At 38.0% G+C, this 144,179-nt stretch overlaps 7 protein-coding genes and 1 long non-coding RNA gene across 9 annotated transcripts in view; 2 read left to right on the forward strand and 6 right to left on the reverse strand.

The window, feature by feature from the left end:
- LOC141633298 (DNA repair RAD52-like protein 2, chloroplastic) overlaps nt 1-5,105 on the reverse strand; it is a 14,480-nt gene extending 9,375 nt beyond the window's left edge. The window contains exons 1-2 of the mRNA XM_074445789.1: nt 4,644-5,105; nt 4,498-4,535 (exon numbers count right to left, since the gene is read on the reverse strand). Of these exons, the coding sequence (XP_074301890.1) occupies nt 4,498-4,535; nt 4,644-4,975 (370 nt within the window). The 5' untranslated portion in view covers nt 4,976-5,105. The remainder of the gene's footprint in view (nt 1-4,497; nt 4,536-4,643) is intronic.
- A 16,675-nt stretch (nt 5,106-21,780) lies between these two features.
- On the forward strand, nt 21,781-23,151 carry LOC141632644 (uncharacterized). The gene has a single exon (XM_074445171.1). It carries the CDS (start codon nt 21,781-21,783, stop codon nt 23,149-23,151), a length of 1,371 nt encoding a protein of 456 aa, XP_074301272.1.
- Nucleotides 23,152-33,420: 10,269 nt separating this feature from the next.
- LOC141632645 (protein FAR1-RELATED SEQUENCE 5-like) lies at nt 33,421-36,888 on the reverse strand. Its single transcript, XM_074445172.1, has 3 exons — nt 36,756-36,888; nt 34,511-34,774; nt 33,421-34,415 (listed from the first exon to the last, which is right to left on the reverse strand). The coding sequence occupies exons 1-3, from the start codon at nt 36,886-36,888 to the stop codon at nt 33,421-33,423; spliced, it is 1,392 nt and encodes a 463-aa protein (XP_074301273.1).
- A 2,071-nt stretch (nt 36,889-38,959) lies between these two features.
- Nucleotides 38,960-41,513, forward strand: LOC141632646 (protein FAR-RED IMPAIRED RESPONSE 1-like). The gene is made up of 3 exons (XM_074445173.1): nt 38,960-39,496; nt 39,581-39,896; nt 40,795-41,513. The coding sequence occupies exons 1-3, from the start codon at nt 38,960-38,962 to the stop codon at nt 41,511-41,513; spliced, it is 1,572 nt and encodes a 523-aa protein (XP_074301274.1).
- A 16,134-nt stretch (nt 41,514-57,647) lies between these two features.
- On the reverse strand, nt 57,648-58,280 carry LOC141632647 (uncharacterized). Its single transcript, XM_074445174.1, has one exon. The coding sequence runs from the start codon at nt 58,278-58,280 to the stop codon at nt 57,648-57,650; it is 633 nt and encodes a 210-aa protein (XP_074301275.1).
- Nucleotides 58,281-58,913: 633 nt separating this feature from the next.
- Nucleotides 58,914-68,623, reverse strand: LOC141633303 (uncharacterized). Of its 2 annotated transcripts, XR_012538079.1 has the most exons (7): nt 68,358-68,623; nt 67,973-68,271; nt 67,703-67,885; nt 67,495-67,603; nt 67,339-67,414; nt 59,315-59,413; nt 58,914-59,182 (listed from the first exon to the last, which is right to left on the reverse strand). XR_012538079.1 is itself a non-coding variant. In XM_074445794.1 (5 exons), exons 1-5 carry the CDS (start codon nt 68,580-68,582, stop codon nt 59,090-59,092), a joined length of 792 nt encoding a protein of 263 aa, XP_074301895.1. In that variant the 5' UTR covers nt 68,583-68,623; the 3' UTR covers nt 58,914-59,089. The 2 variants fall into 2 exon arrangements, 1 of the variants encoding a protein (XP_074301895.1); XM_074445794.1 differs by lacking the exons at nt 67,495-67,603; nt 67,703-67,885.
- Nucleotides 68,624-68,657: 34 nt separating this feature from the next.
- On the reverse strand, nt 68,658-78,294 carry LOC141632648 (uncharacterized). The gene is made up of 6 exons (XM_074445175.1): nt 78,217-78,294; nt 71,359-71,565; nt 70,355-70,447; nt 70,096-70,221; nt 69,102-69,293; nt 68,658-68,987 (listed from the first exon to the last, which is right to left on the reverse strand). Exons 3-6 carry the CDS (start codon nt 70,424-70,426, stop codon nt 68,658-68,660), a joined length of 720 nt encoding a protein of 239 aa, XP_074301276.1. The 5' UTR covers nt 70,427-70,447; nt 71,359-71,565; nt 78,217-78,294.
- Nucleotides 78,295-89,127: 10,833 nt separating this feature from the next.
- On the reverse strand, nt 89,128-93,012 carry LOC141633304 (uncharacterized). Its single transcript, XR_012538080.1, has 3 exons — nt 92,588-93,012; nt 91,972-92,102; nt 89,128-89,394 (listed from the first exon to the last, which is right to left on the reverse strand). It is a non-coding gene; the product is annotated as an uncharacterized LOC141633304 (long non-coding RNA).
- Nucleotides 93,013-144,179: the final 51,167 nt, after the last annotated feature.

Below are 144,179 nucleotides of genomic sequence, written 5' to 3' on the forward strand. Positions count from 1 at the left end.
AAAGGCAAAAGCCATATACCATTTGGTTTACGGAAACGATGATGATATTCCCTCTCTATATGTAACTTCCGGAGCATTTTGTGATCAATGCAGACACTATCGCCACCCTACCTAAAATTTGGCAGATTCTAACAATTTACCAACACGACAATACATTTTAGTATTTCCTAACATCCTTGTAACATTCACTGCCTGTGAGTGTTTTCGGGATTCACTGCCGGTCCCGGATAAAGGAGAAGGGTTGCGGAGGTATGTGGTAGCCACCATAAAAACTTAGTCACATTTTATGGACATGAATCGGAATTTGAACATCGTTGGGGCGTCTCCTCAGAAGCGACGCGCTGCACTTCTTAAACTCGGGTGTAGTTAAAAGTATGTGAGGGTTACTAGGTCGTCGCCCGGAAGCGACGCGCCATCTTTACACTTGGGGGTGGTGTCAACTAGGCAAGGGTGCGCTACATCTTCTAGACCCGGGTGTAGTGAAAAATATGCAAGGGTTGTTAGGTCGTCGCCCGAAAGCGGCGCGCCACCTCGAAGTATGGGTGTGGTGTCAAATAGGTTTGGATTCAGGAAGCATGGTCAAGAGCGGATAAAGAAATCAGGGCATGACTTTAGGAAGGATAGTAGGTTACGTTTTGGTACTTGAAATGTTGGCTCTTTACAGAGAGATTAGCTGAGGTAGGGGAGGTTATGAAAAGGAGGAGGGTGCATATAATGTATCTACAAGAAAGAAAGTGGATCGGAGATAAAGCAAGTGTGATAGCGCCTTGTGGTTATAAACTTTGGTACACGGGTAAAGACAAAAGTCGTAATGGAGTGGGTATTGTCATTGATAAAGATTACATCGATGATGGGTAGTAGGTTACGTTTTGGTACTTGAAATGTTGGCTCTTTACAGGGAGCTAGGTAGGGGAGGTTATGAAAAGGAGGAGGGTGCATATAATGTATCTACAAGAAAGAAAGTGGATCGGAGATAAAGCAAGCGTGATAGCGCCTTGTGGTTATAAACTTTGGTACACGGGTAAAGACAAAAGTCGTAATGGAGTGGGTATTGTCATTGATAAAGATTACATTGATGATGTGGTAGAAGTATCGAGAAAGAGTGATAGGATTATGAGCATTAAGCTTGTAGTCGGGGATGAGGTGCTGACTATTATAAGTGCTTACGCACCTTTTCGACGTGCCTTCTGGGAAGATCTTGAAGAGATTGTAGAACGAGCCCCTATTGGAGAGAAATTGATCGTTGGTGGTGACCTCAATGGGCATGTGGGTACTAGTCGAGTTGGCTCCTAGAGCATTCATGGGGGTTTTGGGTTCCGGGAGAGAGGGAGAGAAATGAAGCAGGAAGTGACATTAGATTTTGTTTTGGCATGACTTTGGTATAATGAACACTTGGTTCGAGAAAAGGCATTCTCATTTGGTGACTTATAGGAGTGGAGGAAATGCTAGTCAAATTGACTTCCTTTTGGTAAGGAATGTGTGGAGGAAAGAGTACATCGATTGCAAGCAAGGACATACCCGGGAACAAAACATAGACTAGTGGTGCTTGATTTTCGGGGTAAGAGAGACTTGAGGAAGAGAAAGATAATTGGTGAGGCACGAATCAAGGGGTGGAAGCTACAAGGGGAAAACCAACAAGCGTTTTTGGATAAGGTCGGAAGTAGCGATATTTGGTCGGATTGCAAGGAGAAAGATATAGATGCAACGTGGGATAAAGTGGAGCATGTTGTAAAGTATTTGGCGAGGGAGGTGTTAGGGGAATCTAAAGGAAATAGACCATCAAGTAAGGACACATCTTGGTGGAACGATGAGGTGAGACAAGCGATAAAGACAAAACGTGAATATTATAAGGTTTTTGGGAAATGCAGGAGTGATGAGAACTTTAAAAAGTACAAGGAGGCTAGACGAGCCGCTAAAAAGGCAGTGCGTGATGCGAGGGCAAAAGTTAACCAAGAAGTGTATGTCAAGTTGGACACGAGAGAAGGAGAGAAGGATATCTATAAACTGGCTCGCATAAGAGACCGAAAGACGAGGGATATTGGAGAGTTTGTGAAAGATATGGACGACAAGGTTCTGGATCAGAATAACGAAATAAAGGCTAGATAGAGTTCTTACTTTGATACTTTATTCAATGGATTTGCCAGGAGCAAGGTTTTGGGGATGTAGAAGAAACACCCAACATGGTTAATCGGGAATTTGTGCGTAAAATACAAGAGAGTGAAGATAGAAAGGCGTTAAGGAAGATGGGGTCGAAGAAAGCAGAGGGACCGGATGGTATACCTATAGAAGATTGGAGGTGCTTCGGGGAGAAAGGAATTGAATGGGTAACCATGCTCTTCAACAAGATTTGGAGGAGCAACAAGATGCCATGAGCTTGGAGGTAGGGCTAGGCACCGGTCCAAAACCGGACCGGACCGGAACCGGAATCGGCAAAATTCATGGACCGGGACCGGACCGGATTACAAAAATTCCGGTCCGAGACCGGACCGGAAAAATTCCGGTCCAAGACCGGACCGGACCGGTTGGACCGGAATTATCCACTTTTTTCAAATTCCGGTCCGGAATAAAAATACAATTTTAAGAAGAAAAATGAAAATAACAATAATTCCGGGCATTCCGGGCATTCCGGTCCGGACCGGAAAATTCCCGTTCCGTCCCGGCCCGGAAACCGGAATCTTGGAAAATGGTGGACCGGAGACCGGACCGGAATTTTTAATTCCGGTCCACTCGATTCCGGTCCGGACCGGTCCATTTTTCCGGTCCGGACCGGATTATGTCCACCCTTACTTGGAGGAGAAGCACTCGTCCCTTTGTACAAGAACAAAGGTGATGTTCAAGAGTGTTCCAATTATCGGGAAATTAAACTTATGAGTCATACGATGAAATTATAGGAGCGGATAATCGAGCAAAGGCTTAGCAAATGTGTAGACATCTCGGATAGCCAATTTGGATTTATGCCTGGAAAATTGACTACGGATGCGATTTTTATCATGAGACAGTTGATAGAACACCATTGGGACAGGAAGAAAGACTTGCATATGGTTTTTATTGACTTGGAAAAGGCATATGATAGGGTACCGAGAGAAGTACTTTGGTGGGCTTTGGCGAGAAAGGGTGTGCCTCGAAAATATATTGACCTCATAAAGGACATGTATGAGGGGGCTAGTGCAAGTGTTCGCACTAATGTTGGGAGAACGGAAGAATTTCCCATTACCATTGGGGTGCATCAAGGTTCCGCACTTAGTCCTTTTCTCTTTGCTATAGTTATGGATGAGTTGACAAGGGATATTCAGGACGACATCCCTTGGTGTATGATGTTTGCTGATGATATTGTGTTGATTGATGAGACGAAAGAAGGGGGGAGAGAAAGTTGGAATTGTGGAGGCATACTTTAGAACTCGTGGGTTTAGGTTGAGCAGGAGTAAGACCGAGTATTTGAGGTGCCAATTCACTAACGTGGCGGGGTCGAGATCGACAGAGGTGGGGAGTATTATATTCGATGGGAATGTTGTTAGGGGTCAGATTTCTTCAAATATCTAGGATCTATTATTCAAAAAGATGAGGAGCTCACAAAATTAAAGCGGGATGGTTGAAATGGAAGAGTCTTTCAGGGTTTTTATGCGATAAAGATATGCCCCAAAGATTAAAGGGAAAATTTTATTACACGGCAATTAGGTCTGCCTTACTTTATGGTTCCCAGTGTGCGGTGAAACATTGTCACATTCAAAAGATCAAAAGATGAGTGTGGCGGAGATGCGTATGTTGAGGTGGATGTGCGGCCATACAAGAAAAAATCGATTAAGGAATGAGGTGATTAGGGAAAAAGTAAAAGTAGCGCCAATAGAGGACAAGATGATGGAAAATCGACTAAGAAAGTTTGGCCATGTGAGAAGGAGGCCTATGGATGCACCAAACACAAAAGGTTCCCAGGGGTAGAGTGGAGGGAAAAGATACGTGTGGATTTTTAGTATTTTATGTAATTTGACATATTTAGTGTTTTTATTTAATTTTAGAAAAAAAATTATTTATTCTTCTCTCCTTTATTACACTTTTTTTACCAACCACTCTCTTATATATTTTACTTGGATTACTTTTAAGGTATTCCGGACCCTTAAATTGTACTTCGGTCTTCAAAATCGTTTTAATCTTTATTCTCTATTTAAATTTTAAGTTTTCATAAAAGAAATCCGGACTTCGATTTTAAAACCTATAAGTTTACCTTAACTTTTGTATTATGTTTCGCTCTCCCTTTTGTTTTTCATTTTTCCTTTTCTATTTTTTTTTCGCATTTTGAGGTGTGCTTCACCCATGGATGGTTCTAACGGATGATTCATGTCAGCCGACCCCAAATCATTTTGGGATTAAGGCTCTAATGTTGTTGTTGTAACATCCTTTTAGCTTGCCAATGCATGGATCAATGAATAAACACAAATTTCGACAGCAAATGAAAAATAAAACGAAAAATCCAACATATAGATCAAGCTTAAAATCCCAAACCTGGAGCATAGAAACTGAGCATCCGATTGGCATGAAACCTGGACAAACAACAAAAGATGAACATCAACAACCACCACAAAATCCCCTAAAAAACACACATTACTTCAGATCTACAATAATATAAGATGAAAAAGAAGAAGAATTACCAAGGAATAATATTAGATTGAGGTTTGAGAATATTATCAGGAATCCTTTTGTTAAGATCTCGAAGTATCTCAGCAAGCGGGCGAGTAACGCATGAGGAAGTAACCTTATCGAGAGGAACCACGTAGTTAGTGTTAGGAACAGCTTTCTTGGAATCTCCGCCGGCGCCGCCGCTTTGGGAATCGACGACGGCCTTAAGCGCCGCCGTCCTCCGGCGTGGGAGAAACCCTAATTTGGCCGGAAAAGTGGAGGATTCGATTGATTTGGGGTAAATGAAAGAGCGGTAGTGAGGTGTTGCCGATTGAGAGAGGAGGCTTGTGTTTTGAAGTGCCATTTTGGAAACACGGTTGTTTCTGGGTTTGTTGGGGATATTTTTTTTTGTAATGTTTGGGAATTTGAGTTGAGATCACGACGATTGTAACTCGATTTCAAATACAAATGGACAATATTCAAGTCGTATTTGTCTATTTTTGGAAGACCTGTCAACTTTAAATGACAATAACATAATTATTAGGTAGTATCCTGATACGATCTAAATTAAGACGGAAATTATAAAAGATAGAAATGCAACTGTTCGACTGTAAGGATCGATAGGCTGCCCCAATAATAGAAATAATCACCTAGATTCCATTATAACAAATGCAGCAACTCTCCTATAGGACCGTCCTATAGCATAGGACTGGCCCAATAAGAGAAAGCCCAAGCACATGTCATTACTATATCAAGTTTTTTTATTTTATTTTGATAACTTTATGACTTATTTTGAAAACTAACAAATTTAAATATGTATATTATCAACTTATAATATTAAGTTATTAATATAAAAATATTATTTTATATTTTACTAAGTAATTTTAATGGGCCTCATATTATTGGACCAGTCTATCTAAATTTATGTCTTATACAACAATTTGTGTAACAAATGAGATAAATCTCACAAGTTCATTCATAAATTCATTGATTAATTATTACGAAGTACAAGGTAACTAATGCCTTTATATAGGCTACTAATGACTTGGGAAATAAGAAACAAAAAGGATAAATGACTAAGCTACCCTTAGTTTCATTTTGATGTGTATCAATACCCGCCCCTTGAAACGATCCTTGTCCTCAAGGATCTAAGACAAATGACAGTTGAAACAAGGCATAACATGAAGCATTCAAGGCGGTAATTTTGTCATCATGGCATCATTACAAACCTCAGCAATGCAATGGCCCTCCTGGATCAAAGATATAGGCCTGATGGTTCTCAAATCTCCTGACCTTCGGTTGCTTGACGTCACACTGATATGTTTGAGATCTGTCCATCATCCACGGTCCAATATCGTAACCTCCAGGGTCAAAAATAGAGGAGCTAGTGACACCCAACCTTGTACAAACTTCCCCTTTCCTCAAAAGCCTAATAAATAGTGGTCATTCTTTTGACATCCACTGATCTCCTACCAGGCAAGATGCCTTCATATACTGCATCAAGATCATTAAAATGTACCTTCTTCCTTGAATAGATAGTAGAGCATGAACTAGGACGATCCTTATTCATCACTAATAAATACTGCATTGACAACCTTAAGTCACCATTTGAAGGCATAAAAAATACGGGCTTGGCAGAGAAATTCAATCCCAAACCCATACCACCAACTAAAGCAATTGTGGTACATCCTGACACATCGCCATTTCCACCAGGATCAAATATGAAGATGGTCTCGCTGGGACTTTTTAAACAATATCCTAACAGCAGAACAAAGTAATTCCCATAGTTGCTTGGAGAGTCAATTATTAAAGAAAGGGGGAGATAAAGCTCTGTCACATATTTAAGAGAGACATGTTTAAGATCTTTGGATATCTTCTCCACGTGAACAATGAAAGAACCATTATGCAACTATAGGCTTATACTCCCTTCACTACTTTGAATAATTGCATTTTCAAAGGCGGAAAACATAATATTCATCCAGCCGTTATATATACCAAATAAGTCTCTCATGGATGAAACACTCATACAACTCATTGCTCCTAACAAGTCGGTATTTCTGCCAGGGTCAAAATTCCAAACAGTAGTGCACTCCTTACTTGTAGTAACTCTAGGAAAGCTGATGAAGGTTACAACCCAAAATTTATCATAAGGTCCACCCGGGTCAAATATGAAAGAGGTAAATGTCATAGTCATAAGAATGGTGTGATTAATTATGAGATGGTTCCTAGCATATATCAAACTAGACGTTCTCCGCCATAGAGCTAAGCTCTGGTCATTTCCTACATCCTTAAAATCATTGTTGTCCTCAAGGGTGAGGGTAAGAACTAGTTGGGACTTACAACTAAGTAAAAACAACTTCTTAATGAACAAACTATTTAAGACCTCCATCAACAATTGACCTACATGTAACGCAGAACTACCTGGGTAAAAAACAATGATAAGGAGCACGACACTCTTCTTTGCCAATTCCCAAGTACACTCCTCATTATGATTCTCCTCACCCCTAAAATTACCCTTGTCCTCAAGGGTGAGGATGGAAAAATGCATTTGTTCGGTTTCCCCAGCACAAAAATACATACCCTTAACCTTAGACTGCCAGAGAGGAAAAATGGTATGCGTCTTGAGCATATGCTTGTGCCATTGTATGGTAAGCTTCACATAGCAGTCAACTTTCATAGGAGAAACAGTGAGCACATTAAAATTAAGAGCTAAATAAAAAATCAGTGTTACTGTTGGAGGATAAAAAGGTGTCACAAATGACATCTTAGCTTTGATAGTAACAACTCCAACATAAGGGATATAACTTATAGTAGATGACCAAATTGAATTTTCAAGACCTTCCCTCCAAGTTAAGGTGACATATAACTTACCCCAGCTATGCACTTCATTATAGCTAACATTTGCATTCCATTCATTTATCATCTCAAAAAGCTTAGTATGAGCACTTATATCATATTTGTTTATGTGCATAAGCAAAACACCAGGATCGAAAACAAACCGATAGCAACAATCTGGTTCAGATATCATATTCCATACCAAATCATTGAAAAGAGGCATCCAATGCATCCAGTGGTGCAAATAGTTGTTGCTTGTGAGTAAAATGGTCATCCTGGATTGGAGTATTTTCATTGTTGATCACCGCAGGTTGACATATGATTCGGCACGCATTAGCTTGTTCGGTTGGTTCGGGCATTGCATCGAACAGTTGGTGCGCGTCTGCCATTTCTTCATTTTCTTGTGTAGTTTTTGTCGCTTGAGCTATCTCTAAAATGAAGGTTGGAACTGGCAATTTGTCGAACATGTCGTGTGCACTCGACAACTCATTAGGTGCATTGAAGTTCAAAGTCGGTAGAGCTTTATTTTCTGCAAGTTTGACACAAGGCGTGGCTGAGCTTCCAGCAATTAGGTGATTCCGAGTATTGTCGCCATTGTTTCTCAGCATTGGGACAATCAAGTGAGAAATTGGTTCAGGAAATTTGCCGAACACCTGATGGGCACAAGATATTGTCGCTTCTTTTGACAAAATAGACGGGTTCGTTTCATGCACCAGATCGACTCGCACCATTTGAGATTGATTTAGGCTTGTATTTGGTTCCGGAATCTCATCAAACTTTTGATGCGCACCGAGTGATTTATCGTTGTCAAGAAACCATCTCAACCAAAAGCTTAAGCTGATGGTTGAAGTTCCTTGATTCGTTTTATATTCTAACAATCGTTGGCATTCGGAAAACTTGCAATTGGAGACGGTATTACCTCACTGTTGGCAGTAGCGGTAGGGAAGCGACTACTTGATACTTTGATTGAGTCACCAGGAACATACTTAGGAGTGAACCATGGCAACTTACTAATATCAATATCGCCTTGGACATACCTTCTAATTGCGAGCTCGTCGATAGCTATGGCCAATTTGTGGATTTCCACCTTGAGAGAAGCAACGTCGTCGGAAAGGGCCATAAATGTCGATCAGAATTTTTTTTTTTAAATGAATATGACACAGGCGGGAGGAAAGGTGGCTCTGATAACCAAATGATACGATCTAAATTAAGACGGAAATTATAAAAGATAGAAATGCAACTGTTCGACCGTAAGGATCGATAGGCTGCCCCAATAATAGAATTGTGGTGAAATAATCACCTAGATTCCATTATAACAAATGAGATAAATCTCACAAGTTCATTCATAAATTTATTGATTAATTATTACAAGGTAACTAATGCCTTTATATAGGCTACTAATGACTTGGGAAATAAGAAACAAAAAGAATAAATGACTAAGCTACCCTTAGTCTCATTTTGATGTGTATCATATCCCGCGCTTCGTGCGGCCTGTTTTAAAATTTAATTATTATAATTGAAGAAAAATAACATAATTTATATATGACCTTTAATATTTTTACTTATAAATAAAAATAAATTTAATTTTCTCAAATTTAATTTTTATATATTTATTTTCAATATTTTAAAATAAAATACATACAATTTAAATTAAAATTAAAATTAATAAGTGATAATTAATTATGCTGATCAAAGTTTTATAAATTATTTTGTGACTGATCAAATATCATATTAATTAAAATAAAATTTATTCGAATAATTCAACAATCAACATTAAATTTTCAAATTATATAATTTCACAATACGTTAGGTTCCAAATTAATTAATATTTGTTCAAAATGATTTGAATATAAATTTATGTAATTTTTAATTCTTTTATTCTATAACGTGTGATATTTATGTATTAACATATAGAGTTCAAACTCAACTATTCAAATGTTTTGATTGTGTTTTGCATCTGTTATGTGTCAAACATATCTATAAAAATTGCACCTTTTTGTATTTTTAAACAACTATATATAAATGATATTTAAGAGTTAACTGTAAATAAAATAGGTTAAACTTTCTCAAATAATATTTTTTGAGAATTAACTTCTAAGTATTTAAAATATAACATATAAATATTTAACTAAAAGTAATATTTAGCTAGAAATAATCAATATTTATACTTGACATATACGTATTTTAATTAAACATATTAAAGGAAAATGTAACGTTTTTTTTCTACTTTTTCATGTCTTTTATAATACTATATTATTTAATAATCATTACTTTTGTTTTGATTATTCAAATGCATTCGCGATCACTGTGTACATACATACTCGTACACATACTCGCTATCACACTATTTAAACCTATCAAAATCACATATCTATTCAATTTCTCGCAATATAATTTTTTTCATTCCCACATAAAAATTTATCTCTAAGTAGTTTTCTTTAAGTTATGTTTTTAAGAAATACAAAGACTCTTCCAAATATATTTTTCTTATGATTTAATGGTCTAAGTTTTATACCTTTCTAAAAATGTCTTTTTACGTAAACATAAAATATTATGAGACACTCACTTTAATCATCTCTACAAATCAAAAGTTTTCAATAAATATAATGAAAATTATACTCAATTTGAAGCATTTTTCGCAATAAACGTAATTATTTACATTTTAGAATTTTTATCAAAATATTTTTTTAATAAATTTAGAATCAAATCACCGTAATTATTTAATTTAATTTTATAATAAATTTATTAAGTTATAATTAATATTTTGCTGAGATTTATACAACATTTATTGTGTTTATATTTAATGTTCAATTGTAATTAATACTTGTATTTAAAACTGGGTTGACACGTGGCGCATCCACAACGCTTCAACCCCATTATATATATATATATATATATATATATATATATATATATATATATATATATATATATATATATATGATCAAATGAGTTAGGTACTTTTGGTGAGTTACCCCTCTAAATCTGACCATTCATCTAACATAAGATATGTCGTTTGAGATTTAATCTTACATCTCATATATAAAGCAAATTTTGACACTTGAACTTCTTTTTTTCCCACTTTTTTCAGTTAGTTTCTCTATCTCTCTCTCTCTCTCTCATATTTTTCGTTCGTCAGTTTCTCCATTTCTCGTCAGTTTCTGGTGTTCTCTATTTTCGTTCGTGCTTCTCGTCAATTGAACTTCAGTTATTGTGCTCAATTTGTTCGTCCTTCTACTCCATTTTCGGTTTCTCTCAACAGGTAATCAATGAACTCAATTTTGTTCGTCCTTCTAAATTTTTCCATTGATTTTGTATTTTGTGCTCTTCTTGTTTTCTACTTGATTTTCTTCTGTTTGCTGTGTTTATTCTTCATTTTGTTTAGTATATAGTTTAATTTGTTTTGTTTTTGTTGTTAAATTAAATTTTTTCAATTTTTCCGCATAATTTAGGGTTTCGTAATTCATTTTTTTCATTTTTGTATCTTTTCTTGAGGTTTTTCTTTTTTGTGTTGAATTCCTGTACATTCTAATGAACATAATGTGTGTTTGTTTGAAATTATTTTTGTTATTGTAATATATTGATGTTGTTATTGTAATGTATTTGTGCTAGTTATTGTAATTTAGAAAATCTGTTATTGTAATGAGTATTATTTTAGATATTGATCTTTGGTTAGTGTTTAAAAGTCAGCTTTTAGTCAAGTCCAGTTATTTTACTATGAAAAGTTTGTTATTGTAATATATTGATGTTGTTATTGTAATGTATTGTGATAGTTATTGTAATTTAGTAATTTAGTTATTCTATACGTAGTATTATTTAGTTATCATTTTAGTCAAGTCCAGTTATTGTATTACTGTATGATGATTATTGTATTATTAAAACTCAGTTATTGTATTAGTTGTTGTCATATTTTTTGTGTTTATTCTGATAATTTTGTATTCTGTTGCTCAGTGATACAAACAAATGGGTCCTAAACGTAGCAGGGAGCCTGAAAATGGTAATAAAGATGATTTGAAACGCTCAAAAGTAATTTTTCCAAAAAAGAAGCTCAGTAAGGTTCCTGGAACTTCAAGATTGAACATGTGAGTATATGTGTGTTGCCCCTTGTTATGAGTTTCTCTTTATTTGATGTGTTACTCTTTTTATTTTTTGCTTGATTTTCCATTTTCAGTGCTGCAAACATTAAAGTGAGCTGTCGTCCTAATGGTTTGGTTAATCTGGTAAAACAACTTGGTCCAAATCGAAAGGTCATCATTGAGATCGGATTTGGTGGTTTGCTTGATTTTAAAGTGAACAGTATACCATTGGGTGTTATACCATTGTTTGTAAAACACTTTAATGCTACTGCTCATATTTTTAAAGCAAGAGATGTCAAATTTTTTCCGTCAAAAGATGATGTGTATGATGTTTTTGGATTGCCAAATGGTGGTGATAAGGTTGAGGTTGTTTACACTGGACATAGTGTATTGTCTTCACAAGAAACGTTGAAAGGCGAGTTCCTAAGAAGTTTAAAGTAGAAGGGACAAATTATGTTACTATCCTGCTTTTTATAATGCAATTACGATTTGGGGGATGATGGGGGAGATGAATTTCGGAGGCTGTTTGTGCTTTATGCTATGTCCATTGTCCTTGCTCCCCCTTCAAATTATGGAATTGACTTTTCAATTCTTAAAGCGGTGCAAGATATTTTACGTATCCACCATTTGGATTGGTGTGGGTATGTGTTTGATAAATTAGTTGAAGGTGTTGACCGGTGTAGAACTGGGTCCTCTACTTTGCGTGGTTGCATACTTGTTGTTATGGTGGCATACTTCCATCGTATGCGTTTTAAGGAAGATACAATGTCTTCTGAGACTCCTCTTATCAAGCACTGGGATGAGAAGTCTTTTGTTAGTAGGGGTATTTGAGCTCAATTCCGTTCACTAGGGAATGGGGAATATGTCAATGGTGTGTATCCCGTCTCGCAAACGCTTAAGAGAAGCAAAAGTCTGGCGAGGTGTGTGCGATCGTTGATAAACTGAACACGGGAAAAGTATCTGGAACCGCCCGATTGTTTTGATATCGATGATGTTATTCGAGCAAAGGCCGCTGATGTAAGTTCCAATCATTCTTTCAATCATTTTTGTGTAGTTACTGTAAAGGTGTAGTGTAGTTATTTTAAAGCTTTGTAGCAGTTATTTTTTCAATTATTGTAAATTATTGTAAATACTTAGGATAATTATTGTAAAGACTTAGTATAATTATTGTAAAGACTTAGTATAATTATTCTTTTTTTCTTTTTTTTTCTTTTTCTTAGGTTTCCCAAGCACATCTTTTGATGATGAAGAGGGATGTTGAGATATTTCTCCATTTGTACACGCAACGGAAGGAAGCGATGGTAAAGGAGTGTGGTTCTTCAACAGTTGAAGATTCTTCGACAACCACTTCAGTTTCTTCGATTCCTGCTTTTATTAGTGACGATGATTCTTTGTTCACTAAATATTTCAATTTTATTTGTGAAAAAGTTGAGGAAATGAAACAGGCGGGAAGTAAACTGCCGTTGTATAAAAGTTTTTGCAAGGAGCGTGAAAAGGGGAAGCATGAAAAGGGGGAGCATGAAAAGGGAAAAGATGAAAGGAATGGGGGTTTAACGTTTGATCCAGAAAAATATAAGGTGGTTTATTCTCGGGAGAAAGGTAAAAATAAGGTCCCTGATGTAGCGGTTGAGAAACCGAATGAGGAGGTGCCAACTAATGACGGCATTGATAATATTGATGTTGAGAATGAAGCTGTGGACTTGAGTAGTGTTGATGACGTTGTTAACAAAGTTGTCAACGAGGCTGTTGTTGGGGATAGAATTCAAGATAATTCTGTTATAAGTGCTTACCTGCTGCATTCAGACGTTATGCCTGAGCATACGTTTTTTGGGAATTGTGGTATAGGGTGTGCTTTAAATTGTGAATCACCCAATCCACGATGCGATTGTAGTTTCTGTTTTTTTGTGCAAGTACAAGGAGCTTTTTGCTCCTATTTTAATGCGGAGGAAGACTGTGTACTTGATTCTTTGTTTTCTTTTGATCATCATGACCTACGAATTGGGTAAGCATTATATGTTTTTGTTCCCTCTCTTTTTTTTTTTTTTTGCTAATATATCTACTTTTTAAAAGCTTTTATTGTTGTTTTGGGTTTTTGTCTTTACTATATAATTTGTTTCCATGTATGGGGAGGATTTGGTTGTGTTTTCATTTCATCACATGTTAACTCGAGATGACATTATTTCACTGTCTGCTAAGACTATGATCACATCGAACGTGATTGATTCTTTGGTCATTCTTACTTAATGACATCTTTGGTCAAGGTTGGGAAAGGGTTATCCCCCACAAGAAGTTTTTTTTGTACAAGTCATTCGGTATGTGAAATTTTTTTATATATTTCAGATCGAAATTTACAATGGTTATGACAGTTATTTTATTGTAGTTACTTGATTGTTGTAAAGTATATTAGTTATTTTATTCAAATAAAAAAATTTTTCCTATTCTTCAATTTTCCTTTTCTTCAATTTTATTTATTGTTTCTGTGATTATTCTAATACTGTATTTCAGTTATTGTATTATACAAGTTCAATTATTCTATCTTTTTTACAAGTTACAATAACTGAGTTTTCATAATACAATAACTATGTTATCGTAATACAATAATCGATTATTGTATTACAATAACAATGTTATTGTATTACAATAACATAGTTATTGTATTATGAAAACTCAGTTATTGTATTATGAAAGCCATTATTGTTGTGATAGTTATTGTAAAGCGAATAGTAGTTATTGTATTGATTAACCAAGTTTTTCAATTGTGATACTTCATTTTCTCTTATAGTGTGGTAATATTTTTCATAGGCTTCTTTGTTTAAGCTTATCAAAGCTGCTGATGATGAGAAAGATTTATACAGAAAGGAAATTTGTAATGTTTGGGACACTGTCATTGAGAACAGCGAAGGTTCTCTTGACATTGGTGCCGATTTGGTAATTTTTCCAATCCTTTCTCTTCTTTCTTTCTTCTGTTGATTATTTTATCGTTGAGAACAGCAAAGGTTTATGTACGCCTGTTTTATCATGCCAGGTTTTTATCCCTGTTCATTTTGGAGATCATTTTTTCTGTGTTGTTGTTAATTTTGTGGGGAAGACTGTGGACTATCTTGACAATCGTGTATATGATGATTTTGAAGATAGTATCTGGGTGTTGGCTACCAACTCTATTGTATGTACCTTATTATAAGTTTTTGTTTTCATCTACTTCTTTTAGTTATTTTTTTGTTCTTGAGTGATGAATTTTGATTTAAAAATGTAACCAGGTTGAAATATTTGGTAGTTATCTTGTCGAGAAAGGTTTTGAAAGAGGTAGTGAGGTCCGCAATTTCAAATTTGTAAATGTGGCTTTTGGGTGGAAATCGGAAGAGTCCCAGAATTTGGATTGTGGTGTTTTTGTCATGATTCATATGATGTTTTATGCTGGGAAGTTGTTCAAATCTGAGTTGCATGACGCATTGAAAAGGATCATATATAGAGTTGAGATAGCTGCCATCTTGGTTTTAGCCAATATCAACCTCTTGGTTGATGATTTTACAAAGACAAAGGCACCTTTGCTGCCTGTTTTGCTTGAGAAGCGTAAGCTAGCTGAGTTGGAAGCGGCAAGGGCTGAAGCAGATGCTTTGGAAGCTGTTAGGGTTATGGCAGAGGAACCGGATGATGGTGTAGGTACTCCGGGGCCTGGGAAAAAGAGTATGCCTCGATACACCTATGAGCGCTGGGATGATTAGATCGGCCGAGGTAGTAGACCGAACTCGATGGTCTTGGCTGCTCAATAAACGTGGCAAGGCGATACAAATCTTGTTGTTGTTTCAAAAGTTATGAGGGCTAACAAAGAGATATACACGCGCTATGCAAAGCAAGAAGAAACAAGTTGTTGATTATTGTTTCTTGGATGATTACAATCTTGCAAATGAGTATGTTCATTTTTCTCCAAACTCAATGAGAAACAAGTTTGTGTGATTATTCTAATAATGTATTGCAGTTATTGTATTCTACAAGTTCAATTATTCTATCTTTTTTACAAATTACAATAACTGAGTTTTCATAATACAATAACTATGTTAATGTAGCTGGTAGTTATTTTTTAAATATTGTTTTTAAAATATTACTAAGCTTTTTTTTTTACTCCTTTGCAGTGAACTTTTGTTTTCTGCGGGCAATGCTATCTTGGATAGGTCTGATATTCTTTCTACGAAGCCCGAAAATTACACTGAGTTGCGCATAATAGCTGCCTGGTCAGTTGTCTTGAATTTCATGGAGGTTAAGGAGAAAGAAGCGCCAGTGATGATGTTCCTTGGGACACAACATATGGTATGATCTGTTTTTCATTGTGCAGTTACTGTAGAATGTTTAATCATTTATCTTCAATTTTCTTCACAGTTTTATGGTATTTATAGGGAATCTTTGAAGACATGCTAGAGCAAGGAGGGGATAGTGATGATGTAATCGACACCCCGGAAAGACAAGGTTGTGCGCTTTTGGTCCTATTATTTGGGTGAAAATGTTGTAAACTCTGAGATCGATGTGGACCTTGTCTTCATCCCGTTGTCTTTAGAGAAGTACTACTTTTGTGTTTGTGTGAACTTTATGAACAAGACGGTTGATGTCTTTGGACCATACGTCGCATAAAGATTGGGAAAAATCCGATTTTTGCGGACTTGCAAAGATTGCGAAAGACGTTTTCTAACTCCCGATCATATACAAATGCTATTTTCAGTCAGAATTATTGTATTGCTGTAACAAAGTTATTGTATTGTTTTAAACTTGTTATTGTATAGTCGTGCTTTCTAATTCTTTTTTTTGTTTGTACATGCTGCAGGTTGATTGTGTTTCTGAATTTTTGGATACAAGGAAAATAGCAAAAGAAGGAGTTCTCATTAACACATTTACATTCGTGGATGTTGATTTTGAATGGAAATCGAATGTCAAGGCTGATAAGGAATCGGGATTTTTCACCATGTTTCACATGCTCACATATGAAGGGAGGCACGAGCAAGGATTGTATGCGGTTAAGAAGAAAGTTGAGAGGATTCCTATATGGCTTGAGATGGTGGCTATTTTGTTGATGTCAGATGTCAACGAGTCAAGAGCGTCTCTTTTGGAAGAAGTGGAAATTTTGAGGCGGAGAATATTAGAAGTAGAGAAAGAACTTTTAAAAGACAGAAGATCAGGGAGGAAAACGGTTAAAAAAGAAATTACATCGGTCCTTCTCGTACAAACACATAAAAGAACAATTGATTGATTATAGATGGATTTAGCAAACAATTCTAGATGGATTTGTTGGATAATCTAATGTTTTAGATAGTCATTATTGATTGATCAACAAATTTGATGTAGTCATTATTGATTGATGAACAAGTTAGTGTTTTTGTAATGCCTTGAAGCTGTTATTGTAATATCTCTAGACAGTTATTCAAATGATCAAATGCAATTATTTTAAAGCTTTCATGTAGCTGATTATTGTAAAGCGTTTGCCCAATTATTTTAAAGCATACCTCTGATTATTTTAAAGCTCTTATGTATCTGATTATTGTAAAGCTCCTCCCTAATTATTTTATAGCATATCTTTGATTATTGTAACAAATTGGCAAGTGCAAAGCATTATCAATTACAGTAAAGCATTATCAAATTAATATATTTATGGAAAAAAAAATTAGAACGATTGCAAATAAACTCAAGATCAATTATTATAAAGCATAATTGTGATTATTGTATAGTTTTCACATGATTATTCAGTTATTCAACTGATCAAATGCAATTATTTTAAAGCTTTCATGTAGCTGATTATTGTAAAGCATTTGCCCAATTATTGTAAAGCATACCTCTGGTTATTTTAAAGCTCTCATGTATCTGATTATTGTAAAGGTCTTCCCAAATTATTTTAAAGCATATCCTTGATTATTGTAACAAATTGGCAAGTGTAAAGCATTATCAATTACTGTAAAGCATTATCAAATTAATATATTTATGGAAAAAAATCAGAACAATTGCAAATAAACTCAACATCAATTATTGTAAAGCATAATTGTGATTATGCTATAGTTTTCACATGATTATTGTAATAGCGCAAGGTATTATTAAATGAACAAAATCAGAACAATTGCAAAAAAATTCAACATCAATTAATGTAAAGCATAACTTTGATTATTGTAAAAGTCTAACACGCTTATTGTAAAGTATACCCCTGATTATTTGTAAAAAAGTCTAACACAATTATTTTGCAATCTTGCGATTATTGTAAAGCATAATATGGATTATTTTAAAACGTAATCTTGATTATTTTAAAGCGTAATGCATTTTTCATTATTCTTCTTCATCTTCATCCTCCATTTCATTTTCCTCTTCATCTTCTTCCTCCAAAGCATGCTCAACAAATGGATTTGGACAGTTTCACTTGTCATGGTGTCCTATTTGTTTGCAGTTATTACATAGCCTCTTCGGTTTGCTCGCCTTCTCAATTGCCTTATCCTTGTTTGATTTCATTCTCATGCCGCTTCCTTTGTTTTTTGCAATCTTTGGTGGAAGAACAGTAATATTTGATTTTGCTGAACAACCTAAGAGCATTTCCAGTTCTTGATCCTTTGTCAAGCTCTCTTTGGTTGGATTTATTTTCTCTCGGAATTGTAAAAGAATCAAACTTAGCTCCTTGATTTGATTTTCAGGCATCGAGTTAAGAACACTTATTGTTGCATAAAACTCTGACCATACCCTTGATAATTCCAACTTTCTCAAATCAGTGGGATCGTAGTCTTGCAATAACTTTCCATCCAGTCCATACAAAGGCTTTCTATATGATTTCTTCGTCCATCTAGTTTCGATGTACTGCTCCGGTATGCTTTGCAGTCCTTTTCCTGATATAATCCATATAATGTGTTTACAAAGGATTCCTTTCCTCTCAAACATCTTGCACGTACATGTTGTTTCCTTTGATTCGTTATTGTGAGCAACCTGCATTACAGTGTAGTTATTTTAAAAGGCAAACATAGTTATTATATAGTTCAACATGAATTATTTTATGCAGACTAGCAATTAACACCAAGGTAGAAGTCCTTCACTTAATACAGGAAGAAAATCACAAAAAAATGATGGTATCAATCTTTCGAAAGGTAAAGAGAAATCAGAAGCACGTCACATTCGATTTTCGTCTACTGAGTTTGAAGAGGATTTAGAATCAATTGTTGAACTTGATGAATTGGAGTCAGAAGTTCCAGAGCAGGATGAACCAAGAACGTCTTCACCGCCGTTGCTTCGTATTATAAAGGAGGATGTCACGGCTGAGGTAAAGTTCTGGTCTACCTCTGTCTACTGTTATATACTTGGAGCGAATCGACCGAGTAATGTCATAAGTGGTTTTATTAAGAGGGTGTGGCAGTCAAATGGGGTAGATAGGGTTTCATTCCTTCCCAATGGGATTTTCTTAGTTCGATTTAAGACAAAGGAACAACAACAAGCTGTATTGAAGAATGGTCACCTCATTTTTGACAACAAGCTTGTCATAATTAAGGAATGGTCCCCTGATGCAGAATTGCTTAAACATGATGTATCTAGGGTTCCAATTTGGATGAAAATTTATGGCTTAGATCTAAAGTTTTGGGGTGTTGACTGTTTGAAGAAGTTGAGTGGAATTGTGGGACAATTTGTTAAGTGTGATGATGCTACAACTACCAGAGCTTTTCTGGGGTATGCTAGGGTTATGCTTGAAGTATAAGTTGGGCAACAGTTCCCCTCTGAATTGTCCTTTATTGATGAAGTGGGTAGGGTTCAGACAGCTAGACTGGTCTATGATTGGCTTCCCACCACTTGCACTGCTTGTCGTGGAATGGGGCATACAGCTGATATTTGCAGGAAGGGGGACGGGGCTGTTGGAACTCGTAGGGTATGGAAACCAAAGGTAACTACTCAGCAGAAACAGACTCAGGTGGGGGCCAAGAGTAAGGCTCCTATGCCTCAGAAGAAGCAGGCTGGTCCACAGAAAGTTACTACACCTAAGACTGTGGCACCTAGTGTCACCACTCCAGTGGTTACTCATGTGGTTCAGAGAGCTCCTCCTGTGGTGATGACTAAGGGTCCTGTTACTGAGCCTTCTATGCCTAGGATGATGCTGACTAGATTGATGAGGGGAGACCATGCTGAAAGGAGGCTGTTTACTCCTGGAGGGTTGTCCTTTATGGAGTCCCTGACTCTTTCTCTCCAAAAGTCTAAAGCAGGTTTGATGGAAAGGGTTTTGTTTGAAAAAGGTGAACCTAGTCATCATCATACTGATAATGGGTAGCTTGGGGTTCTGGAATGTTCGAGGTATGAATAAGACTAGTAAGCAGAATGAAATAAAATGGTTTCTCACCCACAATAAAGTCGGGTTATTTGGTTTACTGGAAACTAAGGTTAAGTCTTTAAATTGGAATAAAGTTAGGAGTAGCCTATGTGAGGACTGGTCTGTTTGCACTAATTCCAGTTGTCACAAAGGTGGTAGGATTTGGCTGATATGGGATCCTGGTATGTTTATGGTGTCTATTCAGGAGGTTGCTGATCAATGTATTCATGCCCAGATAATGGATAGGGGAAGGAACATCTCATTTTGGCTAACCATGATCTATGGCTTGAATAAACCAGCTGAGAGAGAAAGTTTATGGCAAAGACTTAGGAAGTATCATCAGAGCATTAGGGGGCCTTGGATTACTTATGGGGATTTTAATGTTGTGATGGCAATTGATGAAAGATTTGGAGGGGCACCTATTACCCTGGCTGACATCAAACCACTTAAACAGTTGGTGCAGGTTTGTGATTTGTATGAACTTAAGGGGTGTGGTTCCTTTTATAATTGGACAAATAAGCATGAAGCTGGGGATAAGGTGTATAGTAGGATTGATAGAGTTCTCACTAATGAAGATTGGTTGAATGTCTTTCCTGGAAGCTATGCAAACTTCCTTCCTGAAGGTTTGTTTGATCATTGCCCATGCCTGATTAATCTTGAGGAAACCATTCATAATAGGAAGATGCCTTTTAAATATTTCAATATGTGGGCTAGTGCACCTGATTTTCTGGAAACTATTCAAAATAGTTGGGGACCTGAAGTTAGGGGCAATGCCATGTTTACAGTGGTGACAAAACTCAAGAGATTGAAAAAAGATTTGAAGGCACTGAACAAGGAATAGTTTAGTGACATTGAGAACCTTACTCGTGTTGCTGAGATGTCCTTGGAGCACTGCCAAACCTTGCTCAGAGAGGATCCTTTTAATGAGAGGGTATGCCAGGCTGAGAGTGAGTGTGCCAAAGAGGTCAGGTTATTGCAACAGGCTAGAACTGAATACCTACAACAGAAAGCAAAGATTTCGTGGGCTTAAGATGGTGATGAAAACTCAGCTGTCTTTCATGCCAGTATTAAAAAGAGAAGGAGGAAAAATAAAGTTTTCCAGGTGAAGGACATGTGGGGCAAGTTATGCTCTAAAAATGAGGAGATTAAGCAGGCTTTTGAGGAGTACTATGTCTCTCTGTTGGGCACCTCTCTGCCAGTTTCTCATGTGAACAAGAAGATTGTCCAGTCAGGGGCATGCCTTACAATGCATCACTGTGAGGTTTTGATGGAGCCTGTTACTGGGGAGGAGATTAGGAGAGCTATTTTTTCCATTCCAGGGACTAAGGCCCCTGGTCCAGATGGTTACAGCAGTCAGTTTTTCAAAGACTGTTGGCCCATTGTGGGGCAGGAGGTTATAGCAGCAGTTTAGAATGTGTTTAGGTCAGGGCAGCTACTTAGGCAATGCAATAATACTATTCTTACTCTTGTGCCCAAAGTGGAGATCCCTGAGTCAGTACTACAGTTTCGGCCTATAGCATGCTGTAATACTATTTATAAGTGTGTTTCCAAGGTGATTTGCAACAGGCTGAGTAGAGTGCTCCCAGATATTGTCAATCCTTCCCAGAGTGCCTTTGTTCAGGGGAGAGATATTGTGGGGAATATACTCATATGCCAGGACCTCATCAGGTTATACAAAAGGAAAAATTGTTCACCCAGAATGTTGATGAAGCTAGATCTTCAAAAGGCGTATGATAGTATTGAGTGGGGTTTTGTGGAGGAAATGTTGAGAGCACTTAAGTTCCCTCAGCATATGATAACTCTGCTTATGAATTGCATTACCACCCCTTCATTCTCTATTGCTTTAAATGGGGAGGTTTTGGGTTTTTCCCAGGCAAGCGTGGACTGAGGCAAGGAGACCCTTTATCCCCCTTGATTTTTACCTTGTGTCTAGAGTATTTGAGCAGAACTTTGATGGTAACCCAGAGGCATCCAAAGTTCAGGTTTCACCCCCTTTGCAAAAGAATTGAGCTTTCACACTTATGTTTTGCAGATGATTTGATTCTGTTTTGTAAAGGAGAAAGGGCTTCTATTGAGTTGTTGTTGCAAGCCTTCAATTTTTTTTCCAAGGCTTCTGGATTGAAAATGAATAAGGGGAAATCCAACTACTATTGCAATGGTATGGATGATTGGCTGGTTAATGAGATAGGAAGGGCTATTGGCATGAAATTGGGTGCTGTTCCCTTTAAGTATTTGGGGGTGACTGTATCACCTAAGAGGTTATCTATACTGGATTGTACTAGGTTGGTTGATAATGTTGTGGATAGGATACGAGGTATGGGGGCAAAGCATCTTTCATATGCTGGCAGGTTGGTTCTGATTAGGGTTGTTCTTAGTACCCTTCACAACTACTGGGCTCGTATTTTTATTCTCCCCAAAACTGTGCTGAAAAAGATTGACTCCATTTGTAGAGAGTACCTCTGGCATGGGCATCAAGACAGTTCTAGCCCAGCTTTAGTTGCTTGGGACCGTGTGTGCAGGCCTAAGAGACAACGTGGGAGTGGGTTGCATAATTTGATGATTTGGAATATGGCAGCAGTGGCAAAGTATGTATGGTGGATTGCGACTAAAGCTGATCACTTATGGGTAAAGTGGGTGCACGCAATTTATATCAAAGACAGGAATTGGAAGGATTATGAACCAACCTCTAATTCGAGCTGGGCATGGAGAAAGATTTGTCAAATAAAATCTATATTCAAGGAGTTGTTACTGCCTGGTTCTGGAGTGACTGCATATTACTCTACTGCTTTGGGATACAAATGGTTACAAGGTCAGGATAATGTCTGTGAGTGGTACCCATGGATTCTTAATACGTGGGTGGTTCCTAAACATGGTTTTATCAGTTGGTTGATGGGTCATAACAGACTTCTTACTCAGGATAGATTGATGAACATGAAGATTATTCAGTCGAATTTGTGCTACCTATGTGGTTTGCAGCAGGAAAACCATAGTCATTTATTCTTTAAGTGTGAGTACAGCAGGAGGTGTTGTAGTATGGTTGCTGCATGGTGTGATGAGATGCTACCTGATGAAGAGTGCATTCAATGGTGGTGTCATAAACGCTACATGAGTCTCAGTAAGAAGAGAATAGTTGGGGTTATATTGGCAGGTTTGATATATCATTTGTGGATGGCTAGAAACAAGTGCAGGGTGGAACAGGCTGTGATACATCCAGAACAGCTTGTCAAATTTGTTCAGGCAGATGTTTGTAATAGAGTTAAGAAGTTTCAGACTAAGTGTCAAACGGCTAATGTTAAAAATTGGTTAGATGCTTTTGTTAAGTAATGAAGGAAGTTAGTATCACTATGCCTTCTAATTGTTTGTATTTGGAGATTTATGATCTTTTAATGAGAAGCTTACATTTTCCCAAAAAAAAAGAGAAGTCCTTCAGTTTTTTTATGTTTAATATAATGTTACAAAGTATTTTTCACATGATTATTAAGTTATTCAAATGATCAAATGCAATTATTTTAAAGCTTTCATGTAGCTGATTATTGTAAAGCGTTTGCCCAATTATTGTAAAGCATACCTCTTATTATTTTAAAGCTCTCATGTATCTGATTATTGTAAAGCTCTTCCCAAATTATTTTAAAGCATATCCTTGATTATTGTAACAAATTGGCAAGTATAAAGCATTATCAATTACTGTAAAGCATTATCAAATTAATATATTTATGGAAAAAAAAAATCAGAACAATTGCAAATAAACTCAACATCAATTATTGTAAAGCATAATTGTGATTATTGTATAGTTTTCACCTGATTTTTTTAATGGTAAAACACGGTTATTGTATTCTTTTATCACAGTTATTGTATGTGATCCGGACGATGTCGTCACTCATCCAATCAAACACATTTATAATACTCAACAAACAACTAGTTAGCGGTAAGTCGAGGTCGATCCATGGGACGGTGTGCTTTGGGTTCTAAGTCTATCTATCTCAATTTATGCTAGTGTCACAATTTGTTTGGGTTTGTAGTTGTGTCTAGACTAATGCAAGCAATAAAGTAGAACGAGCAATAAAAGGAAAGATGTAAACAATTGATTAAAAGTGCTAGGATATCATGGGGTCATGGGGAATTCATGGTGTTGATCATACAAACATGTTTACAAGGTTGCAAGCAATTAATGTTGTGGAGGAACCGAGTTGGGTTATATCTTACGGTTCTTAGGAAGAGTTGGGTCCCGGAGCCGAATCGATTAGATTGTACAACACCTACAAGTCGACTTACTTTCCTCCTAATCAACTTCTATGCATGGTCTAACAAGACTCGAGTTGGGTTATATCTTACGAGTCAAGTTGAGTAGATAAGAGATGGTAAAAATGCAAGGATTCATAGGCTTAGCATTTCATCAAACATAACATGTGCATAAAGTTGACATCACAACAAGCAAGCAATTTAATCATGTGAACATATTAGATTAAGCATGAATCAATCCCATGTTGGTTTCCCTTAACTACCCACTAATCCTAGCTAAGTAACTACTCACTCATCATCATGGGAAACATGTCATTAATGGTGTCAATCATCACAACAAGTATAAACATGATAATAGAATGAAGAAATAAACAATAAAGATTAAAGAGTAAAGGAATTATACCAAACTTGAGGTGATCCAAATAATAATGCAAAGAATAATAGAAGAAACTTGATGATTGATGGAAGGTTGTCAATCTCCCAATAATAACCCAATAATCTTCAATTACCCAATAATAAACTTGAATAATAAACTTGAACAATAATTAAAGAGAGATTAATGTGTAATTTGTGGAAAGATTAAAGAGTAATCTATTCTAATCTACTCCTAATCTAATCTAAAGAAGGATTTTCTACTCTAAAAACTTCTCTAAAATCAAACTCCCTCATTTGATTATTACAAATGGGGTATTTATAGTGGAAATTAGGTGGGTGCATTAGGGTTAACTAAGGGCTAAACTAGTAATTACACTTTTGAGTTTAGAGCGAGGAGGAGCCAGGTATTTCTTGAAGGAAGGGCTTCTTTCTTTGTAGCTTGGAGAAGACGGAATTGTGTTGTGGGGGAATCCGTGCGTATTGTGGTCGGGACGGGCGGATTCTGGGAGAGGAAGACGAGCGGATTTGCTAGAATCCGGGCGGATTCTTGTGGGGCAATCCGAGCGGATTCAAAGCAAGACGCTCGGATTGTGTAATGTGGAGACGGGCGGATTGGAGACAATCCGCTCGGATTGTTCTTCAGCAATGATTCTCCTTCTTTTCTTCCCTTTTTGCTCATTCCTATTTTATTCTTGCGGGATTGGTCTTTAGTCTTTGCTTCCTCTTCATACTAGTCCATCTAGTATCGTCAAGTAGCTTCCAAATATGCACGAAAGACGGGAATTTCCGCCTTATTATCTCCTTTTCTACAAAACATATGAAATGTGATAGAAAAGCAAATAGGAAGGTTTTGACGGATAAAATGGTCATAGAATGTTATAATAGTATGCAAAATAGGCTCAATTGGGGGACTAAATGTGCGCAAATAATGGTCACATCAAATATCCCCAAACCGAACCTTTACTCGTCCCGAGTAAAGAGGTGACTAAAACTAGACCTTTATTTAAACTAACCTAATAACATAGCCGATATGAGACAATTAGCGGGTCTCACTCCGCCCCTTCAACTCACAACAAGACAACCATGAGGTAGGATGCCTTCTTGCAAGGCAAGGTGGGTCTTGCCAAAATGGCGACACATCCAATCATTAAACACACAAAATCAAGTAATGGATGCATCTACAAAAGAATAGCCACTTTCCTCATCTAAGTGGCGGAAATTATCTACAAGGGAAGCAATTCAAGGGTACACACTCCTTCATAGATGCAATTTATTCAAACTACTAAGCCTAGAAGGATACCAATAAATCACCTCCAAGTTGTGTCAAGCTAGGGTACCTTTGTCCTCAATCGTTAAACGCTTTTGTCAAGAGTAGACTCCCTATGGTGTTAGAAACACTGGAGGATCGCGGAATTCCCCCTCTTGCCTAGACAAGAAGAAGGGTCGTCTCCTCTCTACCATGCACAAAAATGGATACGGTGGATAAAGGGATCGATAGAATTTGAGTTTCACTTTTGGGAGTTTGCTTTTGTTTTTGTTTTTTCCCCCCAATTTCTTGTGGCATATAACATTTGAGAACACTTTCTTTGCCATTTCTTTTTGATTTTTGGCATTTTCAACACTTGACATTTTTTTTGCATTTCTTTTTGAACATTTTCAAAGTCACCCCATATGTAGGGAGGGTGCCTTATTTTTGAAGCTTTAGGAGTCTATTTTTGCTCCTCTTTTCTTTTGATGCATTTTGCAAACTTTCTTTCACTTTTCATTTCATTGAACTCAAATTGATTTCTTTTTGCGCCCATTCCCTTTTTGATGACAAAATGTATGGTAGAACATGGATGAATGGATGGATGGATGCATGGTTTCAAGGGTCACCTTAGAATAAACGGTAGCCAAGGAGTTATCACACCACAAGGTACTCTCGACTAGGCCTTAAACCATGGGTCAAAGGATACTAGCATGACACATCCTAGGGTGTTTTACAAGTATTCTACAAGCAAAGTCTTAAGAATAAAAAGCATCTACTAGGGCCTATATACACTTGTCAAGCTTCCCAAGTAGACGGTTTCGCAAAATTTTTCTAAAATGCAAACTACATGCCATGATGCAACTAACATTTAAACATCCTAATGCAAATGTTTCTACCAACTAATATGTCATATAAACTAAATGCAAGTCCTAAGTTCACATTGTTTTTACCGCATCAATCAAAATAAAGCCACATAGTCATTAACATAAAGAGGAAAAAGGAGATTGGAAAGATCATACCATGCGGTCTTTAATATCCTCATGTCTCGGATGTGGCGTAGTCAATCAATGTGAAAAAGGATGGACGAACACAATATATACAAAACAATATATACAAGTCTACACTACAAAGGAAATGAACATGTTTTTGGATTTTTCAATTTTTCAAATTTTTATGGTTTTTGTTTATATGAAATTAAAAGACATGTTTTTGTGATTTTTCGAAATTTTTCAATTTTTATGCATTTTTGGAATATAAATTCCCATCCCCCACTTTATTTTGGACATTGTCCTCAATGTACATGTAGGAGTAGGAAAAAAGGAAATACATGTTTTTGGGATTTTTTGATTTTTTTGAAATAAAGTACAAATGCAATGATATGGTATGAATGAATGCATGCTCTAACTAAATGCAATTCTATATGACATATATAACAAATGAATGCAATCTAAACTATACTATATGATGCATGATTTCTAGTAAACTATGGTTACTTATGATCAAACCTCCCCAAACCGATTTAAACACTATTTCTAGTGTAGAAAAGAATAAGATTGGTCATTAGTGACTATGCATGAATTCTAGTCTATATGCAACTATTTACATGAATTAAATTACAATGCAACTATACTAATGATCTAACTAATATAAATGCAATATGAAATATAATACAAATGCATGCAGAAGCTACACAAATGCAATGTATATACAAAAGAGAGAGGGAGAGATGGGTATCATACAAATGAAAGTGGTGAATTAGGCCTCTTTCACTCGTCATCCTCATTTTGATCATAGCCATAACCATGAGAACTTCCGGCTTGATCATATCCGGGTGCTTGGCCCCAATATCCTCCTTGGTCAAATCCTCCTCCTTGACCTGAGTACCCTCCACCTTGGCTAGATTGCCCTCCGTCTCCTCGACCCCAAGCTTGGTCCCCATAATTTGGGAACAAGAGCTCCGGTTGTGCCCAAGAGGGCAAAGGGCCATTAGGGTCAACATACCCTTGTTGAGCCATGTTATAGTATTGGAGGTAGAGGGCCAAGTAGTTGTCTTCCCTTCCTTTATGCACCTCAAGGTCCACTCTATTCATGAGTGACATCAAATCATTAATACCCGGGGTGTTGGGGATTTCTGGTTGGAATTGGGTATATGGAGTGGGGTAAGGCGGGATAGGGACGTAGGAAGGTGGGCGAATAGGTGCACCCGGCCCTCCACGAGGTGGTTGACGGTGTGGCTCTTCCCTTTGAGGGGGATTATCAAGAATTTGGATTTCAAGGAGGTAGCTTGGTGGAGGAGAGTATGGACTCAATCTTGGGTCAATGCCCGGTATCTTCCATCCCTCAAGGACCATTGAAGTACATCCCTTGGTGTGCCACTCCACACTCCCATCTCGAGTGTAGTTGCACCATCGGTGATCATGGAAGATGGTGTGCTCATCAATCAAAGTCCTCCCTTCAAGAGGAATATAGGTTCCTCGGGCATTGAACCCAGGACAAAGGTGATTGGCCAAAATTGTAATTAGACCTCCCATCACAAAGGTTTTGAGTTGGGTGGTCCCTTGAGCAAAATCATTGAACCTAGTAAGTATCTCAAGTGGCGTGTTGAAGTTATAACGCCTCACCGCTCGAACATTCAAATAAGACTCAAGAAAAGTTAAGTCGATGAGAGTACACCGATCTTGCTCGTACCTCCCATTGATGCAACCGACTACAAAGCGTTCGGTGAATCGAATCACCGGATGTTGGATAGCAAATGTATAGCAACGCTTTATATGGGTAAAGTCCCTCCCGCAGATAGCTTTCCAAAGAAAGTCCACATTAAAATTATCGGACTTTTCGGTATAGTCGGTGGGTACTTCAAGACCGAAAACATAGGCAAATTCATCAAGAGAAAGAACATGGTCTAGGTTGCATAACCTAAACTCCATGCCTACATTGTTGTGGGTGTCCGCCACAATGCGAAGGCTACTCAAGAATTCAAGTGTGAGACTAAGGTAAGTCTCTTCATGGGCATGGAAAAAGCTCCCAATGCCAAGGCCATTAAAGAACATCTCGGTAGGGTACCTTATCTTAAGGATTTCCAACACCCTAGTATCAACAAATTGAGTAGGTTCGTACTTCTTACCTAGGAGCTCGACGAATTTTTCGCGGTGTTCGTCGGATAGGAAGATCACTTCTTGGAAGTTGTTGAGTTGTTCAATCCCTCCCCTCATTAAGGGTCGGGTGTTCCTTGGTAGCATTACCTCTCGTGGTGTTGAAGAGCTTGATCCCTTGCGCTTCTTCCCGAATGATTCAATCAATTTCTTGGCCTTTCCTTTGGTGCTCATGTTGGTAATGGGGGTGTTTTTGAGGATTGGAGGGTGATTTTGAGGGTTGAGATGAGTGTTTTAGGGTTTGGTAAGGTGAGGAAATGAGGGAGAAGGGGGGTGGGATTATATAGAAGAAGTAGGGAATCCGAACGGATAAGATTGGATCGAACCCGCTTTATCTGAGGGAACAGTACAATCCGAGCGGATTTCAGTCGAGACGGTCGGATTTCTGGGAAAGAAGACGGGCGTCTTTGGTAGAATCCGCACGGATTCTAGGACAGAGAATTTCTTTGGCTGGGAAGCAGGGAAAAGACGGGCGGATTTTCTTCAGGACGCACGGCTTGATCTGGACGGGCGGATTTTCGATAATCCGCACGGATTTTGACACGATTCAAAATCTTGCTTCGGATGACACACGGGACGGGCGTCCCGTGGAGAAGACGACGGATTGTCCAGGGACGGGCGGATTTGTTTGAATCCGCACGGATTCTTCTTCGATTTCAATTTTTGCTTTCCGTGGCCCTGGACGGGCGGATTTGCTAGAATCCGGGCGTCTTTGCTTCTTTCTCTCTTCTTCTTTCTTCTTTCATGAAACAACAAACCCCTTTTCACTAATTTCTCTTTTTCCTTATCTTTTCCTGAAATTTGCGCATGAAACATGTAAAATGACTCTCTCTCTCTCTTCTCTTTTATGCAAGAAATTAAATGCAAAATGGAAATGTACAATATTATGCAAAGTAAAGGGTTCCAGAAATATCTTACAAATGGTGGTTTTGAGGTAGGACTCCACCAAACTAGTTCAATTTGTAGGAACTCTTATCCATAGAGCTCAAAGCTCTTAATAAAAGATCAAAAGCTTGTGAACAAGCTCCAAATAAGCATAAGTATGGGTTGCTCAATTTGAATATGAAATTTGGCCAAGGAAGCTTGTAGAATGTTCTTTTTCTTGGCTTCTCCTTAGCGTTAGAACTTTCCCGATGCTTCAAATAGGTAAACCCATGACTCTTGCCAACTCTAAGCATGAAGTGTGGTTCATTTCCATCCATGGACTTCCACTTACCAACTTCTTCTTCAATTTTGGTGATTATGATAGCACTTTGATTGTTCAATCCTTCCGAGGTAGAAGGAGAATTTTCATGTCTTTGATGACCGGATACCATAGGGGTTGGGATTATGGGGGTCATATCTTCACAAGTAGCCTCACGAGCAATTTTCTCTTTAAGCTTTTTCACCAAATGGCTCTTGTAAGAAACTTTGGCCTTTTGAAGAAGGTCTATCATATCCTCTTCAATGATCATTGGCTCCATGATAGGTGCCAAGTGGTCTTCACGAAGGATAAAGAAAGGACGGTCTTCTTCATGATAGGGTATCTCAAATGCCTCAAGGATAGGCTCCTCAAGCAGGGTGATTTTATGAATCCCTCCTCTAGACTCATCGTCATTGTTGCTATCCTCACGTGAATCATAAATGGGGGCTTTATTTAGCTCTTTTTCCAACACCTCAACGTTCACATCAAAAGACACACCCTCATACTCACAAAGGTTAAGAGTATTTGGTTTGCTCAACCTCATGTCTTCTTCATCGAACACAACACTCTCATAGTCACAAGAGCTCAAGGAACTTGGCTCTTCCCACTTCTCGTCTTCCATGTCAAATGTCACTACTTCAAATTCGCATTTATGCTCAATATCCAAAGAACGGTGGTGAGTGTTTGCTTGGAATTCTTTTAATTGGGCAATTTGAATCCTCAACTCCTCTCTTTGGATAACAATGTCTTTAAGAACATTATCTTCTTTTCGGCTCTCTTCTAGCATTTGTTTGAAGAAGTTTTGTTGATCTCCCATCATTTGGAGAATCATGTTTTGAATGGGTTCATCTTTTTGTTGTGGGTATGTGTGAAAGTGGTTGTTTTGTGGCAATTGAAGTTCATTGTGAAATGGGTATCGGGTGAGTGGTTGTTGTTGATATTGGGTGTGGTAATTTTGGTGGGAAAAATTGGGGTAGTGGTTAGGATTTTCGTTGTACAAATAATAAGGTAGGGTTGTATTGACTTGCTCCTCAAACTCCCCATACCCATAGTCATACTCAAAAGGTCCACCACATACTCCATGTACCAAGTCTTGGATCATCATCATAGTCAAGATAAAGATACAACTACAAACATGGAAACTACAATAAAATGGTAAGAACAATCCTTGAGGAACAAGTTCCTCAAGGTGAAAGCACAACTAAAATAGACAAACAAGTAATAACTTAATCACATAGCACCATCCCCGGCAACGGCGCCATTTTGATCCGGACGATGTCGTCACTCATCCAATCAAACACATTTATAATACTCAACAAACAACTAGTTAACGGTAAGTCGAGGTCGATCCATGGGACGGTGTGCTTTGGGTTCTAAGTCTATCTATCTCAATTTATGCTAGTGTCACAATTTGTTTGGGTTTGTAGTTGTGTCTAGACTAATGCAAGAAATAAAGTAGAACGAGCAATAAAAGGAAAGATGTAAACAATTGATTAAAAGTGCTAGGATATCATGGGGTCATGGGGGATTCATGGTGTTGATCATACAAACATGTTTACAAGGTTGCAAGCAATTAATGTTGTGGAGGAACCGAGTTGGGTTATATCTTACGGTTCTTAGGAAGAGTTGGGTCCCGGAGCCGAATCGATTAGATTGTACAATACCTACAAGTCGACTTACTTTCCTCCTAATCAACTTCTATGCATGGTCTAACAAGACTCGAGTTGGGTTATATCTTACGAGTCAAGTTGAGTAGATAAGAGATGGTAAAAATGCAAGGATTCATAGGCTTAGCATTTCATCAAACATAACATGTGCATAAAGTTGACATCACAACAAGCAAGCAATTTAATCATGTGAACATATTAGATTAAGCATGAATCAATCCCATGTTGGTTTCCCTTAATTACCCACTAATCCTAGCTAAGTAACTACTCACTCATCATCATGGGAAACATGTCATTAATGGTGTCAATCATCACAACAAGTATAAACATGATAATAGAATGAAGAAATAAACAATAAAGATTAAAGAGTAAAGGAATTATACCAAACTTGAGGTGATCCAAATAATAATGCAAAGAATAATAGAAGAAACTTGATGATTGATGGAAGGTTGTCAATCTCCCAATAATAACCCAATAATCTTCAGTTACCCAATAATAAACTTGAATAATAAACTTGAACAATAATTAAAGAGAGATTAATGTGTAATTTGTGGAAAGATTAAAGAGTAATCTATTCTAATCTACTCCTAATCTAATCTAAAGAAGGATTTTCTACTCTAAAAACTTCTCTAAAATCAAACTCCCTCATTTGATTATTACAAATGGGGTATTTATAGTGGAAATTAGGTGGGTGCATTAGGGTTAACTAAGGGCTAAACTAGTAATTACACTTTTGAGTTTAGAGCTGGGAGGAGCCGGTATTTCTTGAAGGAAGGGCTTCTTTCTTTGTAGCTTGGAGAAGACGGAATTGTGTTGTGGGGGAATCCGTGCGTATTGTGGTCGGGACGGGCGGATTCTGGGAGAGGAAAACGAGCGGATTTGCCAGAATCCGGGCGGATTCTGGTGGGGCAATCCGAGCGGATTCAAAGCAAGACGCTCGGATTGTGTAATGTGGAGACGGGCGGATTGGAGACAATCCGCTCGGATTGTTCTTCAGCAATGATTCTCCTTCTTTTCTTCCCTTTTTGCTCATTCCTATTTTATTCTTGCGGGATTGGTCTTTAGTCTTTGCTTCCTCTTCATACTAGTCCATCTAGTATCGTCAAGTAGCTTCCAAATATGCACGAAAGACGGGAATTTCCGCCTTATTATCTCCTTTTCTACAAAACATATGAAATTCGATAGAAAAGCAAATAGGAAGGTTTTGACGGATAAAATGGTCATAGAATGTTATAATAGTATGCAAAATAGGCTCAATTAGGGGACTAAATGTGCGCAAATAATGGTCACATCAGTATGTTAAAGTAAAAAGACAATTATGTTTATAAAATTGAATAACCTGAAATATTCTATGCTTCCTGTAGGCATCTTCAACATTTATAATGTGCACGTTTCCTTGCTCAGAAAACCCCCTAACGGCACACGAACAGGGAGCCATTTGCACTTGCTCTTGGAACTCATAGAAAACAGTATGTGTGTAGATTTTAGAGGCATGTTTTTCAATCATTGTCTTAGAAGAAACCTGTGGCAATGTCTTTGTCACTTGCAAAGATCAAGAAATCTGTGATTATAGCGTTGTTGTTCCATTGCACTCTGAAAACGCAACCAAAATTCTACAAGTGTGCCATCTATGCTCTCAAATCTTTTGAAATAACTGTTTTGACTCTTTGATCTTTGTGTAGTCTTCAAAAGGCAGCCTAAAGGCAAATCCCTAAAGTAAGCAGGTATCTATTTGTGCCTTTTGTTATACATGTATGTCAACCAAGTATTATCATTCAACTCAAAGTCATTAATCACTTGAGTCCATTTTTCTTCAAACTCAATGGGTTCCAAGTCAGTATCCCAAACAACTCCGCATATCCGCTCAACAAAGTCAGTCTCCTTACAAATCTGTGACTCAACTTTATCGGTAAGTTTTTTCATTATATGCCACATGCAGTAACGATGTTTTGCTTGCTTGAATACAGAACGCACCCCGAGTTTAATTGCCGGATCTTGATCAGTAAGAATGCATTGAGGTTCCTTGTTGCCCATACAATCAAGGAACTTCTTAAACACCCAAATGAATGACCCATCGTTCTCATGATCGACAAGTGCAAAGAAGAAAAAGTCACGATTTTTGTAGTTGTCAACACCAGTGAATGGGGTGAAGGCCATGTGGTACTTGTTAGTACCGTAAGTAGGATCAAAGGTGATGGTGTCCCCAAACAAGGAATAATTCATTCTTGCTTGTGCATCTGCCCAAAAGATTTTAGCCAAACAATTATCCTCATCAACTTGGTAAGCATAGTAAAAGCCATCTTGCGATTCAGAAAGTGCCTTTAAATAATCGAGAATCATGTCAGTATCCTTCTCACCTATATAACATTTAATATTTCTTTTGAAGTTCTTGAATTCTGTGAGAGATGAACCAATGTTTGCATACCCATTTGATTGTTCTGCCAGAATTCTAAAAGTCTTGGTAGCCCCGATGTTGAGTTTACAATTGTTAACAATTGTCTGCTTCATGTAAAGGTTAAGTATTCTTACGTTTTTCTGGAATTCCCGTTCTTTGAGTGAGTAGAGTCTGTGATTATGACCTTCATAAAACGTATTAATAGCATACCCTATTAGCTCCTTAAGGTCATTGAATACAGCACAAAACCGTATTTTTGCCTTGCAACCAAATCTTGTTATTTTTGTTTTCTTTGGCTCTACAGACCTTTTCCTCTTCTTTTTCTCTTCTGTGTTTTCAAATTCAACAACAGGTTTGAGTTTTTTGCGATCCTCTTTGAATCCATGTCTCATTGCGAGACAATTGATTTTTTGTCTATCAAACCATCACGGAATCTTGTTTGTGTGTACTTTCTTGGTATGAAACCACAAGCCACAGCATATAAATTGTAAAACTCTATTGCCTCCTCCACCTTTACAAACATTAACCCCAGAGCAGGTTTGAAACCATTTTCTACCATCCTATTCCACTCCTCACTGCCACCTGGAGTATATCTCAATCCCAGATTATGGATAGTATTTTCTCCTGTTTCAGACGCAACAGTAGGTGTAGAAAAAGTTGTTGCATTGGTAGTATTAATTTCAATGCCTGGAAACATTAAAACAGAAGAACTGTTATGGTATTATTAATTTCAATATCTTAGATTCTATACAAAACAAAACAATAGAACCTCTGCAGCAGCAGTTATTTTAACGTTATAATGCAGTTATTGTATTATACAAATGCAATTATTCTATCAGAGGGGGGAGTGTTTTAGTGAAATTGGTAGCCTAGTCCACCACAATACACACACAGTTATTTTAATGTAGTATTAAAGTTATTTCATTATTAAAGAGTAGTTATTGTAATGATTTTTTTGTCAGATCCTATAAACTAGTATTTATTATGAAAAAAACAATCTCTGCTACAACAGTTATTTTAATGTTATAATACAGTTATTATATTATACAAATGCAATTATTCTATCAGAGAGGGGAGAGTTTTAGTGAAATTGGTACCCTAGTCCACCACAATGCACACATAGTTATTTTAATGTAATATTAAAGTTATTTCATTATTAAAGAGTAGTTATTGTAAGGATTTTTTTGTCAGATCCTATAAAGTAGTATTTATTATGAAAAAAAACAATCTCTGTTACAACAATTATTTTAACGTTATAATGCAGTTATTGTATTATACAAATGCAATTATTCTATCAGAGAGGGGAAGGTTTTAGTGGAATTGGTAGCCTAGTCCACCACAACGCACACACAGTTATTTTAATGTAGTATTAAAGTTATTTCATTATTAAAGAGTAGTTATTGTAAGGATTTTTTTGCCAGATCCTATAAAATAGTATTTATTATGAAAAAAACAATCTCTGCTACAACAGTTATTTTAACGTTGTAATGCAGTTATTGTATTATACAAATGCAATTATTCTATCAGAGGGGGGAGGGTTTTAGTGAAATTGGTAGCCTAGTCCACCACAATGCACACACAGTTATTTTAATGTAATATCAAAGCTATTTTAATACTTTGTAAAGCGCTTATTGTATTATTGTAATCCAATTATTCAAATACTAGATATTGAATGATATCATGAATGAAAACCTACATGCAATTACTGTTATGAAAACAATATGAAAACAATCTTCATGCAATCGAATTTTTACAAAAAACTTATCAACCTAATAACAACGATTATTATATCAAGATTATGTCACAAATTTACACCTAAATTCATCGTTGTTTGATTATCAAAGAATATCATCATGCGAGTAAGCGTTTGATCGTTCAATTCAGCATCGTTGAAGCTGAAATTTATGGAAAAAACACGTAAATCAAATCGAATTTGTTATTTGATTCAATTATCGGGTTATTCGATTATTAAATCAAAAATCGGAAGAAATATCAATACCTTCAGTCGAATTTGAAGAATTAGGGTTTTCGGAGAATTGTTGATCAAATTTCGAAAAATTGATGAACAAATTGATAGTTTTAATTGAAAAAATCAAAATAATGAATGAATTGTTGATCAAATTTTGAAGAACTGATGAATTTGTTGATCAAAATTTGAAGAACTGATGAAAAAATTTCGCGTGGTTTTGAGATGAAACAGAGTGTTTGATCAGTAAAGAGAGAAAGGGGGAGAAAGAGAGAGAAAGAGATGGGAAGATTATGATGGCTCAATTTTTGATAATTGGGTTTTGTCAACTCATTTACTTATATATGCGGGGGAAACTCACAAAAAGTGTCAAACTCACCGGATCTTGCCTATATATATATATATATATATATATATATATATATATATATATATATATATATATATATATATATATATATATATATATATATATATATATATAGAGAGAGAGAGAGAGAGAGAGAGAGAGAGAGAGATAGAGAAAGAGAAAGAGAGAGGGGAGATCTAATGTGTCCCTTACCTCATTTGAGTCCTTAAGTCCTTATAAGGACCCTTAGATGGACAACATCTATGGTGGAGATTTTTTACAAAATATAGGGCAAAAAAAAGGGAAAAGCTTGGCTATGAAAGAGGACAACAATTCCTGCCAATTGTCCTTACCAATGATCATTTCTTGCGGACAAAAGCATATATCCTTTGTACTATGTTTCCACTTCCCACATTCTTCCTTCCTGAACACACTTAATTCCAACCTTTTTATTTCTTTCTTCTCTCTAAAACTGGGTGCTTTCATCTCAAAACGAAGCTAAAGTTCTCTCTAAATCCTCCAAACCAGCGTAAACATGCAAATAATAGATGGCATCAATGGTATTTCTTCATTTTATTCATTGTTTTCAGTCACGTTTTCATATTTTTCAGTTGAATAGGAAGGATGAAGGTAATCATTACAGTTTTGCATGTCATCAAATTTGTTCATTCTTGTTTTGATTATTTGTTACTGGGTTTGAAATGAAGATTGTTAGAAGTAAATCTTCATGCTGGGTTTTCATTAATTTGAGTTTGGATTAGCATGAACGCATTCTGACAACATTTACATGAACATTTTTGCTATAGTTTTACATTTACATTTTTTATTTGTTATATTTTTTATGTGAGCTAGCATTCTGACAACATTTACACTTTTGTTGACATTTACACTTTTAAAGCCTCACATTTACACTGCATTACTGCTCACGGTTACACTTTTCCTGTACTTTTAAATTTACACTTTTTTATTGTTATTGTCACCTTTGCATTTTTATTGTTATATTTTTTTATGTGAGTTGGCATTCTGACAACATTTACACTTTTAAAGCATCACATTTACACTGCATTCCTGCTCACATTTACACTTTTGGTGTACTTTTACACTTTTGTTGACATTTACACTTTCAGACAATCACATTTACACTTCCTTTCTCCTACACATTTGGATGTTTACTCTTTTTGCTATAGTTTTAAATTTACACTTTTTAATTGTTATATTTTTTATGTGAGTTAGCATTCTGACAACATTTACACTTTTGTTGACATTTACACTTTTAAAGCCTCACATTTACACTGCATTACTGCTCACGTTTACACTTTTCCTGTACTTTTAAATTTACACTTTTTTTATTGTTATAGTCACATTTGCATTTTTATTGTTATATTTTTTATGTGAGTTAGCATTCTGACAACATTTAAACTTTTATTGACATTTACACTTTTAAAGCATCACATTTACACTTCGTTTACACTTTTAAAGCATCACATTTACACTTTTACTGACATTTACACTTTCAGAACAACACATTTACACTTCGTTTCTACTGACATTTACACTTACACTTTTGGATGTTTACTTTTACTATAGTTTTGACATCTACACTTTTGCTGACATTTACACTTTCAGAACAACACATTTACACTTCGTTTCTACTGACATTTACACTTACACTTTTGGATGTTTACTTTTACTATAGTTTTGACATTTACACTTTTGATGACATTTACACTTTCAGAACAGCACATTTACACTTCATATCTGAGGACATTTACATTTACACTTACACTCTAACAGAATGGGGTTCAACCTGACAGGCAGGAGCTGTGTAGGGAGGTGGAGAAGAGGTTTACACCGTACATCGGCCAGGAGTTTGGGGGGGTTGAGGATGCGGTGACTTTTTATAAGATATACGCCATTGCTTGTGGGTTTGATGTCCGTAGGTACACAACAAAAAATGGCGTGGCGGTGAGATCAAGTCAAAGCTCGTCGTCTACAATCGAGAAGGTTTCGCTCACAAGACGCCCAGAAAAGATCAGGATGACGGACTGGATGGGGAGAAGTCACAGAGGATATTCAGGGTCACTAGAGTGGGGTGTAAAGCGAGGATACGACTATATATGAAGAATGGTCTTTTATTAATTGACCGGTTCCACGAGGTTCACAATCACGAGCTTATCTCACTTAAGGACAGAGAGTTCCAGAAATTGTCGCGTAACATAACAGATTATCACAAGATGATAATCGTTTCAAACTCAAGGGTTTGTAATACATAATCACTCTCTATACTAAATAAATAATTCCATTCATGTTATATTTATATGACGTATCATTAATGATTGATTGGCAAACAAGATAGGAGCAACAAAAACATACAGAATCTGCAAAGAACAAGTGAATGGATACGAAAACATTGGAGCAAGCTTAAATGATTTTAAGAACTTCCATAGGGATGTTAAATGTTTCATTCACGAACGGGATGGTCAGTTGTTTGTTGACCATTTCAAGGAAATGACTGAAACAAGAATAGGTTTCTACTTTGACTATGACCTTGACGATGATGGCGACCTACGTAGGGCCATATGGCGGACGGTACCGCCGAGATAATTACAAAATTTTTGGTGATGCGGTGTCATTCGACCCAACTTACTCCACCAATAAGTATTCTATGGTATTCACACCATTCACAGGTGTTGACCACCATAAACGATCTGTGACGTTCTGTGGGGCTCTAGTTGCAAGGGAAGATTATGAGTCGTTTAATTGGGTTTTCAGCCGGTTTTTACAAGCAATGGGAGGTAAGGAACCCGAGTACATAATTACAGATAAGGACCCAGGTATTATCAAATCTGTCCCTCTTGTTTTCAAGACAGCGCGCCATCGGTTCTGTATGTGGCATATAATGAACAAAATGCCAAGTAAGTTTGGTGTCTCGAGAAGCGATTATAATGAGTTCATTTGTAAACTGAATGACATTATATGGGACGATGAGCTTGAGGCAGCAGAATTTGATGGTATCTGGGAGAAAATAATTCAAGATCATGGTGTTGGCGTAAATGATTGGTTTGCAGATACATATGCTATAAGGGGACAGTGGGTGATGGCGCATTGCAGAGACTTGAGGATGGCGTCGATTATGAGGACAACTCAAAGATCAGAGAGCGAAAATAGCTTTTTCAAGAGGTTTGAGCACAAGTCAAGAACATTGGTTGAGTTTTGGATGCGTTTCGAGAGCGCTATGGACCAACAAAGACATACACAGAAGCAGCTTGACAACATGGATAAGCACTCGTCCGCAACGGCGTCAACACATCCGGCATTAGAGATTCATGCTGCAAAGGTGTACACCTATTCAGCTTTCCACAAATTCAAACAAGAAGCCATCTTCTCAATTGATACATGTAGAACAGGAGGTTTCACTGAGAGAGGCGAGTTAGAGGTAACTACTGTCAAAGATTCAACCAGAAAGAAGAATTTTGAAGTTGCGTACAGTCCAGGTAATTTACACTTCCTATGACATTTACACTTTCTGTTTTTATCTCATTTAAATTCCTATAACTTAACATTTACACCTCTAATAACTTAACATTTACACTTCCTATTAGTTTACATTTACACTTCCTATTAGTTTGCATTTACACTTCTAATAACTTAACATTTACACTTTACAATTGATGACATTTACACTTTACATCATATGACATTTACACTTCCTATACCTTAACATTTACACTTCTAATTACCTAGCATTTACACACTACATTTCCTGACATTTACATTTTACATCATATGACATTTACACATTCAAATCTCTTAAACTTAACATTTACACTTCTAATACCTTAACATTTACACTTCCTATTAGTTTACATTTACACTTCTAATTACTTCGCATTTACACTTTACAATTGATGACATTTACACTTTACATCATATGATATTTACACTTCCTATACCTTAACATTTACACTTCTAATACCTTAACATTTACACTTCCTATACCTTAACATTTACACTTTTCCACTTATTGACATTTACACTACATTTCATGACATTTACACTTTACATCATATGACATTTACACATTTAAATCCCCTATAACTTAACATTTACACTTCTAGTACCTTAACATTTACACTTCCTATTAGTTTACATTTACACTTCTAATTACTTAGCATTTACACACTACATGTCATGACATTTACACTTTACATCATGACATTTACACATTCAAATCCCTATAACTTAACATTTACACTTCTAATACCTTAACATTTACACTTCCTATTAGATTACATTTACACTTCTAATTACTTAGCATTTACACTTTACAATTCAATACATTTACACTTTACATCAGTGACACTATTTTTAACGTTCACACTTACATGCTAGCTTTATCTGATGACACAGGTACACGTAAAGCAAGCTGCAGTTATACGATGTTTGAAAGAACCGAAATCCTATGCCGCCATATAATATGGATTTTTTTCAAAGCAAGTGGGATAAAGACTATACCAGAAGATTATGTTACGAATAGATGGATGAAAGAGTATCTCCGATTAAGGATTTTCAATACTAATGGTGAAGGAACAGAAAACATGCAAGTCATCGATGAAAAACAAATTGCAATGTCAATAATGTGGTCGAAGTTCATGAAGTCAGTAGGGCTCCTTCGAGACAAAGGAATAGGCGATGTTGACGACTTTTCCGCTGTAATTAGATCATTTAAACAGTCCCTGTCACCATTAGGGGAAGTGTTGAATAAAAATCAACAAATGGAGAAATTTCTGAATTGTACGGCATGTGAGGTAGTGATGATATTGCCACCAAAGAATTCGAAAAACAAGGGGGCCGGAAAAAGATTGTTGTCAGCCAAAACAAAAGCAATGGTGTTGGCTAGGAAACCCAAACGTAAGTGTAAGAATTGCAAGAGAATGACAAATCACGACAAGAGAAATCGCCTAACCCCTTCTCAAAGACACACGCCATTGTGCGAAGGGTCGTCGAACCAGAAGAGGATGAAGGAGAGGAGGAGGAAGAAGAGCTGGAGTCGAACAAGAATAGACGTCGGATCACTGACAAGTGTTGCTCTATATATTTTGAGTGTGTAACTTATAACTTTGATGTGGTATAACTGGAGAGGGCGATAAGGAATTGGTCTCATGGCAGCGTAACTTTGAACAACAGTTGGTGTAACTTTTAGTAACACCAACGTTAGAGTTACACTGTCATAAGACCAAAATCTCTCTGTTTTATTAGATAGCCAAACATTGTGTTACTTGAACTTATTTTGGATTACTTATGTTATTTCAAGTAACAGATTACACTTATTTTCAAATAATGCTGTGTTAACACTTACACTTCCTATGTCAAAGACATTTACACTTCCAAGAACTTCACATTTACACATACTATATCCTCACATTTACACTTTGAATATCTTCACATTTACACTTCCAATTTAGTCAGTTTTACACTTTATTTGTTCACATTTACACTTCTCCTATATTCAAATTTACACTTCCTATTTGTTCTTATTTACACTTTTTTTTGTTCACATTTACACTTGGGCTGTCACCAAATTTACACTTCCCATGTCACCACATTTACACTGCATTCAATTTAATTTCAGTGTGTTTACATTCACACTTTCAGTATGATAAAGTTGACACTGACAGTGTTAACATTTACACTTTAAGTGTGTTAATATTTACACTTAAAGTGTAAATGTGACTAAATTACAAGTGTGATAACAGCTACACTTGCAATTTAGTCACATTTACACTTTGAATAAACTATGATTATAAATGCCAAAAAATAGTCAACCATTACACTTCATCAGTGTAATTTACCATTACACTTCATTACTGTAAAGCTTACACTTGCAAACATTGCCAACCACAGTACAAAACATTCTTTTCTAAGTTCAAGATTGCCAAACAAAATACATTTAAAAAAAATGTCCACAAATTGTTCACTTTTTCGACAACACAGCCTTAATTTTGCGCTTCTTTTGTAACTTGGCCCATAAATCTTCTTTTCCAGCGATAAACCCATTCAACTTTACTTCAAAAATGTCTCTGTTGACATTTATGTCAGCTAGAACAAGCGTCGCCACCAACTCGACTACCAAGTACCGTCGATTCCTCTTCCTCTCCAAGTCTGGATGCTCAAAAGGTTGACCCTCGTACATCAAAGATATACATCATACGAAAAAATCCCCGATTCTCGTTATGTTAGGAAGGGTGTTTGGCGCGAACGGGATTTGCCGATCTTTGAAAGCTAGTAATCTCATATCCCCTATCCGTTCTAACGTCCAAATAATCGCTAACAGCTGATGCCACTTGGCGAGTAACATTGCACATTTCAGACTGATCCCAGTTGGCATGATGTTGGTAGTCAAGGAGATCAACAGTTTGTTGTCCAAAATTTATACACACGCATGCAAAGTGCCCGCCAATGTTGACAGGTACGAAGATAAACTCGGCACTCAGGTTGAAAGTTTTATCACAGTCCTGGATGAAGGTATCCCAAATGTGATACAAAGATCGGTGATGTCATTAGACTGTGAGCACCTTTCACGTATATCCAAAAGATGCATGATACATTCTGTTCGGAGGAGTGAGTGAGACTACATAATAAAAGTAAGAACTAATGTATAACTTTTAGGCTTTGTAGGGGGGGGGGGGGTGTACCATATGACGTATCCCAAAGAAGGCCATCCTAGGAAGTAAGTGTTCAGCGAGACTCCAAATGGTTCAAAGAAAAAACGACCCACGACTCAATGAAAACAGGCGACATTACAACCTCGGGAAGCATGGTCATGATGTCGGACCGGCGCAGTGCGCATGCCTACTGTACCAAGAGATTGATTCACTGCAATAAAACACACGTATAATAGTAAGAAATTGATAAGTAGTTACAAATTAAATATCGTAACTAATTGGCCCCGTTATAAGAGTCCGCGGTACTAACGAATTTTCAAAGTTGTAGTCGTCTAACAAGCAATAGTCCACCGCATGCTTTCGACGTGATCGAATACCCCTGACCAAGCTTTGATTGTTCCTTAAGAAGGTCGAGACAACAAGAGTCTGCGTGCAGCAGACCCCACGATTAATTGAGCAACCCAAGCCATCCCCCCCCCGGGGACCGCTCCGTCTGGTGACAAAGGTTGGTCGCCGACGATCGCTGTGAGACGCTTGAACAACAACGGGGCTGCTTTCCTCCTGTATGGCTACAGGGTTGACCACAAGGCTTCCTTCTACGCGTTTATGGGGTGGGACTGCAACACGGGGGCGTTTACTGTATGTAATCTCTTCCTCATCGTCCAGAATCCGCTTCTGTGCAACATTGGAGACCGGGTTCAGACCTTGACCATACTTTTCCCTGAATTGGGTTATCCTTGAGCGAACGCTCTCCCTCACTTTGTTATGGTCACTCGGGATAAGAATGGACACCACTTCAGCCCGGACGAGGTTCAGAATGTCCCTCTCACCTAAGGCGCAGTCAAATAGCTTCCCATTGAAAAGCAGCATGTGTATCATCATGTACACCCCGCAATCAAACGCAGAATAACCCGTACCTTGCCATTTAAATTCGACATTCACAAATTTGAACCCGGAAACCTTTGAACCTCTGACAAACCCTTTAGACTCCAGATACGCACCATTAAATCACACTGTAAAAGGAATTTAAAAAAAAAAGTCAATTTAAAAACAGTGTTTACAATTCCAGACTACATCAACACTAAAGAACAAATTAAGGTATGCTATTTATAATTATTACCGCAATACGGGAAATTCCAAAATATGGAAGCTTCTCAAAATCATCGTCGACTCGTCGTATCAACGGTTGTCCAAATACTCTATCTGCTCGGAAACGAAGTTTATGCATGCACAGCTGTAATGATCATTATTGCCAGATAAGATCGGGATGAAGACCTGGCGGGTGTGACAACAAAGACATAAAAGATACACTCAGTAAAAATTTCAGATTTACACTTTCAATAATTCGTCACATTTACAGTCCCTGTGTCATGACATTTACACTTTCCATATATTCACATTTACACTATATCATTTACACTTCATATTTAGTCACCTTTACACTCCCTGTGTCATAACTTTTACACTTCACTATATCTCACATTTACACTTCCTATGTAATGACATTTACACTTTCCATATATTTACATTTACACTTTATATGTGCTGACATTTACACTTCCTATTTAGTCACCTTTACACTCCCTATGTCATCACATTTACACTTTCTATATAATCACATTTCCACTATACATCATGGCATTTACACTTCACTATGTATCACATTTACACTTCATATTTCATTACATTTACACTTCACAATATCTCACGACATTTACAGTTCACTATGTCTCACGTTTACACTTCATATGTCATGACATTTACACTTTACATATATTCACATTTACACTTTATATGTGCTGACATTTACACTTTCTATTTAGTAACCTTTACACTCGCTATGTCATTACATTTACACTTTCTATATAATCACATTTACACTATACATCATGATATTTACACTTCACTATGTATCACATTTACACTTCATATTTTATGACATTTACACTTTCTTCTTAATCACATCCAGGCATTTAGACTTTCTCTGAAAATCACATATACACTTTCGGTGTGATGACATTTACACTTCACAATAGGTCACATTTACACTTACCATATCAGATCCAAGTTGAAATGAAGACAAACAGGATTGAATCCAAGCATCCCACCCAGCCCAGATTTCGTCCTTTTTGTCAAGAACAATTCCTTTCTTCTTGGCTTTCCAAATATCCAGTGCAGGTGGCTCTGTTCAAACGAAGAGGGCGCGCTATTAAATTTAGACACTTACGTTACAATTAAATTGGAACTATAAAAATTGCATTGAGTGAGGATAGGTCAAGTACGGTGTGACTAAGCCCGAAGAAGCAACGAGAGGATGCAACTGGTGCAGTTTGGTCATACATCATCTTATTGATTAGTAGGCACCAACACTCGATTACAGAATTCATAACTTCCTGTCCAGGTTCAAGGGTTAACATGTCTTCCTGTGACACGAAGAAGAAGTCTGAAAAAACTGCCAATTCTTCCCTACAAAAAAAGAAAAAATTATATAAGGCGAACATGGTTACGACAACATATAAGTATTAATATGTTTGACATAGAAATTAATCGACTCACCCGTTCAACCAAGCTTCTGATTTGTTAAATACGTAGTCCAGGACGTATTTCCTTTCCATAAAAACACCCCTAAATAATTTCTTATTCAAATTGCAGTCTACATACAAAGCCCTCGCTCGGGCATGGGTTCCCCACAATCCATGGTGCAAGTCAGATTCTCAGGGACCACTTCCATGCACTGTAAGGGCTCAGGTGAATGAAATAGGAAAGGGTGGTGATCCATATTACTCTGGAGGACATAAATTTCCCGAACATCCGCGGGAACGGCTGGTTCAGAAGGGACTGCCAAATCAGTCGTTCCAAAATCCTCACCTGGAACCTCCTTAAATGCCTCAGCTAGCTCTGCAGTAGATATGAACGTACACTGAAATTCCGGCAACTTAAGCTCAGAGGAGGGTGCTTCAAAACCACCTTATCTGCTCCCTCTGCAACATCCATGGGCTTGTCATCATTCTGAAATGAACCAGGACAACCGAGTTGTGCAGTAGGGCCCTCACCTTGCTCGTTGACCATGCCACTACCAATATCTAACCCTTCTTGCGATGCATCTTCACGGACTGTGGTCGAAACAACTCAAGGCTCACCACCCGATGCTTTCGTACCACTAACTTGGCGTCAGTCAACGGGCTATTCCACTCCCGGTGCACCGCTAACATCCACAGGCTCACCAGGCACTAGTCCAACCACGAGTGGTTCGGGCCCACGGCAGGGCACTTGGTCTTGGGGCGGCTCCATGTCCATGCCCTGCACAGCCTCCTCCTGGACTGTCGGTGCATCGCTAACATCCACATCCACGCCAGTCACTAGTCCAACCACCACTGATTCAGGCCCACGGCGGGTCCCCTGATCTTGAGGCGGCTCCAAATCCATTCCCTGCACAGCCTCGTCCTGTTCTCTCGGTGCACCACCCTGTGCCACTTCACTGTCGCCGCTGTCTGACAACTTTTTCAGCGCGTTATCAATATCAGTTGTCGCTATAAATTTCAACTGAAATGAAGATGATCCATCTTCAATTGACGGGGCTACCACATCCGCATCCACCTTGTTCACTACTTTTGAATAAGACACCTCCCCTTCACCAGTAACAGGCCCCTGTTCTTGAGCATGCTCCATATCCATACCCTGCACAATCTCATCCTCACCTCTCTGTACGCAGCCCTCTACCGCTTCACCACCACCATCACCAATATCTGTCAAACCTTGCAGCGCGTTCTCAATATCAGCAGTCGAAATAAATTTTAGTTGAACTGAAGATGAACCATCTTCAGTTGACTGACCTACCACATCCGCATCAACCTTATTCGTTGCTTCTGACTTACACTTCTCAACGACATGTTCAGCTTTCTCAGGGGCACCACTAGTGTCAGGCACTTCCCCTACCAAACTTTCCTGCTCCTCGTTCAATGAGAGCTTTGTGTAAGCTTCTTCAACTTCATCCGGGCTATAAATTTTCTCTAGAATCTGCCGATCAGTTAATTGAGTCAAGTCGTCGGTTAAATCTAGCCCGCATTCCTCTTCCTCTCGTCGACAGGCTTCGTTAAGTTCAGCGGTGTTGTAGAAATCAGCGGTCTCCATTACCTGTGACATCGCCGCATCACCTGCTTTATCACCCAAATCAGAATCTTCTACAAGTGATACATGCTCTACAGTAGGCGTAAACTCGAACTTAGGAACCTTGGTCTTTCTTTTCTTGCTTGCCTTTGTTTTTTTCTTGGCCGCCTATTTTTTTTCTTGGCCAACATCTGACAATGAGGGAGCGTTATCATTATACTTCTTCATTTGGGAAGCTAAATTTCCAACTTCTTCAACATATTCCTTCACCTTTGCACCTTCAAAAAAAGCTTGCATCGCTTGTGACGGAATAAGATCAGTTGAAGAAGAAGCACCTGTTGTTAAATTCTTAAGCATTGCAGCTGCATCCGTATACCAGGAATAGAAGGCCACAGAGTTCCTTTGAATCTTCAAGTACAGCTCGTGTACACCCTCCAGTTGGTAACAAAAAAAAGATTTAAGAGTCTAGATACACAAAATATACCTGCTCAATATATATATATATATATATATATATATTAAAAAAAATATGCGATTAATTAAACATTCATAACATAAATCTTACATCTACAGCCCTAACTTTCAACTCATCGTCATCTTCAACACCGGGAGGGAGTTCAATCTGAATAAACTTCTTATCGGGTGATGTACCCGACGTTGAAATCAGAAGAGGCGTAGGGCTTGCCAATGGCGCCTTGGGCGCGCCAGCTATAGCCAACATCGTATTACCAGTGTCCTTCTCATCAGGGGTCTTGTTTTGACATCGCGGGTACTTCACCTTCGACAAAGTTAGTCGACCCAGTGGCCCCACGTCCAGCTCATCCTTTAACCTATTCGATAGAGTTTTCAGGATCCCAATGCTGAATAAGTGGAAGGCCATCTGGGGAACTCTTGCCACGGTAATCATACCGCTGAAAATAAGTAATCATAAGGAAAGGGATACAACCAAGCAGATATGACTGCACGCTGCGAGTCTCGGCTGCAGCATTAGCTAAATATTCTAATACATACGAGCACCAGTCATACTCCGGTATGACACTCACATCTTCAACCACTTTCAAAAGTTTGATTTCAATGCCGTTGTTCAATGTCGGCGCAAGGAATGATGAAATGCTAAGAAGCACAAACAGGCGGCAGAATTCATCACCTCCATCTTTGAATTGCTCTGACTCAATGTAATTGAAGACGTCTCCTAAAGGAATAGAATCAGAATTTGATTTCACTTTGAACTTTTTGCGCCACACTTATTTTATGCGCACATATTTTTCATCTTTAGCACCAGGCATATGTCCAGTAGGTACTATTTCCATCTCTCTCTCACCAACAGGTAACATGAAACAGTCATAGACATCATACTTAGTAACCATAAACTCCTTCAACTCCGACATGAGAACCATCGCTGAAAGCCTCAAGAAATTCAGGAACATGTGAAAGCGGGAAAGTTAAGAGTTTAAGATGAAGCGACCCCCAAATCCAATCCTCTGTACAGTGGCTCGTTGGGCAATGTTAAGCTTACCAATAAGCTTGTGAAGCCGGTTGGGCGACACTTAACTTAACTAAAACTTGAGGGGGTAACTTGTGGTTGTTCTTCACTTCAGTACTTCTCCATCGATATCGTACCATCCGAATCAGAACAAAAAGTACATAAGAAATGCACAATATCAGTCAACCTATAACAGTCTACACATTTACATTTACACTTACTCTATCCTCACATTTACACTTCCAGTATGTTCACATTTACACTTCCAATTTAGTCAGATTTACCCTTTATTTGTTCACATTTACACTTCTCCTACACTCATATTTACACTTCCAGTATCTTCACATTTACACTTCCAATTTAGTACCATTTATTTGTTCACATTTACACTTACTCTATCCTCACATTTACACTTCCAGTATCTTCACATTTACACTTCCAATTTAGTCAGATTTACCCTTTATTTGTTCACATTTACACTTCTCCTACACTCACATTTACACTTTCATTATCTTCACATTTACACTTCCAATTTAGTCAGATTTACCCTTTATTTGTTCACATTTACACTTCTCCTACACTCACATTTACACTTCCAGTATCTTCACATTTACACTTCCAATTTAGTCAGATTTACTCTTTATTTGTTCACATTTACACTTCTCCTACACTCACATTTACACTTTCATTATCTTCACATTTACACTTCCAATTTAGTCAGATTTACCCTTTATTTGTTCACATTTACACTTCTCCTACACTCACATTTACACTTCCAGTATCTTCACATTTACACTTCCAATTTAGTCAGATTTACACTTTATTTGTTCACATTTACACTTCTCCTATCCTCACATTTACACTTCCAATATCTTTATATTTACACTTCCAATTTAGTCAGATTTACCCTTTATTTGTTCACATTTACAATTCTCCTACCCTCACATTTACACTTCTATTATCTTCACATTTGCACTAACAGTTTAGACAGATTTACACTTTATTTGATCACATTTACACTTCTCCTATCCTCACATTTACACTTCCATTATCCTCACATTTACACTTCTCTTATCCTCACATTTACACTTCCATTATCTTCACATTTACCCTTTATTTGTTCACATTTACACTTCTCCTAAACTCACATTTACACTTCCATTATCTTCACATCTACAGTTCCATTTTAGTCGATTCTGATTTTAGTGTTCACGTTTACACTTACTCTATCCTCACATTTACACTTTGAATATCTTCACATTTACACTTCCAATTGAATCAGATTTACACTTTATTTGATAACATTTACACTTCTTCTATCCTCACATTTAAACTTTCTATTTGTTCACATTTACACTTTTTTTAGTTCACATTTACACTTGGGCTGTCCTCACATTCACAATCCCAATTACATCACATTTACAATCCCCAAAAACAGGCTCAATTAAAACCTTAACAAATACATTGACACTACCCATCAATTCAGATTTACACTATGAATTTAATTAAAAATTCAAACACACAATAAAATCGCATAAATTGAAACACGCAATAAAATTGAAACACGCAATATAACAATTTCGACTCAAGCATAATTTGCAAAATTAAAAAATTTAAACAAAGAAAAGAATAAAGGATGATCAATGAATTACCTTCAAAGTGAGGTAAAGAAACAAAGATAGGAACTACAAGGGTTTGAATGCGATAAAATATAGAAAAGAAATGGAATTGTTGTATTTGGTAAGCAAGAGAAATGGAACAATAAGGAATAGAAAAGAAATGAAGAAATGTGAGATGAAAGAGAGGAATAAGGAAGGACGGTTTTTTGAAATTATGAGGAGGTTGTATGAGATAGTGGAGGGAAGTTGAATAACGTGCAAGTGACTGATGAGGAACATACATGCAGAATGAACAGTAAGTCTAATAGCCTAAGGAGAGAGGTAATTAGTCTACATATTATTATAATGTTATAACTTGCTTTTTGGTGTAATCTTAGCCATTCATCCTCACAATCTAAAGGCTCTAAATGAGACTTATGGACTTAATGACATAAGGTGGACTCACTTGATCCTTCTTCTATATATATATATATATATATGTATATATATATGTATATATATATATATGTATATATATATATATGTATATATATATATATATGTATATATATATATATATATATATATATATATATATATATATATATATATATATATATATATATATATAGAAGAAGGATCAAGTGAGTCCACCTCTTACATGTGAGTCCATAAGTTTCATTATGGGCCATTGGATCTTGTAAATGAAGGGCTAAGATGAGAACAAAAAAATTAAGGTTAATGCTCTAATTTTGCCATCTTCCTCTAATTTTCTCATTAACTACATTAATCCTCCACATCGTTCATTCATCAACTCATTATCACATCTCCTCATTCTCTCTCTATATCTCACTTTTTCATATTCTCTCCAAAAAAACCAAGAAAAAAAAAACCCAAAAAACCAAACAAATAAAAAACCCCAAAAATCCAAATAAATCATTTACTCATCTTTTCCTCATTCACCATCCACCAACCACCAACCACCGGAAACCACCACAGTCGCCAACCGCCACCGCCGTCGCCCCGACGTCAATTTTTTAATTTATTTATTTATTTTTTTTATCTTGATGTTTGGGTGTTCTTTTTATTTTATTTTTGTTGTTTTTTTCTCCTTATATCGTCTTGCTATATAATATTGTTTTAAATTTGTGATTTTTTTTAATTTTAATCTTAGATCTACTAAAATAGATCAATTTTCATTGACCCGTTTTTTTTTCATTTCCGTTTTTTTTTTTCAATTTTGATGTTTTGGTCTTCTTTTTTTCCAGTTATTGACATTCAAACAATCTATAGTGTGATTTTAGTACTAAATCTATTAGTTATGAAATCTCATTTTTACTTTTTTTTTCTTGTTGATATCACTTTGTTAATATCCGTCTTGTTATATATATTTTCCAAATTTCGTATTTAAAATTTTGTCTTGGTATTGTGTGATTTAGGATCTATTAAACTTACCTGTTCGGTTAAAATTACACTTTTTCGGTTAAAATTACACTTTTGTCCGTTAAAATTACACTTTTTTCCGTTAAAATTACACTTTTTAATGTTAAAATTACACTTTTTTTCGTTAAAATTACACTTTTTTCCGGTTAAAATTATACTTTTTCTCGTTAAAATTACAATTTTTCTGTTAAAATTATACTTGTCTTCATTCACTTTTTCGGTTAAAATTACACTTTTGTCCGTTAAAATTACACTTTTTTCCGTTAAAAATTACAGTTTTTAACGTTAAAATTACACTTTTTTTCGGTTAAAATTACACTTTTTTTCGTTAAAATTACACTTTTTTTCCGGTTAAAATTATACTTTTTCCCGTTAAAATTACACTTTTTTCTGTTAAAATTACACTTGTCTTCATTAAAGTTACATTTATCTCTATTATTAAAGTTACACTTATCTCTACTAAGGTTACCCTCTCAATGACTAAAGTACGCTTTTGGACTAAAGCTAGAACAATTTGGACTGAAGTTACACAAATTTGGACTAAAATTACACAATTTGGACTAACTAATGGAGTTATTTGTAATTTACACAATTTGGACTAAAGATACACAAATTTGGAATATAGTTATACAATTTGGACTAAAATTACACTTTTATGGACTAAAATTACACTTTCGTGGACTAAAATTACACTTTTGTAGACTAAAGTTACATATTTGTGGACTAAAATTACACTTTTTTGGACAAAAATTACACTTTTATGGACTAAAATTACACTCATAAAATGATAAAAGATATAAACTATCAATGTACTAAAGTTACACTTTAGTCGACAATGATTGAAATTGCACAATATCAATGAGGCAAAATAAATGAATTGTGTAACTTTAGTCCAAATTGTGTATTTTTACTCTTGATTTAGTCGTAAATAGTGTTATATTTGTTCAAATTTATTCGTAAATAGTGTATTTTCAGTCCAAAATTGTATTTTTAGTCCAAATTTTGTCGTAAATAACTCCATTAGTTAGTCCAAATTGTCCAAATAATTCAATAGTCTAAATTAATTAGTCCAAAGTGTTCAAATTAGTTTGTCCAAATTGTTCAAATAAAAGGTTAGATACTACGGAATACGTATTTTAGCTTCAAAAAATGTGTTAGATACTACGGAGTACGTACTTTAGCTTCAAAAAATGTGTGACCATTACTACTGAGCAACAGGTACCTTTGTGTCAACACATTTTTCCTCGAAATTCTCATGACACTGCTTTTTAGAAAAATATCTTGAGGATGTAATCAGCTAGCTGTTCTCTGGCTGGATATCAAGAGTCTTAACTCTTAAGTAAAGTTGGTCAAAGCATCAAACTATACTATCAACAAGACGAGATTGAAGCCATTTCTGGTTATCACTGCACAAGTTCTGACTTCTGAGTGCCCTTAAAACTTTACTAATGATCTTATAATGGTTTACAGATGTGTAATTTTAGCTCAAATTGTGTAATATTGTATTCAATTTAGTCGTAAATAACTCTATTAGTTCGTCCAAATAGTCCAAAATAGTTAGTCCATATTGTCCAAATTGTCCAAATTAGTTAGTCCAAATTAGTCTGTCTAGCTTTAGTTCAAGAGTGTAACTTTAGTCATTAATAGATATAAGTGTAATTTTAACAGGAAAAAGTGTAATTTTAACCGAAAAAGTGTAATTTTGTGATGAACCCACCCAAAAGTCATTATAAAGGCTAATTAACACATCTTACTAATCCACCCTAATTAATCACTAATTTACTATATATTTGTTTTCCACCCACCCATTTCTCTCTCATCTCACACATTTTACTCTTCTCTTCTCTCAAAACCTCAATAAACCCAAAAAATCCAAATAAATAAAAAAGCCAAAAAAATCCAAAAAAATCAAAAAACCCAAAAAATCCAAATAAATCAAAAAACCCAAATAAATCATTCATTCTCCTCTTCCTCATTCACCACCACCCACCACTATCCCACCCGACACCACCCACCTCCACCGCCACCCACCACCAACCTCCACCACCGCCGTCGGTAAATTCTATAAACTTTTTTTTTTCTTGATTTTGCCTCTCGATTTTTTTCGTCAATTTTTTTTTTTTTTTTCAGATTTTATGTTAAATTTGTTGTTTGGGGTCGGTTTATTTTATTTGTTAATTTTTGTTGGTTTTTGTTGTTATTTATTCTTTTCAAATCTCTTCTTGTTATACATTTTTTTTTTAAATATCGTTTTTTTTTATGATATACTTTTTTTCATCTAAGATCTAATAAAATATTTTTCATAAATTTTGTTGTTTTAATCTTAACTATATAAAAATTCTTATAATATGTTGATTTTTAATCTTATATTTCACATTTTTATATAAAAATGATATAAAATAACTAAAGTATACACAGTTATGGACAAAAGTTATACTGTTATGAACTAAAGTTATACAAAAATGGTCTAAAGTTATACAAAAATTGACTAAAGTTATACAAATAAGGACTAAAGTTATACAAAAATTGACTAAAGTTATACAAATAAAGACTAAAGTTATACAAAAATGGACTAAAGTTATACAAATAAGGACTAAACTTATACAAAAATTGACTAAAGTTATACAAAAATGGACTAAAGTTATACAAATAAAGACTAAAGTTATACAAAAATTGACTAAAGTTATACAAATATGGACTAAATTTATACAAATAAGTTCTAAAGTTATACAAAAATGGACTAAAGTTATACAAAAATGGCCTAAAGTTATACAAAAATGGACTAAAGTTATACAAATAAGGACTAAAGTTATACAAATAAGGACTAAAGTTATACAAATTTTGTATAACTGTAGTCCATTTTTGTATAACTCTAGTCCTTATTTGTATAACTTTAGTCCTTATTTGTATAACTTTAGTTCAAAATTGTGTAACTTTATTACAAAATCGCATAACTTTAGTCCTAAAGTTATACAAAAATGGACTAAAGTTATACAAAAATTGTCTAAAGTTATACTAGAGTTATACAAAAATGAACTAAAGTTATATAAGTACTGTTTGTATAAATTCAGTCAATTTTTGTATCACTTTAGTCCATTTTTGTATAACTTTAGTCCTTATCTGTATAACTTTAGTCAATTTTTGTATAACTTTAATCCTTATTTATATAACTTTAGTCTATTTTTGTATAACTCTAGTCTTTATTTGTATAACTTTAGTAAATTTTTGTATAACTTTAGTCCTTCATATGTATAACTTTAGTCCATATTTGTATAACTTTAGTACAAAATTGTGTAACTTTACTACAAAATCGCATAATTTTAGTCCAAAACCGTATAACTTTAGTCCAAAATCGTATAACTTTAGTCCAATATATAACCGAAATCCAAAAAACCACCAATACTAACTTTAGTAAATTTTTGAAATAACTTTAACAATACTAGATCTGGGAAAAAAAAAGACATTATCCAAATATCAAAATGTAATATAAGACATATTTGAAATAAAAAAAATATAAAATAAGTAAATAACAACATAATAAGTAAATAACAACCCACAACAAAATAGTATAAATTGTATAACTTTAATGTTTGAAGGGGTATAACTTTAGTCGTAAATAGTGTAACTTTAATATTTGAAGGATATAACTTTAGTCGTAAATAGTATAACTTTAATGTTTTAAAAGTATAACTTTAGTCGTAAATAGTATAACTTTAATGTTTTAAGTGTATAAATTTAGTCATAAATAGTGTAACTTTTATAAAAATCAAATAAATATGAAAAATTAAAATCAACAAATCTAAAACCAATAAGGAAAAAAAACCCGTTAATCTAACAAAAAAAACTCGTAAATCTAAGGAAAAAAAACTAAATAACAAAAAAATAAACAAATAAACAATCACAAAAAAAAAAAAACACACGTATCCACAACAATTATTGATTTGGACTGCGAGGTGGGAGATATATAAAAGAACTCTATCAATTAAGACAAATTTGTCTTTTGAAGCGTATTCACACGTATCCACAAGACCACAACAATTATAAACATGAAGCTGCAAGTTCTCATCTTTTTAAGTGCACAAGACAACAAGAACCAAATAACAAAATAAAAAAAATAACAAAAATAAAAAACAAAAAACAAAATCAAAACAAAATTTCAGATCTGGGACGGATGTGTGTTGTCGGCGGTGGTGTTGTCGGCAGGTGTGGTCGGGTTGGCAGGTGTGGCGGGTTGGCAGGGGTGGTGTGGTCGGGAATGTTGTCGGGGCAGCAGGAGGAAGGAGTGTGGGGAATGGTGGTCGTGGGTGGTGTCGGGGTGGTGGGCTCGGGATCTGTCGGCGCGACATGAGGCGGGAGCAAGGACGAAGGGAGTTATGAGTGATTAGGGAGGAGGATTAGTGGGCTGTCGGCGCGGCTATGGTGGTGGAAATGGCGGTTGGTGGGTGTCGGAGTGAGGGGGAGATGATGGTTTTTTTTTTTTGTTAAGATGGGTCTGATGATTGGGGTGTAGGTTTTTTTTGGTTTATTTATTGAGAGAGAATGAGAAATGAAAGTGAATGAGAAATGAGAAATGAGAAATGAGAAATGAAAGTGAATAAGGGAGTGGGTTGGGAGATTAGAATGGGAAAGAGTTATACAGATTAGGAAGAGTTATACAAGGATTAGGGAGGGAGATTATGGAGGTTCATTTGTGACCCTTGAATGAGATGAAATCTCATCCCTCCATCCCCTTCATCCAAAGGCCCTTATAAGGACTTAGGGACTCATATGATATGAGGGCCTTACTAGAACCCTTCTATATAACTATATTCTTCCCTATTTCCCAAAATGAATTATTCTGATTTTCTTCCTTTTTCTATTTTCGGTAACTTTTACTCTTATTTTATTCATTCCTCTCTCCTATCATCAAGCCCCACCTACTCCTATTTTATTTCTTACTTTAATGTTTGTGGCCTACAATTCATTATTTAACTTCTAATTATTCATCTTTTTCTCCTATCACCAAACCCCACATATGTCTTTTATCAATATAATACTCACACCCTTAATCCTTGCGCCCACATTAAAGGGGAAGAAAATAGCGGATTGGAGGGAGTATTTTTTAATTTAATTGAGAATACCAGAATTATGGTTTTGATTAGGTTTATTATATACTAGTTGGAATGCCCGTGTGATGTACGAGACCCCTGTTAGGGTTATCTATAATAATATATACATAGGTTGACAAAAAAAATAGTATAACTAAGTTGAACCATTAATGATTCAAAATATATTGTGGTTGGTGTTTTGTTAGTCAATACTAAATAATCAGTCGTGTAGTATGTAGCAAGCGTTTTTTCGATACAGGCGCACTAATTTTTAATTAATATAAAACGTTAGTATCGTAATCATGGTGAAGCTCATTAGAAATAAAGAAGATACGACCATTATAATAGTCATTATATTATATTGGTGAAAAGGTTATATCCCTTACTAACAGGATTTATCTTGTCTAATTCGGTAAATTATTGAAAAACCTCTCTGTAAACAATATTTCTCGTGTGCCCCTTGTATATTTGTTCTCTATCGTCAATATAAAACTTTAACCCCTCGGGTGAAGTTGTTCTTGACGCCGCCACGTAAAGTTGTCCGTGACTGAAAACCGATTTCGGCAAATAAACTCCGACATGGTTTAGTGACTGTCCCTGACTCTTGTTGATGGTCATGGCGCAACATGGTCTTAACGGATATTGTCTTCTCTTTAGCACGAAAGGGATCTTTATATCTGATGATGTCATCACTATTCTCGGAATCATTACCTTTTGGCCTACTTTTGAGCCTGTTATTATCTTTCCTTCGACAATGAATTTTTCAAGGCGACTGATAATAAGGCGGGTTCCATTACATAACCCTTTTACGAGACTAATGTTTCTTAGCAACATAACCGGCATGCCTACTTTGAGCTTTAACTCATGATGTGGTAGGCCTTGCAAGACAAGGTTGTTTAAATACTCGGTCGGGTACGATGTGAAGTGATCCTCGCTCGCATTCGGTAGATGAAGAACAAATCTCGTCACAACTCCTGTATGTTACTTCATCCCTCGGAAGAAGTCCAGCCATGTAATTATTTATATAGTCTGCCGTCTCGTTTAAGGGTGTAAGTATGGCTCTTTCCCTGAGGTAGTCTTCGTCATGATGCTTGAAGGCAAAGTTCGGGTACATGTCACTAACCACTGTCTCGAGGCTTAGCTCTCCTAGGCTTCCTATAAATTGATCTGGTATCTTAATCCATGTCGCCTCTTCCTCGTTATCCTCTGCCTTTGCCTCGAGATGGCCTCTACCCATAGCTAATAGCCACTCGTTAAATAACCTATATCGTTGCTGTTTTTGCCCGTCTCCTTCCCCCTCTAATACTCGCATGCTTTTTTTTAGGGTGTAAATTTTGCACTCATTCCATAGAAATGACCTACTGATTGAGGTTTGCACAATGTCCTTTCGTAATCCCTTATGGATTATTGGAAGGACCTGACGGAAATCGCCCCCAAGGAGGACAACCTTCCCTCCAAAAATCTTCCACTCCGCTTCTGGGTTCTGAAATGCCATTATATCCCTAATAGTTCGGTCTAATGCTTCAAATGCGAATCTGTTGTCCATAGGAGCCTCGTCTCATATACACTACTACAATTTTGCTCAAAGAGAACGGTTAAACACCGTTCTTTAAGCCACTTTGAACCGTCCTGTGGCCAAGCGTTCTCTTTTATGTAAGAGAACGGTTGGTACGAAGTCAACCCGTTCTCTTTGTAATAACAACCAGAACGGTTGCATTACTTAACCGTTCTCTTTGTTATAACAACTAGAACGGTGGAATTACTTAACCGTGCTCATTGATTTATCAAGGAGAACGGTTTTTGGTTGAGAACCGTTGTCTTTGATAAATGTTAAATTTGGCGCCTATTTTCAAAGAGAACAGGTTTAACATGTAACCGTTCTCGTTGTTTCTGATATTTGAATTTCGCGCCTTTATTTTATATTTTCAAATAGAATAGGTTTAACATGTAACCGGTCTCTTTGATTCTGATATTTTTTTTTTAATATTTACGATTTTTTCGTATCCCTACACGATTGAATCGGATAGCGCATATAAATTATACCTGCAATTCATATACTCAAGCAAGTTTTACGCAACAAGAACTGGAATGAACATTCAAATTTAATTTGAATTCACAAGACAAATCCTTGTAAAATTATACCAACTCTTATCATGTCTTTAAGAGCCTAAAGGCTACAAATATCGAAAATAAGTACAAAACATAAATAAAAATCCTTAATTCCTCATCACTTAGTTGCCTAAAGTGCAAAAATAATTAAACGCCAAGAAGAAGCTACCAGCATGGTCTTCATCCAACATTACTTTAGGGTTTGAAATTGAGTGTGAATTCAGCCCAAATATTTCGCACATCGTCAATTTGCTCAACCGTATATGATGGTGGGGCGGTTAACATGAACTACATACATAAGACACCAAAAATTTAAGTTAATACACTATATACGACATGTAAAATAAAATAATTACTATGATGAAAATGAGAAATACAAAGAGATGAAAAATGATTGAAATGACAAGGAAAAGAACATACATTTGGGGTGATATTAACATATCTTGCTTTGATAAGGTCCAACATATATCGGCAAACATAATATCCGCATAATACGCTCCCAACCGGCTGCCGAGGACACTAAAATAAAAACCCATAATGAGATTTGCAAAATGAGTAATTACTGTAGATACCCTATTCATTATGCCCCACAATGGTACAATTATCATTCTAGTCATCTTATTAGCTTAGCCACAAAAGCATTTACCAACACAATTAGCATTCACAACATGATTTACATACCTTTGAAGCAATAGTATTAGTGTAATACTCCGTATTTATAAGTCTTTAGGTACTCTATCGAGTAGCTCTTACTCTGTCGAGTATGGGCAAGTTGCGGAATAAAATAGTTTCTGACCTGTTGGGTACTCGATCGAGTAGCTGGGGCACTCGATCGAGTAGGGGGGTACTCGATCGAGTGCCTTGGGTACTCGATCGAGTGTCCGGTTTTACGGGGGAGTTTTCTCGGGTTTTGTTAATTACGCGATTAAGGTATTTAAACATATTCGTCATTGTTTTAAATCACTTTTTACAAAACCTAAAACCTGTTTAAGAGAGAAAGCAACTAGTTCTTCTTCCTAATCGCGTTCTTGACAATTCCCGGAGTTCAGACGGTCGGTTCGTATCGTAGTTCGTGTCGTTGGATTCCTTGCGTCGAGGGTAAGCTTTTAATATAATTTCTATAATGTTTTGTTAAGATTGATGAAACCCTAATTTAGGAATTGGGGGTTTTTATGAGTAGTATTTGAATGGTAGCATCTATGTGTTGTATGATAGGAGGAGAATTCGTAGAGGAGCCGTTTTGATACAAAATTTGTAGATACCGTCTGCGTGTTGTGCTTTCCAGGTAGGATTTCCTACTCAGTATTAGTCCCATAATGGGATATTGGTGATGTGCTGTAGTTAGTTGTTTGATATGATGATTGTGATTGTGATTGTGATTGTGTTTGTTGATGGTTCTCGAGATGCGTTCTCGGTGAAAGTGGGGTCACTTGCGGGAGTGATCTCACGCCCTAGTTCGCCCTTCGTGGAACCCGCCACGAAAGGGGATGTGCACATTAATGGACAGGGTTATCGCTCGTATGATGAGCGGGGCTTAGGTGGGAACGGAGCAGTGCGGTCCCCCACGGCGGTCCGTGGACATTCGAGTTGAGATGATGGGAATTGGTTGGTGGTGTGTGTGTGTGTGTGTGACAGTTCAGCTGTCTGTTTATCTTATTGTTGATGTATATTGAGTTGTGTGATTAGTACTGACCCCGTTTAAATGTTTTAAAAACTGTGGTGATCCATTCGGGGGTGGTGAGCAGTTGCTTAGCGGTATATCTTGGATACGCGTGGGATCTAGCCTGGGATGGAGTCATCACATATCAGAGTCTTAGTCTTCCGCTGTGTTTGTTAGGACAGTTCCTTTCAGTTGGTTTATAGTTTGAGAACAGTTGTATTTTGCTTACAGTTGGTTTTGTAATGTAATCACTTAAACTTATTTAATAAAGTATGTTTCTTCATTGTCTTATGATTATCATGCCTCGGGTAACCGAGATGGTGGCATCCTTATACCCGAGTGGTCCTGGTAAGGCACTTGGAGTATGGGGTGTTACAAATGGTATCTGAGAGACGATCCTGAAACCTGTAACCAATGAACTTAATGAACATAGGGAGTCAATTAAAATGAACCCGGGGTAAAGGTTGTAGGAGCTAATGCAAAGACTTGGGAGACGTCCTAAAGTCGCGAACTCGCCCTACAATTTTGAACCGGTCACCATGGGATAAGTGTCGGGATCGTTATGTGCATATTGTGTGCTGTGTGTATCTATGTAGTAGTATGTTGCATGAATTGATGATGATGACGTGAATTATATGTTGGTGGATTGTAAAGCATGAAAGTATAATGATTGATACATGTAATTTGGCATGTTATAGTTATGTAAGGGAAAAGTGTTTTGTCTATATATATATATAAAGCGATGTGTAAGTCTACATGTTGTTGTTGTCGTCTTGAGTAAAAGTACGTAAGGTTGGGAGTGTGAATTGAACATGTCTTTGAGTGAATATGTTGAACGAATATGGTGGATAAATATGTGGTATGATGGATGAATTAGTGGAAAAGATGAATCATCGTGGTAGTAACATGTGAATAGGGGACTTGATGTCATGTATTTGTGATTTTGTTTACGAAAAGTGATAGAATAAAAACATGTGGGTAAGTCATAATTGGCAAGTTAGATAAGTTATGTGCATGATGAATGTTGTTGTTTGGCTTTTGAAAATAGTAACATATGATTATGAATACTGGTTTTATGAGTTTTGGACTGGTTTTGCTTGCTTGGTTGTTGTTTAAGTTGTTTGGAAGTAAAATCAAGTAGTTGTGTTTTTCGATTATAAAGAGGTTGTCTTTAAACTGTTATAACTTGAGATTCATAAATGATTTTGATGTGATTCCAATTGGAGGTGATAGCTTGTCCTTTTACGATTCTAACGATAGGTCACACGCCCAAAACGACCAAGAAATGAGTGAGTTATGACTGTTTTACGAAAATTGGACAGTGCTGAGAATTGGGGTACTCGATCGAGTAAGGGGGCACTCGATCGAGTACGTTAGTTACTCGATCGAGTAGCCCTGGTGATTTGTTTTACGTGCTTCTGATCTTGACCTACTCGATCGAGTAAGTCCCTTACTCGATCGAGTGGCCTGTACTCGATCTAGTGACCCTTGTTTTGGGTCATATGCTTATCTTTTGACTTCGTTGCATACTATGTTTAATTCAAAGTTATTATTTTGCTTCTTTATGCATTGTTTTACGTGTATGTTGGTCTTGACGCGTAAGTTACCCAATCTTGTAGTGTAGTGAGTGACACCTGTGGTGAGTATGAGTTCGGTGGGAGGACATGAGTTATACGTGGTTGTAATAGATAGTGGAAAAAGAAAAGGAAGATTGTTATGGCTTAATTGAGACATAGAGCATGTTTTCTGAGATGAAATGAGATGAGTGATATGAGTGTGTGTTGAGTAACGTAAAAGTAAGTGAATGTGGGCAATGGATGATGTGAGTCTAAGGAACGTGAGAACGAAAGGATTGAGAGTAAGGATATGGATAGTGACAACTTGAGATGTGTAAAGAATTATGGAGGGAGGTAGTTAAGAGCCGTGTGGGTTAAGAATATACATAATGAAAGTTCGTTTTAAAGGGGTTGAGAAGAGTGGTATATAGTGAACTTTGTGGAGTCATGTCGCGGGGGGAGATTTGGCTTTTTAAGAGAGGAAACTACTGTGTGATTTCCTTGGGCAATTAATGGTACAAAAGGAATTCTGATTTCTAGAGAGGTACAAAGGAGATGCAATTGTTAGAACAGTGAACGTTGATTTTATGGATAAACTAGAGGCAAGGGTGATTAATGGCATAATAAAATAATATTTATGGTAAGAAAGAGTGAGATGATATCGATATGAAATAATGGGATTTGAGTTTTGGAGCAATGAAAAGGTAATCGGAGCACTAAAGAGTTAGATAGAAGTAATAAGGAGCTGAGCTATTAATGGTATTTTTGAGTATAACGAGAAAAGAAGGATAAAAGTAAGTTGAGAAAAAGTTCACCGGAGTTATGTGACATAAAGTAAGGAATCGTCGAGATGTATGATACTATCAAGGGTAAGTAAGTTAGTAGTTATACGAAGTTTCGGACAACATGATTAATCATGAGTTTCGAGGAATTAAGGGAGTACGAAGTTGGTGGAGTATTTGCACGATACGAGATTTTGGTGGAGAATTAGATGATGATACAATTAAGGATAGTATTGGGAAGAATGTTGAGGTAATTTTGTTAATGGATTGGATGTTCGTTATTTGGGATGTCAACCAAAGATAGGAAACAAATCGTGATGTTTAGAGATGAGTGTAAGAGGTTTGATGCCCGGACAGCGGTAGTGTTATGGTTTGTGACTAGTGGTTAAGGGTAATGGTATATTAGAAAGGTAACAATTCTAAAGAGGTTGATTTTGCGAGACCAGTTGATAAGTACGATTATGAAAGAGTATAAGATGTGGTTATATGAGGCGGTTGTTAGTAGTTGAGTATTAATGGTGTGGCTACATTTGGCAGAGGGTGATGGATATGCGAAAGGGAGAATATGTTATGAGGTGTATACGAGTTAAGCTCGGGCGACTGGTAACCTATGTTGAGTGGTAACTTACGTGATCAGGATTGACTAGTTGGTTGTGATTACGGATCTATGATATGTGTAAATGTTTGTGTGAGGTTCTGACCTCACAAGAAGTGGTATGGTGTGATAATTATAAAGTTGTTTTATGAATGTTCTGTAATATATATATGTTGGACACGGTAATTTAATTGAATGATATACAAAACGGTAATAATTTGATTAATTGACATGGCTAGTTATAATTTTATGTGTATTAATAACATATGTGTATTCCGTGAAATGGTAGAGATGATGCTCATGAGATGCTTATCTGTGTATCCATATAATATGTTGCGTGGTGACTTAATAAAGTAGATTTGAGTAAGTTTTTCTTGTCGAGAAGTTATCTTTGAGTCGGTGTTTATGGGATTGTGTGTGTTGTGATGTCTATCGATGTGGTTGTGGTGCCTCAGGTGGTGATCCGGGCACGATATTTAGTGTTGTGATGCGGGTATTTTCGCACTACGGTGTGCCTGTTGGTGGCGGTGTTGTGATGCCGTCACCGGTTGTGGTGGAGTCGGCGGGATGATTATGATACGAGTTTTCGAAAGTGCATACCATTATACATAGATTGTTGTTTTGTTTCTTTGTTGTTCTTTGTGAGTTTTGGTTGAACATATAGACAGTTGTCTTGCTTATTGAGGTTTTCTTTACCAGGTTAAGTTAAGAATGAGGTAGAGTATGATATGCAATAGAGTTGAATATGTTTTCGTTGTTGTCATGGTATAGTGATGTTCTATTGATGGGATACGGTTGTGAGAGGTTGTTACAGTAATTTTGATCTTGTTCTAGATAAGGCTTTAGTAGACATGGTAATGGAAAATGATTCGTGGAACATGTGTTGTAATGATCAAGGCGGGGAGTTCATAATCTTTTGTTGGGACAGTGAGTGTAGGGTGTTGGGGGAATTAGTGTCATATTAAGTTATGTATGAGTTTTGCGGTAATGAAGGAAAGAACTTGAGGGTCTGGAATGAGTGCACGTAACAAGTGTGGATCGTGAGTTATGCTTTTGATGACGGGAGTTTCATATAGTTTATATAGAGAGGTATGTCATGTTGCGGTAATGTGGAAAAGTTGAAGTTTTGGGTTAAGATAAAGATTTTGAGGTATAGGTTAGGTGGTGTGACGAGTGAATTGAAGTATGAGAATTGTTTAAGTAAGAGAGCCTTGGATACATGCATGGCGAGTGTTTAGAGTATAGGTGATTATCTATGACATGTGATGATGATGAGAATAATGAGAAGATATAACTAAGGATATAGTATTAGTAGGTTACGAGGACGTAACATTTATCTTAAGAGGAGTAGGATGCGATAAAAGAGATTTTGATGGTTGTTCATATGGTAGTATATTTGGAAGTAGAATGTGGGTGTAGCATAAGATATTGATTTGTATATGTTGTGGTTGATAGTGTTAAAAGGTCACGGACGTGCTTGTAGTAGTTTGATGTTAGGAATGCGAGAATACCTCGGTAGTGTTGACAGTTGGATGATGAGATTATGAGCGTGAGTAAACTTCGAGGACGAAGTTCCTTTTAAGGGTGGTAGAATGTAACATTCCGTTTGATGTCTATGAGTGTCTTGATTTTGGATTTGATAGTGGATGATATTATGGAGCTAGCAGCGTTAGAGGACGGTAGTTGGTTATGTATGGAGTTAGTGTCGTGAGAGATATACATGTGGTGGATACGATATCGTGAGTCATGTTAGGGAAGTAAACATAGTTGGTGGAGTGGGTGTTAAAAGTTCATGTTTTCTGTTTGATCGAGTTCTTGAGTTCTTAGTTATGTTGTTGTGTCTTGGTCGAGTTAGTATGGTTGTTTTTATGTATGGGTTGAACTTCGGGACGAAGTTCTTTTTAAGGAGGGAAGACTGTAATACTCCGTATTTATAAGTCTTTAGGTACTCTATCGAGTAGCCCTTACTCTGTCGAGTATGGGCAAGTTGCGGAATAAAATAGTTTCTGACCTGTTGGGTACTCGATCGAGTAGCTGGGGCACTCGATCGAGTAGGGGGGTACTCGATCGAGTGCCTTGGGTACTCGATCGAGTGTCCGGTTTTACGGGGGAGTTTTCTCGGGTTTTGTTAATTACGCGATTAAGGTATTTAAACATATTCGTCATTGTTTTAAATCACTTTTTACAAAACCTAAAACCTGTTTAAGAGAGAAAGCAACTAGTTCTTCTTCCTAATCGCGTTCTTGACAATTCCGGAGTTCGACGGTCGGTTCGTATCGTAGTTCGTGTCGTTGGATTCCTTGCGTCGAGGGTAAGCTTTTAATATAATTTCTATAATGTTTTGTTAAGATTGATGAAACCCTAATTTAGGAATTGGGGTTTTTATGAGTAGTATTTGAATGGTAGCATCTATGTGTTGTATGATAGGAGGAGAATTCGTAGAGGAGCCGTTTTGATACAAAGAGATACCGTCTGCGTGTTGTGCTTTCCAGGTAGGATTTCCTACTCGTTATTAGTCCCATAATGGGATATTGGTGATGTCTTTGTAGTTAGTTGTTTGATATGATGATTGTGATTGTGATTGTGATTGTGGTTGTGTTTGTTGATGGTTCTCGAGATGCGTTCTCGGTTGAGTGGGGTCACTTGCGGGAGTGATCTCACGCCCTAGTTTCGCCCTTCGTGGAACCCGCCACGAAAGGGGATGTGCACATTAATGGACGGGGTTATCGCTCGTATGATGAGCGGGGCTTAGGTGGGAACGGCACCTGCGGTCCCCCACTGGCGTAATGGGTCTAGTGGACAACAATCGATTGAGATGATGGGAATTGGTTGGTGGTGTGTGTGTGTGTGTGACATTCAATTGTCTGTTTATCTTATTGTTGATGTATATTGAGTTGTGTGATTAGTCTTGACCCGTTTAAATGTTTTAAAAACTCTGTGGTGATCCATTCGGGGTGGTGAGCGATTCTTGCGGTATATCTTGGATACGCGTGGGATCTAGCTGGGGATGGAGTCATCACATATCAGAGTCTTAGTCTTCCGCTGTGTTTGTTAGGACAGTTCCTTTCAGTTGGTTTATAGTTTGAGAACAGTTGTATTTTGCTTACAGTTGGTTTTGTAATGTAATCACTTAAACTTATTTAATAAAGTATGTTTCTTCATTGTCTTATGATTATCATGCCTCGGGTAACCGAGATGGTGGCATCCTTATACCTGAGTGGTCCTGGTAAGGCACTTGGAGTATGGGGGTGTTACAATTAGTACTACATGTAAGCAATGATGTCCATAGTCAATACGAACAAAGGTATGCGTAGATAAATCTAACTAGCTACTGATGTTTATCAAAACGAAAAAGTGAAAAGCACAAGTATCTATTTTTGGTCTTCTCAGTAGGTATAAGCCAATTTTCAACACCCTTATATGTAACCATTACTTGCATATTCACAGGACCACAAGTTGGTATGCCCCGATCAATATGTATCACCAATCGAAGTTGGAAGAATGGATGACCGGAATGATCCTACAGACAAAGGTCTAATGTCAGGTCTGATGGGGTATGGAGCAGGACGATACAATCATCATGGTGCGTACCCTCCTCCATATGGGTACCCGCCTTCTCATCATCATCACAATCATTCACATCAGTCATATCCACCTTCAGAGTACCCACCACCAGGTGGTTATCCCCCTGGTTATCCCCTTGCAGCTTATCCTCCCCTGGACCGTACCCTCCTCATTCCGGTTATTATCCTTCCTCCTCCCATCATTCAGGTACAACAACATTAAGCCCTAAGACTAAGGTTGACTCTATAAAGCTATAAAAATATTAACAATATAAAAGTTCGATATACCTTAATAATTTTCCAAGTAAGCGGTTTCGCCTCGAACCCGGCAAGTGGATCGATAGAGTTTCTTTTCTCGAACGCTCTACATTTCAATTAACTAAAATAAGCCGTTACTTCAAACATAAATCAATGCACTAATAACAAGTATAATACACGATTTACCTAGTAACAGTTTCCACGAAAAACTGTCGAGGCTCCATATATCCAAATAGGATCACACCAATACACAGTACTATCAGATGGACTAATCGCACCCAACATCCAATGATCACTACGATTAAAACAAGGGAACCATGATAATATCTTCAAGTAATTAGCCACGAATAAATAAATAGAAGCAAGGTTGAAAAAAGGGAAAGTTTATGTATACCCTTCGTGATAAGGTGCAAATATAAGTTTTCGACCCCTGCCACACTCCCTACAAGTCATAGCTCTAGCAATATAATCCGAACGATACTCTTCACTTACGGCTGCAAATTTAGACAACGTCTCGGGGAACAAGAATCCATATAAAACAGTAGACTTCAAAGTATCAGTAAGATCACTCAAATACCTACAACAATTTCAACTAAACTTGTTCATATAGTTCATAAGAACAATGGAACTTACTTTAATGTTATAAAATGTTAAATATTCTTACCTCATAAAAATAGAAATGTGAGAGACACCTATCTCGCCTTCGTCACAGCAATGAATAAGCTCCTCATAAGAAATCAAAGCAGTGTATTGATCAAGGTGTAATATGTGGTCATCAACAGGAACATTAATAAGTGCTCCGCTCGTCTTCAATATACGAGCCTCGAGAAGTGAAGAATTCATCAGCGGGGTTCTCAACTTTTGCTTAAACTCACTACTAACTTCTACACCCAGAAAAGTCGGGACCAAAGGTTGTGGAAACCGTTGAGTCTTCTTCTTCTTCTTCTTCATTACGATCTCCATCTTTTTTAATTTTTCTCCAAAAAGTTAACATTCATAATAACTAAGTATAACATAATACACTTAATTTTTAGAAAATATAAAATTACCTTACTAGGACTATGAATATGATTCTCAGGCCACTGAACATATGAGTCCTTCGCGTCAATCAATACTACCAAGTCTTCTCTAACTGGCACAGGCAACTTAGCATTTTCCGATCCAGAATGTACTTTCTTAACTTGTACTTTCTTATAACCATCTAGTAGTGAAGTGCCATGAACACTTATGAATTCCAATTTACTTTCCATGTACATCAAGCCTGATGCCACCATCTTATTTGGATTTCCGGGTAATGATAATTCACAGTCTCTCCAACCCTTAAAATTTAGTAAAATCAGAATTTGAAACTAATTCTCGCACATATAAACAGAAATTTTGTGCAAATCAAAGTGATAAATCAAAAGATATACATGTTGCCCACTAGGAGGCTCTTCACGCAGCGGTATTTTTTCTTGGGGTGGTTTCGAGTGTGTCTCTTGACCGGATTGCTCCTCGCTCTCTTGTATTGAGATACCATGAGAACCATCCGTAGATGCACCAGCATTCGATCCTTGAGTACTCATAGACATTCCCTTCATGAAACATTCTAATACTTCTTGACTTGGCTTCTCACCACTTTGCCAAAAATGCACCATCATCTTTTGCATATCTGACACTTGTGTTTGCAAAGTGTTTATCTGCATGTCGTAAAAATAAACTCTCAAATCAAGTTTAATGTAAAATAATCTACAAACAATAAATATATTTAGACCTTTTAACAAGTTCTTTGCATTATATACATAATAAATTACCGTCTGTTTGAGACGCTCTACTTCTGTCGTCGGTCTTTTGGGAGCCTTTCCAAAATACTCGGTTATGCATATGCCATCAGGAACTCCTCGTACACGGCCACCATGTTCAGGTTTGCCGAGTGCCTTAGCAAGTATACCTTCTCGTCCTTTAGGTACAAATGTACCTGCCTCCACCTCCTTTTCTAGTTCTTTCTACACCCATTCATAATATTATATAAATACATATTTCTCTAAATTCCTAGAAATAAATAATGATTCATATATTGTCAAGTATTATGGAGGTATGTTTGCTGGAATAGACTCAATGTTCCTGGGATGATCCGTCTATGTAGTGTTGTATCTTTGACGACAGACTATTCTTATACCTCTAGTGTGCAAGTACTGGGATTTCACCAACTCATTCAATAGCAATTAGGACGGAGAACTGATTATTAGGACAAAGTTCAGTAACAGGAATCAATGCTGGTCAACGAATCAGATCCCTCATTTCTCATGTCCGTATCACTAATTCTATCATCCCAACTTTTCCGACTTATTCTGACTCCCGTCCAGACTCCAGACATGTTAAACTAAGGTGACCATAATCACTACTTTGTATACTGCAAACATAGGCAACCAAGTAAACAAGCTCAACACTCAGTAGTACAACCAAATTCACATGTGAAAAGTTGAAAACTCTGCAGGTCTTTTGTTTCAACTTTCAATATACAGGAAATTTTTGTCCTGCTTGTGACTTCTTGCTAGAAGCCATAGTCAAACTGATTTGTACAACACTATACTCTGTCCAATTAAATATCCCGACATGTTTCCAAGTTTCTCAGGTTCTACAGTCTTGCCTCGCCATTTAATTGTTATTCTTATACAGTTTTGCAAAGAATATAGGCTTTGGTTGTAACAATTTTGACACTGTGTACCTATTTTTTGAGATCAATATACCTTACCTTACATCAAAAAAAAAAAAAATAATGATTCATATAAAAATTGAAGAACTTACAATTTTCAAAGTGACTTCCTTATCATATTCGGTCAGATTTCCATTATTAGGCGTCTGACCCTTTAGCCAAGTTAAGTGTCGGTCAACTTTCTCCAATATGTGTCCTTTAGCGGCAAAGTCTTTCTTCTATAAAAAAAAATTATGATTATTACTGTGATGAAAAAAAAAAATTATGATTATTTTAGACTTTTATGTCAACAAGGAAACTGACAAGTCTTGTTAAGACTCTAAATCAGACTCGACTTATCCAAGTACTTACGACTTTAATTGTAATCCCACGGTAACCTGCTCGAGAGCCATAGAACCTTGTCTTCTTCATAGAAGCATTCATCTTGTTTTTTGCACTTATTTCCTGACATTTTACAAAAGTATAGTTATATATATTGTAGAAAGGTCTTACGAGTTAACATTTCACCAAAAAAAAAAGGATTAATTAATGTGAATAATCGGTACAATTAGATTTATCTTCAACACTGGTACAATTAGATTTATCTTCATCTACTCGGTAACATTTCTCTGTCTTGGCAGCTGTTATTATCAGTCTTTTAGTACTAATACTGGTTGATAAATTGTACCAGTGCTGAAGATGAATATCTTCATAACAACAATATATATGAAACTAGGATGAGAGGCCCAACAATTCAGAAGCCAGGTTTCTGGTACTATCAGATTGTTTAACAAACTTGAATTCTCCCTTCAAGTGAATTGTTGTTCAGATAGGTCCATGTCTTGGATGGAGGTGTGTGATTTGATCCATTCAGGAATCCGACCACCTATTCTACAAGAACCTAAGAGAAGTGTAAGCACTCGAAATGGGGGCCTCCAACTAGTGCTGAATTTCAAGCTTAGCAGATTGTCACTTAATACCAAAGTCTCCAAATGGGGGCCTATCAATGTACTCATAATTTAAAACACCCAGACAAAGAATAGAAAATGAACTAAACAGAACAAATGATTACTGCTCTGAAATCCAGCAATAGTAGCTGATACAGCATAACACAAGTCACTTTGACATTTCAAGGACTGCTGTACATGCAAGGACTTGAAATTTATTTGAATAAGTCATCACGACAAAGAGATCCCCATCAATGTAGAAGGGATATCGGAGGAGTACTATCAGTTTAAGAACCAAAAAACCCGACCAAAATACACTCAAATGACTATAAACACCAGCTAAATGCCATTTCCTAACAATGTACTCATAATTTAAACACAACACAAATGCCATTCATCTGGTATTTTGCACTAATAAGTGAATATTACCTTAAATGCAGCAGTAGTGTGGGACGTCACAAACACACGCCATTCATCTGGTGTTATATGGTCATACAATTCTGGTGGTATCCTCTTTATTGCTCCCGTCTCGTCGTATAGCCACTCACGGACTAAGGTGCATTTCCACTTTCTCCATAAACTCCCGGCCTTCTGAAGACACCATTCATAACGGTCTTCGATGACGGTGAAAGCGCCCTATACACATCAAACTCACAAAAGAAGTTGGTTGGTTGGTTAATTGGGTGTCTCTTGGAACAATGAAGTATACACATCAGCCTTTCCGAGTAAGGTTCTGAGCTCATCCAGCTTATCTTGATTGGCATTTGGAGGATGGATAGATCCATTACAAAATGTCCTACTACTAGTAGTACCATTATTATTATTCATATTATTTGTCTTATTAAATCAAACGATCAAATTCCCACAAATTACAAATTATATATAGTGGCCAGGTACTAAAAAACAATGGTAAATGTTTGAGAAATAAGAAAGGGGTGGCAACACAAAATGTTGATAGGTGGATAATCGTAGCTACCTAATTAACAGACAGACAAAAATAAATAAAGAAAGAAAGAAATAGAAGAAGACGTGTAAAATGTTATCAGAAATAGTACTATAGGAAGAATGTAAGTATGTCTTTGTTTAGTCCGTCAAAGTTAGTTCATCTAACAACATATACTTGTACTAAATAAAGTATAGCTAGATAATGTAAGGGAGGGAGGGATTAATATAATAGGAGACAGCAGTAGTAATAAGTGAAAGGATACAGCATGGAATTATAGGTGGGAAAAGCAAGCAAGCAAGCAAGAAGAAGAAGAAGATGCAGAAGAAGATATACTCGTTTATATGATATGATATGATACGATAGATGTATCAACCAACCAACTACTACCAATTCACAAAGAAGAAGCAATTAACGAAAAAAAAAGAGGCGACTTGCACCAACAATGAAGTATGTATTTTTTTGCCTCACCGTGATACTATCCAAAATTTCTTCCCTCGTGACATCATCAACATCGTCCCACGGTTCTACTGTGCAACTAACATGCCTCCGAGCAGTAACGCCAATCCAGCTACTAAACTTCCCAGCGTATATTCCTGTAGGCAATCTGTCTTCTTTATCCGACTCCAATTCAATTGGTTTTTTCTCTTTCACAGCTCTTGACACTAAGTCCAACACTGTTTGACCTCTCTCCTTACACCTTCTCTTCCTCTTGTTGCCTGTCTCACCATCATCGTTATTTTTATTCTTCTTAGCTCGTTGACGCCTTTGTGGACCCATTAATAAACTCGCATTCGAAATTAGCAATTCATCAAATTCAGTAAATGTATTAAAATAAATAGACCGTGTTAAGTTTGACAACGTACATAGTATTTATAAAGCAGTTTTACATATAAGCATAAACCAATATTTAAAACCATAAATTACTCATGTGTCAACACCACGAAGGCGTTTTTTCGAAGGGGTATCGGTAGTAATCCATATTCCTTCATTGTGATCATCGCGGGTATATAAACTCGAAGTGTTGAGAGTGTCCGAATCATCTAAATTGGATACATTACGATCAAAACCCTCAAATACAACATCTTCATCAAAACTATCCACATCTCGCCTACTCCTTACGGATAAAACAACTGACCAGTTTTTATCCAATGGATCGGTCACATAAAACACCTGCTTTGCTTGAGTAGCTAAAATGAAAGGATCATCCTTATGTCCAAATTTATCAAGATTCACCAAAGTAAATCCTAATTCATCCTTACGAACAGCAGTTTTACTTTGAGACCATTTGCACCAAAATACAGGTATTTCGAAATCTGTGTAATCTAACACCCAAATCTCTTCAATAACTCCGTAATAATGCATCTTACTTAAAACTGGATTCTTATCTTTTGAACTAGAAAAGTGCATTGCTTCAGCTTCTAGACACACTCCACTATTTTGCATCGTACTCTTGTCATCTTGCTCACGAGTGTAAAAGGTGCACCCATTAATGGCATAACCACTATAAGAAGATGCATATGTATTTGGTCCGAAGCAAAGTCTTCTCAATCGGGAAGAAATACAATCAGGATATTTTTTCAGGTCTTGTATCACTCGACCCTTGAACCAAACTCTAAATGTCTTGTTATGCTCACTTGTGATCCACATCTCGGTTTTATTTCGATGATTCTTCCTTAAGAAAACCATGTGTTCCTCAATGTAAGGTTGTACCTCATCCTCGTTATGAAGGACATATGTGTGTCTTTGTATGGAATTTATCAATTGCCATATTTTGACGGACATGACCCCTAAGACCTTTGCCCATCATCCAGTCACTATGTCGATTTTTAGGAATGCCAAGTAACTCAGAATTTGATAAGTGTGTATAACAATAAGAAAGAGCTTCATCAATGATAGCACGCTCAGCGATGCATCCTTCAGGACGATATCTATTAGACGTATAATCCTTATATACTTTCATCAATCTTTCAAAAGGATATTGATACCTTAAGTAAACAGGTCCAAGATACTTGATCTCTCTAACCAAGTGTACAGTCAAATGAACCATGATTGTAAAAAATGAAGGAGAAAAATAAATTTCGAATTGACAAAGAGAAGTGACAATTAGATTTTGCAAAGCATCTAACTCTCCAGGATCAATAACTTTGTTACATATGGCATTAAATAAAAAACAGAACCTGGTTATGGCATATCGAGCCTTTTTAGGTAAAATAGAACGAATGGCCACGGCTAGTAACTGTTGCATCAAAGCATGACAATCGTGAGACTTCAGACCACTAAGCCTAAGATCCCGCATTGACACTAGGCTACTAATATTCGAAGAATATCCCTCTGGAACTTTAACACCATGCAAACACTTACAAAACTCTATTTTCTCCTTTTTGGAGAGTGTATGGGCAGCAGGAGGCAAATAAGTCCGTAGTCCATCCTCTTGCGGGGCTAACTCGGGTCGAATTTTCATATCCATCATATCCTTCCTAGCCGCCGCGTTGTCTTTTGACTTATTTGGGACATTCAAAAGAGTGTTGATAATATTGTCACAAACATTCTTTTCAATATGCATAATATCCAAACAATGTCTTATGGACAGTTCCCACCAATATGGGAGTCGCTCAAAAAGAGGTGACATTTTCTTGTATCCACGAGTTGCTAATTTAGAACCCTTTTTCCCATATGTAATTTTAATATCTTTCACCCTTTGATATACATCTTCACCGCTTAACATCTTAGGACATGGACGATGATAAGGTTTTCCATTGAACGGTTTTTGTTGCCTACGATATGAATGATCTTCATCCAAAAATTTACGGTATCCTAAGAAAGCTTGCTTTCTAGAAAACTTCAAATAACAAGAATCAACATCTTCCCTACACAAGGGGCATGCCTCTTTTCCATGCACAGTATGTCCACACAGATTACCGTATGCAGGAAAATCAGATATAGTGCATAATAACATAGCTTTCAAATTGAAAACACTATTTTGGTAGGCATCAAATACTTATATCCCTTCATCCCACAATGTTCTCAAATCATCAAGAAGAGGCGCCAAGTAAACATCTATATCATTACCCGGTTCTTTAGGACCGGAAATCAATAAGGACAACATCAAATATTTTCTTTTCATGCACACATATGGAGGTAAATTGTAAATAGCTAAAAGTACAGGCCAAGTGCTGTGTTGACTACTTAAATTCCCATAAGGATTCATCCCGTCAGTAGAGAGTGCAAGTCGAAGATTTCTGGGTTCTTTCCCGAATTCGGGATACTTGGCATCAATGTGTTTCCACTCTAAACCATCAGACGGGTGTCTCAATTTGCCATCATTAGCTTTTGCAGATTTATGCCATGTCAACAACTTTGCATCTTCCTTATTTGCAAAGAGTCGTCGCAACCTAGGGATTATTGGAAAATACCACAAAACTTTTGCTGGGATCCCCTCCTTCTTTTTATATCGCCATTCATTACAAACTGGACAATGAGTCAAACTCTCATATTCCTTGCGATATAATATACAATCATTAGGACATGCATGAATCTTCACATATTTCATACCAATTCCTCTAAGTATCTTTTTTGCCGCGTATGTACGATTAGGAAGAACATTATCCTCCGGAAGCATGTCCTTCAATAATTCGAGCAGGTTGGTAAAACTTTTATCACTCCACCCATTTTTTGCTTTCAAATTATACAGCTTAACAACAGCTGACAATTTTGTATAATTCTTACAATTCTTATAGAGAGGCATTTCAGAGTCTTTTAACTTCTCTAATACAATGCTTGTGATGTCATCTAAATTAGTAACATTGGGATCTTCATCTTCACATATTATGTCATCTTTATCATCGAGATCTAGTTCAGGGTTATCTTCTTCTACATTGTCTTCACTTATCCTATCTTTCAATATTGTTTCTAACTCATCATCGTCATACTCGTCAGCAGAATACATATCACAAGAATTTGTATCCCAATCCGAATCATCCACTAAGCCGACACCTTTTTCCATAGGAAGAGTTCCCCCCTCAATCTCAATCTCTCCTAACTGAACACCAACATCTTCTTCCATTCTCTGTACCACTCTAGACTCCCCGTGAAACCTCCAACGCCTATACTTTGGATTAAAATTATTCTTTTCCAAATGTATTTTAACTTCCGAGAAACTCATATATTTAATATTCAAACACATATCACAAGGACATGGCATATTAGACGTGTCTTTAACATTCTTTCTAACGAATTCATAAAATTCAGATAAGTCGGCATCATATGTAGGATCACCTCTTTTCCCATCTATCATCCACGTACGATCCATATTGATCTATATAGTAGAAGAATGTAAAAAAATATTACAAGGAAATTAACCATACAATAAGGGATAATAATACAATCTGAAAGCATTTCCAAATAAATAAATAAATAAAACTTAAACCGCAGTCTTAGAAGGGTTTGGCTCAAGTTCAGTAAAACTCAAATTAGCTTAAACAAAACTCAAATTAGCTTAAACATCAAATAAAACTCAAATTAGCTTAAACATCAAATTGGTAGGCTCACGGGTTTGGCTCAAGTTCAGTCAAAACGATGGCAAGTGTAGTAAGGTTTGACTCAAATTAGCTTAAAATAAGTATTTCTAAACCAAGAGACAAGAGTGCAAAAGATGTATTCTATGGAATCTTGGAATGATTGTTTGTCACATAGTAACAAATTTGACACGGTTGAAAAAACTTGTTTTTCTATAAAGGGACAGAATATATTCACATGTCACACAATAGGAAAAAAAAATAAGAAGTGAAATAAATAAAATTCAGTTTCATGCCAGATTCGCAAATATAACCAAATTTGCTTAATTTTGATGTTAGCAGAGAAGGAAAAGAAAAGAAAACATGCCCCTTTTTTCATTTATGTCCGTTAAATACTTCTTAGGCGTTGAATACTGACTGTTGGTACTGTTATCTTGTTTGATCAATCATCATTCTCAAAGCGTGAAAAATTCAAGCAAGAACTCTATGACAAGCAGAGACTGAATTCGGCAAAAATAGGAAAGACTTTGATGCTGAAAGAGAGAAGCAAACAGAGGAGTATGAAAAGACTCAAGGGCAGGGTAGTCGTAAAGCGCCTGAAGAACCCAGGTATGTCAATTACTTGTGCTTCTATATGAAGGAAAATAAGATTGAAAGTATTTCACAGAAGAATGTTCTCTTTCATTAGTTCCTAATGATTTTTTTGCATGTACAGCTACACTAAAGGCCTGATTGTAGCATTTAAACTAAAGAGCAAGTCTTCTGGAGGGGACTCCAAGCAGAATGGGGCACAAGAGCAAGTCAGTGAGATGGAGGCATCCAAGACATATGGTGAAACGGCGACAAATGCAGCAGACCAGGAATCAGAAAACCCAAAAGATGATTCTGAGGGAATCAAGGAAATAGCTAGTGATGAAAGTATTCCTAACAAGGAAGTGAAGGAGGGTGAGGATAGTGAGAAGTCTTCTGAAAGTGCTGAGAAAAAGGATGTAGAAAAGGTTGTTGAAGCAACTCCTCCCAGAAAATTGGAAAATTGGAAAACCTACATGTCAAATTACTCAAATATGACGCATGATATGGCGAGGCTGTATCACCAGTTTCATGTTCCTCTTCAATAATCCACCAGGAACTTCAATGCAGTGATTGGTCGCAACGCCCCCTCACAGAGAAGCAAAAATATATCTTTGCAGAGATGCTCACTGTCTGCTCGAGTTATTTACTATCTTTGAACTCAACATAGATAAAGAAGGTCTGTCGTTCTCGTATTTGTTAAGCTGTCTGGAATTATTTTGATTCTTAAGGGTTTTTCGCCCCTTTAATCTTTTCATGCATACATCTTCAAATTTATGTATAGTCGTGAATTGGTGATTGCCTGGCTTAAGAAATGGTCAGAGGAAATGTGTTTGAAGTTCGCATTAGAGTCGTGCAATATGTAATCACAAATATGTTGGTCATTAGTCACTTCTTACTCTGAATACACGTGAGCTGTGGACTTAACCATACAATTATTAACTTGTTATACCAAAGTTTGCTCTGTCTACATTGTGAATATATACACTCCTTGCTGCATCCTCTACATTTTCCAACTTTTTCATCTGTATATATCTTAACTGTCACTTGTGTGATAAAAGGTCGAATATTTAGAAAGGCCAAAATGCGAAACTCTAAAGCCGCAATTTATTCTTATTATTTCAATAAAATCAATCAAGGGCTGCTTCAATAATACATAAAATCAATCACGGTTGCTTCAATAAAACCTAAAATCAATCACGGCTTGCCACAATTATGTAGAAGTACAATATAAAGTGAAGTTAATTAGGGTCTTACCAGCAGAACGATCGCCAACGATGAAGGGCGTGTACAACCAGGTGGTGGACGGAGTAGAAGCGACCAGCGACAACCAAGGGTAACCAAATGACAATCAAGGGTAACCAAATGACAATCAAACTGTGCTAGGGCAAAACCAACGATAGCTAGGGCAAAAGTGATGATTGTGTAGCGTTTGAATGAGATAGAACTGTAAACGGTAGTCCAGCGTAGTCTAATTAGGGATTGGAAAGAGAACGGGTGGTGATTGGGACCGTTCTCTTTGATTGTCGCTGGTTATCTAAAAGAACGGTTATATTAATTAACCGGTCTATTTGTTAAATTAAGAGAACGGTTATATTAATTAACCGGTCTATTTGTTAAATTAAGACGGTTAGTCAACTCGAACCGTTCTCTTTGTTAATCTAAAAGCACGGTCAAAATAACCAACCGTTCTCTAATGAAATTCTATATGCGCGCCAACCTAAAAATTAGAAAGAGATCGGTTCTGCTATCAACCGTTCTTTAAGTGGCGTTCTTAAGGCCTTAAATTGTAGTAGTGTATAATGATGCCATTCGGATGAGTTCCGCGAGCTGGCTCTTCAGTGAAATGTTATATGTTGAGTTCTCAAATAAGTCGATAAATATTTCAAATCTACCGTGAGCAGTCCTTCCTCCAGGCAAAAGCAGCGCTGTAATACCTGAGATTTGATGGTGTCAAACACGCGTTTTAAACATTATATTTTAGTGGCACCCTGTTTTACATGCCTACTGTTTTATTTTATTATAGGTGGTTGATAATCCCATTACAAATCGGTTATGTTACAGCCTTCGATATGTACAATTGATTTGAAAGGTAGAGCAGCAGTGATTGTTTGAAAAGAGAGAGTAGTAGAGATACCTGATGACGCTACGTTTAATATTATCTTGTTATCTGTGCGTAGCCTTGCTGAGACTGTACTATTGTAGACACCTCAAAATGTCTACCTAGCCTTACGGGTACCCGATGATGAGGCTCAAATTTAATGACTAAATGAAAATTGACAATGTTATAATTAAAGGCTCTTTACGCTTATTTTCCAAAAAGTCACTTAAAATGGCATAAAATCGTTCGTAAGATTCTGTTTTATTCTTTTCGACATTGATGGTCCGTTTCATAATTAAGCCTTTCAACTAGCTACCCGTTTTTTTGTTTAAGTAGCCCATTAATCGAAGTAAGGGGTATAGCCCATCTATTTCGCAAAGCTACGTAACATGCAACACACAATATGTTCAACCAAATTACCTACCATGTTAACAACATCAAGAATCAGCTAACATCTAAGGCCCCACTAGGGAATACCGGAATATGCCACTAAAATTAGAAAATGGGTAGAACACGGTCAACCCAATTGTGAAACAATTAGAAAAGATAAAAATTGACTGCCGAAAGCTTTATCCTTTTGAACATCCAATATCTTATTAAACTCTAGCTACAAATCAATCAATCAATATCTATCTATATTAATAAAGGAAGCTTTTTTCGATCGATTTTAGAGTCTCCAAAATTAGCGAACTACCTAATATATTTTTTTAATGCAGATATATTTAGAGATAAGAATTAAGATGTAGAAGATAATATTTTATCACATCATAATAATAGCAACAAGATAAGAAATAAAGTCAACTACTCCATAAGAAATAGAGTTCTACTATAACAATATGATAAGAAATAGAGTTCAACTACTCTTGAAATAACTTTATACGGAGTAGTATAAATACTACCCTGTATTTATAGACTTCACAAACAAATAAATTTAATTTTCTGTCCAATTTATTTTTAATTGCAAGCTTATATAAGTTTTTTTTTTTTTTTGTATGCGTGCTTAATTATTGTGGTCCAGTAGCAAGTTGTATCTTAATCCCCGTTTAGAATTATCATTTGTAAATTGTACTAATGGTGTTTTGTGTTTAGATTTCAGGTACGAAAAGAATTAAGAAAATTGTTGAACTCATGTATGGAAATTTATCAACTAATCTATTTTGAGGTATGGTCGCTTTTCGATATTGATGTACGTTATTATCCCTAAAATATGTTTTCAGTTGCAAAGCTTACATAATGCATGCACCGAAAGCTCGATCACATGTCAGTTATCTTCAGAAATTGCTCAACATCGAGAGCAAAGGGACACACAAGCAAAGGGACACACAGAGGTTAACAATGATTGAGGCTCCAAAATTTATACGAGCACACTTTATCGTGCAATTATCTACATATAAATAGTCGTAGAAATAATTGTAGAGTACCATGAGAAGGCCTTCTTTTTTAATCAGATCAATACCGAGCTGACTAAAATATTGATTTTGGATGGATGAGAATCTTTATGAACTGTCTTTATTTTAATTGTGTTCTTATATGACAAATAATTGTGCAAAGTGTTACACAAATTTATTGTAAAACGGGTTTTAATACATACGTATTTTTTACACTAATATGGTTGTGCTTTGATCCGTTTAAATTAGTTTTACGTAAATTGGTCTTACACAAATTTAATTGGATTATTTTCTTTTGTTACGATTTTTTAATAAATCTGAGCGGCAAATTGGTTGTTTAATTTAAACGCACTTGATTTTTGCTCACTCTTGCTGCCGTGACTCGTGACTTATAACAAACACGAGATTAGAAAAAGAATGGCAAGAGTTGTTACAGACTTACGGCTTCATTCAAGATTATTGTAAAATTCATCATTATCCCAAAATATTACTTTTATCAATTTGAAATAAACATTAGTGTGATGAACAATGCACGATTTAAAAAACTTCATCCTCGCCAAGTCACCAGTATGCAATTCAACAAGAATTATACACACCGTGGTAACTAGCTAAGCTTATAATAAGAAAATCAAAGTAATTAACTATATAAGACAACAAAGTTTTTAGTGTCTCATGAATCTTTTAAGAGTCGTAAAGAAAGTGGAAGTGTACTTTATTACAAATTCAAAATATACTAATTAGTGTTTTTAGAGTTATTGTACCATTATTAATGCGTACAACCAATCTCAATGATTCAAGAGTTCACAAAAAATATACCAATAGGTCTTCTGAGAGACCGTCTCATTAAATTAGTGGGAGACATAACATGGAAAACAAAAATTAAATAACTCCCTCCCCCATCATGTGAGAGATCTCTTAATAACGCTACGCTCTCTAAAGTTTTTGTGAAAATATAATAGGAGCCTAGGAGGCGTAGTTAAGTCAATTTGCATGAATTAGAGTTGGGATCGAGCATAGGTGGGATCTGGAACTTAAAGTAGCTCTTTACGAGATTAACGTAATACTTACCAGCGGTTTGATATATTGTAAGTTTGATATACTAAGAAAAGGTAGAATTCTTATGGAAGATTGGAAGTGTAAGTGTGCATTCGGCCAATTTTGAATAATAATATTAATAAGGGTTGTCATGAACGAGCTAACAGATCTTGACCTACTACAGGGTATAATTCATAAGTTTTTTTTATCTAATTAAAAAGAACGTCCCCATAATTGCAACAAAGCTATAATTTTCTTACATAGGCTGAAGGATAATATGTAATTATGTACAAACATAAACTTTAGGTAACAAGACTAATAAGTCAAATATCAAACATACCATATGTTTTATTTTTTACTTTAATTAATCTGCTATTTATCCATCCATTAAGATGGTTCCATTTGTTATAATATGATATTTGTTTTTTTTTTTAAAGAAAAAAATCATGCAATTTAAATGGGTAGGATTGGGGATGCATTTATTTAAGAATTTTTTTTTTTAAAATAGTATTTTTCAAGTACTTTTTATTATAAACTTTTTAACATTTTACAGTTACAAATAGGCCCGTGCATCGCACGAGTATTAAATCTAGTATCTATCTATATTAATAAAGGAAGCTTTTTTCGAGCGATTACAGAGAGTCCAGCTTTTACGAAACTCCAAAAATAGATACTTCGTAGAAAAATGAGTAAAGCATTCACTTGATTGGTTTATCTTCCAAAGAATTTGGGCTAATCTTAAACACATTGGCTACTCTAACGTTAGTTTATTATCCTCTACTACTATAACAATATTGAAAAAATTCATATTTTAGAGTTTTTATACTAAAATATTATTACGTATACAATGGGTAAACTTCTAGGCTTGATTAGATTGTGATTTTATGGTTGTCAATATATATATATACACTTAACTAACGATTGCGTCCATCCCACTCGAATCTCTAATATATGTCTGTAGAGAATTTTTTTTTTTTAAAGACTCTGTAGAATTTCTGTCAATATATGCTCTAATGTATGTATTTATGATTGTAGGTGTTTCATATTTTTGATGAAAGTAAAAATTGTGAATTGTGCATAAGAATTCAAGGGATTCACTATTGTGCGGTAAGTCAGTAAGTAACTTCTTATGTTGCTTATAATTTGTGATATGTTTATTAAGGAGCATCAATTATAATCTTCAATATAAAATTGATTATTGTATGGAGCAAGTTTCATACTTTTTAGAGTTTAATGTTTTTCTATTCTATTTTAATCTAATGATAGATAGAAGATAACAAGGTGATAATATTACATTAATCTTATGTGTGCTAATGAACCGTTAGTAACTCATCAACAACAATAATTTACCCTGCAGATTTTTGCCCGATTCCGTGTAAAGGTAATTATTGTGTACAAGTTTGCCATGTTTCTCTCAAAAGCGTTTACTCAATTTAACTATAATTTTATTTTTACTCCTATTTTTCTTTGAAAAATTATGGTACTCTGTATATGACATGCAATAATGAAGCTACTTTTATTTTAAAATTTTGTTATCTACTTTATCGTTTTACCCTCAATGATTTAGATTTGGTTTGCTTTTGATAGGTAATAACCCAAAGTTGAATTTAGGTAAGTATTACCGAGTATTTCTTTAAGAATCAGTACGGTTCTACTTAAATGTAGTCGTTTAAAGTGGATGCATAAGTTTTCCAGTTTTCCTTTTCCCAATGAGATATCGCAATAAATAGGTAAACAAATGATCGGAAATTCGGGATGTATGAAATATTAGTATATTACGGAGCATTATTTATGCAAAGTTGCAAACTATGCTTTTTCAGTATTCACGTTAAAGACCGTCTTTTGATCTCCCACACTGTGTCTTTTATAAAACGTTGATCAAATTTGTTAATTACAGCATCTTCGAATTCAGATAAAACTAGCATAGTTCAATTTCTACCATCTCACCCTTTTATTCTAATTTCTAACACAATTTTGACAAACTTATTGCTCAACACCTTTAATAATCAAGTATATCTCATGAACAACGGCCATATAATTTAATAATCTCTAATCTGTAGCATTAGTTTTCAATTCCGTATGCATCACTTATTAGATTTAAAGTCTAAAGATGGTACATGTTGGATACATTGAGATATAAGGAGAAATTCTCAAATCGATAATCTCTTGATATTGATAATAAATTATGGAGTAAAGTCGTATCTATATTTTTTTAGTAAGAATAAAGTTCTTATATGTGATGACAAAACCTCTAAAATTCCAAAAATCACAAAAGGTTAACTAATATTGTCCGTGTCCCTGTAATAAATTAATGCAAATTAATAAGATAAAAAATAAGTCGGTGTCCATGTAACAATGGAACTTCACATGATCTCAAAAAGAAAAAAAAAATATTAGAAATAGAGAGGGAAGAAATTAAAGCATAAAGGGAATCGTTGTATTATTGATGATAATCGTTCGTATCTCGAATGATTACATTGGCTCGACATTTATAGTACTCACGAGATCTAAATCGTATCAACTAATATCGCAATATAATATAATTATTCTAATATTGATATTATTCCGATTACGATAATATTACAGTAATATTCCCCTAACAAAAAACAATGGAGTAAAGCTCAAAATGCAATTACAACTTAAATGAGATAAAATATCATAATATTGACATGAGATATAATCCGAGCTTTAGAATTATGAACAATGTACCATATTCCACAATAGAAAATAATTTTATTTCTTGGTATGATCGTGAGTTGAAGTAACGAGCTTAAGACAATAATATAGGAGGTGGGGTGATATTGTGATATACTTCCCCGTCTCAGTTAATAACTTACATTTGTTTTGTTTCCCTCTCACAAAATAAAGTAAGTGTAGAATATTCACCGGGACATAGGACGTATACTAATTTAGAGCTGCAAACAATGGCATAACCCGAAATTAAAATACGATATGAAAGACTCAGAATCAATGAATGTGGATTGAGGTTATTGACCCCTTTATGTTACAAACATGACACGAGATTTAATATGGTCAGGTTTCGGTTGAGCATTTTAAATACCAACCCGACAAAAATGACCAATTTACTAAATTAATCCTTGATTGGTTACTAATTATTCTTGCGTGCAGTTAATCTTAACTATTCAAGTGCGCTTTTAGTAAATTAGAAATATATTAAGATGAGTAATTTAGTCAATTTAAAATTGGTGTTCGCATCGAGCCTTTTTGTAGATGGGAGTTGGCATTTGTAGTAGTTAGTTTATAACTTGGCGTTCAACGGTGGTTCAAGAGACAGAATATTACAAGAGGCCCGTGCATCGCACGGGCATTAAATCTAGTATATATATAAAAGAGGCTTTTTTCAGGCAATTCTAGAGACTCCAGCTATTTTTAAACAGTTAAATAAAATAATCAATACATAATAAATAATTAAATCGGTATATTTAGAGATAAACATAATTTAGTAGTCCAAGTCTTATCTTGCTATTAACTTAATCATAGATAGAAAAGTTTCGTCAGCAATAGAATTCTTCTTTTTATTATTATCTATATATATATAAGAAGATTATTATTGTTCATGACTCCAACAATGGTGATTTCTCCTCCATATCCATTCATTTTTTTAATTTAATTATATCATAATCTTCCATGAAATTAATTTTAACCTATGCTTTTGTTTATACAAAGTCACACAAGTCGTTCATGATCAAGTAGAAGCTCGTGAAGAAGATGAGGCAGATTCGTATGACTGTATGAGGACCCATAACATCATCAGATTTACTTCATAATAATCAAATTAATTATCTTTATTCATTCTTAATAATTCGTATATTATATAGATTTGTATACATTTATGTGATGACTATTGTTGTGTTTGAATGCAGGTACAATGCGAAGCATTGACTATATAAAGCAATCTACCCAAGAATTTTCAGAATATAAAGCAATCTACCCAAGAATTTTCAGAATCCATTCGATATATCTGTATGTAGTATGGTTTGTAGTTGCATTATTCACTCAGATTATATTATAACTTTTGTTTATGTGATTTAGATTATGTTATTTTGAATCTAATCTTGATTTTCCTTCTCTTTAGCTTATTTCATTCTGAATCTAATTATAGTTCTCTTTTCTTTTTTTACATTGATGAACAGGAGGCTCTTCTTCAAGATAATTGATTCACGTCCTCCTATATAAACCCTAATAAACTATCATAATTGTTATTTTTTTTTTACGTTTATGTGATTTTTAGATTATGTTATTTAATTTCCACCTCCCTATATTATCCTACATACGTCAACACCCTCTAAATACCTTCTTAAAATATCTCAAACCCCACTCCGACAAATGGTCTCTAAAACAACAAATGACAACAACAGCAAAGCCTTGGCAGAATTTGATCCTGGCTTCTTAAATTATCTAAAACCCCACCAACAGCTTTCTCGACAAGTTTCGGCCCTCGGCAGGATTCAATCCTTGCTTTACCCTTAACCCTTACGCTAACCGAATAGGAAACAAAGGACCCTCACGTACAATTTCACAACCATAAACCAAAACTATTACTAAGCTAACCAGAAATTATAACACAATCGACCTAACCAAAGTAATTGAACTCGAATTAACATCGACTACACGCATATTAAGTATGAATCAATACTTAATTAAGCTAAAAACAACTAATTAAAATACAAAATGAAACGATAACAACTAAAAAAATATACTTCGTACTTGAATCAGTAAATGAAACTAAGAAGTTAAATTCAACTATACAAACGGCGGAATTAACTAACACACAAAATTATCAAAAACAAAAGAATGAGGAAATTATGAAACTTGCAGAGTAATATACGATTAGTAACTTGGAGAGGAAGATAATAAAGAAGGATGGTAAATTAGGCGGAAGAGTGTGATGTGTCGTATAAATTAGGGAAATTAGGGCAATGAAGACGCCATTAATGAAGTCTCAAAGCAAGGAGAGAGAGAAGAAATTGGGGGAAAATTATAGCATAAATTAATTGTATGATTCCATGCAACAATAAAATTGATTTTTATTTGTTTCAGTTTGTTTCACCAAAATGTGGGGGAAAGAAGGGAAAAAACGCTGACTAAAACTATAACTATAAATCAACCGACACGCGTCGGTTACACAACCAGCTGTAAGTATTTGTTAATTGGCAATTGATTTTGATCATTTGATGATTGATAACAATTATATTCACTCAAAGATTATATTATAACTATTATAACTTTTGTTTATGTGATTTTTAGATTATGTTGTTTAATTCTAATACAAATTGAATAGTTAAAATTCCTATCTATTTTCCTTATTCTGATTGTGTAAGACTATTATAATATTTTTTAGAAGAGTAGGATAAATTTTATTTTGGCTCCTCGCTATTTTATACTTTTAAAAAAATATCTTTATAGATTTAATTAAATTAATTAATTATAAAAAGTAATTTTTATAGATTTGTTATCATTTTCTCATTAAATTTGACATATTTTGTAGATGTCGTAGGACTCTTTATTAATGAAATGGTCTATTTGTTAATAAAAAAAAGGCCTCACTCATTGGCGCAATTAGAAATTCCTAGAAGTTGCTTATCTTGAGACCACCTCCTACCAATATAGCTGCGTATTTCCCCAAACCATAAATAAATTTGTCACAAATATGGGCTATTATATACTAAGTGCTTTTGACTGAGTGTCTCCTCAATTTAATTAGTAGTTTAGTTATCTTTATAGTATGTGGTTCATCTTTTAAATTACACATATAACGATATTTCATAACAAATACTTCATACTTGCGACTCGAGTCATGGTCTCTCATTAGTTAGTGGGAATATGTGTTTTTACAATTAAGAGCTTCTACATAAAATTATACCCTTGAAATTCTCAATATTTCATTCAAGTGTATTTGGTCAATCAAATGTTCACAGCAATACAATAATACAATTTAAATGTGCAATTTCGAGCGACATGGAAGTTTATACTGATTGAACATTATTTGAAGTCATCCTAGAGACTAAAAGTCTGAAACATATAAGAATCCTACAAGAGACCTACTAACTCCTAACTCTTAAGCTATGTGAAACGAACTCAATAAGAGATTAAGAGGTCATCAGATGAACAAGTTTCACATATCCCAAACAACTTTAAATGTCGGTATATTATCTACTTAAATTTTCTAAAAGCTCACTTAATAACAGAACATTATTTAGTTACCGTGCAACGCACGGGCATGAAATCTAGTATATAGTATAAATATATACTCCCTTGCATCATCAGGCGAGGAGGACAAGATTCACGAAAAGCGATACACATAAGACCCATAAATTCTACTCTATAATATACCGTCTCAAATATTCTATTCCAGCTTCAATCAAATCACCTATACATAAAAATTGTCCCAGTTTTCCATATAAGCGCATAAGAGCCGTTAATTTACGACAAAGTCAAAGTTCATTAATAGTCAACATCCACATAGGCCTGAGGGTACCGACGTCAAATAAGTTTTTCTTTACTCTTTTATTTTATTTAATTCTTTTTATTTTGTCTTTTATTTATTTTGTTTATTTATTGTATTGACTAACTTAGTTTATTTTTTTTGTATATAATTTGTATCGTTTTTCTTATTCTTTTGATAAATTTCGTCAAATATATAATATTACAAATAAATAGTAGCGACCGTCAGTTTGATGGGCGGTCCGGGTGCCTAACACCTTCCCTGACCGTACCTTTACCCCCGAATCAGCAATCTTTGGTTCAGACCGGAGTGACGGATCAGTCCCATTCAAGGGATCAAAAGGGACTTTTCCGTTAAATTTGTTTTTGTATGTTTTTTATAAAACCTACTAGCGACTCCATATTATTTATATATTTCAAAAAGAAGATTTTTTCAGGGATTTCACAGTGGCGACTCCGCTGGGGATTTAATAAGAGGGTAAGACTTGAAATTTATTTGTAATATTATATATTTGACATGTTTTTTCCCCTCTTTCGGTTCTGTCAAGACCTGCTTGTATGGTACGTATGCAAAGGAGTAAATTTGAGCAATAGAAACCAATGAGAATATGATATTGATGCATGCTAAACCATTATGAGTTAATTATGCAGGAATTTTTTGTTGACTTCGTATCGATCGCTAGTGTGGACTTATTTTGTACCTTTATATCTAAAAAGGAATTAGCATCATATGAGTAGCATTTTCTTGCCCTGAACTAACGTTGGAATGTTCTTGTCATGATTTTTTTTTATTATTGCTTTTTTTTTTAACTATATATCATGATTTTGTATAATTGTTTCAGACAAAAAAGGCATAGGCTCTCCGTAAGTTAATATTATGCCATTTAAGCTATCCCTATTCACCCTTGGTAAAGTATGTTGTATACTTAGAAGGTCCATTCGACCGACTAGGCATTACACATATTTTCCACCTCATGACGTCGCGTTTTGGCAACTCGTCTGGTCCATATGACTGGGGAGCAAAAAAGCAAGAGATACCCTCGCGGTATTTTAATGTTGTGAGTACCCAATTTCTTACCCACAAACCTAACCATAGATCCCGTAGAACCTTTGTTAGGTTATATTATGTATGTCTTGTTTGTTATAATCTTACCATTATTAATAATTAGCCAAAAAGAAAAAAAAAAGGTAGTTTAATATGCATTGGCATTGATATAGAGACGTGTCTCAGTAGGCGTCGGCATCATGTACGTACATACACATTAACAAATTTGGTCTATAAATTGGCACTAAGATTTGTACGTACATATACATATGCATTTGCACTCACTAGCCTTACCCACTTCATGTTTCATCTCATAAGGATCTGCACATATATCTCTGAGCATCAGCATATAGTAATATGTATAGTAGTATTGAAGCGTCTGCATCATAGTCCGTCAAGTCCTGCACGTGTCAAATATTAGTGTTAGATTACATGCGACACTCACACCATTTAAGCATTTAGTATAGGTAGTTCGACGCACGCACTTCACATAGTAAATTCCATTCTTAGACGGTGTCTCATATAGGGCCTGCATTTGCAGCATTATTGCTGAGCAGAATATTGCAGAACATGTAAAAAAAATTAGATTCTCACATTCAGGTCTTAGCTAGCATCATACACATGTACATTCAATACATTACTCCATACTAGTCCTGTCTGCAATGAAAAGAAATAAAATCATTTTCTAAAAGCTAAGATGTCATGATCCGGGATAGGGAGGAGTAAACGAGACCCTAATTTAATAGCCACTCTAGCTTGGGAACAAAAGAAGGGTACAGGAAGACTCGACAATACCAACTCACATGTGGTTTCCATCAAAATTTGATTAAATTAGGACCATCCAAGTCCTTTCTCACTTGCATATATATAAAAAAAAACTAAGAGTAAGAACAAACATGTCAATAGAGTAAGAAAATTCACTCTTATAGTCATATAATCTCATACGAGTGTTCCTGACATTACCTAAAAAAAAACACTAGTTTACATAAGTGTCTAATTAAGATATGACCATTCTAGTCCTTTTTGAGTTAAATAAGTGGAAAAAAACGAGCATATGTCATTTTTATTAGTCACTTGTTCTACTTTTTACCCTTAACTAGTAGAATAGACTTGAAATACTTTAGGGCGTATCTCTTTAGTGTAGATCAATCGACCTCTTAGAGTCAGCCTAAACGAGGGCGTGCACTAGACCATCTTTTCCATTTCTGTGGTGTGATAATTCCTTGATCGCCGTGTCTCTAACTAGGTGACCTATATGTTTGGAGATTCCATCTTTCTACTTGATTCGTTAATTTTCCATACTTCATGTGACTACTAGTTTAAATGAGCACAACTCTCTATTTACCAAATTTGTCAATTTCTCATATCTCAAATGACCACTAGATGAGAACAAACTCATATGATCGACCATTTTAGCAAATATTGTCATCCATTTCCATTAAGGCTAGAAGATTAGCCCAAAAATATTAAAATCAGATTCCTAGTACACCCGTGCCCAAACTTACCAAATAAAACACGGGAGCGCACACTCCATGCCCTTAAAACAAGATAGGTGACCACAAGTCCCTTAGAATGAACTAGAGCTGATCATGGGCCGGGCCTATGCGGGTTTGGGCCGGCCAGGATGATAAAAATGGCCCACATGTGCGGGTTGGGCCGAACCGGGCCAAATGAGAGGGCCTATTTAGCGAGCCCAAGCCCAGCCCTTATGGGCTAAATCGGGCTTTTGGGCCTAAATGGGCTTTTCGGGCCCTAAAATTTACGACTTACCGAACGAGATAAGTAGTATAATCCCTTCAACTTATAATGTTTCTCCAAAAATAGAATAAAAGACAATCATCGACACATTATAATGTTTTATCATATCTAGTAGATATGATTTATGTTACGTGAACATCGCTTTTAAATCTCAATAAGTATATATACATGAGTTTATAAGGAATTATAGATAAAATTTACACTACTTAAACAAATTTTATAAGAAAAATATTCCTTAATTAATAAATATGGGCCGGGCCGGCCCAAAATTTGGGCCAAATACTTGGCCCAAACCCGGCCCAAAAGTACATCGGGCTTTTTTGGGCCGACCCATGGGCTTTTTTGGGCCAATATAAAAGGTCCAAGCCCTTCAAAAAAGCGGGCTGGGCCGGGTCGGGCCAATGGGCTTGGGACATTTGATCACCTCTAGAATGAACTTAAAATGTGAGTTCAAGTACCAATGCAAGCTGAAAAATACTCACACCGAAGATTCTCACAAGTAAACAGAAATTCCAGTCAAATTTGCAATCAAATCCAATGTCAAAAGTCTCAAAAATTCACAAGACAAAAAAAAAATCCAGCCAAAGTTGCAATTTTATCCCGTATCAAAAATCTCAAAAATTCAAAAGACAAAAAAAAAGTTCTAGTAAAAAAAAGAAAAGAGACAAAAAAAAAAAGTTTTAGTAAAAAAAAAAAAAAGAGACAAAGAAAATTCTAGTAAAAAAGAAAAAAAAAACAATTCCAGTCAAATTTGCAATCAAATTGCAGAGTAGTCATTTTTTCATTTTTCAGACGAATCAATCCACAGTTACTTTGTCTCCATTCCTCTTGGGACGATCCTTTCATTCATTTAGGTGAGTGAGAGAGGCACACAGGTCTCCAGTGTCTTCTAACACCATAAAACCTTCTACTCCATTCTATTTGTCACCCTCGTTTAGCATCTAAGAATTCGGGGATGTACACTAAATTTATACGGTCACAAAAGTATTTTGTTTCTATGCTATTAGTTTTGTTTAATTAGCCGAGCTTGTTACTGTAAAGAGGGCAAAACTCGTTTTACAATATGAATCTCAAATCCAAGGCAAAACAAAAAGAAATAAGAAAACAAGTTGGCACAATCACGACCCATACCAGGTCGGAAGAAAAAAAAAGAGAAGAAAGCAACAGAAGAAAACAGGTATGTTAGCTATGTGACCTGCGTGAGTGACACAGGAAAATACCTGAAGTAACAGAGGGCTGAGAGAAGTAACAGGGGGATACCACAAAACACAGGGTGGAGAGTTTCAGCTAAGGCCAGGGGCATAAGTAAACACACTCAGCGCATATGTTTGACTACATTTAGGCGACAACCCTGACCAAAAAAAAAAAGTTATAAGGACTTACAAAGCAATGATGGTTCAATAGGCATAACACCTAAAAAGATAGGATTAGAATACTCCATCCCTTTCCCGGATCATGCTCAATAGAACATTTCAATTTGAAAAGAAACCGGACTAGTAACTCGGTGTGTCATGCGTCTATGGTCTGTTTTTGGGAAAAATGCATGGTCAGTTAGCTAGTGTTGTCTTCGTTGTCTATAAGAACATTAAAAGTGCATCAACATACATCATTGGCGTCTCATTAGCATTATACTTCATTGGCATTTTTATCATTGTCATTGAATTACGATTTGAGTCGGAATAATTGTATTATCAAGCACACGACTTGATTAATCAATTGCATTAATGTCACAATTACGCTATCAGTTCAGCCGTATTATCAAGCCCACAACTTGATTCGAGACCAGTAAAAAATAAAAGGCAAGAATTTGAAATCAATCAGTAAAAGAACACTTACAATTTGACAGAAAATCCGGTCAAAAATCTTAAGATCCGACGGGCCTCCATGCCTCCATCATCAGTCATCCGATCGCCAATCGGGGGCTAAAATGGCGGCTCAACAGTCACTCGTCGTTGATCCTGCGCTGCAATGATGGCGCAACCCACGCTAATTCATCCCATTCAGGTGCTCGAATGACAGCAATTAGCACTAATTTTACTTGCTTGAAGAATCGTGTTGATTTGGTTTTCTCTGGCAACCAATAATAGACGACTGTAACCCAAAAAAAAAAAACAGCTAAGAACAAATGAATTGAAGAAAATCAATCAGGAAAGGTGGGAAGTTTCATCGTTTGGGTATGCAGGAAGTAAAAGATGATTTCTCTCTCCCAAATTTTGTGAAGATAAGTCCTTAATTCCTATTTCAATTGTGAGACACGTTATTGAAACAGGTCCACCCCATAAGGAATTTCACAATGTATTTCTTGACTTTCAGTCAAAATAATTACAATTCTCAAATTTAGTCTTTTTCAAAATAAAATTTTGAAATCCTTTGGTCGGCAGGCCCTGACATGCATTTAAGTTCTTAAAATAAAATTTTATGAACTTGCTCTTTTTGCGAAATAAAATTTTGCAATTTTCAAATTTATCGGTCGGCGGGCCCTGACACGCATCTAAGTTTGTAAAATAAAATTTTACAATCTTATCCATCCCTTTTCAAAATAAAATTTTGAAATTCTTTTGGTCGGCAGGCCCTGACATGCATTTTAAGTTCTTAAAATAAAATTTTCTGAACTTGCCCTTTTTTGTGAAATAAAATTTTGCAATTTTCAAATCCTATGGTCGGTAGGCCTTGACATGCATTTAAGTTCTTAAAATAAAATTCTCTAAACTTGCCTTTTTGCGAAATAAAATTTTGCATCCTAGTTTGTAAAATAAAATTTTACATTCTAATCCCATTTCAAAATAAAATTTTGAATTCCTTGGTCGGCGGGCCCTGACACGCATTCGAGCTTGTGAAATCAAATTTTGCAGGTACACTCTTAAGTGAAACAAAGTTTTGCTTAACCATTCTGCACAAATAAACAAAGTTTCGCTCTACCGAATCCGGACCCCTAAACAAAGTTTGGCTATTCCAGATTCAGACCAAAGAAACAAAGTTTTGCTTTTTTTCCAGGGCCAGGCCGTGAAAAACAAAGTTTTACCATGCCATGCTATATTGGTGAAACAAAGTTTTACCAGCTCCATTCCGGATTGACAAAACAAAGTTTTGTCATGCCAGTTTCAGACAAGCTAAACAAAGTTTGGCTATACCATTTCCAGACCAGTGAAACAAAGTTTCACTATGCCATTTTCAAACCAACGAAACAAAGTTTCGTTGCACCAGTTTCAGCTTCATTTCAGATTAGTAAAACAAAGTTTTGCTAAGCCAGTTCCAGTTTCCAGCTACTCCAGACAGGTAACATAAGAGGCCCAGGTACGTTTCTTATCCTTTATCTGTCCCGACCGGACTACTTTGACCTTCGTCTTACTCAAACTCGGTCAAAGTAGGGGCTTCTGTAGACACCTCAAAATGTCTACTTAGCCTTACGGGTACCCGATGATGAGGGTCAAATTTAATAACTAAATGAAAATTGACAATGTTATAATTAAAGGCTCTTTACGCTTATTTTCCAAAAAGACACTTAAAATGGCATAAAACTGTTCGTAAGATTGTGTTTTATTCTTTTCGACATTGATGGTCCGTTTCATAATTAAGCCTTTCAACTAGCTACTCATTTTTTTGTTTAAGTGGCCCATTAATCGAAGTAAGGGGTATAGCCCATCTATTTGGCAAAGCTACGTAACATGCAACACACAATATGTTCAACCAAATTACCTACCATGTTAACAACATCAAGAATCAGCTAACATCTAAGGCCCCACTAGGGAATACCGGAATATGCCACTAAAATTAGAAAATGGGTAGAACACGGTCAACCCAATTGTGAAACGATTAGGAAAGATAAAAATTGACTGCCGAAAGCTTTATCCTTTTGAACATCCAATATCTTATTAAACTCTAGCCACAAATAGTATAAATATATACTCCCTTGCATCATCAGGCGAGGAAGACAAGATTCACGAAAAGCGATACACATAAGACCCATAAATTCTACTTTATAATATACCGTCTCAAATATTCTATTCCAGCTTCAATCAAATCACCTATACATAAAAATTGTCCCAGTTTTCCATATAAGCGCATAAGAGCCGTTAATTTACGACAAAGTCAAAATTCATTAATAGTCAACCTCCACATAGGCCTGAGGGTACCGACATCAAATAAGTTTTTCTTTACTCTTTTATTTTATTTAATTCTTTTTATTTTGTCTTTTATTTATTTTGTTTATTTATTGTATTGACTAACTCAGTTTATTTCTTTTTGTATATAATTTGTATCGTTTTTCTTATTCTTTTGATAAATTTCGTCAAATATATAATATTACAAATAAATAATAGAGGCCGTCAGTTTGATGGGCGGTCCGAGTGCCTAACACCTTCCCTGACCGTACCTTTACCCCCGAATCCGCAATCTTTGGTTTAGACCGGAGTGACGGATCAGTCCTCATTCAAGGGATCAAAAGGGACTTTTCCGTTAAATTTGTTTTTGTATGTTTTTTATAAAACCTACCGACGACTCCATATTATTTATATATTTCAAAAAGGAGATTTTTTCAGGGATCTCACAACTATATAAGAATGTCTTCCCCGTTCCTCCGTGTGCATAAAGGAACATAAAGCTTCCCTTATCATTACTTACAACGTCTATCACCTCGTCATACACAAGTAATTGTTCTGTGTTTAGTTGTCTTACCTTCTCTGACCATTCTCGGTCCAGCTATCTGTGTTCGTATAACCTTTTTTCCCTTATAAGCTTATTCTCCATACCTTTCAAGTCTTCAAAGCTCGAAAGTGGCATCTCCCTAATGTCTTTTAACGTCTTGCCATATCTCATTAGCACTTTATCGATTTCAATTAAGGTGTATGACCGCTTAACATCCTCTTGGAAGATGAGTGTTAGGTGGTTGAAAGCCTTCCCTTTTCTTCTCTCAATATCTTCTGAGAGCATACTGTAGCTGGTCTCCCAGAAAGTCTTAATGTCTGTTACCTCACAAAAGAATAGTAACGTGACAAATAGTTCCCTGAGCTGATATGACATAGCCCACCTATCTGCTTCGCTCATAACCTCGTGCCACTCTTTGTCATCACTTAATAAGCAATAGGCAAAGCAAGATTCCTTATATGAAGGGTATATTCTTTCGTTTATTGTCCTGAGATTTTCAAATGAAGTTGGGCCTTTAACTATGTTTAGTAGTAGTGTGGACATAGCCACCTGTAACACCCAACCGATCTGTGGACATGCAGCGGTCTTTTGAAAGCCACGCTCGGCGGCGTAAAAATGCTTTCAACCGGATCGTTTTAGATCGGTCGGTTTCGTCTCGGCAAGGGTCTCGAAATGATGCAAGAGATGTTCGGAGTCGCCACCAAGCATTTGTGGAATGCTTGAAACCCGTTCGAATCCACTTTATACCTAGGTCAACCAAGGCAAAAAGCGGTGTTTGACATAAGTACTAAAGATAAGGAATCGTCCCTCTTTAGCATCCTATCTCTAGAATGACTCTCGTACGCCCTGGATAAGGTCGTCCACTATCCAAAGTTTCTGAGTAAGAGGTGAAAGTACGTATTGGGAAGCCCTTTAATCAGACACCCAATCGCGCCCGCGGTAGCGGCCTCTACTGATCGATCTTGGTTGGTTAAATGCAAAAGTTGATAAAACGGGTAAATGCATGAATGCGCATCCACAAGTTTGAACCTAACATGTGAGCTTTTTATGTCGGTTGTTTAATCCAAGTATCAAGTATTTGACGTCGAGTTGTATTTACTGTTGATTTGCATGCAAGATGGAAATTAAACATCCATTTACCGAGTTAGGTTTATGGTGCATAACGTGATCCATTTGTCTTAGTAAGGCATTTTGCAAATACAATGTAAAATGGGCAGATTTGTCATCTAATCCGTCCTGTATTCGGGTTAACCGAAGTCGGGATCATCCTAGACAAGTGCTGGAAGGAAACAGAGTCTGCATCAGGCAGCCTATATAGGCGCGAGCCATCAGGCGATGTAAACAGGCCTGTCCTGGTTTGAAAATGGGAAAATGATTAGCCTGTTTAGGCGCGGGTCAACGGACGGTTGAAGGGACGTCTTTTGACCATTAAAAGGTTTGTAAAATGGTTTGAAAAGAGGGTGTTTGAACCCGTCTTGGTTTGAAAAGGTCGTTAGACAGCTTTTGTGTTGATGTGAAGAACGAGACTTGAATAATTATCATTATTTTGACAATATCCGATGTCGGTTTTGGTTTTGCAAAAGCTTGACATGAATAGTTTTGAAAATGATTATGAACTGATTGTTTTAAGTTCATTTGTTTGTGATTAGTTAATGTCTATCATCGTACTCGGGTTAAAATCCGACATGGTATGTAGAACCAAGGATGATTTTGTATTTATGACTAATGCATTTATTTTAAAAATGTAAAGAAATGAAATAAAAGGTTTTAAAATACCTTTTATTTGTATTTAACCAAATATTATCACCGAAATACGAATTAAACCTTCATGGTATTAGGAACCAAGGGTGAAAAAAAATATATTTTATGGTTAAAAGTTTATCATGAAAGAAATGATTTGAAATATTTGAAATGGTAAAAAATCGATTACAAATAAGAAATGATTTAAAGGGGAAGATGAAACCAAACACGGCTGGATTAAGGTCTGAGAGGGGCTTTAGGCGCGAGCCCTACTGCTAGACAAGCAGCCCCTGTCTCCGGCCAAAATTCGGTTTTGGCTCATTTATCCCATATTTGAATAATGTTATGCATGTTTTAGCATGTTATAGTCATAAAACAGATGAGAAACATGATAGAAGAGGATTTTTACACCCTAATACTTACATGCTAGGCTTGAGACGAGAAATCGACGAAAGTATATCAACTTGTTTGGCCGAAAAACTCGGTTTGAAAACCGTTTTAGCAATGTAAAAGAGTGTTTTAAGTTTAGTGATGGTGTAGTTGGTCGAGATGGTCATTCAAGTGATTTAATGCACGATGACGGTACCAAACAATGTGTAAGGCTTTTTGTTTTCGATCGGTAGGTCGAAAACACGTGTCGGTTTCTGACTTGAGAAGTCGAGTCTAGAATTTTAAGGGATAAATGAGGTGGCGGACACTCGCGTAGGGTGTTATGGTGTGTGAAGGTGGGTATTTATAGAGAAATGGGTGGTTGTGTGCATTTTGAGCGACGTGACCGCATGGGCTGCTCGAAGAGGTGCGAGCCAATTCGCGGGTCTTCGAGGTGTCTTGTCACTATCACGCAATTGAAATCATGATTTGTTCTATCCTATGTTTTGGATGATATGATTTGTACTTGACCATGAAGTATTATGGGAATACTTAACATAGAAGTCTTGAAAAGTTTTGTTTTTTATGTTTGACTCGGTTTGACTCGTTATTGGAGTCGGGATTTGAATTTTGAGTCGGGTTTTGTTCTGGTGTCGGTTTTGACTCTAATTAGTGTCATTGTAACCCAACCGTTATGTATTAAACACTCCAGGTACTTTTGAAAAGTTTTGAAATGTTTTGTTTTCGAAATTGTTTTAAGTTTTCCGACGTATAGTTGTACAAAATTGTCGATTCAACGATGCAATTCCTAAGCATGTTGTAGTACGATAATCATCGGGTGTTTGTTGGACACTTGACAGACACTGGGTATCTACAGAGCCCCCACTTTGACTGAGGCTTGGACAGGGCGAAAATCAAAGTATAGCCCCCAAGTCAATCGAACATTACAACCTGGAGACCGAAGCGATGTCGAGGCGGCTTGAAAGGGTTCGGGCCGAGGACCTGCCGTCGGGAAGGGCGACGCCAAGGCGACTCGGGGATACGAGTCAATGACCTATCATCGGGAACAGTTTAGAGTCTGTCGACTGTCCGTGCAGGTCTGCTAAAGTCCGTTAGACTACGTACAAAGGCTCGCCAGCCATAAGAAGGAGTCATACCTGAGGCATCTTCGGGATATGTCCTTGGGTCTTTTCTTATTTGCGGACAAAGGCCCGCCATCCGTGTTGCGGATATGATGGGGCTCGCCAGCCGCACGCGGATATAAAGGGGCTCACCAGCCGCGTTACGGATATGAAGGGGCTCGCCAGCCGCTCGCGGATATGAAGGGGCTCGCCAGCCGCTCGGGGATATGAAGGGGCTCGCCAGCCGCGTTGCGGATATGAAGGGGCTCGCCAGCCGCGTTGCGGATATGAAGTGCCGCGTCGCAGATATGAAGGGGATCGCCAGCCGCGTTGAATGCGATGCGTTTTGAGGCTCGCCAACCGTGTTGAATGTGTTGCGTTTTGGGGGCTCGCCAGCCATGTTGAATGTGTTGCGTTTTGGGGCTCGCCAGCCATGTTGAATGTCGATTGATCGATTGTGGGAAATAGTCGCGTTGGACGGGCCTATTTCGAGAAGTTCTTTGAGTTAGCAGGCTCCACGAGGGAGCCTCCGATATCCTATTGGGGAATCTTGGCGTTTATATCAGATAATGTCTGTGGCGCTGGAAAGGGGTAGGCTGGTGAGATTGACTCCCGTGGTCGGCGGTGATCTTGAATCTCGAAGAGAGATAGCGGTTTTTATTGCCGTTTGTTTTGTGGAAAAAAGACAGATGTATATTCCGCCATCTGACGTGTGTTTGGGGAGGACGATTTTAATTTCGTCTTCCCATGATTTGAGATTTGTGAAAGGTAGTGAATTTCACCACCCCTCTTTGAAGGTTTGACGGTTTTTAATGCTGTTTGTTTGAGGTTTGAACATGTCGTTGAAAATCTTGTGAGAATAGCGAATTTGAACTTTACTATTGATTTTTGTATTTGAAAGAGGACGGTTTTTATTGCCGTCGTTGAAAGTTTATGAAAATAGCGAATTTGAATTTCGCTACTTCGTTTTCGTTTTTGAGAGAAGACGGTTTTTAGTGCCATCGTCGAAAATTTGTGAAAATAACGAATTTGAATTTCACTACTTATTTTTGTACTTGAAAGTTGACGGTTTTTAATGCCGTCGTTGAAAATTTGTGAAAATAGTGAATTTGAATTTCACTATTTTGTTTTTGTATTTGAAAAATGACGGTTTTTAATGTCGTCGTTGAAAATTTATGAAAATAGCGAATTTGAATTTCACTATTGACTTTTGTATTTGAAAGATGACGGTTTTTATTGCCGTCGTTGAAAGTTTGTGAAAATAGCGAATTTGAATTTCGCTACTTCGTTTTCATTTTTGAGAGATGAAGGGAGCTTCCCTATTTTCAGTAAAAAGACGCGAGAATAGGAAGCTCCCCATTCCCATCGTCTTCTTCGACACAACACACGATAATCACAAAAAATTGCCATTTTCGACCTTGCTTTATCGCTTGCATTTGTGCCATTGTCATCATGTCTTCTCAAGGTATGTAAATCCTCTTGAATCCATTTGAATTTGTTTGTCTTTTGGTTAATTGAATTAGGGCGAGACCCTAAACTTTCGAAAATTGAATTGGGCGTTTCTGTTTAGCCCACTTTCGAGTGAAATTGATGATTGCATTAGGTTAGAAACCTGTTTAGGAGTATAGGGGTGCTTTTAGTTTGCATTTTGGTCCCCGTTCCCGCTCCCTAGGCTCGAAAAACGTGAATGAGACGAAAAAACCGTCTTATTTCGCAAATGCCAAGTTTGTTTGCTTGAGTTGTGGGCCCCACTAGGTTGTATTGTAGTCGGGGAAGACCGTCTTTGCCATATTGAACCTTCGTTGGGTGTTGTGGGCAAAATTTGAGTTTTTGCCTTTTTGTGACGGTCTTGTGTCTGATGAAATAAGCGTCCGCTTGGGCTCAAATTGAGTCAGTTTGTCTTGAGATGGACCTTAACGGTAGTTTAGGTCACTTTGAGACGTGATTAAATCATGTTGCTTTGTTGTGGTCGTATTTTGAATTTTTGACCTGTTTGTGCCTGAATTGGCATAAAATTGCCTTTTTGAGCTAGGAAAAATACGCAATTGTGTCGAGAATTTTTGTTGTTGTTTTACGGGCCTTGAGGTGTTGGGTGATTTTTGAAAATTTTTGTTGTTGTTTTGACTCGTCTTTTGCTTGAAAAGAAGGGCGAGTCATTTTTTTTGCGGTTTTTGTTGGTTGGGTTTGGGCGGGCTTGCCCTTGTTTTTGTTTTGCATTTGCAATTTTTTTTTTTTTTTGGATTTGTCCATTTTGTGCCGTTGTCATGCCGAGATTTCAGCTGACGTTTTCTGTTTTGTCCTGATTGCAGGGGAGTGTTCTGGGCCCACTGGGTCCGTTGGTGAGACCTTAGAGGAGGAGGAGGAGAGACATCTGTTGCCTTGTCCTTGTCGCGCTGTGTTACTCCCTGGCGGCCTTTGTCCAGCCTTTGATGAAGTGTTGATCATTGGGTGTTGTCTGCAGAAGTTCAGATGTCTGATGATTGGGGGTCAAGACGGGTGCATTATTCTACGTTACCGTCTTCGATCGTCGTTGAATTCTGATGATTGGGGTTCAACATTGGGGTGGCGCCCTTGATGTGACCATTATTTGCGCACATTTAGTCCCCTAATTGAGCCTATTTTGCATACTATTATAGCATTTCATGGCCATTTTATCCGTCAAAACCTTCCTATTTGCTTTTCTATCGCATTCTATATGATTTGTAGGAAAGAAGATAATAAGGCGGAAATTCCCGTCTTTCGTGCGTATTCGGAAGCTATTTGACGATATTCGATGGACTAGTATGAGGAGGAAGCAAGAACTAAAGACCAAGCTTACAAGAATAAAATGGGAGTGAAGGAAAGGGAAGAATAGAAGAGAAAACGAGAACTGCAGTCCAACCCGTGCGGATTCTCTAGAATCCGGCCGTCCCCAATGTACAGAATCCGTGCGTCTTCACCCAAATCCGCCCGTTTTCCTCTGCGCCAATCCGCTCGTCCCGACACCAAACCGCCCGGATTCCAGCCCAACACATTTTCGTCTTCTTCAAGCTTCAAAGAAAGAAGCCCTTCCTTCAAGAAATATCGGCTTCTCCCTGCTCTATCGAAAAAGTGTAATTACTAGTTTAGCCCTTAGTTAACCCTAATGCATCCACCTAATTTCCACTATAAATACCCCATTTGTAATAATCCAAAAGGAGTTTTGGAGGAGGGGGATCTCATCAAGCTCTCTTAGTAGGAAATTCTCTTAGATTAGATTAGGAGTAGATTAGAATAGATTACTCTTTAATCTTTCCACAAATTACACATTAATCTTTCCATAATTATTGTTCAAGTTTATTATTCAAATTTATTGTTGGGTAATTGAAGATTATTGGGTTATTATTGGGAGATTGACAACCTTCCATCAATCATAAAGTTTCTTCCATTATTCTTTGCATTATTGTTTTGGAATCTCCATAGGTATAATCCTCTTAATCCTTGTTTTAATTATTGTTAATCTTTCTTACTTGTTCATCATGTTTTACCTTGTTAATATGATTGACAACCTTGTTAACATGCTAAACTTCATTATGAGTGAGTAGTTATTTAGCTAGGATTAATGGGTAATTAGGGGAAACCAACATGGGATTGATTAATGCTTAATCTAATATGTTCACATGATTAAATTGCTTGCTTGTTGTGATGTCAACTTTATGCACATGTTATGTTTGATGAAATGCTAAGCCTATGAATCCTTGCATTTTTACCATCTCTTATCTACTCAACTTGACTTGTAAGATATAAACCAACTCGAGTCTTGTTAGACCATGCATATAAGTTGAATAGGAGGAAAGTAAGTCGACTTGTAGGTGTTGTACAATCTAATCGATTCGGCTCCGGGACCCAACTCTTCCTATGAACCGTAAGACATAAACCAACTCGGTTTCTCCACAACATTAATTGCTTGCATATAATTGTAAACATGTTTGTATGATCAACACCATGAATCCCCTATGACCCCATGATATCCTGGCACTTTTAACCATTTGTTTACATTCTTCCTTTATTGTTTGTTATACTTTATTGCTTTTATTAGTCTAAAACACAACTACAAACCCAAACAAATCGTGACACTAGCATAAATTGAGATAGATAGACTTAGAACCCAAAGCACACCGTCCCATGGATCGACCTCGACTTACCACTAACTAGTTGTATGTTGAGTATTATAAATTTGTTTGATTGGATGAGTGACGACATCAACCGGATCAAAAATGGCGCCGTTGCCGGGGATGGTGCTATGTGATTAAGTTCTTACTTGTTTGTCTATTTTAATTTTGCTTTCACCTTGAGGAACTTGTTCCTCAAGGGTTGTTCTTACCATTTTTGTGTAGTTTCCATCCTTGTAGTTGTTTCCTTGTCTTAGCTATGATGGCTCAAGACTTGACATATGAAGTATGTGGTGGATTCTTTGAGAATGACTATGGGTATGGGGAGTTTGAGAAGCAAGTCAACACAAACCTACCTTACTATTCGTACAATAAAAATCCTAACTACTACCCCAATTCTTCCCACCAAAATCACCACATCCAATACCCACAACAACCAACCACCCAAAACTCACTTTACAACCAATTCCAAATGCCACAATACAACCATTTTCACACCCACCCACAACAAGAAGATGAACCCATACAAAATGTGATTCTCCAAATGATGGGAGATCAACAAAACTTCTTCAAACAAATGCTAGAAGAGAGACAAAGAAGGGATAATGTTCTTCAGGGCATTGTTGCCCAAAGAGAGGAATTGGAGATCCAAATTGCCCAATTGAAAGAATCCCAAGCAATCACTCCCCACCGTTTTTTAGACATTGAGCATAAATGCGAATTTGAAGTAGTCACTTTTGATATGGAAAGTGAGAAATGGGAAGAGCCAATCTCCTTGAGCTCTTGTGACTACGAAAGTGTTGTGTTTGATGAGGAAGACATGAGGTTGAGTAAGCCAAGTACTCTTAACCTTTGTGAGTATGAGGGTGTGTCCTTTGAAGTGAATATTGGGTTGTTGGAGAAAGAGTTAAATGAAGCCCCCATTTATGATTCATATGAAGATAGCAACAATGATGATGAACCTAATGGATGGACTCGTAATATCACCTTCCTTGAGGAGCCTATCCTTGAGACATTTGAGATACCCTATCATGAAAAAGAACGTCCGTCCTTTATTCCTCATGAAGACCACTTGACACCTATCATGGAGCCAATGATCATTGAAGAGGATATGGTAGATCTTCTTCAAAAGGCCAAAGTTTCATACAAGAGCTACTTGGTGAAAAAGCTCAAAGAGAAAATTGCTCGTGAGGCCACTTGTGAAGATTTGGCACCCACAATCTCAACTCCTAAGGTATCCAATCATCAATGCCATGAAAATTCTCCTTCTACCTTGGAAGGATTGAATAATCAAAATGCTATCATCATCACCGAGATTGAAGAAGAAGTTGGTAAGTGGAAGTCTACGGATGAAAATGAACCACACTTCATGCTTAGTGTTGACAAGAATCACGGGCTTGTTTATTTGAAGCATCGGGAAAGCTCTAACGCTAAGGACAAAGCAAGGGAAAGAACATTTTACAAGCTTCCTTGGCCAAATTTCATATTCAAATTGAGCAACCCATATTTATGCTTATTTGGAGCTTGTTCACAAGCTTTTGATCTCTTATTAAGAGCCTTGAGCTCTATGGATAAGAATTTCTACAATTTGAACTAGTTTGGTGGAGTCCTATCTCAAACCACCATTTGTAAGATACTTCTTGGACCCTTTACTTTGTATAATATTGTACATTATTGCATTTGCATTTAATTTCCTGCATGAGAGAGGAGAGAGAGAGAGAGAGAGTCATCTTACATGTCTAATGAACAAATTTCAGAAAAAGATAAGGAAAAAGAGAAAATCGGCGAAAGGGTACGTTATTGCACGAAAAAGAAAGAAAAAAGAAGGAAAGAAGCTGAAGACGCCCAGATTTAGAGGAAGACGCCCGTCCAGGGCCCACGGCGAAGGAATGATTGGCGCTGAAGAAGAAGACGTGCGGATTCAAGCAAAAACGCCCGTCCTGGGACAATACGTCCGTATTCTTCGCAGGACGTCCGTCCCGTATGTCATCTAAGAACGAGATTTTGCGCTGTAGCAGAAGAAGGGCGGATTTAGCCCAAGACGCCCGTCCCGACCAAGCCGCACGTCCCAGATCCAAGACGCCCGTCTTTTCCCTCCTCTCAACCGAGAAAAATCGCTGTGTTAGAATCCGCCCGGATTCGAGCGAAGACGCCCGTCTTCTATTCTCACAATCCGCCCGTCCCGAAGGAAATCCGCTCGGATTGTCCTGTTTTTTTCGGATAAACCGGATATGACCCACCCTTATCCGCTCGGATTCCCTCTTTCTTCTATATAATCACCCCCTTTCTCTCTCATTTCCTCACCTTAACAAACCCTAAAAACACTCCTCCCCATCCTCAAAATCACACCCCTTCTCAAAAACACTCCCATCACCTACATCAAATGGCGCCATTGATAAACACCAAGGGAAAGGCCAAGAAATTGGTTGAATCCACCGGAAAGAAGCGCAAGGGATCAACCTCTTCAATGCCACGGGAGGTAGTACTACCAAGGAGCACCCAACCCCTAATGAGGGGAGGAATTGAACAACTCGACTACTTCCAAGAGGTGCTATTTGAATCCGATGACCACCCCATGAACTTTGTCAAATTACTAGGTAAGAACTACGAACCCACTCAATTCGTAGATACTAGGGTGTTGGAAATCCTTAAGATAAGGTACCCTACTGAGATGTTCTTTAATGGTCTTGGCATTGGGAAACTTTTCCATGCCCATGAGGAGACGTACCTTAGTCCCACTCTTGAATTCTTGAGTAGCCTTCGCATTATGACAAATACCCGCACCGATATGGGCATGGAGTTTAGGTTGTACAACCTAGACCATCATCTTTCACTTGAGAAATTCGCCTATGTTTTCGGTCTTGTAGTGCCCACCAACTATACCGAAAAACCCGATAATTTCGGTGTGGACCTTCTTTGGAAGGTTATCTCCGGGAGGGATTTTATCCACCCAAAGCATTGCCACACCTTCGTCATCCAACATCCGGTGATTCGATTCACCGAGCGCTTTGTGGCCGGTACCATCAATGAGAGGTACGAACAAGATAGGTGTACTCTCATTGATTTAACCTTTCTTGAATCCTATTTGAATGTTCGAGAGGTGAGGCGTTATAACTTCAATACGCCACTTGAGATACTTACTAGGTTCAATTATTTTGCTCAAGGAACCACCCAACTCAAGACCTTCGTGATGGGAGGTCTAATTACTATTTTGGCCCACCACCTTTGTCCCGGGTTCAATGCCCGAGGGACCTATACTCCTCTTGAGGGGAGAACTTTGATTGATGAGCACACCATCTTCAACAGTCACCGATGGTGTAACTACACTCGAAATGGGAGTGTAGAGTGGCACACCAAAGGATGCACTTCAATGATCCTTGAAGGTTGGAATATACCGGGCATTGACCCAAGATTGAGCCATACTCGCCTCCACCAAGCTACCTCCTTGATATCCAGATTCTTGACAATCCCCCTCAAAGGAAAGAGCCGCACCGCCAAATACCACATGGAGGACCGGGAAGGCCTATTCGCCTACCTTTCTATGTACCTATCCCACCATACCCTACCCCATATACCAAATTTGAGCCGGCAATCCCCAATACCCCGGGTATTAATGATTTGATGGCACTCATGAATAGAGTGGACCTCGGGGTGCATAACGGGAGGGTCGACAACTACTTGGCCCTTTATCCCCAATACTATAACGTGACTCAACAAGGGTATATTGACCCCAATGGTCCTAAGCCCTCTTGGGCACAACCGGAGCTCTTGTTCCCAAATCAAGGGAACCAAGCTTGGGGTCACGACGGCGGAGGGCATTCTAGCCAAGGTGGAGGGTACTTGGGTCAAGAGGAAGAATTTGACCAAGGAGGGTATTGGGGACAAGCAAGCAGGTATGACCAAGCCGGGAGCTCTCATCATTATGGCTATGATCAAGATGAAGATGACGAGTGAAAGAGGACTACCTCACCACCTCCAATTGTATGATACCCATCTCTCCCTCTCTCTTTTGTACACACATTGCATTTAGTGTAGTTTTCACATGCATTTGTATCATATTTCATTTGCATTAGTTAGTTCATATAGTATAGTTTGCATTGTAATATATCTCACGTGATTCATGTAGTTAATTGCATATAGACTAGAATTCATGCATAAACACTAATGACCAATCCAATTCTTTTCTATACTAGAAATAGTGTTTAAATCGGTTTGGGGAGGTTTGATCATAGGTGACTCAATGCATCATATAGTATAGTTTAGATTGCATTCATTTGTTACATATGTCATATAGAATTGCATTTAGTTAGAGCATGCATGCATTCATATCATATCATTGCATTTATTCAAAAATCCAAAAAACATGTAATTTCTTTTTCATTCCTACTCCTACATGTACATTGAGGACAATGTCCAAAATAAAGTGGGGGATGGGAATTTATATTCCAAAAATACATAAAAATTGAAAAATTTCGAAAAATCCGAAAAATATGTCTTTTAATTTCATAAAATCAAAAACCATAAAAATTTGAAAATTTGAAAAAATCAAAAACATGTTCATTTCCTTTGTAGTGTAGTCAAGTATATATTATTGTATATATTGTGTTTATTCTATCCTTGTTCACATTGATCGACCATGCCACATCCGAGACATGAGGATATTGAAGACCGCATGGTATGATCTTTCCAATCTCCTTTTTCCTCTTTATGTTAATGACTATGTGGCTTTATTTTGATTGATGCGGTATAACAATGTGAACTTAGGACTTGCATTTAGTTTATATGTCATATTAGTTGATAGAATCACTTGCATTAGGATGAATATATTAGTTGCATCATTGCATGTAGTTGCATTTAGATAAAATATTTTGAAAAGTGCCTAATTGAGAACTTTGACAAGAGCAACTAACCCATTACAAATACTTTTTCAACTTAAGACTTTGCCTACTAGAATGGTTGTAAAACACCCTAGATAGTGTCATACTAGTGTCTTTTGACCCATGACCCAAAGCCTAGTCAAGGGTTTGCATGTGAGTCACCTATCCAACCCCGTGATGCGATGTGGACTTGGTTAACTTGTCTAGGTGACCTTGATTGACCTTGTGGTAAGGCAACCCAAAAATATTTTCTATCAATAAGCTTGAAGTGCTCATTTCAAAGAATTTTTTCATGTGGAAGTAATTTAATGCCAAGGAAACCTCAAATGTTATGAAATGTTGAAATGTTGAAATGTTGAGAAATTTAATTGTTTTGATGGAGGCGTACCACTTCGATGTGCTTTGGAGCGGGATCCATTGAATTGGGCCCCCACACGGTTGTGAATTCGGCCGCCCAGAGACAGAGTGACTATCACCCCGAAAAGCTATTGTCTAGAGGTTAACCGGTTGCCTAATAAGCGATTGGCGAAAGCAAAGGACACTAGCCCGGAAGGGACAAACCCCATCTTAAATTTTTGAAATGTGAAAGTTAAATGAGGACAATTTTGAATACTAGTCATATCCACCCTTGTTTATAAAGACTTGAGCATTTCATTCCCAAAAAGTCTTTTTGTCAAACCACTTTGTCGAGCTTGGGACGATCCATGACCTTTACTTTTGTAGAGAATTCGAGACTTGTCATGTCATATGCTACTAGCATCATAGGGATCATCATTCCACCACCATCCGATCGCTCTTGACGAAAGCATTTGGAAATTGAGGACGAAAGTAGTCTAGTTTAACACCATTTAGAGGTGATTTAGTGCCATCCTCTTAGTCTTAGTAATTTGTTGAACTAGTATTTGTGATGGATTATATTCTCTTAAATTTGTTCTCTTCTAGTTGCCTCCGCCACTCGATGAGGAAGTGGCTATTCCTTTTGTAGATGCATCCATTATTTGATTTTGTGTGCTTTAATGTTTGGATGTGTCGCCATTTTGGCAAGACCCACCTTGCCTTGCAAGAAGGCATCCTACCTCATGGTTGTCTTGTTGTGAGTTGAAGGGGCGGAGTGAGACCCGCTAATTGTCTCACATCGGCTATATTAGGATAGTTTAAATAAAGGTCTAGTTTTTGTCACCTCTTTACTCGGGACGCGTAAAGGTTCGGTTTGGGGATATTTGATGTGACCATTATTTGCGCACATTTAGTCCCCTAATTGAGCCTATTTTGCATACTATTATAGCATTTCATGGCCATTTTATCCGTCAAAACCTTCCTATTTGCTTTTCTATCGCATTCTATATGATTTTTAGGAAAGAAGATAATAAAGCGGAAATTCCCGTCTTTCGTGCGTATTCGGAAGCTATTTGACGATATTCGATGGACTAGTATGAGGAGGAAGCAAGAACTAAAGACCAAGCTTACAAGAATAAAATGGGAGTGAAGGAAAGGGAAGAATAGAAGAGAAAACGAGAACTGCAGTCCAACCCGTGCGGATTCTCTAGAATCCGGCCGTCCCTAATGTACAGAATCCGTGCGTCTTCACCCAAATCCGCCCGTTTTCCTCTGCGCCAATCCGTCCGTCCCGACACCAAACCGCCCGGATTCCAGCCCAGCACATTTTCGTCTTCTTCAAGCTTCAAAGAAAGAAGCCCTTCCTTCAAGAAATACCGGCTTCTCCCTCCTCTATCTAAAAAGTGTAATTACTAGTTTAGCCCTTAGTTAACCCTAATGCATCCACCTAATTTCCACTATAAATATCCCATTTGTAATAATCCAAAAGGAGTTTTGGAGGAGGGGGATCTCATCAAGCTCTCTTAGTAGGAAATTCTCTTAGATTAGATTAGGAGTAGATTAGAATAGATTACTCTTTAATCTTTCCACAAATTACACATTAATCTTTCCATAATTATTGTTCAAGTTTATTATTCAAGTTTATTGTTGGGTAATTGAAGATTATTGGGTTATTATTGGGAGTTTGACAACCTTCCATCAATCATCAAGTTTCTTCCATTATTCTTTGCATTATTGTTTTGGAATCTCCATAGGTATAATCCTCTTAATCCTTGTTTTAATTATTGTTAATCTTTCTTACTTGTTCATCATGTTTTACCTTGTTAATATGATTGACAACCTTGGTAACATGCTAAACTTGATCATGAGTGAGTAGTTATTTAGCTAGGATTAATGGGTAATTAGGGGAAACCAACATGGGATTGATTAATGCTTAATCTAATATGTTCACATGATTAAATTGCTTGCTTGTTGTGATGTCAACTTTATGCACATGTTATGTTTGATGCACATGTTATGTTTGATGAAATGCTAAGCCTATGAATCCTTGCATTTTTACCATCTCTTATCTACTCAACTTGACTTGTAAGATATAAACCAACTCGAGTCTTGTTAGACCATGCATAGAAGTTGAATAGGAGGAAAGTAAGTCGACTTGTAGGTGTTGTACAATCTAATCGATTCAGCTCCGGGACCCAACTCTTCCTATGAACCTGTAGATACCCGTATCCGTCGATATTGGAATTTATAGAGAACCCGACAAACACCCGATGATGATAGGACACATGTATTTATTAGTTGTCATTGTCATTATTTGGGTTCGTTTTACGATGTAGAGTGAGCGTTGTCGACGGAGTATTTTATTAATTTAAATGATATTTAAATTAAAGCTTTTTTAAGGTGAATTCATTTTACTTTATTTTGAGTTTATTTTCTCAAGTTTATTTTATTGAAAATAAAATAAATATTTGATTTAAAAAATCATTTTATGAGTATATTTGATTTGAAAAATCATTTATTTTAATGTGTTAATCGATTTGAAAAATCGAATTTGAAAATCGAAAACTCGTTTTAACCACGCGTTTTGGAGCTCGATTATAGCTCGGTTTTTGAGCCCGTTTTCTTTACGAGTTGGCACGAATCTCGAGTACACTAACCCACCTAGGCCTCTACCCATCCAACCCCAGTTCGAACCCCCATACCCACATCCCAAATCTCGTTCCAAACATCCCCCAACACAGCCCAATTCCATCCTTTACCCGTGTTTGTATAGCCCATCGAAAGCCCTTCTAAACCGACTCAAACTTGGTCCAAACCCACAACCTATCACCACCAACCCGTGCTCCACATTACCCACAACAACCCAGCACCTAGAACACCACAAAACCCATCCAATTCCCGTCCCAAATACTCCCCAAGCAGCCCACATAACAAACAGCCCCCCTGTTTTGCGTGCTCAATCCCGAGCCCAAAACCCGCTCCAAACACCACCTAAACCCGTTCCCATTAACCCTACACCATACCCTAATATACTACCCATATTACCTTAGCTTAACCACCAAGAAAACCCCCCATACAAACCCTAAAAACCCCACGAATAGCTGATGGGCAGCAGCTATGCGAAACAGGCCCGACTGCTTGTTGCCCTACTTCTACCCTTCGAAACTCCTTATAAATACCCCCCCCTTCACCATAAATTCATTCCTCTAAGTTCTCGATACATACTACCGTCACTCACCAGCATTAATCTCCAAAAACAAACCCTAATTGCCTCTCAAAACTCTCGACAAAACCGATACATCCAAACTGAGAAACAGTTTGTGTCTCTCTCGAAATACCATTCGTTCTCCCTTCAAATCTCCATTAAAATTCGAGTTTCTTGTTCCTAATTAACCATATAACATCCATCTACATCTTAGATAAAGATTCACGAGCCAAAATGACCTTGAGAGTACACGAATCCCCTCGAAAAACAGAGTGTCATACACTCTGTTTTCGCGGCTTTTCCTGTCTGTCCAGTTCTGTTTGTGCTCGTTTTTCATGCCCAATAACTCAGAACGAGCGTGGTTTGTTTTAATATCTTTGTTCTACTCTCTTTATAGTTTTCGAAACATCTTTTAAATCTAATTTTCACCGTGAAACAAGTGAGAAATTGCAGTTTGAAAGTTGCTGTCCAGACTTACAAAAAACGTGTTGTTTGCTTTGTTCCTTCGTCGACGACGGCCTCTCGAGATAAAATCTACCATCGATTACGACCCAATACGGTGTCAAAGATACATGTAGGTTGAGGGTGCATCAAATCCTCCTCTTCTCCTTTTTATTTCGTTCTTTTATCTTTGTTTTTTTTATTGTTCGTTTTACGTTGTTTATCGTTTTGTTTGTCGTTTGATATCGTTAACTATGAAACTAGTTTAGTCCGAGTATGAGTTAAAGTACCACCACGAACACCCGCGTTGACTTGAGATGGGAAAGAAATCCGCCACATCGGTCGGTCATATCCCCCATCTCATTTACATATCCTCGTGTTCAAGGTAGGGCATTAAACGAATCCTAACTTCGTTCCTCGCTTTTGACCCCTTGCTTGTTTCGTTCAATTCGACCTACCCTAGGACCCGTTGCATGTTAGTTCGACCCCTGTTTGTTAACATATGATTCATTTAGACGACTTTAGATCGATTAAATAACCTAATTAGACATGTTAGAGTGCTTCGACAAAGCATTAAAATCGACCAATAATTCTATAACCTAATTGAATGCATCTCTCTTTTCACCTAATTTCTCGCTAGTATAAGAGTGCGTGATTAGCACCTTCTTATTAACACTCGACGAGTTAACGTAATTAGCGAACTTGACCTAATTAGACCCTTTTAGGCCGTGTAGAACACTCGGTTTTAGGCGAAGCCTTCTGACCTCTTTTATCATCAATGTCTAATGTATATCCTATATCGCTTTGCAAATCTATCTAACCTAATGAACCTAACCTAGGAACTAGGGTGGCCGTGCCTGGGGCCGTGTGCTTGGCCGTGCCTTTTGTCATTCTTGCTTCATCTTTATATCGTTTATTCATCGTTGTTTTGCATTTTGTAATTACCTTTTGCTTATCGAGTCATCTCTTGTAATTCACTTGTAATTAGTTTTTTTTTGGGTCGAGTCAATCGATTTATAAAAACCTTAGTCTTATTTGGTTAGATAGTTGTGCTCCAATTCATGTAAGAGCGTAGTAAATCGCATGTTGTTTAAAGCAACATGGCCCGATTTATGCTAATGCATGCTTTGGTGTGTGACCCAATGTCTAATTCGATAAGATTAAGCGAAAGCACGCATTATGAGGAGTGACCCAAGGCCGTGAGTTATGTAAACCGTGGGTCACCCCTTTGTGCACGTTTTCTTAGGCCGAATGGCCATGTGTCGTGTATGGTGTCGTATATAGCAATTGTATTTAGATCGAGTTGTATCTCTAAATTCTCGTTGTGTCGGCATGAAATGCCTGGGTTGTAATAGGGTAGATCCCAACGGCTCCCCCATTCCCCTTAAACCTTGTTTGCTTTGTATGTTGTTAGATCAATCAACCCACATGCTAAATTACAACTTTGACAAAGTTAGTTCAGTTGCATCTAAATCGACATAGAAACTTCACATGTTAGGGTTTTAAAACGATGTTTGCATATCATATATCGCAAAGAGCTACGACCTTGTTTGAAATCCGATACTTGACTTAGTAGAGGCCGTTATCGACGGGCGGGGTTAGGTGTCCTTATGGGCTTCCTAACACGCACCCTCACCCCTTACTCAAGATCTATGGTTTGTGGATCCGTCTAAATACCATTGGATTACGAGAGTCATTCAAATCGAGTGATATAGGGCACAAGTCTTTATCTTTAATCACTCGTAGTCGATTGGCTTTATGCTTTTCGACGAAAGGTGTAAACTTGACTTGAACGGTTCCAAGTTCCCAAAAAAACTTGGTGGCGACTCTAATTTGTCTTAATTCGATTCGAAAGAACCTCGAGTCGATTATGCCTAGTGTGGATCCATGGACGCAGCCTCCCGCGGGCGTTGTCCACGCTTTGGCGACTCACTGGGGAAAAGAGGACTAGTTACACTTTGTTTCTAGGGTCTTTTCCTCCGAGGTGAAACTTGAAAAGAAAGTATTGGAAAGTAAAACATTACTCGTAGTGCTACGATTCATGCATAAACCCTTAAGGACTTTCCCGGGCCGTCCCAGCGCTTCTTTGTGACGCGTGGGGGGCGACGTCCCACTATGCCAGGAACTTGCACGTTGCTTGCTTCCGCTCCGCCTCGTCGTGGTTCTTGATGGTGGGGATGCTCTTCTAGGTACTCTACCTAAAGGCCCTTGCTCTATAAGACCCAAAAAGGATGGAGGGCATAGACCTTCTTGTAGAAGACTTGCCGAGACTTAGAGATGTCTAGGAGCATACATCCTTATAACATGAGAATGACAATGTGCGAAATGAATTTCCCTCCTCTTTTCAAATTTTCCATATCGATTTCAAAACTGAACTTGTGAACAACTTACTTTCAAAATAGCATGGTTTTAAAAACGCGGAATGCTGCCCAATTAAGACTAGATTTTTCGGCCCAAAATGAGCTTTTATAGCCGGCATGCTGCCCATTTTAAATCTCATTTTTCAAATCGATTTTTCGTTTTTTTCAAATTCAATCCAAAATGTTTCTCGAACCTTGACCGAGCATGAAATGCGTTGAGTCGTGTCCAAGTCCTGGCCGTGTATGGCTAGGCGTGTTTTGTCCCAAGTGTCTAGAACACGACCTTGTTGGGTCACCCAAGCTCACCTCTTGGGCTTCGAGTCATGTGGGTCGACCAATTGGTCTAGGATAGTCCACAGAAACGTCCAAGCTAGGCCATTTTGGGCGTTTCACTCGAACCTAAGGACTATGTTGGTCCAATCACGGGTTTAGTCACACCGAGTCCAGTTTAGAATCGAGTTATGATGGTTTGAGTCGTTTCATTTTGTCGAGTCCAAAAGGCATCGAGGTCTAAATCCAACCGTGAGTCGAACCTTGTGGTTAGTCAGTCATAGGTCGAGTCTTTGTTTGAGTCAAGTTGGTGTCGTGTCCTTAAGTGTGCAGGGGCTCTTACATTTAAATATTGACTCGGTTCGGGGTTTTCTTGTAGAAAGGCCGCCAAAAACCCGACGTCAAGCAATGGAAGATGTTGTTAACAAACTCACTGAGGCCGTGAACCTCATGATGACCAGTACGGATGCAATCGAATCTAAGGTGGGTGAAGATTCCTCTTCATCTACCCCACCTCTGACTGATTTGGAGAAACGGTTCAAATTCATTGAAGACCGTCTAAAGCTCTCCCAGGGGAAGAACATCCACTACGAAAATGCTACGGCCTATGCCCCAGTTCAGGATAAGTTGCCCACAAACATGGTACTCACTGATATCCCAACGTTTAAGGGCACAGAAGATCCAGTCCACCATGTTAAGGCCTATAAGGGGTACTTAGCACTGAAGGGAGTACCTGCTGACATGCTCTCTGAAATGTTCGCCCAATCTCTGGATGAACACCCGAAGGCGTGGTTCTACAATCTGGATCTTAAAAACTTCCCCACTTTCGAAGATATTACGGTGGAGTTCTGTAAGCACTATGCTGACAATGTTGAGATTCAAACCAACATAAGAATATTGGAGGTGATGACACAGAAAGACAAAAAAGGCTTTACTGAATTCCTTGCAAGATGGCGCGCTGAAAGCGTGAAATTAGCCAAGAAGCCTGATGAAGTTGAAATGGTATATAAGTTCGTAAAGAATCTGCGACCTATTTACCGCAATGCTCTGAAATACCAGAATTTTGTCTCTTTCAAAGAATTGATAAGAATCGGGATAAAGGTAGAAGATGATGTCATAAGGGCAGAGGCTGAAAAGCCGAAAGGGTACCAAGGGGCCTCATCGTCTAAGGCCAAGGCCCCAGCAACGACCCATATTGATGAAGCCATCAATCTCTTAGAAGGGCAATCGAAGAAGTCGCAGCGCCAAACACCTAGGGCATTCACCGATATCGGATGCACTTATACATACGCTCTCCAAAGGCTCATAGCCCAAGGAAAGCTGAAGCCTATTGGTCCAACTCCGGACCCTCCCGCTGATCAACAAGGTAAATGGTATAAACCAAATGCCTACTGTGCCTTCCACCAAGGGAAAGGCCATGATACTGAAAGGTGCTATCGACTGAAGCACGAAATTCAAGACATGATCGAGAATGGAACACTCCCGATCCCAACTGTTAAACCCAATAACATCACCAATCCATTTGGCGATCACACTATCTTTGTTTCTGTCGAAGACAATGTCAATTATTCCCATCTTATCCGCCCATGTCACTTGAAAGGGGTGTTTATCGGGAAAATATTTTTGGATTGCTCTGAATTCTTGCCAAACCCGAAGAAAGAAATTCAAGTCGGGAGTCTTGCTCTAGAATGTACTCCTCTCATTAACGAAGTTAATAAAGGACAATTCGATTCACCAACCTTCATCACTGGCGTAGATCCTCGAGAGGACTACCTCGGGATGGAGGCACCATCAAAGGGATCAAGGACTAGAACCGAGCATCTAAGCGACAAAATGAACAAGGGAAAGCTCAAGACCAGATTTGAAAAATTATGAATCGGGATCTGTTTTCTTTTCTTAGTCGAGTCGAGTCTAGGACTTTCTTTTCCTGAATTTGAGTCGTTTGTTCCGCGATGACCTAGGATGTGTCCTAGGAATCGTTCCTTCGAGTCTTTTAAGCATTTCTCATTCCAATAAAAAAGTTGCAGTTTCGTTTCCAAATTTGTCTTGTTTCCAATCCTCAATCATCCCGAAACATGATAAAACGCACAACACACTCAAAGGAATCCCTGGGGTAGAAATATGTCCTGTTTCAAAATGTAAGGTACACTAGGATCCCGTGTTTGATTCCTTTACCTATTCCATGTCTGGTGGTAGAAAACCTCCATCTGAACCAATGTTTGTGACAAGCTTTTAGATGATTCTATGACAAACCCGGACTAGCTCCTTGTTTCCCCTATCGATGATGGAAGGCAAGCCTTTTCCCCAACAAAATCATCCCATCTCGAAGAGAGAAGATATCAACCCGTTCTAACAAGGAATTGTTAGTTCTTACCCAAATTAGTTGGCGAAGCCCAGTTTTCAAGGTGTATCCATTTATGACTAAGAGAATGAATAGAAGATCATTTTCAAAGAGGAAAAAAAAGATGAAAAAGAATGAAAAATGAGAAAAGGAGAAAAATTGGAAAAATGAAAAAAGAAAGAAGAAAAAGAAAAGTGATGAAAGAAAAAGAAAAAAAGAAAAAAAAGATGTTGAAGTTATTGCAAAATGTTTTGGTTGAATGTCGAAGTTACGGATGCTAGAAGTCAAGTCAAGTACCCATAGTTGAAGTTCAATGGGCGAAGCCCAAAAGCTTAAGTAGTAACCTCTTTACCCCTAAGTCCTTCCTGAGACAGTTACAAGGGGATAGTCGGGAATTTTGAGAATCATTCCGCTTGTGTTGTTATACCTAGCCTTTAGGGTCCAGACATGGAAATTTGAACCCACATCATTTTCCAACCCATTTGCACTCGGGTTTCATCAAACCCGAGACACCATTTCCAACCACATCAGAAGCCATAGCCCATAGCCTTAACACCACAAAACGAACCTTCAGAATGATGGTTTACCTTTCAAAGCTATTTTTACCAAGCTCCACATCCCAAAGAACCACAGCCTTTTGTACCAACCCTAGACACGGGATTTAACAGTACCTTACAGGCTAGAATGGGATACAGCAATGATACCTTAAGTGAAATCTTCGATTGTGTACACACGAAAAACAATGCCAGTTTTATGCACCTTGATCGAACTACGTCGGATTTGATTTCGCTCCACGCGAATACGTAGGCAGTCCTTTAGAATAAGGGATTCAATCCACTCATCAACCAAGTTGTCATCTTGTCGGTTTCTTACGGGTCTTAACCATGTCCAAATGAGGCCACCTTTGTTTGAGTCGGTCTTAGCACTCGATGTAGGCTAGGATAAGGATATAGGTTCAGATGAATAGTATCAAGTCTCAGAATGAGCTTTATCTAATGGTTTAGGCAAAGATGCTGAGTCGCATAGATGTAGGTTTGTGTTGGGAACAGAAAATATGAAAAACCCGCTGAAAAGAAAGAAGGCGTGGAAGAAAAATAGTAAAAGCCCACTGAAAAGAAAGAAGGCGGTGGCAAGAAATGATGAAAACTCGCTGAAAAGAAAGGAGGCGAGGAGAAGAGTGACAGAATATTCCCAACAAGAATGATGTGTGATGTCCAATTGTTCTCATAAAATAAGTCTGTGTTTAGTGTCTGGGCGAAGCCAACATTGTTGCTCCGTGAGTTTAATCCACCTAGTCAATGTCAAGTGATCTTGATTCCCATGTGCCCTCGAGAGCACGCCCATGCCATACGAAATCTTCATCCCAAGTCCGACGACCTTGTGATTCCCGTTTGTCATCTTTTGGCGTCAGAATGGCCAATTTACATTTCTACCGCCAACAAGTCAATAATCGAATTAAAACCCGGGCACACTTACGGTTTTATTTTCCTTTTTTGTTTTACGGTAGCAGGCTACGCCCACGTTGTTTACGGATCATACGGAGTGTTTGAGTCGTATTTCATGCTCACCCATCAAGGCTCAATTTCAAAATTTCAAAATTCCAAAAAAAAACTTTTTGCGAATTATGGATAGATGATCCAAGTAGTGGAATCTTTTCGGGTCGATGACCCCAATCTTTCGAAATTCAAAATTTCAAATTCAATTTTTGAAGGGCCGATGGCCCAACATTCCATGTGATGTCAAATTCAAACTTCGGGTCGATGACCCAATTATTCAAAATTTTCAAATTCAATTTTCGAGTCGATGACCCAATCTTTCAAATGATCCGATTTTAAGATCGATGATCCAAATGTGCTTATGTGATGATTATTGCTAGTACGTTTTTGTGTTTCAAATATAGCAGGATATGCTTTAACTGGGGGATCTAAAGTCTTCGACTTTAGAGCCATTGCAAATCGGGGCTCTGGCCGTTGGCTTCGAGAGACCATTATCCAGATGTAAAGGATGACATCCACCAAGAATTCAATTCAATACAAGAGTATGAAATGGAAGAATTCCGTAGCTGAAAGCAAATGATGAAAGCGGCGGCAACCTCCTTGGAAAGTCCCGTCCTATTCGGACAAGCGCCAGCAGATGATAAATTTTGGGCAAATGTCAGCAGATGATGAATTTTGGACATACGCCAGCAGATGATAAACTATGGGCATGTGTCAGCAGTTGCCGAACTACGACGCGGGTTTGATTCCGTCAGAAACGGATACGTAGGCGCCCGAGGATAAGGCTCAACCCACCATATATGCAGTTTTAGGGGTCGACGACCAATGATGACAATTTGACGCAACAGAAGCAAGAGTTAATCCCCGACGAAGTTTCAGGTATGATCTCTTCTTATGGGGGAGCTTATATACGCAAGTCTAATGGACTATAAACGACCCGAAGAATCCTCAGGTCGAGAGGGACATGGGGTATACTTTGACTTTCGCCTTGTCCAAGCCTCAGTCAAAGTGGGGGCTCTGTAGATACCCGTATCCGTCGATATTGGAATTTATAGAGAACCCGACAAACACCCGATGATGATAGGACACATGTATTTATTAGTTGTCATTGTCATTATTTGGGTTCGTTTTACGATGTAGAGTGAGCGTTGTCGACGGAGTATTTTATTAATTTAAATGATATTTAAATTAAAGCTTTTTTAAGGTGAATTCATTTTACTTTATTTTGAGTTTATTTTCTCAAGTTTATTTTATTGAAAATAAAATAAATATTTGATTTGAAAAATCATTTTATGAGTATATTTGATTTGAAAAATCATTTATTTTAATGTGTTAATCGATTTGAAAAATCGAATTTGAAAATCGAAAACTCGTTTTAACCACGCGTTTTGGAGCTCCATTATAGCTCGGTTTTTGAGCCCGTTTTCTTTACGAGTTGGCACGAATCTCGAGTACACTAACCCACCTAGGTCTCTACCCATCCAACCCCAGTTCTAACCCCCATACCCACATCCCAAATCTCGTTCCAAACATCCCCCAACACAGCCCAATTCCTTCCTTTACCCGTGTTTGTATAGCCCATCGAAAGCCCTTCTAAACCGACTCAAACTTGGTCCAAACCCGCAACCTATCACCACCAACCCGTGCTCCACATTACCCACAACAACCCAGCACCTAGAACACCACAAAACCCATCCAATTCCCGTCCCAAATACTCCCCAAGCAGCCCGCATAACAAATAGCCCCCCCTGTTTTGCGTGCTCAATCCCGAGCCCAAAACCCGCTCCAAACACCACCTAAACCTATGCCCATTAACCCTACACCATACCCTAATATCCTACCCATATTACCTTAGCTTAACCACCAAGAAAACCCCCCATAAAAACCCTAAAAACCCCACGAATAGCTGATGGGCAGCAGCTATGCGAAACAGGCCCGACTGCTTGTTGCCCTACTTCTACCCTTCGAAACTCCTTATAAATACCCCCCCCCCCCCTTCACCATACATTCATTCCTCTAAGTTCTCTATACATACTACCGTCACTCACCAGCATTAATCTCCAAAAACAAACCCTAATTGCCTCTCAAAACTCTCGACAAAACCGATACATCCAAACTGAGAAACAGTTTGTGTCTCTCTCGAAATACCATTCGTTCTCCCTTTAAATCTCCATTAAAATTCGAGTTTTTTGTTCCTAATTAACCATATAACATCCATCTACATCTTAGACAAAGATTCACGAGCCAAATTGACCTTGAGAGTACACGAATCCCCTCGAAAAATAGAGTGTCATACACTCTGTTTTCGCGGCTTTTCCTGTCTGTCAAGTTCTGTTTGTGCTCGTTTTTCGTGCCCAATAACTCAGAACGAGCGTGGTTTGTTTTAATATATTTGTTCTAATCTCTTTCTAGTTTTCGAAACATCTTTTAAATCTAACCTTCACCGTGAAACGAGTGAGAAATTGCAGTTTGAAAGTTGCTGTCCAGACTTACAAAAAACGTGTTGTTTGCTTTGTTCCTTCGTCGACGACGGCCTCTCGAGATAAAATCTACCATCGATTACGACCCAAGACGGTGTCAACGATACATGTAGGTTGAGGGTGCATCAAATCCTCCTCTTCTCCTTTTTATTTCGTTCTTTTATCTTTGTTTTTTTTATTGTTCGTTTTACGTTGTTTATCGTTTTGTTTGTCGTTTGATATCGTTAACTATGAAACTAGTTTAGTCCGAGTATGAGTTAAAGTACCACCACGAACACCCGCGTTGACTTGAGATGGGAAAGAAATCCGCCACATCGGTCGGTCGTATCCCCCATCTCATTTACATATCCTCGTGTTCAAGGTAGGGCATTAAACGAATCCTAACTTCGTTCATCGCTTTTGACCCCTTGCTTGTTTCGTTCAATTCGACCTACCCTAGGACCCGTTGCATGTTAGTTCGACCCCTGTTTGTTAACATATGATTCGTTTAGACGACTTTAGATCGATTAAATAACCTAATTAGACATGTTAGAGTGCTTCGACAAAGCATTAAAATCGACCAACAATTCTATAACCTAATTGAATGCATCTCTCTTTTCACCTAATTTCTCGCTAGTATAAGAGTGCGTGATTAGCACCTTCTTATTAACACTCGACGAGTTAACGTAATTAGCGAACTTGACCTAATTCGACCCTTTTAGGCCGTGTAGAACACTCGGTTTTAGGCGAAGCCTTCTGACCTCTTTTATCATCAATGTCTAATGTATATCCTATATCACTTTGCAAATCTATCTAACCTAATGAACCTAACCTAGGAACTAGGGTGGCCGTGCCTGGGGCCGTGTGCTTGGCCGTGCCTTTTGTCATTCTTGATTCATCTTTATATCGTTTATTCATCGTTGTTTTGCATTTTGTAATTACCTTTTGCTTTTCGAGTCATCTCTTGTAATTCACTTGTAATTAGTTTTCTTTTGGGTCGAGTCAATCGATTTATAAAAACCTTAGTCTTATTTGGTTAGATAGTTGTGCTCCAATTCATGTAAGAGCTTAGTAAATCGCATGTTGTTTAAAGCAACATGGCCCGATTTATGCTAATGCATGCTTTGGTGTGTGACCCAATGTCTAATTCGATAAGATTAAGCGAAAGCACGCATTATGAGGAGTGACCCAAGGCCGTGAGTTATGTAAACCGTGGGTCACCCCTTTGTGCACGTTTTCCTAGGCCGAATGGCCATGTGTCGTGTATGGTGTCGTATATAGCAATGTATTTAGATCGAGTTGTATCTCTAAATTCTCGTTGTGTCGGCATGAAATGCCTGGGTTGTAATAGGGTAGATCCCAACGGCTCCCCCATTCCCCTTAAGCCTTGTTTGCTTTGTATGTTGTTAGATCAATCAACCCACATGCTAAATTACAACTTTGACAAAGTTAGTTCAGTTGCATCTAAATCGACATAGAAACTTCACATGTTAGGGTTTTAAAACGATGTTTGCATATCATATATCGCAGTAGCTACGACCTTGTTTGAAATCCGATACTTGACTTAGTAGAGGCCGTTATCGACGGGCGGGGTTAGGTGTCCTTATGGGCTTCCTAACACGTACCCTCACCCCTTACTCAAGATCTATGGTTTGTGGATCCGTCTAAATACCATTGGATTATGAGAGTCATTCAAATCGAGTGATATAGGGCACAAGTCTTTATCTTTAATCACTCGTAGTCGATTGGCTTTATGCTTTTCGACGAAAGGTGTAAACTTGACTTGAACGGTTCCAAGTTCCCAAAAAAACTTGGTGGCGACTCTAATTTGTCTTAATTCGATTCGAAAGAACCTCGAGTCGATTATGCCTAGTGTGGATCCCGCGGACGCAGTTCCCGCGGGCGTTGTCCACAGAACCGTAAGACATAAACCAACTCGCTTTCTCCACAACATTAATTGCTTGCATATAATTGTAAACATGTTTGTATGATCAACACCATGAATCCCCTATGACCCCATGATATCCTGGCACTTTTAACCATTTGTTTACATTCTTCCTTTATTGTTTGTTATACTTTATTGCTTTTATTAGTCTAAAAACACAACTACAAACCCAAACAAATCGTGACACTAGCATAAATTGAGATAGATAGACTTAGAACCCAAAGCACACCGTCCCATGGATCGACCTCGACTTACCACTAACTAGTTGTATGTTGAGTATTATAAATGTGTTTGATTGGATGAGTGACGACATCAACCGGATCAGCCCTGTGTCACAATTTCTGATTGTCATGTCGTCCGAAATCTGCTAGGCATTGTTTCCCTTTTTGTCATGGAGTAGGAATGAGGTATTACCGTCATGGTAACCACCTCTGCTTCCGCTGTTACTCCTTTGTTTTTCATGCATGTTGCTCATTTTCTTTTCCGATCGGAAGGATAGGGAGTGCTTAGTTCGGTAGATGGCGGGTAGCCCCCATTTCATTATTTTAGACCAGTGTCTGTATGATAAATACTTGTACCGGATCCTGTTTGTATGGTCAGTCGTTTGTATCAAACGCGTGTCGATGTATTTTGCATGAGGCGGTTTGTATATATGTATTTTTGGTTTGTGGTTTATTTGTGTTTGGCTTTTTTATGTTATGTTTTGGAGAAGCGCGGTCAGCTGCTGATTTCCCTTTTGCTTTGCATTTGTTCCTGCATCGTTAATGTAGAAAACAAGCAACAAGTGGCACGCACGCATAAACGTAAACACGCAAAAGCATTTGATGAAAACATAAATAACCACGATGACTCAAAGTTAAAATTTGAAAATTAAAATTTGAAAATTCCGCGACAGGTCGTCACGTTTGGATTTTTCAAAAGAAATTGATTTGAAATTTTGAGCAATTAACTCGTGTTTGAATTAAATTGCATCGAACTTTTGCTAAAAATTGATTTGTAACTCGAAAAAAAAACTAAAACTCAAACCGTCACGTATGAATTTCAAAAGGGATTTTTGCGAGTGTATTTGATTTGATATTTATGAGATCAAGATTCGTATTTGTAAGAGCTTGAATTTTTGAAGAAAATTGCCGTCGTGTTATCAATTCTCGAATTTTGTGGGAAAATGCGAAAAAGCGAAAAATTTTCGGAATTTCGACCGACATGGAAACGATCCGTCGCGGATCGGGGCGACTAGCCCTCCCCCCTAAAAAAGAAGAGAAAAAAACCCGTATGTTTAAAACTGCGTCATGGAAACCGTGCCGAATTTCGTAAAACACAAAAATTCCTGGATAGGCCCGAAGAAGCGCGAGCCCTGTGGCGGGAGGATTTAGGTGTCAGGAAGAAACACAACTTGATAGGGACAAATCAAGGTGCGGATCCTGAGGACCAGCCCAAAGAGGTGCGAGGCCATGGGAGATGGAAGGGAGCTTCCCCTTTTTTCGAAAAAAAGCGCTGATTGTTTTGTATAAATAGGGACGTTTGTGCTTCATTCTTTCATCATCCGAAACATGAAAAACATCTCTACGAAAACCTTTCTTCTTCTTCCACAAAATAATTCATGAATGCTTTCGAAAATAGGTTGCCACATTGGTGTCAGGATTTGTCGCCTCCTGAGAAATATCAACTCGTTGTAATGGGAGTTGGTCAATTGTTGCTGCTTCGTCAAGTCAAGGTGCAATCCTCGTTCCTTTGGATTTTAAACTTCATGTTTTTGTTTTCCCGAAAGGTGAAATTTGTCCTCTTGCCGAAGAAGTAGGCGCCATTGGTGGATGGCCGGGTTGTACTCCGGTCCTTCCCCCGACTCGGTTCTGTTACAAAGAGAAGTTTCGTTCAATGTTGGGCTTGTCAACAAGTCAAATGAACTTTCTTCTTGCTCCCCATGGTGTGGATATGTTGGCTCTTATCAATATTTTCTCAAACCGATTGGATATTAATGTTTCGGAGGTGGCTAGGAGAAGGGCTCTTGCCTTTTGCCTAGTGCATGCATATCTCCTTGTCGATGCCTTGATGGTAGTATGACCCACGACCCCGATCGGGGTGGGGTGGCCCCGATCGGGGTTAGCCTCCTCTAGCTTGTTTTCGTTACTCCCTTCACTCCTAAATAAAGGGTGTTGATCCGGGACCTAAAATACACTTCTCATACACTTCTTACATACTTCTTACACCACTTTTATATACTCATTTTAGTTCTTAGTTTAGGTTAGATTAGATTTCCTTCTAGCATTTCCATTTTGTTATAAACAATTTTAATTCAAGTTATATATAATTTACATATCAAGTTATTTTTATTTGCATTGTTCTTCAATTCCATTTCCATTTCCATTTCAAGGTAATTTGGTCGGGATATTTTTACTAAATCTTTCGGTTACTTGTCGTTAGGAGCACCTAGACCAAAACACAATTTATAACTTCACAAACAACTCTACAATTAGTAAAGAGGCAAGTAAAGGTCGGATCCCAAGGGACGGGAATTGAGATGAGATTTCTATAGCAACTAGTGGTGTCTTAGGGGTGTCACAATTGAGGTTTGATGTAGAAGATCACTAAACTAAATAGCAATGAAAGTAAACAAGCAAGATGAATTAAAAGGGATGTAAACAATTGATAAAAAGCACTAGGGTGTCATGGGGTCATATGGGATTCATGGGAATTGATCATACGAACATGTTCTCAAATTATAAGCAAGCAATTATTGTTGTGATGGATCGAGTTGGTTTATATCTTACAATCCTAGGAAAATTTGGGTCCCGTAGCCGAATCGATTAGATTGTAAAACACCTACAAGTCGACTTAGTCTTCCCTACTCAACAACATGCATGGTCTAATGAGACTCGAGTTGGTTTATGTCTTACAAGTCTCATTGAAAAGATAGGTGATGGGTAAAAAAATGCAAGGATTCATAGGCTCACATTTCATCAAACATAACATGTGCATATGTTGAGATCACAACAAGCAAGCAAATAAACTATAAAAGCATATTAATTTAAGCATGAATCATTCCCCATGTTGGTTTCCCGTAATTACCCATTAACCCTAGCTAAGGAACTACTCACTCATTATCATGTTGAACATGCTAGCAAGGTTGTCAATCATACCAACAAAGTGAAACATGATGAATAAATGAAAGTGATTAACAATAATTAAAGAGGGATTAAGAGAATTATACCTACTAATGATTCCAATAATAAAGCAAAGAATAAAAGAAGTACTTGATGCTTGATTGAGAGGTTGTCAATCTCCCAATAATAACCCAAATAATCTTCAATTACCCAAAATAAAGGATGAACAAGAGAGAGATTAAGGAAATAAAACTTGTATTAAAATTTGATTAATTGTTGATTACAAGATTAAAGAGAGATTTGATTGATATTAACTACACTAAAGATTGCTAAGAAGAACATGCTCTTCTAATTAGACTAATGGGGTATTTATAGTGGGGATTAGGTGGATGAATTAGGGTTAACTAAGGGCTTAAATGACGATTAAGTCCCTACTTAAGGAAACGCCGGTCTTTTTGGAAAGACTCCGGTCTCTAGGGAGACTCCGGTCTCTAGAAAAAGATGTGCATCCTTCCTTGAAGCTTGAAGAAGACGAAATGGGTCTGCCTGAGAATCCGAGCGTCTTTAGCACGGGACGGGCGGATTTGGTGGTCTCTGCCCGGGCGTCTTGGAGTGAAGACGGGCGTCTTCTGGGTCTTTTGCATGGGCGTCTTGGGGTGAAGATGCACGGATTGTGGTGGTGGAGACGGGCGTCTTCTGGGGAAGACGCACGGATTGCTGTGCAGTCTCGTTTCTTCTTCTTTTCTTCCTTTTTCTTCATATAATCCTTGGGGATTTCCTCGGGGATGCAAGGATCTTTTCTCATCATTGCCCATCTACTATAGTATGTACAAAGGCCTTCTAATCTTGTCTCTCCTTGATGCTTGGTCATTGAATTCAATCAATTTAGCCTCATTTTGCCATGAAAATGCAAGGATTGCACTCCTTTCCTACCAAGGGATCAAAACCTCAAAGAATATGCAAAACAAAGAACTGAAGACAATAAATGACCCGAATATGCACTAAAAAGCATGAGAACAAGGCTAATTTGGGGACTAAATGTGCTCTAATTATGGTCACATCAAATATCCCCAAGCCGAACCTTTGCTCGTCCCGAGTAAAGAGGTGACAAAGACTAGGACCATTATTTAAACTAACCTAATAACATAGCCGATATGAGACAATTAGCGGGTCTCACTCCACCCCTTCAACTCACAACAAGACAACCATGAGGTAGGATGCCTTCTTGCAAGGCAAGGTGGGTCTTGCCAAAATGGCGACACATCCAAACATTAAGCACACAAGATCAAGTAATGGATGCATCTACAAAAGAATAGCCACTTTCCTCATCTAAGTGGCGGAAATTATCTACAAGGTAAGCAATTCAAGGGTACACACTCCTTCATAGATTCAATTTCTTCAAACTACTAAGCCTAGAAGGATACCAATAAATCACCTCCAAATTGTGTCAAGCTAGGGTACCTTTGTCCTCAATCGTTAAATTCTTTTGTCAAGAATAGACTCCCTATGGTGTTAGAAACACTGGAGGATCGCGGAATTCCCCCTCTTGCCTAGACAAGAAGAAGGGTCGTCCCCTCTCTACCATGCACAAAAATGGATAGGATGGATAAAGGGATCAATAGATATTTGAGTTTCACTTTGGGAGTTTGCTTTTGTTTTTGTTTTTCCCCCCAATTTCTTATGGCATTTGACATTTGAGAACACTTTCTTTGCCATTTCTTTTTGATTTTTGGCATTTCAACACTTGACAACTTTCAACTTTTCTTTGCATTTCTCTTTGAACATTTTCAAAGTCACCCCATATGTTGTGAGGGTGGCTTATATTTGAAGCTTTAGGAGTTCTATTTTTGCTCCTCTTTTCATTTGATGCATTTTTGCAAACTTTCTTTCACTTTTCATTTCATTGAACTCAAATTGATTTCTTTTTGTGCCCATTCCCTTTGATGACAAAAATGTGGTAGAACATGGATGATGGATGGATGCATGGTTTCAAGGGTCACCTTGGAATAAACGGTAGCCAAGGAGTTATCACACCACAAGGTACTCTTGACTAGGCCTTAATCCATGGGTCAAAGGATACTAGCATGACACATCCTAGGGTGTTTTATAAGTATTCTAACAAGCAAAGTCTTAAGAAGAAAAAGCATCTACTAGGGCCTATATACACTTGTCAATCTTCCCAAGTAGGCGGTTTCGCAAAATTTTTCTAACATGCAAACTATATGCCATGATGCAACTACCATATAAACATCCTAATGCAAATGATTCTACCAACTAATATGACATATAAACTAAATGCAAGTCCTAAGTTCACATTGTTATACCACATCAATCAAAATAAAGCCACATAGTCATTAACATAAAGAGGAAAAAGGAGATTGGAAAGATCATACCATGCGGTCTTCAATATCCTCATGTCTCGGATGTGGCGTAGTCGATCAATGTGAATAAGGATAAAACAAACACAATATATACAACAATATATACATGACTACGCTACAAAGGAAATGAACTTGTTTTTGGTTTTTCAATTTTTCAATTTTTTTGGTTTTTCAAATTTTTCAATTTTTTTGGATTTTTGAATAAAAGTTAAGTTAGAATTCCCCATCCCCACACTAATATGGGCATTGTCCTCAATGGCCAAAATGATGGGAAATCATGCAAGCATGATGCATGAATTCTACTCCAAATGCAAGCTACACTAAGCTACACTACATGATGCATGGTTTTTTTGTTTATGACGGAGAGCGTAATTTAGATTACCTCCCGTTGCGTATGCATGTACTTCCCCAAACCGAGTTAGACATTATTTCTAATGTCCTAAAGTTGGGGTAGTTCATGCACACAAGATGCAATGCATGAAACTAAATTTGTCATTTTGGATTTTCAAAAGTGGGAACAATGAAATAAGAACACCTCAATGGGGCCGAGGTGTTAGTCCTCTATGTTGCTAGGACTACTCCAACCATGATCAAGATTAAAAATATACAAGTTAACAAAACATAAACTTCTTTCAAGAAAATTGAAACTAAAGAGAGGAGATGAGGAAACTTCACTTAAACTGAGATGGGTGCCTCACGCCCGCTCCATCTAGCTATGAAGTGATCCTCTAGAGATCGCCGTCATCTCCCTCTAGATCACTATCCCATATTTCTTTTGATGCATCACTTGTAGTCGGGTCCATGAACTCGTCCTCTTCACTATCAAGCTCCACCGTGTCCCCTCCGCAAGAATTGTTGCTCCCTTCCTCTTGTCGCCCGCTTGCTCCTTCATTTGCCTTCTCCGAATTGGGAAAGAGTAGATCCATTTGTGCCCAAGAGGGAAATTCTCCCTCCTCACTAACCTTTCCCCTATGAATCATATCGCGGTATTGAGGATAGAGTGCATAGTAATTGTCCACGGTAGCTTCATATTGTCGGAAATGCAAATCTTGTAGAATTCTCGTGACAAAGTCATCACGGGGAAGGATAAAGGGGTAGGGATGGTTGTACGGTTGATAAGGAAATGGGTAGGGAGGCACTTTGATTTTCTCATCTTGATATTGTTTCTCTTGTTGTTGTTGTTGGGGATTTGGAGGTGGTGGTGCTTGCCTTGCTTGGGTTGGGTTTGGAGGGATGAGGTAAGATGGGATTTGTGAGAGAGGTCCTCTTCTTGGGGAGATTCGTGGTAGGCCGGTCATTGGTAGAGCATACTCATTATTCTCATTGAATTTCGGATTGAAATGCTTCGCAAGCCTTGTAATGAGCCCTCCATTTACAATGTGTTTCATCCCATCATCATCACCATTCCTAAACTTCGCCCATTTTTCTAGTAGCACAAGAGGCTTATTGAAGTGGTACACACTCCTTCCTTGAATATTGAGGTAAGATTCCATGAACACAAGATCGAGTTGATTCACGATTGCCGGGTCTCGGCGAGCAAGGAGGGTGCCGGAGAGGAACCGGTAAGTGAGTCTCAAAATAGGATTTTGAATGTGGAAAGCAAGACACTCCTTGGTGTGTATGAAATCTCGGCCGGTCATGGCCCTCCATAGAGGTTCAACACTATATTTCTTTGGTTTCGATGTCCGGGTAGGCGAGACATCGAGACCAAGCACATTTGCGAACTCCACTAGAGTCATCATTCTTGAAACATCTTCCAACCTAAATTCTATGCATATTGTTTTATTCAAGGTTGTAATCTTCAAGAAGCTCAAAAATTCAAGCACAAGGGATCGGTAAGTTTGCTCATACATGTGGAAAAGGGTAGAGAGACCAAATTTTTCAAAGAGAGCTTCCACTTGGTGATAAATCCCAAGTTTCCTTAAAGTGTTATGATATAAAAACTTAGTAGGGAGAATGTTCTGACTAAGAAGCCGGTGGAAGACTAGTCTTTGCACATCATTGACAAATTCGACATTTGAGAAGTCATTAAGCCTTGTAAGATCCACAATTTCTTCATGCTCTCTTCTTAAGGTGTTGATGTGGGAGGTAGAAGAACTTCCTCTTACCCTTGGTCTCCTCCCATCCCTAAAAGAAGATCTCCTTGGTGCCATTATTTGATTATCGAGCTGGAATTTTTGATTTGTTAAAGAATAAAGATGCTCCTTGTGGATTGAATGTTGTCTTTGAAACCCTAGGAATTTGGGGCTTTTTTGATTTTGTGGGGTAAAAGAGTGATTGAGATATGCTTTGGAGTCATAAGGAGGTGGGTTTTTATAATACAAGTGGAAGGAAGGGTGATGTGTCACAAATTGTGTGGTGGGGTGTAATAAAATTAAGAAAAGTCGGGCCGAATTATCGCAGGAAGACGGGCGGATTCGAGCATAAGACGCTCGGGTTCAAGCTTCTCGGGACGGGCGGATTTAAGCGAAGACGCCCGGGTTCTATCACAGTTAACTATCCAAAAATATGACGCCACCAAGACGGGCGTCCCGACCGCAAGACGCTCGGATTCTTCTGAAAGGAGACGGGCGTCTTTTCCCAAAGACGGACGGATTCTGAGACAGTGAGATTTCTTGAAATGCATAGGCAAAAAGACGGTCGTGTTTCTGCGAAGACGGGCGGATTTCTCAGGACGAGCGTCTTCTATGTCAGGACGCTCGGATTCTTCGGCAGTCCCAAAATTTCAATTCCACAGCTTAAAAGGACGGACGGATTCCGCCAAACACGCCCGGATTGCAGCAGGACGGGCGGATTCCATTGAAGACGCTCGGGATCAAGTTGCGAATTTTTCCTTTGATTTCCTTTCCTCTCATAAATTCTTCCCCACACTTGAAGATTGGTTCCTTCTTTCATTCAAAATTCGTTAGTGACCCTCCCTCACTTACTCTCATGGAAAGAGTTTATGTTTATGATTAAAGAAATGCAATAAAAAATATAAATACAAGTTAGAGGGTTAGTATATTTACAAGTGGTGGTTTAGGGAGGACTCCACCAAACTCTCCCTTTTTATGGTTATTTCAAGGATGAGAAGGCCCGAGGTAGGTGACCTCGACCTCTCCAATAAATACTCCCTTATAGTATGGCTTCAACCTTTGACCATTGACCTTGAACTTGCTTCCATCATCCGCCTTGATTTCAAAATCTCCATATTTTCCAACTTCGGTTATCACATAGGGACCCATCCATCTAGAGTTCAACTTTCCCGGAAAAAGTCGGTAGCGGGAATTGAATAGAAGGACTTTGTCCCCTTTGTGCAAGGCCTTTTGTCTAATCCTCTTGTCATGGAGCAATTTCGTCCTTTCTTTGTAAATCTTGGCATTCTCATAGGATTGTAGTCGGAATTCCTCCAACTCTTGAATTTGAATCATCCTCTTTTGACCACTCAATTTGAGATCAAGATTAAGTGCTCGGATTGCCCAAAAAGCTTTGTACTCCAATTCGATCAGCAAGTGACACGTTTTTCCATAGACAAGCTTGTAAGGGGAGGCTCCTATGGGAGTCTTATAGGCCGTCCTATAAGCCCAAAGAGCATCATCAAGCTTTGTGCTCCAATCTTTTCGGGTCTTGTTCACAACCTTCTCAAGGATTTGCTTGATTTCTCTATTTGAAACTTCAACTTGACCGCTTGTTTGAGAATGATATCCCAAGCCGGTTCTATGTTGGACACCGTATTTGGTCAAAGAGATGCGAGTTTCTTTTCATGAAAATGCGTTCCTCCATCACTTATGATTGCTCTAGGAACTCCAAATCTTGGGAAGATTATTTTCTTGAAGAGTTTGGTGACCGTTTTTGCATCATAATTTGGAGTGGCAATTGCCTCCACCCACTTTGAGACGTATTCTACGGCCACAAGGATGTACTTATTCCCATTGGATGTCACAAAGGGACCTTGGTAGTCGATCCCCCAAACATCGAAGATCTCCACCTCTAGAATGCCCCTTTGTGGCATTTCGTTCCTCCAAGAGATATTCCCCGTTCTTTGACAAGCATCGCAATGAATGATGAATTCCCTTGTGTCTTGAAACATTGTAGGCCAATAGAAGCCCGATTGAAGAATTTTTGCAATGGTCCTCCTTGCTCCATGGTGCCCACCGTAGGGTGATGAGTGACACCCTTTCAAGATTCCTTGGACTTCCCATTGAGGGATGCATCTCCGGTAGAGCCCATCACTACACTCCTTGTAAAGGCTTGGGTCATCCCAAAAGTACCTCTTTACTTCGAATAGGAACCTCTTTCTTTGGTTGTGGTTTAAATTTGGAGGGAGTACTTTTCCAACAATATAGTTAGCATAATCGGCAAACCATGGGATGATGTGCTTTTTAAGTTGTGTTTGAATGGCCATCAAAATATCGTCGGGAAATGAGTCATTGATTGGGGTTTCTCCATGTTCATCATGAAACCGGATCCTTGACAAGTGATCCGCCACTACATTTTCGGCTCCTTTCTTGTCTCTTATTTCCAAGTCAAATTCTTGAAGAAGTAAAATTCATCTCAACAACCTTGGTTTTGCCTCCTTCTTTATCAAGAGATGTCGGAGAGCACGGTGATCCGAAAAGAAAATCACCTTGGATCCAAGTAAGTAGGAACGGAATTTGTCTAAAGCATAGACAATGGCAAGAATCTCCTTCTCGGTGGTATCATAATTCACTTGGGAGGGATCAAGAGTCTTGCTTATATAGTAGATGGCATGAAGAGCTCTTCCTACCCGTTGGCCAAGAACCGCTCCAACGTCGTAGTTACTAGCATCACACATAATCTCGAACGGTAGTTCCTAATTTGGAGGTTGAATGATCGGTGCCGAGATTAGTGCTTCCTTGATTCTATTCAAGGCTTCAACACACTCATCAGTGAAATGGAATTGGGCATCTTTAAGCAAGAGTTGAGTGAGGGGTTTCGCTATTTTTGAAAAATCTTTTATGAAACGGCGATAGAAACCCGCGTGACCGAGAAAACTTCTCACCCCTCTAACATTCACGGGAGGTGGGAGTTTCTCTATCACCTCAACTTTAGCTTTATCAACCTCGATGCCCTTTTCCGAAATTATGTGACCCAAAACAATTCCTTCATTGACCATGAAGTGACACTTTTCCCAATTTAAAACAAGACTAACATCTTCACATTTTTGCAACACAAGAGAAAGATTATGCAAACATGAGTCAAAGTCCTTTCCATAAACACTAAAATCATCCATAAAAACTTCCATTATGGTCTCTATGTAGTCGGAGAAGACACTCATCATGCATCTTTGGAAAGTGGCGGGGGCATTACATAAACCAAAAGGCATCCTCCTATACGCAAAAGTACCATAAGGGCATGTGAAGGTGGTCTTATGTTGGTCATCCGGGTGTATAGGGATTTGGAAGAATCCCGAATACCCGTCAAGGTAACAAAAGAATTTGTTGGAGACTAACCTCTCAAGCATTTGGTCAATGAATGGTAGGGGGAAATGATCCTTTCTTGTTGCGGAATTCAATTTTCGATAGTCAATACACATACGCCAACCGGTGATCTTCCTTGTGGGTATTAGTTCATTCTTTTCAAATGTCACTACCGTGGTACCTCCCTTTTTAGGTACCACTTGGACGGGGCTAACCCACAAAGAATCCGATATGGGATATATGATTCCCGCATCAAATAATTTCATAACCTCTCCTTTGACAACTTCTTCATGTGGGGGTTCAATCTTGTTTGAGGTTGAATGGTAGGTCTATGGTCCTCCTCTAGATGAATTCTATGCATGCAAAAGTTGGGACTTATCCCCTTAAGGTCATCTAGACTATAACCTATAGCCTTCTCATGTTGTTTCAACACATAAAGCAATTTTCCCAATTGGTTCTCATCAAGTCTATCATTAACAATCACGGGTTTGGTCTTTGATTCATCAAGGTAATCATATTTCAAATTTGGGGGAAGGGGTTTTAGAGTAGGAGTTTGTACCTCACTCCTCCTTTGGAGTTTCATTGAGAATTTGCTCCATCTCCATTAGACATTCCATTCTCATGGCATATTCAACTTGTTCTTCATTCTCATCAATCTCATCCCATTCAAATTCCATGATGGATTCCTCTTGCTCTTGAGCTTGTAAAATGTCTTCTAGGATGGATTGCTCATCCTCTATAGGTTGACATGCTTCCACAAGGATGTTATGCACTAATTCGGATTGTGCATGAGTAAGTTCTTTGTTAGCTAGAGCGGCCTCAAAAAGATCTACCTCCAATTCCCAATACATATTTTTAGCCTCACTTGCTTCTAAGGCTTCCAATGCTTGTATGGGATCTTTGAAGAAAGGTATACTTAAGTGGTCCTCTACAAAACAATCTATAAGGTCCATGTTGTAAAATATCAAACAACTTGAAAATAATTAGAACAAACCTTGAGGAGTTTTACTTCCCCAAGGCAAAGAAAGACACAACAAATAACAATATAAGAAAATCTAAATCAAGTTAACACCGTCCCCGGCAACGGCGCCATTTTTGGCCGGGATATTTTTACTAAATCTTTCAGTTACTTGTCGTTAGGAGCACCTAGACAAAAACACAATTTATAACTTCACAAACAACTCTAAAATTAGTAAAGAGGCAAGTAAAGGTCGGATCCCAAGGGACGGGAATTGAGATGAGATTTCTATTGCAACTAGTGGTGTCTTAGGGGTGTCACAATTGAGGTTTGATGTAGAAGATCACTAAACTAAATAACAATGAAAGTAAACAAGCAAGATGAATTAAAAGGGATGTAAACAATTGATAAAAAGCACTAGGGTGTCATGGGGTCATAGGGGATTCATGGGAATTGATCACTCAAATTATAAGCAAGCAATTATTGTTGTGATGGATCGAGTTGGTTTATATCTTACAATGCTAGGAAAGTTTGGGTCCCGAAGTCGAATCGATTAGATTGTACAACACCTACAAGTCGACTTAGTCTTCCCTACTCAACAACATGCATGGTCTAATGAGAATCGAGTTGGTTTATATCTTACAAGTCTCATTGAAAAGATAAGTGATGGGTAAAAAAATGCAAGGATTCATAGGCTCACATTTCATCAAACATAACATGTGCATGAGTTGAGATCACAACAAACAAGCAAATAAACAATGAAAGCATATTAATTTAAGCATGAATCATTCCCCATGTTGGTTTCCCCTAATTACCCATTAACCCTAGCTAAGGAACTACTCACTCATTATCATGTTGAACATGCTAGCAAGGTTGTCAATCATACCAACAAAGTGAAACATGATGAATAAATGAAAGTGATTAACAATAATTAAAGAGGGATAAAGAGAATTATACCTACTAATGATTCCAATAATAAAGCAAAGAATAAAAGAAGTACTTGATGCTTGATTGAGAGGTTGTCAATCTCCCAATAATAACCCAAATAATCTTCAATTACCCAAAATAAAGGATGAACAAAAGAGAGATTAAGGAAATAAAACTTGTATTAAAATTTGATTAATTGTTGATTACAAGATTAAAGAGAGATTTGATTGATATTAACTACACTAAAGATTGCTAAGAAGAACATGCTCTTCTAATTAGACTAATGGGGTATTTATAGTGGGGATTAGGTGGATGAATTAGGGTTAACTAAGGGCTTAAATGACGATTAAGTCCCTACTTAAGGAAACGCCGGTCTTTTTGGAAAGACTCCGGTCTCTAGGGAGATTCCGGTCTCTAGAAAAAGATATGCATCCTTCCTTGAAGCTTGAAGAAGACGAAATGGGTCTGCCTGAGAATCCGAGCGTCTTTAGCACGAGACGGGCGGATTTGGTGGTCTCTGCCCGGGCGTCTTGGAGTGAAGACGGGCGTCTTCTGGGTCTTTTGCATGGGCGTCTTGTGGGTGAAGATGCACGGATTGTGGTGGTGGAGACGGGCTTCTTCTGGGGAAGACGCACGGATTGCTGTGCAGTCTCGTTTCTTCTTCTTTTCTTCCTTTTTCTTCATAGAATCCTTGGGGATTTCCTCGGGGATGCAAGGATCTTTTCTCATCATTGCCCATCTACTATAGTATGTACAAAGGCCTTCTAATCTTGTCTCTCCTTGATGCTTGGTCATTGAATTCAATCAATTTAGCCTCATTTTGCCAAGAAAATACATGGTTTGCACTCCTTTCCTACCAAGGGATCAAAACCTCAAAGAATATGCAAAACAAAGAACTGAAGACAATAAATGACCCGAATATGCACTAAAAAGCATGAGAACAAGGCTAATTTGAGGACTAAATGTTCTCTAATTATGGTCACATCAAATATCCCCCAAAACCGAACCTTTGCTCGTCCCGAGTAAAGAGGTGACAAAGACTAGGACCATTATTTAAACTAACCTAATAACATAGCCGATATGAGCCAATTAGCGGGTCTCACTCCACCCCTTCAACTCACAACAAGACAACCATGAGGTAGGATGCCTTCTTGCAAGGCAAGGTGGGTCTTGCCAAAATGGCGACACATCCAAACATTAAGCACACAAGATCAAGTAATGGATGCATCTACAAAAGAATAGCCACTTTCCTCATCTAAGTGGCGGAAATTATCTACAAGGGAAGCAATTCAAGAGTACACACTCCTTCATAGATTCAATTTCTTCAAACTACTAAGCCTAGAAGGATACCAATAAATCACCTCCAAATTGTGTCAAGCTAGGGTAGCTTTGTCCTCAATCGTTAAATGCTTTTGTCAAGAATAGACTCCCTATGGTGTTAGAAACACTGGAGGATCGCGGAATTCCCCCTCTTTCCTAGACAAGAAGAAGGGTCGTCCCCTCTCTACCATGCACAAAAATGGATAGGATGGATAAAGGGATCAATAGATATTTGAGTTTCACTTTGGGAGTTTGCTGTTGTTTTGTTTTTTCCCCCAAATTTCTTGTGGCATTTGACATTTGAGAACACTTTCTTTGCCATTTCTTTTTGATTTTTGGCATTTCAACACTTGACAACTTTCAACTTTTCTTTGCATTTCTCTTTGAACATTTTCAAAGTCACCCCATATGTTATGAGGGTGGCTTATATTTGAAGCTTTAGGAGTTCTATTTTTGCTCCTCTTTTCATTTGATGCATTTTTGCAAACTTTCTTTCACTTTTCATTTTATTGAACTCAAATTGATTTCTTTTTGTGCCCATTCCCTTTGATGACAAAAATGTGGTAGAACATGGATGATGGATGGATGCATGGTTTCAAGGGTCACCTTGGAATAAACGGTAGCCAAGGAGTTATCACACCACAAGGTACTCTTGACTAGGCCTTAATCCATGGGTCAAAGGATACTAGCATGACACATCCTAGGGTGTTTTACAAGTATTCTAACAAGCAAAGTCTTAAGAAGAAAAAGCATCTACTAGGGCCTATATACACTTGTCAATCTTCCCAAGTAGGCGGTTTCGAAAAATTTTTCTAACATGCAAACTATATGCCATGATGCAACTACCATATAAACATCCTAATGCAAATGATTCTACCAACTAATATGACATATAAACTAAATGCAAGTCCTAAGTTCACATTGTTATACCACATCAATCAAAATAAAGCCAAATAGTCATTAACATAAAGAGGAAAAAGGAGATTGGAAAGATCATACCATGCGGTCTTCAATATCCTCATGTCTCGGATGTGGCATAGTCGATCAATGTGAATAAGGATAAAACAAACACAATATATACAACAATATATACATGACTACGCTACAAAGGAAATGAACTTGTTTTTGGTTTTTCAATTTTTCAATTTTTATGGTTTTTCAAATTTTTCAATTTTTTTTGGATTTTTGAATAAAAGTTAAGTTAGAATTCCCCATCCCCACACTAATATGGGCATTGTCCTCAATGGCCAAAATGATGGGAAATCTTTCAAGCATGATGCATGAATTCTACTCCAAATGCAAGCTACACTAAGCTACACTACATGATGCATGGTTTTTTTGTTTATGACGGAGAGCGTAATTTAGATTACCTCCCGTTGCGTATGCATGTACTTCCCCAAACCGAGTTAGACATTATATCTAATGTCCTAAAGTTGGGGTAGTTCATGCACACAAGATGCAATGCATGAAACTAAATTTGTCATTTTGGATTTTCAAAAGTGGGAACAATGAAATAAGAACACCTCAATGGGGCCGAGGTGTTAGTCCTCTATGTTGCTAGGACTACTCCAACCATGATCAAGATTAAAAATATACAAGTTAACAAAACATAAAATTCTTTCAAGAAAATTGAAACTAAAGAGAGGAGATGAGGAAACTTCACTTAAACTGAGATGGGTGCCTCACGCCCCGCTCCATCTAGCTATGAAGTGATCCTCTAGAGATCGCCGTCATCTCCCTCTAGATCACTATCCCATATTTCTTTTGATGCATCACTTGTAGTCGGGTCCATGAACTCGTCCTCTTCACTATCAAGCTCCATCGTGTCCCCTCCGCAAGAATTGTTGCTCCCTTCCTCTTGTCGCCCGCTTGCTCCTTCATTTGCCTTCTCCGAATTGGGAAAGAGTAGATCCATTTGTGCCCAAGAGGGAAATTCTCCCTCCTCACTAACCTTTCCCCTATGAATCATATCGTGGTATTGAGGATAGAGTGTATAGTAATTGTCCACGGTAGCTTCATATTGTCGGAAATGCAAATCTTGTAGAATTCCCGTGACAAAGTCATCACGGGGAAGGATAAAGGGGTAGGGATGGTTGTACGGTTGATAAGGAAATGGGTAGGGAGGCACTTTGATTTTCTCATCTTGAGATTGTTTCTCTTGTTGTTGTTGTTGGGGATTTGGAGGTGGTGGTGCTTGCCTTGCTTGGGTTGGGTTTGGAGGGATGAGGTAAGATGGGATTTGTGAGAGAGGTCCTCTTCTTGGGGAGATTCGTGGTAGGCCGGTCATTGGTAGATAGATCAGATCATTTCCTATCGTTATCCACTTGATCCGCTTATCAACCCCCTCAAGAGTTATCCAATGATGATGAATAAGAAGAAGATCTTCATTTATCCTTGTGTTTCCCGAAAGAGGAGCATACTCATTATTCTCATTGAATTTCGGATTGAAATGCTTCGCAAGCCTTGTAATGAGCCCTCCATTTACAATGTGTTTCATCCCATCATCATCACCATTCCTAAACTTCGCCCATTTTTATAGTAGCACAAGAGGCGCATTGAAGTGGTACACACTCCTTCCTTGAATATTGAGGTAAGATTCCATGAACACAAGATCGAGTTGATTCACGATTGCCGGGTCTCGGCGAGCAAGGAGGGTGCCGGAGAGGAACCGGTAAGTGAGTCTCAAAATAGGATTTTGAATGTGGAAAGCAAGACACTCCTTGGTGTGTATGAAATCTCGGCCGGTCATGGCCCTCCATAGAGGTTCAACACTATATTTCTTTGGTTTCGATGTCCGGGTAGGCGAGACATCGAGACCAAGCACATTTGCGAACTCCACTAGAGTCATCATTCTTGAAACATCTTCCAACCTAAATTCTATGCATATTGTTTTATTCAAGGTTGTAATCTTCAAGAAGCTCAAAAATTCAAGCACAAGGGATCGGTAATGATGGGGCATATTCTGCACCCGCTGACCGAGTCAACATATTGAGCAAGGTCAAAGATATCCACAGCAAGTCAACAACTTGGACAGCCTAACCGACGCAGCCTGTCGGCCTGTCTCTTGTGCCTCGGCCATGGCAGCCAGCCAGCCGAGGCACATATCCGCGAACTCATATCCAAGAGCCCTCGGCGGCGAGTCAACAGGGCCCGCCGGCCTGCCATGGGTTCCTCGGTCGAGGGTAGAACAGACTTTCCACCTGCTCTGCCACTTGGCCACTTTGCCACTACGTGACAAAAGGTGAAAGTCTATAAATACTCCTCAACTCTCATAGAGGAGGGGATCCACAATTTAACCTAAGAATCACTTTTTCATCCGGTAATATCTTCCTTATCTCTCTACAATACGTACTTTGCCAAGTAACAACAACTTACCTCTCTAAGTTACTGACTTGAGCGTCGGAGTGAGTTCGCTCGGCCCAAAGCCGAGCCCTCAGTTTGTTCATCGTTTCAGGAGACCGCAAGGAGGAGTCGACTAAAGACGTCATTCTACAAGCACGGGTGGTGACATATAACTGCTCTGGAATTACACCCGAAACAATTGGCGCCGTCTGTGGGGATAGATACTAGAAGCTAGTCACATTCATTCCCAAACAAAACAAAAACCCACCCAAAAAGCTAAGAAGATGTCGAAAGAACAAGAGGTATTCGTGACTGACGAAACCGAATTCTGCCCAGATGATACCGTCCATAATTCTGGAGTTGCGCAGCCCTCCACCGACAAGAGCGGCGGAACCCGTCCAGGAGACCAGGGTCCAAAATGTGACTCCAAGAAACTTGAACGGAGCACTAGGAGAAGCTGACCCTGTCAAGACGCCGGGGGAGCCCAGAGTGCTAGTGGTAGACCTTAGTCCTTCCCGCACTCGCGGGAGGACGTCGTCGTCGCCCAAAGACCGACGAGGCATGCCCCAGAGGAGTGAAAGAAGTCCGACTCACCAGAGTCGGAGAAGAAGCCCGACCCGCCACGGGGGAACGAGCCGAAAGATGCAATCGAGCCAAAACCTCGATCACCTCGGCCAAAGCCGGGAGTGACGGGGGAACGAGCCGAAAAATGCAATCGAGCCAAAACCTCGATCACCTCGGCCAAAGCCGGGAGTGACGGGGGAACGAGCCGAAAAATGCAATCGAGCCAAAACCTCGATCACCTCGGCCGAAGCCGGGAGTGACGGGGGAACGAGCCGAAAGATGCAATCGAGCCAAAACCTCGATCACCTCGGCCAAAGCCGGAGTGACGGGGAACGAGCCGAAAGATGCAATCGAGCCAAAACCTCGATCACCTCGGCCAAAGCCGGAGTGACGGGGAACGAGCCGAAAGATGCAATCGAGCCAAAACCTCGATCACCTCGGCCAAAGCCGGAGTGACGGGGAACGAGCCGAAAGATGCAATCGAGCCAAAACCTCGATCACCTCGGCCGGCCGGAGTGACGGGGAACGAGCCGAAAGATGCAATCGAGCCAAAACCTCGATCACCTCGGCCGAAGCCGGGAGTGACGGGGGGAACGAGCCGAAAGATGCAATCGAGCCAAAACCTCGATCACCTCGGCCGGCCGGAGTGACGGGGAACGAGCCGAAAGATGCAATCGAGCCAAAACCTCGATCACCTCGGCTAAAGCCGGAGTGACGGGGAACGAGCCGAAAGATGCAATCGAGCCAAAACCTCGATCACCTCGGCCAAAGCCGGAGTGACGGGGAACGAGCCGGAAGATGCAATCGAGCCAAAACCTCGATCACCTCGGCCAAAGCCGGGAGTGACGGGGGAACGAACCGAAAGATGCAATCGAGCCAAAACCTCGATCACCTCGGCCAAAGCCGGAGTGACGGGGAACGAGCCGAAAGATGCAATCGAGCCAAAACCTCGATCACCTCGGCTAAAGCCGGAGTGACGGGGAACGAGCCGAAAGAGATGCAATCGAGCCAAAACCTCGATCACCTCGGCCGGCCGGGAGTGACGGGGAACAAGCCGAAAGATGCAATCGAGCCAAAACCTCGATCACCTCGGCCGCCGGGAGTGACGGGGAACGAGCCGGAAGATGCAATCGAGCCAAAACCTCGATCACCTCGGCCGAAGCCGGGAGTGACGGGGGGAACGAGCCGAAAGATGCAATCGAGCCAAAACCTCGATCACCTCGGCCGGCCGGAGTGACGGGGAACGAGCCGGTAAATGCAATCAAGCCAAAACCTCGATCACCTCGGCTAATTAAAACCGAGGGTGACGGGGGAACGAGCCGATATGCCTAGATATTTACAACGGCAGTCAGAACGTAAACTCGATCACCTCGGCTAACTAAGACCGAGAGTGACGAGGGAACCACGACTTGCCCTCGGCTAATTAAGACCGAGCTTAAGAATGTATAAGTACCGTTGAGACGCAAAATCGACACCTCGGCAAATTAAGACCGAGCGTGAACGAGGACGCAATCAATAATGGTCTATAGATACGAACGCTGTCGCGCCGTAACCCCGATTCCCTCGGCCAAGGCCGGGAAGCAGCGGGGCCACAACGACCGATACGCTAACATGTTTACAGCGGCGGTTGGGACACGCTCCCGGACGGAATGCCAATCGACGTATCTTCTTCAACACGCTCCTTGGTATCTACTTGCCAAACGGTCCACTCTCAACCCTGGTCTCGGCCAACGTCTCTCTCTTTTCCACATCGGATGTCCATTACACATCCATGTGGAGGGGGATAGGGTACGACCTAAGCGAGAACCAAGCCGAGGTAGAAGAAGCGGGCGAAAAAATTTTTTACTTGCGCAGAATATACGCTCAACACACATCGGAGCCCATACCATGGCATAGACTACGGCTGGGGCAAATTGATGGGGCATATTCTGCACCCGCCGACCGAGTCAACATATTGAGCAAGGTCAAAGATATCCACAAGTCAACAACTTGGACAACCTTAACGACGCAGCTTGTCGACTGTCTCTTGTGCCTCGGCCATGGCGGCAGACCGAGGCACATATCCGCGAACTCATATCCAAGAGCCCTCGGCGGCGAGTCAACAGGGCCCGCCGGCCTGCCATGGGTCCCTCGGCCGAGGGTAGAACAGACTTTCCACCTGCTCTGCCACTTGGCCACTTTGCCACTACGTGACAAAAGGTGAAAGTCTATAAATACTCCTCAACTCTCATTGAGGAGGGGATCCACAATTTAACCTAAGAATCACTTTGTTCATCCGTAATATCTTCCTTATCTCTCTACAATACGCACTTTGCTAAGTAACAACAACTTACCTCTCTAAGTTACTGACTTGAGCGTCGGAGTGAGTTCGCTCGGCCCAAAGCCGAGCCCTCAGTTTGTTCATCGTTTCAGGAGACCGCAAGGAGGAGTCGACTAAAGACGTCATTCTACAAGCACGGGTGGTGACATATAACTGCTCTGGAATTACACCCGGAACAGGTAAGTTTGCTCATACATGTGGAAAAGGGTAGAGAGACCAAATTTTTCAAAGAGAGCTTCCACTTGGTGATAAATCCCAAGTTTCCTTAAAGTGTTATGACATAAAAACTTAGTAGGGAGAATGTTCTTACTAAGAAGCCGGTGGAAGACTAGTCTTTGCACATCATTGACGAATTCGACATTTGAGAAGTCATTAAGCCTTGTAAGATCCACAATTTCTTCATGCTCTCTTCTTAAGGTGTTGATGTGGGAGGTAGAAGAACTTCCTCTTACCCTTGGTCTCCTCCCATCCCTAAAAGAAGATCTCCTTGGTGCCATTATTTGATTATCGAGCTGGAATTTTTGATTTGTTAAAGAATAAAGATGCTCCTTGTGGATTGAATGTTGTCTTTAAAACCCTAGGAATTTGGGGCTTTTTTGATTTTGTGGGGTAAAAGAGTGATTGGGATATGCTTTGGAGTCATAAGGAGGTGGGTTTTTATAATACAAGTGGAAGGAAGGGTGATGTGTCACAAATTGTGTGGTGGGGTGTAATAAAATTAAGAAAAGTCGGGCCGAATTATCGCAGGAAGACGGGCGGATTCGAGCATAAGACGCTCGGGTTCAAGCTTCTCGGGACGGGCGGATTTAAGCGAAGACGCCCGGGTTCTGTCACAGTTAACTATCCAAAAATATGACGCCACCAAGACGGGCGTCCCGACCGCAAGACGCTCGGATTCTTCTGAAAGGAGACGGGCGTCTTTTCCCAAAGACGGACGGATTCTGAGACAGTGAGATTTCTTGAAATGCATAGGCAAAAAGACGGTCGTGTTTCTGCGAAGACGGGCGGATTTCTCAGGACGAGCGTCTTCTCTGTCAGGACGCTCGGATTCTTCGGCAGTCCCAAAATTTTAATTCCACAGCTTAAAAGGACGGACGGATTCCGCCAAACACGCTCGGATTGCAGCAGGACGGGCGGATTCCATTGAAGACGCTCGGGATCAAGTTGCGAATTTTTCCTTTGATTTCCTTTCCTCTCATAAATGCTTCCCCACACTTGAAGATTGGTTCCTTCCTTCATTCAAAATTCGTTAGTGACCCTCCCTCACTTACTCTCATGGAAAGAGTTTATGTTTATGATTAAAGAAATTCAATAAAAAATATAAATACAAGTTAGAGGGTTAGTATATTTACAAGTGGTGG

This window comes from Silene latifolia, chromosome Y (assembly GCF_048544455.1).
Source record: "Silene latifolia isolate original U9 population chromosome Y, ASM4854445v1, whole genome shotgun sequence".
Lineage (NCBI taxonomy): Eukaryota > Viridiplantae > Streptophyta > Magnoliopsida > Caryophyllales > Caryophyllaceae > Silene > Silene latifolia.

Bases quoted from the DNA above. Each gene is read 5' to 3' on its own strand.
- LOC141632646 (XM_074445173.1), top strand. From the start codon at position 38,960: ATGGCGACCTACGTAGGGCCATATGGCGGACGGTACCGCCGAGATAAT. The intron at 39,497-39,580 runs GTGATGGCGCAT...AGCTTTTTCAAG, and splicing joins ATGCTATAAGGGGACAGTGG to AGGTTTGAGCACAAGTCAAG. The intron at 39,897-40,794 runs GTAATTTACACT...CTTACATGCTAG, and splicing joins TGAAGTTGCGTACAGTCCAG to CTTTATCTGATGACACAGGT.
- LOC141632648 (XM_074445175.1), bottom strand. From the start codon at position 70,426: ATGAATGCTTCTATGAAGAAGACAAGGTTCTATGGCTCTCGAGCAGGT. The intron at 70,222-70,354 runs GTAAGTACTTGG...TTTTTTTTATAG, and splicing joins GTGGGATTACAATTAAAGTC to AAGAAAGACTTTGCCGCTAA. The intron at 68,988-69,101 runs GTAATTTATTAT...TACGACATGCAG, and splicing joins TAGAGCGTCTCAAACAGACG to ATAAACACTTTGCAAACACA.
- LOC141632644 (XM_074445171.1), top strand. From the start codon at position 21,781: ATGGTAACCCAGAGGCATCCAAAGTTCAGGTTTCACCCCCTTTGCAAA.
- LOC141632647 (XM_074445174.1), bottom strand. From the start codon at position 58,280: ATGGCATTTCAGAACCCAGAAGCGGAGTGGAAGATTTTTGGAGGGAAG.
- LOC141632645 (XM_074445172.1), bottom strand. From the start codon at position 36,888: ATGAAAGCACCCAGTTTTAGAGAGAAGAAAGAAATAAAAAGGTTGGAA. The intron at 34,775-36,755 runs GTAAGGACAATT...TAATGTTTCCAG, and splicing joins TCCGCAAGAAATGATCATTG to GCATTGAAATTAATACTACC. The intron at 34,416-34,510 runs GTTTGATAGACA...TTGAAAACACAG, and splicing joins ACAAACAAGATTCCGTGATG to AAGAGAAAAAGAAGAGGAAA.
- LOC141633303 (XM_074445794.1), bottom strand. From the start codon at position 68,582: ATGGTGGCATCAGGCTTGATGTACATGGAAAGTAAATTGGAATTCATA. The intron at 68,272-68,357 runs GTAATTTTATAT...AAATTAAAAAAG, and splicing joins ATATTCATAGTCCTAGTAAG to ATGGAGATCGTAATGAAGAA. The intron at 59,183-59,314 runs GTATGTTCTTTT...TTATGTATGTAG, and splicing joins ATGTTAATATCACCCCAAAT to TTCATGTTAACCGCCCCACC.